Raw genomic sequence first — 143,326 nt, forward strand, 5'->3', positions numbered from 1 at the left:
CACCAAAATGTTTATCGAGCTTATGATGATAGAGAATTTTCAAAACGTCAGTCAAATGTACTACTTATGGTAATCTGTTCCGTGGCATTTCATCGAGAAGCTTGAGGGCAAGCGAAAGACTTCTGCAGATAGTTTATACATTCAGAAATTCAGAAATAATCACAGATAACGACTTGTGGTGAGACTCTTTTCACAGACAATAAAATAATACAGGCTACAACTGCCTGGACATGTTCTGGTGTTGCTTACGTATTCTGCTGAGGCTATTTTTTGTGAGTGTTTAGTGCATATCTTTGTGTAAATAGAGAAAAATTATTAGTCTCTTTTTAAAAAATGCTGATAAACATCTTTTCGAAATCCCAAACTCAATCAACAATGACAAGTCATAATTCCCAATACCACAGGTTAATAATGCAATGGCACTTGTATATCAGTGACTAGTGACCCAATAGAGGTGGGAGGAGCCAGGTATCAGGGCCGGACCTCACCTGAGCTAAGCAAGGTGTTACTACGGCCTTTTGAGTCACATAGAGATGGATGTGTTCAGGAGCAGGTGCAGGGCCAGATGAGGTCGAAGGCATGAGAGGGAAATGACATTTTAGCACTTAAACGTACACTTAAAATACTGCTTTTGGAGCGTCGAGGCTTCAAGATGGCAGCTTTGAGGCAGCGAGCACTTTATTTTTATGTTTTTTGCTTGTTTGTTTGGGTTTGTCAGGCCAGTGATCCCCATGAAGTCGAGCAAGGAGATGACACGGTGTCAAGCAGTGACCCCCATGGCGCTGGCTCTGAAAACGGGACGCAGGCTGAAGGATCGGGCGAGCATTCGGAGCACGGGGCACCGATCACCACCTTACCCATCGTCAGCTGGAAGTGGCATCACGTGGAGGCCCCCTACATAGTCGTGCTTTGGGTGCTAGTCAGCTGGCTCTGCAAACTGGGTAAGTCCTGAGACATGGACCACATCGAAATTGGGACTAGACTGGACTAAACAAGGTCATGAATGGGAACGTACCAAAATGGGCTTAAACCAGGACAAACGTGGTTAAATTAGACTTCTAAAATGTCTAAACAGATACTAAAGTTGGGGGAAATGTTGATCAATTACTATTTTAGTCAGGATTGTTTATAATTCAAGCTAACTTAATCATGTTCTAGTCCTGGATTATACATCTGGTCTTGTCTAGCTTTAGTTCCTGGTTTAGTTCCAGATGTTATGTGATGCATAGGTGAATTCACTCTTTGTTATGAGAGAGCATACAAATATTCATGGCTTTCACCTTTCTGTTCGTAGGCAATGAGTACTTTTTACCATCCATCTGTTTTTCATCACTCTGAAACCCATGGGCAATACAATGGCTTACTCTGTGTAGAATAAAAATACAACTTTATTGACATTAAATTGCTAATTGCCAGTGAAATGTAAAAAAAAAAAAGGTTCTATATAGTGAAAGACATTTTCAACATGTGCTGTCTACATGTCCCTATTTATTCAAAGTGTGCTCATTCTTCCTCACCCTGCTATGGGCATGAGGCGGTGTACACCTCTATAATAATCACTCACATGGATAGTAACCTGTGAATAGACCAATATACAGTATAAACCACCTCACAATTAGCATTTTGAGCTAAATTGCTACTTTAATAGATTGTATGTGAAGGTTAAAACAGCTATTATGCCATATGTGTCTTTGGAGAAATGCAATAAATGATAAGTCCTACTTTTATTAGTCAAATTAGATCACAATATAATGAATAAAGTCATTGCATCTACCTTCTGTATATCAGTAATGGCCAATTTTATTCAAACACACATGCCACACATTACTCAAAGTTATTGCACCAGCCAGATCTCTTAAGTATGGTGTCCTAAATCCCCTAATTAAGCTCCAAGGTCCTTCTTTTGCCCCAGAAAGAGTCCCAGGTCTGACCATTGGTGCACGGTGTGTGTACACAACAGGTGCAAATGGACTGGAGTAAATGAATGACTTCTGCGTCTCTGTTTTTGTTTGTGGACATCCTCAGTGACATAAATAATGGTGTGTTTAAGTGTCATTCGAGGTGAAAATGACATTGTATTGGACTCCTTTTGACCTTTTGAGGCTCTTGCAGTAGTTACGGTGGATTTTATAGACACTAAATACAACATGTGTGCGTGCGTGATACCTAGTCATGCCATCGCTTCCCTACAAATCCTAAAAGTTGTGGTTTTCTGAGAATTAAGTCATAGTTTGGCTTCTTACAAACAGCCCAACACATTCCCTGGTAATGTCAAAACTAGGCTTGATCAAAATTATATTATCATAATTGAAGTTCCCATATTTTCAAGTTTTCCAGATATCAATATTGCTTGTCTATGTTATTGCTCCTAAAACATATTGACATGTTTCCTGTTTCAACAAATGCAGGGAGTTCATTACAATGTCCTTGAACTTCTAAACTAGGGCTGCACAGACGATGATCTTAAGATTAACAGTGAAAATGTAGGATGGCATGTAAAAAAACAAAAATGGTAAGAATTAGAGCTGCTCGATTATGGAAATGTCCCTATAATGGCTGGGCAATGTTGACATATCCATATTTTTTATTTTCTTTAATTTTTGGGGGGAGATTCCTGGTGGCAATATTCAAGACGATATTATGTAAATTAAACAGAAATATGTCTTTAAAGTCCATATGATAGGTTCTCCTGTTTTTCTAATTATTACATTGTTTGGTGGTATAGAATATTTATCATAGTTTTACTTCTGTTAAGTTGCAGTTTGTGAAGAAATTAAAAAAAAAAAAAAAAGAAGTTTCAAATGAGTAGTAGTGCTGAGTTCTAAAACAGAATCCCTCTGTGATGTCATCAATGTGCAATCTGCCATTGAAAATTTGAAAAGGTGGCTTGCCCTCTCCGGGTGGGTGGGGTGTCCTTGCCCCAAGTAGAGGAGTTCAAGTATCTTAGGGTCTTGTTCACGAGTGAGGGAAGGATGGAACGTGAGATTGAAGGGGGATCGGTGCAGCGACTGCAGTGCATGTTGCGGCAGTGATGCAGTCGCTGCACCGGACCGTTGTGGTAAAGAAGGAGCTGTCAAAGCTCTCAATTTACCGGTCATTCTACTTTCCTACCCTCACCTATGGTCATGAGCTTTGGGTAATGACCGAAAGGACAAGAATGCGAATACAAGCGGTCAAAATTAGTTTCCTCCGTAGGGTGGCAGGGCGCTCCCTCAGAGAAAGCGGGAGAATCTGTTCCGGATGCCTCCTGGGCGCCTCCCCACTGGCATGTCCCACCCGGAAGAGGCCCCGGGGAAGTCCCAGGACACGCTGGAGGAACTATGTCTCTTGGCTGGCCTGGGAACCAGCCAAGAGACATAGTCCGCAGTGGGAGCTGGAGGAAGTGTCTGGGGATTGCCTACCTCTAATCACAATCACAAACGTTAGGACTATCATGGAAATCCGTATAATTTAAAATTATTATTTAATTTAGCAGCGAGTAGGAATCAGAAAACATTATATATATATATTATATGTTTGTAATAATGTTTTTTTTTTTCTTTTTTTTTTACTGCATATAATGTGATAATGTTTTAAAAGCCATAGACAATTACTGGCTCTTTTCCTCCAGATTAAAATGTGATACATTGCACTGCCCTTGTACATATTTTATTTTATAACTCATGACATTGTTATTATTTTTACTATTTGAATGTGACTTACAATTTACTCTTGAGGTAACAGAGACGCCTTGCACTGCCGACGTGTTTCTAATCTTTGCCCAAGAAACTTTTAAAAGAGCTTGTAAATATTGAACTTAGAGTGCCTTGTTTGTTCTGTAACCATCAGAGGTACATTTGTGTAGGATTTGCACATAGAGCTTTTGTGCGAGAACTGATACATAAGAGTGATAAACGTGCAGAATATAGCGTAACATTACTAAAACCTGAACGCATGCCACAGTAAACACTGGCATTTTGTCACGTCTCACGGCACATGTTCAAATAATGAAGAAATGAGAGTAAACTTCTTTATTAAACAACTGTTGTTCCCCTTCATCTCTCTCCATCTCTGCAGAAAGATAGTGATAATCTTAAATAATAAGCAACTGGTTTTAAACGGGAAAACTGGACATTTGAATATTTGTTTGTTAAAATAACATTCAAGGCAATGTAAACACGAGACGACATTGACAACTGACTTGAGTGTAATATTCAGTGTGTCTTATGACTGTGGCAGAGAGTTTGTCACACACACACACACACACACACACACACTGAGATACACGCACACACACACACACACACACACACACACACACAGTCACATAACCTCTGCTTTCCTTGAGCAGTCACACTCTTTAATGGTTAATATTAGACTATAATATTAGAGTCTGGGGACATGATAATCCCTTAAATATAGTAATTTCATTAGTCAAGAATGAATGCGTAAAGACATGAAGCTATTGTTTTGGAGGTGAATCAAAACTTTTCATCGTTGCTGTTGTAATTAACTATTTTGGAACATCTTTTGAATGGTTGAAAAGTCCTCCATGTGCCATAAAGTCCAGGCACAATAACTCAACCTTTAATGACATGAGCTGCTGTTTAAATAAGGATTGAGAGACATATTTCAGTCATTAGTTTAAGCGAGGATTTGATGCATGACCGCTGCGCTTCAGAGATTTTATGAAGTCGGTTGCTACCAAATGTATAATTCTCTATTGGAGTTTATACAGTTTAAATGTTCCGTCAGACATGCATTTTCTCACTGTGAGTATAATATGAAATGCAGAATAAAGTAATGTCATGTAATTTCCCTTGTGGATCAATACAGTTTGACTTAAAGAGCAAGTTACATTTTAGATGACACATTTCACTAAAACTGATGATTACATTTAAGATTGTATTCAAAATGTTGCATATTTCCCTGCAGTTTGACAATCTTTGCCATGTTTATAATGTTACTTCCTGGTTGGACATGGGCAGCAGATCATGTGACATAGGGGTAGTTCCACAACTGCTACCTAGCAACCATACTGTAAACAAGGGCCAAAAGCCATTAAAAAATAAACAATACTTACAATTTGAGAAATAAAAATACTTGATAACACCTTTATTTTGTTAAACGATTGTTAAAAACAATTGAAGTCCGCGTGTGTCCGTTTTGTGTAACAAGCTCAATAAATAGAGATGTAATAGCCTTGCCTGGAATGTTCCACAGTATGGCATTAAACATATTTGTCTTGCATGTATTTGATTACAGGCGTTTTAAACCATATGCATTGAAAAACATGCTTTCTTACTGAGGGACAAGCGGAGAAAGTTACGTCGTGTACCTTTTTGTGCTGACGCTGTGTAGAATAAACTGAGCTCAGAATTGCTCCCTCAGGGTCAAGCTGATTTTTTTTGTATTTACCTTGGACATTATTGAATCAAAGCAATCTCGAAAAAGAAAACCAGTTCTCAGTGTTGTCGCAATGGGGCCTTTGTGCGTTTCCTGGGAGACACACCTGAGGTTTCAGCGACATAATCACGCTCAAAGAAACGTCTCTTTATTCAGAGCAGCTGATGTGATTTCAATTTCAGTTACATTTTCATGAATAGCGGCTGTGGGGTTCATTACCTGCAGGTTCTTTGGATTTATCAACTGCCCCGTATGAGAAATGTATGATTTCACAGAACTGTAGGAACGTATATTAATTTGAACAAAGTAGAAGGATAACTGCACAAAACAGCCGCTTGTGTCGCCGATTGCACTGGAACAATTACATTTAAGGGTGGACCATATATCAAATTTTAGATAATAATGTGAATCTTTTTACTTGATATGCAACAGTTTAATATTGATTTCTCGTTTATATGATAAAAAAGGCACAAAGAGAGCTGATTAATATTACAAATGAACAAAGGTATGTTGTGAGCTTTCAAATAAGGTGATATTTCTTACATTTTTGGATTAGTTTTACAGCCATTTCACATTTCTCTGATAATCAAACCTCAACTAATAAGTTTAAAGGCACATTTCTGTTGGATTTACATAATATTGCCTGAATATTCTCTTTAATGCCATACTGTGTAAAAGACAAATATCATGCATTATTTGTATTGCAATTGGCCTTCAAACATGCTCTGCAGTACCTTTACTTTGGCATCTCATGTTACAGAAGAATTGGCTTTTTTCACACTAGGAACAGAATGTTGGGCTCCATCTACTGGCTGCAGAGGGAATTACCGTACATAGCAGCGCCTCCCTCCGACATGCTAACGCAGCACACAGTTGTAACGATGGCAAAAATGCTCAAAACGAGTCCGGCGTTGATCTATGGAGTGAAAAACAGAACAGAAGATCTCAGAGTCACGTCACAGGTAGAATATGACATCACACATCGGGGGAAAGGAGTGTTTTTGATGCTCTGAGGGAGAGGATCTCATCAAACAGGCGTGAATGAAGCTCTAAGTATGTTTTCGATGAGGGAACAATGTTACAACATGGGTAAAAACGTCTATTTTTCCTCATATGTCCTTTAAAGTTTATTGTTTTAATCATCAAATATCACACAGATTATGTAAGATGTTGTTCGCTCTGATGTGATACTGGTGATATATATTCGAACAGGTCAAAGTGCACATCCCAAACCAGTGAGAAGAGAGGAAAAAGCCAAAGACACTGGAGAATTAGCTGCTGCTGCTGCAGTTGATCCTTTGAACCTCTTGGCCTCCAAAATGTCTAAATGTGTGTTTGTTTTGCTCAGGGGGCCAGGGCTTCAATTATTCTCTAACTCGAGTTTTGAGCACGGTTTTATATTTAACCACATCTAAACCACAGAAGCTCTTTAAAGTGCAGGTTACAAAATGTGTGAACTAAAAATAACTTTGCAAATGTTTATTTTGTATAGCAATAGATGTTGAAAGTCACAACTATATCTGAAGGAAACGTTACAGAGCTCGGTATTCATTGTCGGGGGAAAAAAATGGTATTAGCAAAATCCACCTTGTTATAAATGTGCCACAACTAAACAACAGCAGTGGAACAACTTGTCTGACTGCTGGATCACACTATGGAATACTTTGGAATGACGATTGGTACGTTTAGCATCTTAAAATCTCCACTGGTTTAACAAAAGCCTAACTGATGAGGTGTGACAACAGACTTTAGCACATTTCATGACACAATCTATTAATCAGCTTTGGGTTTAGGCTACGTACAAAAATGTTCATTGTTTTTGGACAATTTGAGACTTACTTTGTTGACTCGCATATCAGATCATTCCACCATCTTTTACGATTATTGTGCGAAGAAACTTAACAAAACAAAAGTGAAATCTTTTAATGCAAAAGTAAAGTTATTATGGTATAAACAACTACATGCAAATTCTACTTTTCCGAGTACTTTTCTGGAGTTCTAGATTGAATTGAAAATAGTTAATTCAGCTTCCAAAAGTGTCACAATTATTAGTTTTTAGTTCATATCTTATCGATTAACCGAATAATCTTGACATCCTCACTCTTCAGACCAATTATATTTTGTTATGTCAGATATATATATTGTGTGTTTTCATATGTATTTCTAGTATAGCTTCGCCCGTGGTGGAAAGTAAATTTTTAAGTACAAAAATAAAAGAACTGTACTTAAGTAGTAAGATTAATAACTTTACTTAATTACATTTTACAGTGGATACTTTGTACTTTTACTCCACTGCATTTGAGAGCAGGAATCTAAACTTTCTACTGCTCTACATTTTTTAACTGGACTGAAAAGTAAAAGTATTTCTTTTTATGGTATTAGACCTGAGGGGTTTCTTTTTTGCACGTTTATGGAGACAACTTCCCTACATTTTTAGAGTTCCAAGTCTCGGCTTTGAGCAAACAAAAGAAAATTGCTTTTGATGACCAATAATAAGGAAAATTAATTCTTCATCAAGATCACCATTTGATGCTTTAATAGTTTTCAAAACCTGTGTGAAATACTTATACTTTTCAATATTAAAGTACATTTTTAAAGCTGTACAGGCACTTTAATGCTTTAGTTACCGGTAAGTAGAAAATGAAAAATGAATAATACTCAGTGGTTGAATTAAGTACCGTAAAAGTACAGATACAGGAGCAACAAAGTAACTCAAGTAAGTAAAAGTAGCACATTAAATCTCCTTAATAATCTTCTATAATCATCGACTATTGCATACTATATAATTTGCATTGAAACCTTGAAGTGCCATCTCATTTTTGTATTTTTTTTTTAAGGTGAGGAGGATTTCACTGACTTTCTCACTGAACTTTTTTATTGTAAATCATTACTAAACGCGCTAATGCAAAACGTGGCATTACTCATCGGAGGTCGGAAAAAGCCCAACACGTTTAAAATGTGACTGAATAACTTTCCTCAGACATCCGTTTCTTGAAACATCAACCACAAATGTAACACAATCGTACCCGGCAGGTTATAAAAGGCGCAGGCTCTTGCCGTTTCACTCACTGCGGACCGTAGGAGCAAAGCGGATACAATTTATCAGCTCTATTTTGATTTTTACATCGAACCTGGCTGTGAATCTGGGAGTGTTTTCTCTCTGTTGCGGCTCCAATGCTACGCTGTGGACGTGGGAAAACCTGGCTGCTCGGGACGTTCATTTGCCTAGTTTTAGCTTCTGGGGTCCAAACGGAAACGAAATCTGATCACGGCCACAGTGAACATCAACAGAATGCCTCCAGAATCACGGGGATCCCCATCGTCACCTTCAAATGGCACCATGTGGAGGCGCCGTACATTGTTGCTTTGTGGGTGCTGGTGTCCTGGCTCTGTAAACTGGGTACATATTTGGCAAAGTTTGGTGGAATAACTGTGCATTTAAGGCCAGACACTGCATGCGAATAGGAACAAAATCTTTAAAAAGTATTCATTTCAAACTTCTCCTGTCGTTTAGTGAAATAGAGGCGATTTTGGATATTTTATTTAGTATAAAAAAGGATGTCAGGATTTCAGATTTAGTGTGACAATTATTGTGAGAATAAACATTACAATTTAACAATTATTTGCCATTATTAATATGAACAAAACAACAATAGAATCGAAAATTTTCTTTTCTTCTGGTTTTCTTAACACATTACTGCTCCTCAATTTGTGAACTGATTTATGAAATCAAACATTAACAATGATTAATTTGACATAAACAGCATAAGTTTACTTGTTGAAAAGCTGAGCAGAAAGGACCTTCTGAAATCGTCAAATTTATTTCAATTGAACTAAATGATCACTTTTGTAATTTGAATTAAAAACAAAACAAAAACGTTCTTCTAAAAATATCACAAATATAATTTTGTTTGTCTTTACTATTATATTGTTACTTGACATCCCTAAGTATAAGCAATATTTGACTGAAAAATGGTCTAAAACTAACTCTTTGCCTCATTTTTTGTGTTTGGAACTTTAATAAATCTGGTTTACAATTAGATATTAACAAATCTTACTGTACAATTCGTCTTAATCTTGGAAAGTTGGAAAGGAAAGGTGTGGAAAGGTGTTTGGAGGGCCGATCTTTATGTTTCTGTGTGAAAAAATGCATCGGAAAACAAATCCATGGATGCAAGTGGATTAAATTAAATGATAAAACATCTTCAGGCGCACATTGTTGATTGTTGTTTGTTGTTGTTTCCACGTGTCTAAGTGTCGAGAGAGCAAACTGACCAAAAAACGAAATAAATAGTTTTACCTGTAGTAGCTCGCCTCAATCGCACTTTGAATTGCATTTTGCTCTTTTGATTGATTAATTGATTGATTGATAACACAAACTTTCAATATCGTCCCATGCCGGATTCTAACTTTATTTTTAGGCCAGCTATTGTTATTTCCCTTTGCAGAGTTGACATAAACACAGTTACATTGACAGTATAACACAAACAAACTCTTTCACAGGTCAGTTTATGTTTTTATTTGTAGAACATTAGATTTTTTGTATGCCTTTATATAAAGGGTTTTGCATATGTTTATATGTTTGTATATAAAGGGGCTTTTTAAAGTTTGATAAAGAAGTAACTATGGCCTGTGTACACACTCAGACAAGCTCAGTTATAATGTTGCAGTTAAACTATGCAGCTGATACTTACTCGTATTAAGGAATTTCCTTTCAGGTTTACTCAGAAAAACTATCATTTATTGGCAAATGAAGAGTGGTTGTGCGACGTTGATGCTGTTACAAATGTTCGCAGACCTTATCAGCTTTGAAGGAATTCAAAACATTCTTTTGTTTTTCTGCTCGTGCCAGTAATATCTCATTTTTGAAATAGAAGAGTCACAACTAGAAATGTAAGTTATGTAGCTATAAAATGGAAAGGTGTCCTGGTCCTGTCTCTGTTTAAATGGGGTGATTGTAATTGTGTGACTCAGTGCTTTTCTGTTTAAAGCTTAATTTAAGACTCCTGCCGTCTACTTTTCCTCCTTGTTCTATGAGATAAAGCCTGTTTGTCGTGCTTTGAGTGAGCCACAGGTGCATTTAACCAATCACAGCGAACTCTCGGAAGAAGTAAACACCTTTACAAGTCAAAAGTTATGTCAAAATCCAAATTGTGACCTGTATGCTTTAGAAAAAATTTGAAATTGATTATGCCATTATTCCCACTCACTACTACTCTTGTAAAATGTAAGTAATGTAGTCAATATTGTGAACTAACAATATTGTGTTATGAAAATTAGGGCTAATCAACTATTTGTGACTAGTGGACTATGAAAAGAATAATTGTAGTCGTATTTTGAAAGTTATCTGAGCTCTACAAACTAAATACCATAAAACCATACGGAAAGACCTTTTATCACCAAGTCATTGGCATTATAAAGTTCTGGTTTCATCAAAAATACACTTAATTTTATACTTAATTTGTAAATATTCTCTATGTTGAAGCCTTCAGTCACCATATTTCAACTTTCATTGGGTTAAAAATGTATATAAAAAGTCTCAGTGTACAATAGAAATAGCTACGGTACTCAAAAACATGACTAAAGCAGTCAAATTGCAATTTCAAACCTTATCTTTCCAGCCTGGTTTTGGCTTTACCGCTTCAATAATCAACACCTTCCCTGTATGTGTATGATTCTTAAATACAGATTGTCACTTTCTGGTTCTCCACTTGACATTTTTAAGTCTTAGCCATGCGTTGATTCTCAATGCAAAAGGTTTTGAGCCTTCTTGACAGGTTGGTTAATGATATGCCCTAAATTAGTGAAGTGGTTGATAATTTCCAAGAATTGGAGATTAAATTTATTTATAGGCCTACTTAAAAGTAACACATTAATTAATTTTCACAAATCATGCACTTCAAATATGTTGTGTCCTTCAAAGAAGCACAATTGAAATGCTAGAACTTACTCACAGATCTACACCTGAAACATGGTACAACAGTCAAACTTATATTATATTCCCCACAGTTCAAAGTTACAACTGCGGTAGAAAGGACAAAGAAGTGTTTTTACCTGATTGGGCTGAACGATTTTGAAAAAAAGATCTAATCGCTTGTGATTACGATCAGATCTCAATGTTTTAATTGTACGATTCGGTTCAGAGCTATTTTTTAACATGTCCAGTACTCAGGAACATTAATATTTGCAAGAAATAAATATGATCTGTTAAACTAATCTAAAACACACAGGGTTAGCTGCTTTTGTTTTGTTGTTTGCCAATTGTAACCAATCCAATTTTGATTTTAATTGCAACATACCGCTCAGCACTTTTACTTGGCCTCGTTTTGAAAATACCGGTCCTTATACTTTTCATGTTTTTCCTGCAGTGATCGAGGCCAACCACCATGTGACCAGCGTGATCCCGGAGAGCGCCCTGCTCATCTGCTTCGGCTTCATTTTGGGGGGCATCATTTGGGGCGCAGACAAAGTCCAAACCTTCAGTCTCACGCCCACGGTCTTCTTCTTTTATCTTCTGCCCCAAATCATCCTGGACTCAGGGTACTTCATGCCCAACAAGCTGTTCTTCAGTAACCTGGGGGGCATTCTGATGCACGCCATCATCGGCACGTGCTGGAACGCCGCCACCGTGGGCCTGTCGCTGTGGGGCTGCCACATGGGCGGAGCCATGGGTGAGAGGCCATCTACACACTGCTACTAGGTCTGGGTCTGGTTTATTATCGCAGTGATTAGAAGGAGAGAGACTGCGCAATGTCATGGCGCCCACCAGTCCTGCCCACTGTCATAAATGTCTTATTTATTTTTACCATAGGGATTTAGAAAAAAAATCAAATATAAATAGTTGAAAGGCACGATGGAGGCTAATAAGCAGCTAGAGGAAACTAATGTCCATAACGGTTGTTTTCAGTCCAAAATCACATGTAAAATGAAAGTTATGTATGTAACTATGGTTCTATCTGTAGAACACCTCAGGTTCCCCCCGGAGGAGCATGAGGAAGTGTCTGGGGTGAGGGAAGTCTGAGAGTCCCTGCTTAGACAGCTGCCCCCACAATGTGGCCCTGGATACGTGGATTGAAAATAGTGAATTTACTGCTGATTTGTTAGTCATTATGTAACCAAGATTTAGGCATAATGTAAATCAGTGCCCTCAGCATTAAGGTTCATTACAGGATACAGAACTCACCACTGTGAATTATGCTAAAGTAGGATCGCAATCATTGGATGCGATTTGAGTACCGGTATGTTGAATATCAGATCAAGTATTCACCAATTGAAAACTGTAGACATTCTTACATTACAGTCGCTCCGAGTCAACAGCAAATCAGGAAAAAAGCCCTTCAGCACAGAGACTATGCATGCATGGCAGAGCGGTTAGAGATTGTTTTATGTGTACTGTATTCAACAAAACTCATGAAAGAGTTTGAATAAATCAAAAATATATATTTTTTAAATAGCAATTTAGTTACAGCTTCAGCTGGAGGTATTTTTGTAAGGCCGTGACTGGAGAGCCGCGGCGCGGTCAAATGGCCGCGCAGTTTCAGGGACCGCGGCATTTCCCTTATAGCCCGTTATAGCCTCATGGCTAACCCTAACCCTAACCTTAACCTTAACCCTAACCTTAAAACGGCGCTAAAACGCGGTCAAATAGCGGCGCAGTTTCAGGTGCCGCGGCGCGCGGCCGGCACAAAAATAACATGGCTTTTTCGGCCGCATGCCGCGGCACTGCAGACACTCCCTTTTTGTAAACCTCTTGTTGGTGTAAGGTCAGATTTCAGAAGCCACATTTTGACACATTTTGGTTTTCAGGTGACATCGACATCGGCCTGCTGCAGTACCTGTTGTTCGGGAGTCTACTCGCCGCTGTCGACCCTGTGGCTGTGATCGCCGTGTTTGAACAGGTCCACGTGAATGAAGTCCTGTTCATCATGGTGTTTGGAGAGTCACTTCTGAACGACGGAGTCACAGTGGTACATTTACATTTCCTCCCTCTATTGCTTGGTTTGATTGATTGGATATTTAGGAATAGAGTTTATACTAAGAACATAAAATAAACTATAATCTTCAGCACAAAATAATAGTACTTTCTTCATGTTGTCATGTGTTTTTATACAAGATAAAAGCTCAAGATATTTCTAAAACTGTTCAGGAAAGGTCATATTTTATTTTTCATTTCCTTTAAGATAAAATAAGGGATCTTTGGGGAATGGGGAAATTGCAGTGTTGCAACGCATAGCTCAAGAACAGCAGGAGAATAAATATGTGCAAGAGAAAAACAAGATAAATCACAACAAGAGTCGACTCTAACTCACTGCAATGAAACGCTTTTGTACGATACGTGGCTCTGGTGTGCACAGTGCAGCAAATCCACCGAATAAATAGCAGGTAAATTCACTTCAATAAGAAATGAGATGATTCACATTATTTGCTGGTATTGCACATGATTACAACATCACTATTTTGTAGAAATAAAGCATGTTCATGGGCCGATTAGTGGTTATGAATATATTTGATTAAGTATCAATTCCTTAAAAGAAAAATACACACTTGAGATTTGAAGTAGATGTAAATACTTCTCAGAAAGGTCATGACGTGGTTTTGTTTGATGAGGTTTGATTGCATTAGATATGGGCTTTATCTAATATAAATCACATACTTTGAGTGGTGATACAGTTACTAACAAAGGAATTGAATAAATATTGAACTTTGGATGTATTTTATTTTACTCTATTCTAAAATGTTTGATGTTTCATCATTTCTCATTGATGATTTCCTTCTTTTTATCTGGCCTACTTGTAACTATCAATGTTTTAACCCTATGTTCATGGTTCTTATTTTAATTCTCCAGGTGCTTTTCAATGTATTTGATGCTTTTGTGTCTCTGGGAGGAAGTCAGATTGATGCTGTAGAGATCATCAAAGGAATAAGTAAGGACACGTCACATCTGTATTGAAAATAAAAAAAATGTTTTAATTTGACACGACTAAAGGTTTAATATCAAATAGCCATAGTAATCGTTCCTCCACAGTTTCCTTCTTCGTCGTGGCGTTTGGTGGCGCTCTGGTCGGTGTGATTTTTGGCGTATTGTTGTCTCTTCTGACTCGCTGCACCAAAAACATCCAGATCATCGAGCCTGGGTTTGTGTTTGTCCTGGGATACCTCTCCTATGTCACGGCGGAGATGCTCTCTCTGTCGGCCATCCTCTCGTAAGTCCTACATTTAATGACAGAACAAAAGGCAAATTACTGTCAATTTATAGTGAGAAGGTACCTCAATTTCAATTTGGCTTCAATTACAATTTCACATCATATTCTGTTTCAATTCTATTAAAACAATAATTTTTATTTCAACAGTCAACATAAGAGATGGGCCGCTGTTGTGTAGTTCTCTCAATTGCCCGATCTGGTCTTTATTGGGTTGTATCTATGGCAACCATGACACAAATATGGCAAGGACCTGAACATTACAGCAACTTTGACTAGTTTATGGCTTTGTAGCACATGTCTAACAACAAAAGGGACAGGATACAATCAAATAAGAACACGAGACTGTAAAGCGCAGTAACAGCTTCAGTAAAAAGCATTTTTAACGGTGGAAAATGACAAAAGTAGTTCCACAGCGTCACTTCAGTCCGTGTGGAAATGACTTTGCTGTTAAATGTTTGCTGTAATGTCCAGTAGACACAATTTTTTTGTGATGATAAAATAATACAAATGGAACAGCCCATGTCCCTCCACTCTTTACTTTCATCTCGTGCTTGAATCTGTCCCATGGGTCCAATATGTTTCCTCAGGATCACGTTCTGCGGCGTGTGCTGTCAGAAGTACATCAACGCAAACATGGATGAGAAGTCGGTCACCACGGTGCGCTACGTCATGAAGGTTTTCGCCAACGGCTCCGAAACCATGATCTTCGTGTTCCTCGGGATCTCGGCCATCGACAAAACCATCTGGGTCTGGAACACCGGCTTCATCCTCCTCACGTTGCTGTTCGTGTTCGTCTACAGAGTCATCGGTAAAACTCAGAGGGGCAAAACGTTGGACAATCTGTTATCTCTTAACCGCTGCCACTGGAGATGCATCACTGTCATTGTGTCCTTGAGCAAGACACTTCACCCTCTGACTGATGAATGAATCAGTTATGCACCAAAGTCTGGATATGCACTATTAGTATTCTTATTACTTTATATTTATACTTATTTTTGTACAATCATTTTTTGGGGTTGTTTTTGATGTTCCAAGACATAATGACATCCACTATCACCAGCTCCAATGCTTTGTTTTTATATAATTCATATTGATATCCATAAATCTACAAAAATCTACCTTAGTAAACAGTAAACACAGACATTTCCTCTGGTGAAGTGTTTACGTCATAAATTAGACTTTAACTGTGTTTATCTGCCCTAATAACTAGAAATTACGCCCGAGATTATGCTCATATTATAAGAAGCTTTAAAGATTCTCCTAAATACATTCAACCACGCCTGTTATTCCTACAGGCGTGTTCTTCCTGTCCTGGATTCAGAACAAGTTCAGGCTGGTGCCGCTGGACTTCACAGACCAAGTCATCATGAGCTTCGGCGGCCTGCGGGGGGCAGTGGCGTACGGACTCGCCGTGATGTTGGACGGGGACAAAATCCCACAAAGGCCCCTGATGATCGGGACCACTCTGATCGTGGTGTACTTCACTGTCATCTTACAGGTGGGGCAATTGTAAACTACTGTTTTAACAACCGTGTATTCCTACTCAAGACCTGTGTTTGCCCCTAATTGTGCCCTGAAATAGTCCGATTAGAGACGTGATTCAGATCTGGTGGTACTCTGAAACCCAAATCTTTTCTTTGGTATAAAACAAATAGATAAATACTATTTTGATACTGATCGAGCAAGTATTGACACTGAACAAAACATAATAATAACTGGGACCTTTCCTGAATAGTTGGGATAGTTTTAGAATAAACAAGCTTATTTTGTGATGTAAATTAAATCCATTATTATGTTTTTTTTTTGTCATCATTGGGGTATCTTAATCACTATAAATTTCAAATCAAGTTTAACATTTTAGTTTTGTGGCGACACTAGTCTAGACTCAAGACGAGATGGTCCCTGGTTCGATTCCCCGGCCAATAGAGTTGTTATATGGGCAAACCTGCTTCTCGTGCCTGGAAGCTAAGCAGGACATGGTCGGTATGTGGATGGGAGACCAGGTGCCACAGGGGGCGCTAGAGGGAGTGTTGTTGTGTCCTTAGAAGACGCTTCATTCACATTGCTTAGTAAAGCGCTTTGAGTGCCTTGAAGGTGGAAAAGCGCTATATAACTACACTGTATTAATAATAATGATAATATATGTGTTGTTTGCATGTTCTGAGGGACATTTGAGGTTACTGTATTTATATTACGTTGTGATTTGTGTGTAAATTGTCTCTCTACAAATGAACTGGCCTTTTTTAAAATCTCATCCACCAAAAACAAAACATTTTAATCTTTCATCTTGTAATCCTGACCTAAATCTAACTCAAGATCTGAAGAAAAGTAGAGATTTTGTGGAAGAAGTTAATTTATTTGGTGTAAGAGAAGGAGAATGTAGTGGTTAAGGACACGTGGGTTGGGTAAAAATAAATCTTCTTGTGGTTTAAAGATTATCGTTGCACTGCCTTTAACCATCTCTCTTTGTCTTTACAGGGAATAACTATGAAACCTCTGGTCACGTGGCTAAAAGTAAAAAGAGCATCGGCTAATGAAGTCACTCTTGTAGAAAAAGTGCAGAACAAGGTTTGTCTGTTCGATGGTTAATACGTTCTTAAAGTTTAGCATAAAAGCGTCTATAATATGTGTTTTTTTACATTTTAGGTGTTTGATCACATGCTGGTGGCAATTGAAGACATCTCAGGACAAAAGGGACATAACTACATGAGGGACAAGTGCGTAAGACATTTTAGTACAAACATTTAAAACGTAATTTGTAATAATGTACATTTTGGTTGAACTTGAGTTATCATTACCGTAATTTATTTAATTAATCAAAATGCAATGTGAATTTATTTACTTATATTATTTTTTTTATAACGTGCAATTAAAACACCCTGGATGTGTTTAAAACGTGCACTTTTGGACTGAATATTGATGTTGAAATCAAAATTGTTAACAATGAATGTGAATATTACTTTAAAAACAAATGACAAACATGATTTTCCCCAGCACAATATATTTCTCTGTAATTTTAGGTGGAACAAGTTTGAGAGCAAATGGCTGTGCTGGATTCTGATGAAACCCTCAGCGAGAAAGAAACAAGATCATCTCTTCAGCGTTTTCCACAAACTCAACCTTCAAGACGCAATGGACTATGTGGCCGACGTATGTTTGGAAATGCATCTTCATTTGATATGGATGGGAGGGGAATAATCAAGTGTGATTCTCGTTTAGGGAGAATGTAAGGGATCTCTGGAGTTTGTCCGGAACGACACCGCCTACATCGACTTCAAGAAGAAGTTTGGGGACGATTTTTCAGACATTTCAATGCCCGACATCACAATTGACATGGGAGAAACAACTATTGCTAATCCATACGCAAGGTAAATAAGTTATACATGATCAAATTGTTCTACACAGCTAAAGATGGTTCACATTCTAGGCAACAATAGTAGATCATGATGTAGATTTGCTTATTGAAACATGATTATTGTTGTTTTTATGTTAATTTGCTCATTGTGCATGTGGTTTTAAACTATAAATGGCAAGTAAACTAACTAATTTACTTTACTGCATATACAGGGTAAAGTCGATTACATTATTTGTTGTTCATGACTTTTTTGTATTTTGGGAATGTACAATTTCTATTATTTGCTTAAACTATGTTGTACACTATTACATTGGTCCCTTTTAATGACTAATCCTGTGAGACACTCGCCTTAGTGACCACAGCACAGAACATTTTGTCCACTTTCTAATAAAAATGTTGATGATAATCTTTATCATTATTTTCTTTAGGCAGGACACTGTGCCTTCTATTAGTTTGGAAATGCATGAACAGACGATGAACGGATTAAGAGAGTCGGAGGACATCAACGCGCACCACTTACTGCAGCAGCATCTGTACAAGGGCCACAAACAGGTAGGACAAATTCAATCTGTGGTTTAAGGTTGTTATCTCAACATATAAGCTTTTATCTAGAAGAACAGTGTCCAATCTGCACCTAAATATCTTTTATTATTTCATTCAATCCACTTGCATCCATAGATTTATATTATTGTAACTTCAAAGGCCTTTCCTCCAAATGTATTTTCTCCCACAGATACATAAAGATCAGCCCCTAAAGTAAATCACCCACACACACCAAACTTTACAATCTTGTAAGATTTTGACAAATTATACTGAAGGATTTGTAATATAAAAAAGTTTTAACAATTTCAATTTTTATGCCAATTTTCATTTAGATTGAGTTTACTCAAAACCTAAATGAGTTCCAAAATCCTCTGTGCATTTGTTATATTTAAAATAAGCCTGGTTTTACACATTTTTCAGATTGATATGTCCCAAATATGTAACGTTTTTGCAATTTTTTACACATGAAATGCCATATTTATGTCTGAATTACGTAAAACATGTAATAAACACAGTATATTTGTTTGTAAACGACACAAGAGGTTACAAATGTATATCTCACCCGCAGTGTCTCGCCTTGATAGAAACATTCGGTTTGATTATATTATTCATGAACGTGTTTGTTTTAGCATCGTCACAGATACAGCCGCAGCCACTTTGACGTGAACCAGGACGAGAACGAGGTGCAGGAGATTTTCCAGAGGACGATGAGAAACCGCTTGGAGTCGTTCAAATCGGCCAAAATGGGAGTCACGCCCCCAAAGACCATCACCAAGCACACCAAGAGAGACACACAGCAACGGGTGAAGAAGAGACATAAACCCACACCAAATATTGATCGCATAATGCTTTTATTATTTGTTTGTTCATAACATCGTCTATTGTTGCAGATGCCCAACGGTAAATCAATGGACAAAACAAGAGGCTATCATTCCGGCGATGAAGGTCAGCGGTTTAAATTGAATGTGTGAAAATGTGAAGCTATTCAAATATAAAAGGCTCTCATCTCCCTAAAACGTATTGTTCCTGCAGACTTTGAGTTTTCAGAGGGAGACAGTGCTTCTGGATACACCGGGTCGATTCCCAGAGTGACTTACATATCTGGAGGTAAAGATCATAAATGCATAGGTTTGCACAGCGCACAGATCCAAATGTTCTGCAGATGTACAGTAAATGAGTCACAATTAACCATGAAATAATATGAAAGAATCAGCTATGTTTTTGTGTCTAATCCAATCCACTTTATTTCTATTGCACATTTCTTTAAAAAAAAGCTGTTTTCAAAGTGATGCACATTAAATAAAAAAAAGTATTTTAAACAGAAAATAGAATAAAAATAAAAAATAAACTATTTTAAAACCAATCAAAACTAAAACTAAACTTTGAATTTCTTATCGGATCAAGACAATATTCCTCTATATACCTGCTCTTAAATATAATGAAGTAAAAGTAAAACGTAAAATGACTTCTGTACAGTACTTTTACTTTTGTACTCCGTTACTTTCCACCTCTTGCCTGGTCCTGTTGTTAAAAATCTAAATATTTGGTGTTCATTTTTGTGACGTTTGAGAACCTCTGTAATCTACACAAAAGCGACAAACATATTTAATGGTCATTTTTATGCAAAGTGTGACAAAGCTCCAATCTAATCCCGTCTTTTCCCTGTCCCAGGTGGTATTGAGAACCCGGCCTACATGCCCGACCTGGACCCCATGGCCCAGGTGCAGATCCCGCCCTGGTTGGCCGAGGGGGAGCCGGACAGCGCCACAGTCGCCCCGTCGCAGAGGGCTCGGGCCGGACTGCCCTGGACCCCCAGTAACCTGCGCCGCCTCGCCCCTCTGCGGATCAGCACGCGCTCCTCCGACTCGTTCATGCTGGCGGGCGTCCCACCTTCCTCGTCCTCTACACGGGACAGCGATGAACTGCCCCCTCCTCCTTCTCCACCTCCCTTCTAAAAAAACAAAAAATGTGTTCCCACGCCATCTCTGCATCTCTCCTTTGACTTTGTCTTTGTTAATTTATTGTCGTGTGCTGTTTCTGCACAAATAAAAGATAAAATACCTTGGACGAGAATAAAATGTGGACTTAAAGGTGCATTGACTTAAAGGTGCACTGACTTAAAGGTACACTGACTAAACGGTGCACTGACTTAAAGGTGCACTGTGTAGCTTTTCTGGTGGAGTTTGCCTCTTGCTTTTCTCATTGGTTATTGCGTTTGCCTGGAATGTTCCTCAGTATGGCTAAACAATTTGATAGCTACAAATTCAACAAATTCAGTAACTGTCTTTATACAATGTACATCTTTTCATAACCTTTTCGACAGACACAGTACCATTTTTACACGACTAACTCAAAGAACTGTGCAATTTTCTGCAGTGACATCATCACACTAAATTGTTAAAATAAAGCTTTATATCTTTCCTTTAAAGTTCATAAGACAGGTTCTCATTTTTTTCTAATTATCAGAAATACTTACCTTTTCTCTACCAGAAAAGTTCCATACTGTACATGCACCTTAATCCTGCAACTGAACCTGGACTAGACTGAACCAAGCCAGGTCTACATAAGGCTTGAACCAGGACCAAACCAGGACAAGTGTGAACGCATCTAAAACTCAGGTCCAAGCTCAGACTTTGCACTGCATCGTCTCAAAATATTGACCAGCGAGTGTTGTTTTTCATGCCATTCTTTAATCTAGACAAAACATTCCCAGTCACACAACCTTTGCGCTGTTGGGAAATGTCACTCAATGGTAAACCGAACAGCGTTAACAAAATATTTCAAAACCCTGAACGTCTTCCTTCAGTGTGATGCAATTTCAAAAGGTGACTGAATGTGTCGGTCTAGTAAAAGATTGATTTTTACCGTAATCGACAGAAGATGCCTTCTCGGTTACTGTTTTCTAGTTGGTTTAAGATCAGACGATTTTGAAGGTCATTTGTAAGTTGTAAATGTAAAATATAAATATAAATCTAGTTTGATATTGTGTGTATAATCTATGAATAAAGAGAAATTTGAATTTATTTTCTTATTATTCTTATTAGTCTTTAAAACAGAAGGTTTTTTTGAGTATTTGAAGGTGTGTGAAATAGACAGGTGGATAGTTTCCAAAATTTATATTCAAGTATATTATTTTAAAGTAAAAAAGTACCTCAACTTAGACACATGTATTTGAAATTTGATTAGTATTTGGAGAGACAAAATATTTAATAATGCACAGATTCTGTATTTTTTAAATAACAAAACAAATCATAGGCTTGTGCGAAGACAAGGCGTAACTCACATGAAACACAAACGTTCAAATCATTTAATATGGACAATATAAAGCTTTTGTCACAGTGGATAAAGTAACTAAAGCTTTCATTCAAGTGCAGTTAATCCCATAAGAATATTACTCAAGTAAAAGTAGTTTGGAGTCAGAAAAGTAAACAAGTACAACATTGAGCACCACGTTCAGCTCTTCACTGGTTAGAACAGATTCAGTGTCAGTATTTACTTTTGCCACTAGATGTCACTATAGAAAACTGAAAACTTAAGACACTTTCTTGTCTCCACTGAAATGTTCCACAGTATGGCATTAAACGCATCTGTCTTGCATTTATTCCATCACAAGTCTTAACTGTAAACAGGCTCGCCTCGTCACAGATCTGACCAGTTACTTGGCCTGGTGGCACTGTTATCAGACATTTACAGATCATTTTCTCGATAATTTACAAAAAAATGTGTTACAACGTTGTCTAAAATGACAACCAAAAGGTCCTTCATTTAAAAATAGTCAAGTTCTGCTGTTTCAAAGTGTTTGGTGATGTAGTCCAATAAAATCTTCTCGTTTGTCGCCTCCTTCAGGTAGAAATGAGCGCCCTCCAGCATTTTAACAGTGAACTCTCCTGTCGAAATGTCTTTCCAAGCTGAGTATGGAAAAAATATATATTCAAACCAATAAATACATTACAAATATTTAGTTAGATACTAATGTGACTTCTACATAGGTTCATTCAAGCGATATCCATACTTTGCTTTCAACAAGAGTATAAAATGTTGCTTTTCTTAAGTATTGGAAAAGAGTTTGAAATGTTAGTTCCGTAACAAGTCACTGACATTATTTAAAAGCAGATGTTGTGAGAGGAAAGAGGTGTGTGCGAGAGTTGTGACCTTGTAAGTCGTGAGGAATGTCGTCTTTCCCGTCAAAACATGTGATTGGACAAGACAGAAAGGGCTGCTCCGGTCGGGTGCACCTGCTCACGGACGAGAGAGCAGCAAACTGAGGCCGGGGCGGGTTATGGGCAACACGCAATCAGCAAGCAATCAGTCACATACATGCATGTTTTTGTTGTCTGTTTGTCTTGCTTTTTAAAGAAAGAAAAACAATGTCTGACTGTGAAATATACGTATGCAAATGTACTATTTTAAATTATTCTGCATAGACACAGTAAATGGTTTTCAATACAGTGTTAGTCTTTATGAATCAGATTAGATCATTTTGCACTGCTTTAGTTGGTGCTTTTCCTGGTTTAGACCTGGTAACACCCAGTTCAGTCTGTATTTTGTCTGGCCTGGTCCGTGTGTACAGAGCCAAATATTTGATGACGCTAGACTAGAATGATAGAAGAGATGGTCTGACGTGGATTTTTTTTGACCGCTGTCCAATATTTGTCTTGCTGCTGTGGCTGATCAATATAATGTAGTTAACTGGGATATAACATATTTTGTTGCACAATTGTATAAACATACAGACTTATCTTTTGCCAAATTACTCTTCTATTTCCATTTTTATTCATTAAGAAATACAAAGTTGATGCCACAAACTGACACATGGGTTCACAGAGAGATGTATCATTTTCAGTATTGGACCAATACCAGTATCGGTGAAACCCACAGATATCATCAATACCAGTACTAGTACTAGTACTGGCATCGATATGTTGCCATCTCTAAATCATAGTTAGACTCAGTGTTTCACCTGTAGCTCTCGACCACGCTCAGGTCGGCCTTCAGCGCCGGCAGAAACAGCTTCATGACCTCAGGGTTGGACAGAAGCTCAGGAGGAGTTCCTCCAATCGAGGTCATCCACTGCAGAAAGTCCTCATCAGACAACTCACTCCTCTTTGGGTAATTCAGGCGCATCTCTGACTGAAGAAGAAGAAAAAGTATGTGTATTCACTACAGTTGTATTACTTAATACTTTCGGTTTCTGAAACCTTGCGTTGTGTATGTGTAATGTGTTTGTATGTACCACTGTATCATTTAACTCTTAAATTATAATTTTGTTCTTAAATGTTTCTTATTTGTATAAATACTTATACTGTGATTTGTGTGCCGTCGTGTCCTTCCCTTTGGCACAGGTCACTCTTGAAAAAGAGGTCTCGATATCAATGGGTTTTTACCTGGTTAAATAACGGTTGATAAAAAAACATTATTAAAAAAATACCGACTGGAACGTTGGCATAAATACTTCAATAAAACATTGAAAAGCAACCATCAAAAAACGTCCTTGTGATTGTTGCTAATTCATTTAAGAAAAGCTAAATATTATACCTTTTGAATTGAATTGAATTCTTTTTTTTTTACTATAAGGATTATAATCTAATGTGTGAGCTACTTTGTCCAAGTGATTTCCCTTGTAGGTCAATAAAGTTTGTCTAGGTCTAAGTAAGTCTAAGAGCAAATTAAATGGGCTGCATCTCATTGTTGCCATGTTTCATCTTAACGAGTTTTATATTATGTCAAAAAGTAAACTGATTTGGAATATGTCACAGGTGGAATGTCTGAAATACATCCGTCTAAATGTGTGAGATGCCTTTATACTCTTTCTCCAAATCCTTAATCCTGCATGTTTTGATTCTCACTCACAAAAGGGGCAGAGGCTCCGGACACAAAGATGTGAACGGGCTCAATATTGTGCAGTTTCTTCAGAGCTTCCGCCACAGCAAAACTGGTCAAGGCACCAAAACTACAAACAATAATAGGAATTAGTCCAACCAAAAACTTTAGTAAACATAAATATCACTCTACACGTGTTTTGTACCTGTGTCCAAACAGAGCAAAAGGTTTCTCCTTCATCACAGGCAATAAAACAGTGATGACCTCGTCCACAACCTGCTGCATGTTTTGGAAAAAAGGCTCTTTGGCTCGAGACTCTCGTCCAGGAAGTTTAATGGCAAACACTGTCAGTAACAGACAGTGTAACATAGTGTAATTACTATGTTATATCATAGCAGCATCATAGCACTGAGCTAAAAGAGAAACGAGCTGTGTTGGAAATAGCAGATGATATTACACATGAAAAAATATAATTCAGAGACGTGGAATACATTGATAAACAATTAGATGTAGCAACAAACGACATGCAGTAAATGGTAATAATGAAACAATTTGTCAACTTAAAAACGTCCTGCAGATGATTTTTTTTCTGTCACGATATAACACATTCAATTTATATAAAACATTGATCATCAACAAAATAAAGGAGCGCTCCTATATTTTCATTTGTGAAATAAAATAAATTATGACACTAGATGAGTTTGGCCCAATGTTTGCTGGATAATTTCCTAGTGTGATGTCATCAAGGACAAACAGGAAGCAAAAATGTGCTTTTCTGGGATACAGTTTTTTTTTAATTTTTAGCAACATTTTAAACATATTTGTCTTAACTGCATTTTAGTTCAATGAGTTGTCCAACCTGTCAGAGGCACTTTAATCTACATCATTATCATTCTATAATAACAAATATACAATAACATCTGAAAACCACAGTTTAGAATAAAATGGTTTTATGTGCACTATTAAATAAGAGCTACATATTTTTTCTCTTACAAATTGCTTGCTTGTTATTATTTCATGATAGTTTAATTGTTTTATTTATGCACTTTGTGACTATATGTCTGTGAAAAGCGCTATACAAATAAAGTTTACTTACTTATTTTCTAATACTTTCCTGTTGGTCAAATCATCATTTCTGATAAAGCCCAGTGAGGCGAGTGCTGAACTGAAGTAAATGTGAATGTCTGCGGTGTTTTGGTGCCATTACCTTCGATGGAGCTGTTGAGGACGTTGCCCCAGCGACCGAAGTGTATGGACCCTCCTCCGGCCCAAGGGAAACACACGAGCCTGGACACTGCCTCTGGTTTCCTCTTGAAACACGTGATCACTTTATCCATCCTGACAAAAGCACAACAACCAGGGAATAAAACAACAGTAGCATTTTACACAATCAGCTTTCATGCGTTACTTTTTAATACAATTATGTTTAATTGCGTCGTAATTTCTTCTCTTCGCTATTATTATCATCATAGAACTCTACTCACTTTTACATAAGCACTAGTTACAAAATAAACAAATAAAGGTGCACTAAGTCACTTTTCTGGCAAATGGTCCACCACTTGCATGTCTCCGTGGCAAAGACATCTCCATGGAGACAAGCAAGTGTCAGATCCCCCCTGAAAAAGTTACACAGTGCACTTTTAATTCAGATTATTTGTAAATGTAAGATGACCTAATCTCTTATGCTAACATTGCATTGCCAAGTTGAATACATGTAATGTAAGTTATAATTATCTTCCAACATTTGCACATTGCTTCGAGGGCAAGAATAGTCCAGGCCATAGCACAAGGCCAATATAAAGGCTCAATGTTTCAAATACAATTCAGAGACTTCCAGTTTCAAATGTCCATGATAAGTTTGTGACTTTTATACGTTCTGCGTGTCTCTATTTAGAGTAAAACACGAATAAAACCCACACACCTTGTTGCTATGAGCACCTCTTTCTAACGATGAATAAAAGTTGTGGTGATTCTCTATTCAGAGCCTTATTTCCTGGTCACTTTCTTCTTTGGACACTGATGTTTTCGTGTTGAACTCGTGTCTATGGAGACATCTACAGTGCGGAGTCTGAACACGTGTAACACTCGACAGATAAAACAGCGTGTTTTTTTCAACTCGCGTCACACTCGCATTTTCATATTTTCCACAGATACAAAGGCGAACTGTGCGTGTGACACGCAGACGTTCGCGACACGTCAATTTATAATTAAAACATGACGTACACGTTTCGGAAAAAATGAAACGGAAGTGACGTCGTTGGTATTTCCTCAGGGTTTCCCTCGGAGTCAAGAGTTTGTCAAGCTACAAAACATCACACCAAACAAGAACTTTACTTTGAAATTCAATGTTATTTTTTATACTATGGCATTTGTAAACATAAAATGATACCGTGTGGCATTTGGCAGGTTAAAAATAGTCCTATAATAATGACTTTTTTGTCTATTAAAGAGCTCAGGATTGTGACAGAGGAATTTTCAGTTTAAATCTCCTTGTTAAACCTATGGAGATTTCAGATGCCAATTACTAAACTTAGCATTCATTAAAAAAATATTCTAACATTATAGACTGATAAATGTATTTGCCAGTAGTGGCTCAGCTGTTTATCAGGTTGTTCTATATATTTTTTGTAAATTGCATTCAGCACACAAGCAACAAACATGTCGGATTTCCAAGGTAACTGTTGTTTTTTGATGTTCCATCCCAAGCTCTATTTATGTAGCCTATTGACTGTCTATATAATTATGGCCATGACAAATTATTCTCCCAAATAAAATATCTCACTGTCCAGAAACAAAGGTTAAAGTTACTTGAATCTGCCATTTATCATTGACTGGAGCGACCTGCGAGAAGCAAAGGGCAATCGCAGTTCAGTTCAGTTCAGCGCCCATCAACCCGTAACTTCTGACTTATATTAATCTACAGTTTTCAAAGCCTGTGACTGGGTGACATGTTTTTGGAACGTTTATTTAGTCTCCATAGTGTGGACGACACCTTCAAATGCAAAACATACAGAAAACAATACTATAGGCCTGTTTCAGTGGTAAAAAACGGGTGTTGGTTCTACAGAGGGAGGAAAGGTATGTCGAATATGTCGAATATCCAAACAACTCCACCACAGTCAGTATATTCAGACTCAGAAGTGGTGCAGTCCTGGTTAAGCCTACTTTAGTCTTCCTTGATCTAGTTTAGTTGTGGTGGAAAGCTTACTACTTTATGAGTTGGTGTGAACAGTTATGATTCCCTCCTTTATTATATCCAACATATTTATCAGAATGGATGTTATGTTATTAGTTTATTATTCATTTTAGATTGTGCCCTGAAATGCATCATCCCCGTGCCAAGGGCAGGTCCTGGTGTGACTTCGAAATAACACATGCTTTGGAACGCTGCCTGACAGACAATATGTTTTGACTCTCCTGACATCTTTGTTGAGGAAGTCTACTTATGTGTCCCTAAGTGGCCTCTAAACAGCAACGTAATATATATTCAGACATATTTACAACTCCAACTGCAGTGAATGTTTATAAATAAGCACTGACCCAATAATATGAAATAAAATAATCAGATTCAGAAAAGTTTTGTTGCTGTTGTCAGTGAAAATATTTAGATTGAAACTTGCTTAGCATTATGGTGCAACATAAAACTATGAATAATTAACTATGCTAAAAAGGAACACATAAAACATAATCTAAATAAACACATTAACAAAACGTATAAACAGCTTGTTAGATTGTGAGGTGTCGACTTCATGACTTGGACTCAGACTTGAAGGCCAGTCACTCCGGACTTTACTTGGACTTGGGGCCTTGTGACTTGAGACAGAATATGTCTCATCTTTAGTTGAAAGTTACATGTTCTTTAAACTTTTTTAAAAATCCTATGAATGTCCCACCTCATATATTCTGTAAGTGCTCGTAAAACATGGAAGAAAGGACTTGGACTTGTGTGCCACTGACGTGAGACTTGCCTGTCTTTGATTTGGAACTTGACTTGGACTTGAATCCAAAGACTTGAGACTTGCAAAACTTGGTCCCACCTCTGTTAGATTAAGAGTTAATGGTATTAAAATATCGCAGAGACTGAGGGTTTTTGGAGTCGATCAATGATCTCTGACCCCTTTAACAAATCCTGTATGAGCTGCTCCCATCCGGACTTTGTTATAGGGTTCCAATAAAAAAACTAAATAAGAAAAGATACCTGAACGGGTATAAAAACTCCTCCCTATATCAGTGAACCTTCTAAAGGCCATCATAGTGTAGAGTGCTGGTAGTTAAATGTATTACTCTAATGTCTACGTCATGTTTTCTGTCTGTTTCATGTGTATTTTCTCTGAATGCATCAGCTCCTATGAAATATTTTGCCCATTTGTTTTCCGTAGATTCTTCTACAAATTGCAACACATTTCATCACAAGTCAAGTCATTTTTTTAAAAACATATTTTCCCTCTCATTTCACACTGACCACATTCCGGTGCTTTTATTGTGACGGGGCGTTGTCGGTGCCGCTCGCGCACTTGACAGAGGCGGAGGAGGAGACGCTTCACACCGGGTCCGTCCGCCGCTGATACCAAGCGGGACACCGGGGCTAGAGACCCACACATACGGCAAACACCACTCCGATCGCCCCATTTTTTATCCCAGGACGCAAGATATCCTACGCGAAGAGGTAAATATTCAGCAGCGCTTTGAATTTTGAGTTGACATTTTGTTGCTCCTTGGCATTCGTCGCCGAAAGCTAGCAAACTGTTAGCCGCTAATGCTAACTGGCGAATGTTACCGATCAACTCCACTTTATGATGGTTTTAATGCAAGTAAATTTATTAAAACGTCTTCATATGTGCTTGTACTTGCGCAGATACGTCGCGGAAGTTGTTTTTTATCGGAACCGGTGTCATTTGGCCAACTTTGACGCTTTGAAGTTGCTCCAAGTGGACCTCCAAGCGAACCGACTCGTCTGAGCGCGGCGAACCCGAAGAGGGGGGTCAGGAGTCGGGCAGCGTTGTAGCCTTGAGCCGCTGCCGGAGGAGTTCAGCCCCGCGCGGAGAGAATTGCTCACTTCGGAGCCGGGTCGTCCGGACAGAGACCTCATGAATGGACATCGGAACAACAGGTGGGGAGCCAGTACTCGCACTACCCGGGGCCATGTTGCTTTACCTAACCTAATTTGGCGTTCAGGTGTTGGGTTATTTTCAGGCTGGTGGTCGCCGTTGCGGTCGCTGTTGCCTCCTCGTTTGTAGCTCTCGGGATTTTGTAGCGTGAATCCGGGTTATAGTTTGGTTATGCTTGGTGTTTGTGTTTGGTGAAGTAATGGTAGTAGTGAAATGCAGTTGTGGTGGTGTGTATTTATGCTCACAAAGTCGTCTAGCGTTACATTTGAGAAGTTTTACGTATAAATGATGCACCCACGATTGTAATTTGTTGTTGGTTGTAGAAGATTTTAGAATAGAAACTTATTATTTGCTGTGAACTGTCTTCTTGCTGTGTTTTTCTATTTGAGCTACTTCATACTTACTTAAAATATAGTTTTAGGGCAGCAATGCATATGGAAAGCCCTTTTTTATTACCAAGGCATCAATAAATGTACCCAATCCTCTTCAATAATACACTTTATTTTTTAATGTTCTGGATCTAGAAGTGTTGGTCAGTTACTATTTTCAACCTTTGTTTGGATGATTATGTATTTAAGCCTCAACGTACATTGGGAAAAGATGATAAAATGGTTCTTTGCAATGGCAGTTTGCAATATTATAGTCGGTTGGATGCATATTGAAAATCACTGCAACGATTAATACAAAATCTCTTTATGTGCAGTTGTATAGGCAGCCTATTTTAAAGTCTACAAATGAAAGATTGACCCTTTTTGATAAGCATGTATGTAACTTATTGGCGCTATTGTGAATGAATGACTGAAACACACACACACACACACACACACACACAGACACAGACACACAGACGAGTATTAATGAATACAAATAACAAAACGATATATAGATGAGAACTTATTCCTCCCAGTGACAAATCCAAAAGTTCCTCATGTGAATGTTTCGGTTATTTTGATCTGTTGCTTTCCAGAAAACCACTTCAGTTGTTGTCTTCACTCATTTGCTTATCCGAACTTCCCTCCTCTTGTGTTAGCTGCTGGATTCAGTGTGGGTCCGTCCTGCTCCTTTTTAAACCAGTCCCACGAGTTTGTCTCCATAGTCGACGTCACTGACGGTTGTAGCTGTCAAACGCAGGTGTCGCTCTGTCAGCTGGTTCTGAAGGCTGATGGGAACAGTGAATGAAAAGTGGTGATGTCACACACTCTGATAGGACGCAAGGTAGTATTTCTGTATTGAGTAGTATTCATTTTTTCAATCTACAAAGTTTCTACTGGTGACAAGTATAGGGGACATCCATGGCTTTCAAGTCCCTCCTAAAAAAACAAATTTAATTTTCTATACTGAGTGTATAGAAATGCTTATTTACTTTTAATAACAGGAAATTACCGTTGGTTGCATATATTGTGTAGTTTACTTAAAAATAAACTAAAACTTGTTTTCCAATTAATTTCTCCTGCTGTGCATACAAGTGATTTATTATATTTTGAGTGTACGTCACAAGATTATCTTTTTTGGCGGCCTTCCTTTTGATAGCTATCCACCCTTCCAGAAGTGTTGCGTTTAGAGTAGCTGTACACAGTCAAATTCTAATAAAAAAATAACAAGGTGTTAGCCACGTGTGGTTCAGTCACCAAAACAGCCCAGGTTTTTCATATATATTTTATTTTAGAAACGTATCTTATTACTCAATTACAACGGATTAAATGGCTGTTTCTAAATCTAACCTTAACTATAACAGTTCTTAAACTCTATCACTTTGATTGACCAAAATACCCTACGGTAATATTTAAATTTTTCAACATGAACTAGACAAACTTTTCAATTCATTACATTTGAAAAAAAAAAGTGGGGAATATCTGCATTTACTGACAGAGGATTGACTGTGAACCTCTCAATGAAAAATCCCCAAACATATCAGTTACGTTTAGAAGTGACTGACTCTCGGTTACTCAGCCGTACTTTAAACGATGCACGCTGTGACATCACCTGAACTTCACCTATGAAACGCTCCTGTGCTGCCGCTGCTGCTGCTGCTGCTGCTGCTGCTGTGATGTCACCTGAAACCCGACCGTTGAGTCGTCGGTTTGAGTCGGCTGGTCCAGCTGCTGCCATAGAGACCCGGGCAGCCTGAACTCGCCCCTTTTAACGGCCGCTGCCACAGAAGTGTTCACCGTGAGTCAGTGGAGCATGCTCAGGACGACCGTTGATTGTAGCCGTGGGGCGTGCTTGTGTCGAGGCTTGTGTGTCGAGGCTTGTGTTTGGTATTGACGTTGTTGGGGGCTACAAACTGGTTCACTGAAACTGACACGTGCAAATGACCCTCCACCCTGTTTAGAATCAATCATCATATTCAAAACATGTGAAGGTTCGTGCTTGTTGGTGTTTTTACATTGTTTCTGAAGCCTGGTATTTATAGTATTTAACCTGGGTTGAACTGGGGACGTATTACCGATTAATGTTGTCACGATAACATTTCTAACTTTATTCCAATACTAAGAAATATAGCTGATTCACAATACCAAACGATAATTAAAATGCTCTTTTTTTAGGTCAAGGTTCTAGACAATAGAGTGACAGTATCAACACAAAAATGTTTACTTTCTTTACTAAACATTGTGGTCTTTTTCTAGTTCTGATAAAGCTCAGGATAATTTAAAAAACATCCAGGATAAGACACATTTTGACCTGTTTATGGGATTATTTTTGCAAATGAGTATCTAGTTTCAATTCTAGTTTTAGTACTGATTAGTGTCTGATTTGCTATAGTTTTGACTATAGTTTGAACTCTACTTCCGGTTATTTATGGCTGCACAATTTTGTTGACAAGTATTGCAAGTACAATTTTTAGATTTGTGCTTTTTATATGTTCTAATAATAGGATTCTGTTCTAAGTTTACATTTGAAACTCGCCCATGAGAATTGACAAAAAGAGTTTGTTCTCGTCTAAAAAATAATGTTTTTACGCAGAATAAGAAAGGCTAGTATGTTGTTTGTTGATGAAATTTCCGTATTTTCTGTATTGTTATTCACAGTACTGTACATTTTAATCAAACGGTCTCATCTAAAGCGGAACGTACCGGTATTTATCTGACAAGCATCGATTCATTTTTGATGTTACATCCAGGCACATCAACACTAGAGACATTTCCAAACATGTTTGTAGAGGTCGAGGAAATCTTAGTATAAAGGCATCTCACTTTTTTTTTTAGTAATTGTAATTATTTAATTATCGCTTGACTGATAAAAAAAAAAAAATATTTATGTGCTAAGCTAAGCTGCAGAGTTTTCACGTTTGTCTAAAGCTGTGTTCTGGAGCAAAAAGTGGGTCATGAAGAGGATTAATCATCATCTGAATGTGGGACAATGACTGTGTAATGTAGAGAACAATTTAGATGAAATTGAATGTGTCAAAGTTGCACCTGTTATGTTTTTTTTTGCGGGTTGTTTCAGGTAGATCTCGTCTAATCACGTCTCTACGGTAACAGCCCTGTGGTCTCTGTACCTGGATCTGGTCTAGAGACTGGATCAGGGACTATAATGATGGGGTAGAGGGGTTTAGTTGTCTACTTTAAGTGGGGAAAAAATATGTAATTGCAAATGTTCAGAAAAGATTGATTTTTAATTGAGATATATTTTTATTCAGATCATAACTTAAATGTCTTCATTAAGATGAGCACTGGGGCCATCCTTTGTGATTAAATCAGCAAGTCCCCATGGGCTTCTTATAAAACTATGTGCTGTTGTGGCTAAAGGCATCTCTTCTTCTGTCGCCTCTGCTTCATCTGTGACTGACCATCTTAAAACTGCTCGGCAAAGCTCCAAATTTCTCCTGTTATGCGATGTCTTCTTTGCATTGATACGTGCTGAAATTAGCCTTAGTTTTGATAAAAGAAATGTTTGTATCTTGTTTTTTTTTTTTATACTTTTGACAACCCCATTCTGCAGACCAAACTTTCAGAGTTTGAGGATCTGATCACAACTTGGTTCTAAACTTGTTGAAAGTCTTGGCCGCTTTATGAATTGCACTGTCCGTAGTATTGGTGTTTTCTGATAGTTCTTGGCTCAGTCTGTGGCACATTCTGTCTTTGCTATAAACAAATAAGCACCTCGCCCTCATGTCTCTTTTTTAAACATTCAAACTAACTCTTGTGAACTACCCACAATGCACTCTTTAAACTAGTAAATATGGACTATTTACTTTAAAAATGTCAACTGTACTCAATATATATCTTCACAATAAGATTAATTTCCCAGTGCACATCAGAGCCCTTTGAATTTAAAAATGGTAAATTTGTCGGATGGAGGACTTTGATGTTGAGATATACTCATTTTGTTGCTTCATTGATTGAGTTTGCCAATATTGCAATATATTTTGCTGGTTTTGAGATACACTTGTTCTTCATCTCTAAACAGCTCTGTCCCTTTGTGAATGTAGCTGTAAAAGTTACATGTGTGATGTCATTTTGTGAGGGCTGTTTGACATTTATGAAAATTGGTGTCACTTTAGTGCCTGCGCTGCTAATGCTTACGCCTACCGCTCGCCCCGTCTGCAAAGGTCGTGTCACTCGACAGAAACCGACACAAAATGTCACTAACTTTGACTTTACACAACAACCGCTATCATATCTAAGTGGGAACAGTTATTTTATTCTAATAGGAAGCAGATTGTAACGAATCTTAACATCTTATGAATCACTTCCTTCCTCCGAGCTGCTCCAGAGAGTAAAAGTTGATCTTTGTGGCAATATTTAAAACATTCAGAAGTTGCTGCTACTTAGCTTAGAGATTTTGGAATTAAAATATTTTACCTAATGGTGAGTACAAAATAAGACACAATTTGATGAGGAACGTAAAAAGAGTAATTTATTTAAGGAGTAGAAATAATGTGTGTATGTGTGTGTGTATGTATGTGTGTGTATATATATATATATATATTTCAAAATAATGATGGCTCCATGTGTTTTTTTGTTTACGAATGGCCCGTCTCGTCTTTACACCGAAACAAAGCAAAAAAAGTACAGTAATCATAACATGATTCATAATGTATCTCCAAAAATAACCCGCTTTAGCAAAATGTGTTTGTTCGTTCACAATCCACACTAAAGGTCAAATCAATTGTGTCAGTGCATCATTAAATTGACTTGTCTTTTGTGTGTTCTCGTAGGAGCCCAGTCCCTGTTCTCGTTGCCGCGGCGACCAGGTTATGGCACAGTCGGGAAACCCATCCGGCTCCTGGCCAACTGCTTCCAGGTGGAGATCCCCAAAATTGACGTGTACCTGTATGAAGTGGACATCAAACCAGACAAGTGCCCGCGCCGGGTCAACAGGTACAAGTTATTTATCGGGGCTGCTTTATTTAGGTGGGGTTTGGGTGTTCATACTATTCTTTTTTCTAAATTAAGACAAACGGTTATTTACACAGCTTCTCTTCTGAAATGCTGTACTTGCTGCTTAGAATGTCAAAATATCAAATTCTAGAGTTAGGATTATTGTGAGGAAATATTGAGATTTTACAATAATTCACAATTATCCTCAAAATGAAAGGAAACTTTGTGATTGTATTCCTTTTATGCCTCAACTTGCAAATATTCCTGTGAGAAGAAAATATGTTAACTATAACAATTAACTTCTGAAAAGGTTTTGTGACCACAAGTAAGCTTAAACGTCCATTATTTAGCTATCAGCCCCTCACTTATAGCTCTTAAGTATTATGCATATCGGTTATTAGCTTCATGATAACTCAGCGGAGGGTCTTGAAACATTTAGGAATTCAACTTTCCTTTGACTCAGATTGACAACAAACTTCTTTGTGACGGAGAAAAACGCGTGGACGAGTAAGATTACGCTCTGGCAGTACCTGTCTCCTCCTGCTCCTCGCCCTGACTCTCCTTTCTTCCTCTATCTAAGCCAGCTACAAGAGGAAGATGGAGGATCAGCTGCAGCAGCAAAACATTCAGGGAGTGTGGAGGAGCCTGAAAACCATCTCAGGCTTCAAAGTTCCCCCTGTCCAGATGGACAGTGGGTGAATGAACTGAATTCTCACTTCCTGAGATTTGATCAATCACCCACCCCTCCCCCTGCACAGCTGCATACTCTCTCTTCCACAGCTGGACAATGGCCCACACCCGTTCCCCTTCACAACACTGCTCCGGCCCATCAGCTCACCACTCCACCTGGACTCACTCATCCCCCCAGCACACGGTCCCCCTGCCAAGCACTGAGTGTGACAGCAGCACAGGTGAGGAGTGAGCTGAAGAGGATTAAAGTGAGGAAGGCAGCAGGACCTGATAGCATCAGCCCCAGGCTCCTTAAGTCCTGCGCAGATGAACTGTGTGGAGTTATGGAGCATGTCTTCAACATGAGCCTGAAGCTGAGGGTGGTACCACAGGTCTGGAAGACCTCCTGTCTGGTACCTGTGCCCAAGACACCGCGCCCCAAAGACCTCAACAGCTTCAGGCCAGTGGCTCTCACGTCCCATCTGATGAAGACACTGGAGCGGCTGGTCCTGGACCACCTCTGGACCACCTCTGCTCCACCCTGAGCTCAGCCATGGACCCGCTGCAGTTTGCATAGGACGCCGTCATCTCCCTGCTGCACCGCTCTCTTTCTCACCTGGAAAAGCCTGGCAGCTCTGTGAGGATTCTGTTCTTTGATCTCTCCAGCGCCTTCAACACCATCCAGCCGCTGCTCCTGAGGGACAAGCTGGAGACGGCTGGTGTGGAGTATGACCTGGCAGAGTGGATCCTGGACTACCTCACAGACCAACCCCAGTTTGTGAGGGCCCGGGACTGTGTGTCTGACACTCGGACCTGCAGTATGGCGGCCCCCCAGAGCCCTTTCTCTTCACCCTCTACACTGCAGACCTCAGACACGACACGGACAGCTGTGTCCTGCAGAAGTTCTCTGCCATCATCGGACTCATCACGGACGACGATGACGAGGAGTACAGGGGACTGGCGCAGGACTTTGTGGACTGGTGTCAGCGGAACCGCCTCCTCATCAACGCGGGGAAGACCAAGAAAATTGTGGTGGACTTCCGCAGACGCCACCCCACTGCCCCCTCGCCAGTGAACATCCAGGGACGGGACATTGAGAGAGTGGACTCATACAAGTACCTGGGTGTTCATCTGAACCACAAACTGGACTGGACTCACAACACAGACGCACTGTACAGGAAGAGCCAGAGTCGGCTCTACCTCCTGAGGAGACTCAGGTCTTTTGCAGTGACAGGGCCACTCCTGAAGACCTTCTATGACTCTGTGGTGGCATCGGCCCTCCTGTATGATGTGGCCTGCTGAAGCAGCAGCATCACAGAGAGGGAGAGGAAGAGGCTGGACAGAGTCATCAAGAAGTCCAGCTCCGTCCTGGGCTGCACTCTGGACTCGGTGCAGGAGGTGGGGGACAGGAGGGTCCTGGCTAGATTCACATCTATGCTGGACCATGAGTGCCACCCCCTGCAGGACACTCTCTCCGCTCTGGAGAGCAGCTTCAGTGAGAGACTGATCCACCCTCGCTGTGTGAAGGAGACGTTTCACAGGTCTTTCCTTCCTGCTGCTGTCAGACTCTACAACAATCACTGTTAGCCCTGAACACGTGTATACTGTCATACCCATGTGCAATACGGACTTAATCATGTGCAATACGGACATAATCATGTGCAATACTGACATATTCATGTGCAATACTCTGACATAATGTCAATCATATTGATGCAATATTCTCTGTCCATATAACTGCTGTAAATAAGAGTGTTACTAATGTTATCTTTTTTTTTTTTACTTTTTGAATTTAAGTTTTCTATAAGTTATCTGTTCTTTGTTGTTTACTTCTGTAACTACTTTGTCTTGCAACACTGAAATTTCCCCATTGTGGGACAAATAAAGGCTCATTTTATCCAGCACACTGTGGCTCTGCTATCGGCTCGCGCTGTGGCCTCCGTGAGGCGACAGGAGTGTTGTCCTTCTGCCCCGTCTATACTCGCGTGGACTTCCATGTGTAACAAAGTTGTTCAGCGTGTTCATCTGCACTTGCACGGCAGACAATAAACTTCATATAAACAGATGGGGCTTGTTGACATGCTCGGCTTCGATACACATTCCAGCAGTGTATCGTAGGTTTCAAAACCTCCAGCAATAACCTACCGTAGCCTTAAATATTTGCTGTCATTGAAAAGCCAGTTAATCTTTACATCCCTACCTGCTACATGTTGTACATTATGTAAAACACGAACAGCTCAAGGCAAAGGTGAGCAAAAGTGTTCAAAAAGACTGAAAATGCAAATACAGCACCTTTTTTAACAGTCTCGTGTTTCACAGGGAGGTTGTGGACTCCATGGTTCAACATTTCAAGGTGACGATCTTCGGGGACAGTCTTCCTGTTTACGATGGAAAGAGGAGCCTCTACACGGCGCAGCCTCTGCCCGTCGCCACCAGTGGGGTAAGACTCCTATTTTATTGTAAAAAGCAGTACATTGTGTCCTCACCTAATAGTAAAACATGTTTACATTTTATTAAATGTAATCTGGGAATAAAGAGCCTGTCACAACTCACATTTAGAGGTGGGCAAAATATTGAAATTTAGATATTGTGAATGTTGATTTGCACAATTTTTATATAAAGTATATCTTCAAAACAGTTATAGTTAGTAATGCTACTAAAAGAGCTGATTTTAAAAATGAAAAAAATTATATAATGTGATTTTAATTTGACAGACATTTAACTAATATATTAACACATTTCTGTTGGATTGACGTAATATTGTCTGAATATTGTTATCGGAATACTCAAAAAAATCTTGAGATATAAATGTTTGTCAATATTGCTCAGCCGCCAGTACAAAGCCATGGCGCTGGGATGTCGTAACTTTCATTCCTCTACTTCAAGTCCAACAGAAAACCAGCCTCATTCATTATAAAGGCAGTTTTTTACCTGCTCCAGGGATTTGAACATTGCTGTTTTGGGGGGAAAAACTTTCCCAATTAGTTCATCTTGAACATAATCAAGTCCTTGGAACGGTTGTCATTATAGATTTAAAGTCTCCATTCTAACTAAACCGGTCTTGTTCTTCAGGTGGACTTGGACGTGACTCTTCCTGGTGAGGGGGGCAAAGACCGCCCGTTCAAAGTGACCATTCGCTTCGTGTCGCTGGTGAGCTGGCACATGCTGCACGAGGTCCTGACGGGCCGAGCTGTGGCTGAGCCCGTGGACCTGGACAAACCCATCAGCACCAACCCTGTGCACGCTGTGGACGTGGTGCTGCGCCACCTGCCCTCCATGAAGTGAGCTGCTTTGATTTGATAGAAAGAAAATTACTGTTATACGTGGGCTTAGTGTGGGAAACCATGTGTTGTTGTATGTCAATAACGTTTAGTCAACTAAATCCTCAACTTCAAGGTAATGTCTATATACCCGTCTCTGCTGGTTGTCGTGGCAATGCGTGAAAAACATTCAAAACCACATATTTCCCAAATGTTATTGCCATGTAATTGAGACAAGCTGTTTTTATTATTTTTACTTCAACTCGTCAGCCATGCAAACAGTTTTTATAACTACCGTATTTTATTGACTATAAGTTGCACCTTTTTTCATAGTTCTGGCCGGGGTGCGACTTATAATTATGTACTTATACTCTGGAGTGACTTATATGTGATATTATGTGTTATTTTCACACTTACAACTGCATTTCATACTCCAGTGCAACTTGAATATGTTATTCTATTCTATATGTTTTTCTTCTCTATTATTTATTTTTTGGCTGGTGCGACGTATAGTCCGCAAAATACGGAACTTATTGGCGACATTACTAATGTTTGGACACATTTTAAGGACATTTAGGTTATTGTTAAATGTTTTGCTTCCGCTTATCACAGCCTTTTCCATTTCCAGACTTTATTAGTAAAGTCAGTATTAAGCAAAACTCCATCTATTACTGTTCACAATTAGCTGCAATCTTTAGCTGGTTCACTTGGCAACTGTGAAGAAAACCAGCTGCTGTCACAACATTATAATGCAATATTAGTTTTATATTGCCCCGACAGCTCATGAGCGATATGACGTGGCCCAGCCCTCACTGAACCATGTCCTCCACGATAAAGCGGCCATGGTGTTATTTTACCAGCTTTTTAAAATTTTAATTAACATTTTTATTTCCGCCCAAAAAAAGCATGCTGCAGCATAGACAAATAAACAACAAATGAATAAATACAGAGGCTTTTATTTCTGCTTTTAATAATCCTAATTTGATCTCCATCTAATCACGTCCAAACTGTATCACATGATTTAACTACAGTACATAGTAAAGTAGCTTCATTGATTTGCATTCAACAACAGGAAATGTTTGACAATAACTTTAATTTATCTTTATTCTTTGACTCTTATTATATCATCTCATGACAGAAGTCCAGGGATAATACTTTCAATCAGTTATATTTGTTCAACTTCACAGATCTTGCAAAAGTAAAAATTTTAGATCCAACGTTTTAGTCTTTTAGTTCATTCCCAGACCCAAAATTCCTCTTTCCGCCGTCTCTTAATCAGACTTGAGTATTTCCTGTTGAGTTGTAGAAATCTGATCCGAGATGAGCTGGAAAATACTGAGGCGTCGTGAACTTCACTGTCCATCTCTGAGCCCTCGTCATCAACAGAGAAACATTACATTTTGTGTTTGGTGCTTGGTGCTCGGTTCTCTTCACAAGATAAAAACAGTAACGTTGCAGTTGGTCGCACTTTGCATGTGAATGGACTGGCACAGCTTCAGTAGATCCTTATCAACTTGTGGCCACTGTGTCTTCCTGGGTCTTTTTATGTGCAGCAAACATGGGGCAGAACTTAAAGGTCCCATAACATGCAAAATCGACTTTTCAGAGCTTTTAACCTTCTTACATTGCTATTTGTGCTTCATATATGTACCCAGAGTGTTTTTTTGATTGATTCCCGCAGTGTTTAGCTATATTACAGACTATCCTTTCCTGACGGGGGGTGTCTACAAGACCGCGTCATACCCACAGGCACGCGTCATCATCCCCCCTCACCCTCCCCCCCCCTCTTTTTCTAGCATTTTCTAGAATATTTTGTCATTTCTTCAATACATTCATGATAATATGTACAGTTTGATCTATTGCCCACCTCTCATAGTATCATAAACCTCATAAACGTGTCTAGCCCTGGCATGTCTCTCATAACATGCCCCTCTCTCTCATGTCTCATGTCTCTCATAACATGCCCCTCTCCCTCGTCCCTCAGATACACCCCCGTGGGCCGCTCCTTCTTCTCGTCTCCGGAGGGCTACGACCACCCGCTGGGAGGAGGACGAGAGGTGTGGTTCGGCTTTCACCAGTCGGTCCGTCCCGCCATGTGGAAGATGATGCTCAACATCGACGGTGAGGAGCGGGGAAGGGTTCGACCAGATCTAGTCATGAAACTCCTGCATCGAGAGTGGAGCTTACGTTTGTGCAAATGGTTTTAACTAGCTCTGGACAATGTCTGGAGAAATAGCTTGAAATGGTTTGATTTAATTGCGATGCCGTATTCGAAATCATGCTTTTCTTGGGATGAAAAAAATGACCGCAACCGGAATCATTTGCAGACTAGTTAATTTGGTCATCGTTCATTATTGTAGGTCTGGGTTTTACTATTTTTGTTTTACTTTCTTTAAAATAAAAATGATAACCTTTGACAATGCAAAATGTTTATCAAAATCCAATTCACAATAAGTGCATAAAAAGCAGCAAACACTACAACTACTAACTTTATTGACAAAGGGGAAATTTGGATTCTACTTATCCAAACATTTTTTATTTATAGTTTTTTTTTCTTTCTCTAAAAATGAAATATCTTGCTTCGCCAAATCAAATCTACTGTTTATATTACATGCAAGTACTATTAACATGACTAATTAGTAAGTACCAAAATGAATCTAAATTGAGTCCAAGTATCGAACGTCCTGAACCAAGAACCATAATTAAGCCTAATCAAGCTCTCCTTTGGGTCCATGTAGGTCTATCATGACAACACATTTAGAAGTGCAATATATCACAGAAGAGATACACGATAATATATAAATTTATGCCCCTGACACGAAACAAGTTAACCCCAAAAAACTGCTCTAAATGTTGTTAAAAACACAAACTGCGATAAATAAAATGGCAGAACTTTTCATCTTTTAATGATTAATTTGTTATTTGTTCAACAGGCTATAGCTCAAGTCTTATTGTATTACAGAAAAATAGCAAAAAACGTCCCTCGCTGCCACAAACAGAATAATAAAATGATTGCTCCATCTGTCATTTAATGAACGCCAAGTCGAATAGTAATTATTGTGACAGGTCTAGTCGCATTCGTTCTAAAATCTTTCACCAACCTACTTCGTTTTCTTGGTTTTTTTTTAATCCTTTGTTGTTGCTTTCCCCAACTCCTTCCCCTCTGCTCCGCCACAGTCTCGGCCACGGCGTTTTACAAAGCGCAGCCCGTGATCCAGTTCATGTGCGAGGTCCTGGACATCCACAACATCGACGAGCAGCCGCGCCCGCTCACCGACTCGCACCGCGTCAAGTTCACGAAAGAGATCAAAGGTACATTCTCTAAAGGTACAGACGCCACGTGATCTTGGTCCTTTCTCCTCCTCCTCCTCCTCCTTTTCCTCCTCTTTCTCCTCCTCCCCTGAGTCTGTTATTAAATGTGAGCTCTTTTTGTTTTATGTCCGCCTGGTTTGTTTCAGGAGCCTTTTGCTGCTTAGAACTTGCCAAATGGATAGATGTTTTCTTGTCATTCAAGCTAAATGAAGTTCTGTTGCATTTTATTCTGAGCTAATGCTAGTATGTGTGTTCAAAGTAGGGATGTCATGACATTTTTGAGTTAAGATTATTGCGAGGGGGGGAAAAAAAACCACCACAATTGAACTATTATTGACAACAAAGGTGAAATCCTCAATTTGATTTAATTTCTGTTGAACTTGTTGCCATTCGTCTAGTTTGTGACCAGCTGTTTGAATGAAAACTTTCTGAATGATAAAGTTAAATTGATGTGACCTAAACAGCCAGCACTTTACAATTTTTTGACTATAGATTTAATTGAAATTACTTTAATTTTGCTTCTGAAATTGAAATGATTTACATTTTTTAGCTCTTGACAGTTTTATTCTGACCTTTTAATATAAGATGGTCACAATTAACAAAATAATCTTGACATCCCTATTTATAATTGTACGTGAAATATTCTATAATTTTGCCGCAGATGTTGAGTTTGAGTGCAGCGCTTCTTAATTGCACACTTTTTACTGTTTACAGCCTTGATATTTGTGCTAGAATAAGTTCTACTTGGCCAACTGTTACCTTGAAATGAGATATAATAAAAAATAAAGCTATATTACTACGTTTTAAAGCTTAAAGTAGACTTTGTATCGACCCTCAAGGCCAAGTTATACTATAAAATGTTTGTACATGAGGTGTTATAAGTTGTGACTGGACAATTCAGACTAAGGCTCCAGTCTTTGTTATTGACTTTTCCAGGTCTTAAAGTAGAAGTAACGCATTGTGGGACGATGAGAAGAAAATACAGAGTTTGCAACGTCACGCGGCGACCGGCCAGCCTCCAGACGTGAGTTTAATCTGCTTCAGCTGATCAACATCTGCTTCAATGGGCACTGTAATGAAAAGACTTGAAGGATCTAAAATGGCAGCAGTGATTTTGCATCTTTAAAATTGCCTCCATCTTCAAAGCTCAAAACGCTGCTTGATGTCATTTCAGATCTCACATTTCCCTCACAAAGAAGCCGAACCAATTTAAATGCTAACGCCCTTTGCCTGCACACTTTTATGTACAAATCAGAACAGCACGGTTTTTTCATACATGACATCATTTTGCCCCACTTTGTATAATAATTAAACCTTTATGAGCCTTAATAAAACATGAACAAAAACTTGTAAGACAATTGTTTTTTTAAGAATGAATCAGGTTTAGTAATTAAATTATCCCTGACTGAACCCTTTTTAAACTCTTTGTTCATGCTTTTTGAGGCTATTAAAAGCGTAGTTTAACAGTTTTTTTTTAACACTATGAGTCAAACAAACACGAATATATCATAATGTACTGTACCTTTTTTTTAAGATTGCTCATTTAGTTGTTTGGTTGACCACGGCTCATGTGTTTTGCAGGTTTCCGTTGCAGCTGGAGAACGGTCAGACGGTGGAGCGGACGGTGGCGCAGTATTTCAGAGAGAAGTACAACTTGCAGCTGAAGTACCCTCACCTGCCCTGTCTGCAGGTGGGGCAGGAGCAGAAGCACACCTACCTGCCCCTGGAGGTGAGACACTGCAGCCATCAAGGGACAAAAGCCACATGACGATGTTCAAGAGGCGGACGGCTTATCAGCGACTATTTGTGATCTTTTTATTCCTTTTTATAGTTGATTTTGCAATGTAGTTCATCATACAAATGTTTTCTTTTTCATTAGATTGCTTTTGTAGTAACAGCATAAAATTAGATTATTTACGCTTTTTTTCTGACAAGATAATAGAAAAATGCCGCTGTTGAATATACAAATAAATAAATGTATATACATATTTTATTCAGTAATTTCTGCCAGTTTATTTAGCTTGTATTTATTTTATATTTAGAGTAACACATTCACCTACACATTACACTTGAAATAATGCAATTGGTGTTTTTATACTGTTTTTAATGTAATTTTTGTATGATTGATCATTATTATTATATATTTTTTAAGTAAATCTGTTGAAATAGAGTAACATTTCTCTCATTTTTACAGGTGTGTAACATTGTGGCCGGGCAGCGCTGTATAAAGAAGCTCACGGATAACCAAACGTCGACGATGATCAAAGCCACGGCGCGCTCTGCTCCCGACCGACAGGAAGAGATCAGCCGACTGGTCAGTGTCATGGAAACATTTTATCTCCTCACTTACAAAAAAAACTTGTTCATAGCGGCTAAAACTGCTAAATATACTGCTATTTGACCAATTGTTAATTCACTCAAGCTTCACTTTACAGTATATGCAACATTTTGAGAGCTTTTTTTCCATTAAAAACATACAATAATTAGGTTTAAATTGATAATCACTATGGCAACGGTCCTTATTTCTAACGTTTGAAACTCATTGATGAAGTTGTTTGGAATTTTTGGGTTCTCTTTGTTGTCAAAATCGGATTCTGATGAAAGTATGAAGTTCAAGTTTGATGTAACTTAGGTTTGGATTTGACCAGTTTTATTAAGTCTTGTTATCAATTTGCCACTATTAATTCTAGTTTAATATCAATGTACTTTTTATTGTGGAGTTTGGACACTGTTTTGCCCGGGCTCATTTTGTTTAAATATAATAATTTGAAAGTGTAAATGTAACTTCTAAACTTAAAACGATTTACATTCAAAATACATTATGTTGGATATTAGAAAACTGCTAGAACAACAGTCTGCATCTCCATTTTAAGTTTTTATGATTATTGTGAGCGAAACGGCAACCTTTTATTATTATCATTATTATTAACACCTTGGAGATCAAACAACAGTGAAATCCTTAACTTTTTTCATTTACCTTCTAGTATGTGACCGGCTTTACGAAATCAAAGTTTCTGAATGATAAAGTGAAGTTAATGTCAAATCAAATCAAATCAATTTATTTTTGTAAGGCCCAAAATCACAACAACAGTTGCCTCTGAGGGCCACAGGGAGAAATGAATCAACAATGTCTGTGGTGGCGATGGAGTCAGACAATGTCTGTGGTGGCGAGGGACGATGTCCCAGGGTCCTCTGTCCTTAGACTCTCCTTCTCGGCCAGGAAAAACTACAAAAAAAACCTCTTTGGGAAAAAAGCGTAGAAACCTGGAGGAGTTCCAGTGACATAAACGGCCAAATAAAAACACTTTAATACAGGCTAACTCTGTGAAAAATGAATTAAAATGACTTATTTTTGTTGTCACGTTGTCACGATTGTTGTCTTCTAGATTATATCGTTTATTGATTATCTCATAAAGCCTAATAATCCCGACTTCCCTCTCTCCGTCTCAGGTGCGCAGTGCAAACTACGAGTCGGACCCGTTCGTGCAGGAGTTCCAGTTTCGTGTCCGTGACGAGATGGCTCAAGTGACAGGCCGCGTGCTGCCGGCCCCCATGCTGCAGTACGGCGGCAGGGTGAGCTCGGAGCCCTTCATGGTACCTCTCCTTTAATCACGCTTTATTTGCACTGTCTGTCTCTGAGCGCACTCCACACACACTCACAAACTCAATAATTCAAGTACTTTTCAAATCTATCATTTCTTGAGATGAAATGCATGCTTGTTTGTTTGTTTGTTTGCTATAAAGATCGAGCAGTTTTTCCTCTCGATTTGTCCATTTGATTAATTGTAACTTTATTGCAAATGTTTCCCTTGGTTTCAACATTTGGCATGGATCTTTTGCATGTGCACGCAGCAGTAGTTTTTCCTTCATTGGTTTGAATTTATATTTTTTTACAACATTCTCAGCCACGTAATTGTCCTGAATTATACATGACACTTTTTTTGTTCAGCCTTGAGTCACTGAGTCAGAGTGTGGCTTTATTGGAAAAAATATTTAAAATTGTATTCCGTATGAACAATTGTGCAAAGGTACAATGATTTAGATTTGTTTTAAACGTTTTGATCCCTCACTAATAGGTTTGTGTGATATTAACATATTTTGTTAAGTATTTGGATTATGATATTCAGACAAAAAATCATCAATCATTTCAATCATCAGACAAATGTGAAAAAGCAAAAATATACCCGTGTATACCCTAATCTGAAAGTTATTTTTTATTTATTTTACTAGTCCCCCTTTGTATAGTTTTTACTATACACATGTCGGTGTAATCCCTCATTCGTCCAGGCGTGTTCCATAGTAGAAAAAGCTTCAGTTGTAGTCATCTGGACTCAGTTAGAAAAAATAGCCGTTTCGACTCTCATCCAAGAGTCATTGTCAATAAAAGAATTTAGATCGAGAACTCCGATATTAATACTGTTCTGTGGTAAGACCCGCCCATTGGGCGGAGCCTTCCTGAAGTAGCAAGAGTTGTTTGTTTCAACAGAAACTCCCCCCTTGTATCTACCGAGCTAGCCTATTCAGAATCTTAATGGGCTATTAGAATCCTCTTTGTCTTTGTGAGACCCTGGCTCAACCACCCTGAGTACCCTGGCTCAACCAACCTGACTACCTCAAAGGAAGATTGAATCTTAGCCCTCCATTTCTGTTTAAAGAAGGTCTTTCTTTTTTAACAAAAATAGCTTCCTTGACTCCTCTTTCAAACCATCTTTTCTCCCTGCTTAAAACCTTCACCTCACCGTCTTCAAACGAGTGATTAGAGGCTTCAAGATGGAGATGCACGGCACTCTGAGGTCCTGAACTTGTATTTCTTCTGTGCTGATAAAGCCTCTTGTGTAGAGGCTGTTTTGTCTCACCTATGTACCGTTCTTTACAGCTTTCTTCACTGCATTGGATCGAGTAAACTACATTGCTCTGTTTTTGAGTCGGCAACTTGTCCTTAGGGTGAACCAGTTTTTGTCTTAAAGTGTTTCCTGGTTTAAAATAAACAGGGACTTCGTGTTGTCTAAAAATTCTCTGCAGTTTTTCCGACAGGCCAGACACATAAGGGGTTTCTATCCCTTATGTGTCTGGAAAAGGAAAGAAAGAAAGACCTTCTTTAAACAGAAATGGAGGGCTAAGATTCAATCTTCCTGGTATCTATAATGGTATACTGAACCCCTGGAAAGGTAGAGGACCAGGACAAGGACATTTAGATGCTAATCAGGTACTCAGGGTGGTTGAGCCAGGGTCTCACAAAGACAAAGAGGATTCTAATAGCCCATTAAAATTCTGAATAGGCTAGCTCGGTAGATACAAGGAGGGAGTTTCTGTTGAAACAAACAACTCTTGCTACTTCAGGAAGGCTCCGCCGTCTATTTTTTCTAACTGAGTCCAGATGACTACAACTGAAGCTTTTTCTACTTTACTATACACAATAATCTAAATCTAATTTTGCAAATTTTCAAAACAACATTCACGAGAATATCTACATTTCAATATATTTACATATTTATATTTGCATCTACGCATTAGTACTTTGTGTCTTATCTTAAACGTGACAATTCTCTGCAAAAAGTAAATGATATTGTTCCATTTTTTAAAGAGCACTTGCATTGTCCATAATGAATGAACACAATGTTTAAATTACTGTGGTATTTGCTCGTACAGCCCGAGTTGGAGTCATTCTCAGCCGATCAGCCTACACTGTGTTTTCAGAACCGCACGGTGGCCACGCCCAGTCACGGCGTTTGGGACATGAGAGGGAAACAGTTCCACACGGGAGTCGAGATCAAGATGTGGGCTATCGCCTGCTTCGCGACGCAGCGCCAGTGCAGAGAGGAGATCCTCAAGTGAGTGCATGTATTTAGAGTAAACCGTCCAGTTAGCAATTCAGAATATTCATCACATTAAGTAGATGTCCCTAATGTCCCTAAAAAGGATTAAAACTCCACGTGTGAATGTGGGGCAGTGGTTAGTCCTTATATTTTTAATATTCCACCACATGCAATGTATGAAAAGCACTGTATAAATAAATATTCATATCAAAAGTTAAATTCAATGCAGAGTAGTGTTGATATTCCTTTTTGTTTCTGTCAGGAGTTTCACAGATCAGCTGAGGAAGATCTCTAAGGATGCTGGGATGCCAATCCAGGGCCAGCCGTGCTTCTGTAAATACGCTCAGGGCGCAGACAGCGTGGAGCCCATGTTCAGACACCTCAAAAACACTTACGCAGGACTTCAGCTCATCATTGTCATCCTGCCGGGAAAAACCCCTGTTTACGGTAAACTTTACTTTTTAACAAAGTTGTATTTTGGTCATTGTAATTGTTATCTGGACCGTACAGACTCTAAAACACATACAAAAAGACATTTTATAACAAATACAATTGTATTATTTAGTACAAATGTCAAAGAATAAACTTTATCCGATCTTCAACAATAATACACTTTATTTGTAAATATTCAATATCTCGAATGGATCACAATGTCAAATCTATTATTGAGAGAAAAAACATCCCGATTTAATGATTATTCACGACCTCTAACACATTACTATTTCTCTGTTTGTGACCAGCTTTACATTGTGACCTAAACAATCTCAATTATCAATTTAACTGAATAATCCTGACCTCCCTAATCTTTCAGTCACCATATTTCAACCTTTATTTGGTGATAATGTATTGAAAATGTCTCGATGCACATTTGACTAGTCAACTAACTGTAAAATGAATCACTGACTAGTCAAATGAAATAATTAGTATTTCACAGACCGTTTCTCAGTTTTCATCTTTCACGTGGAATAAAAGCGTTCAAATTATTTTAAAATGGACATTGCAAGTTTGTATCTCAAATCTTCTGTTTTTTTTTCACAGCCGAAGTGAAGCGAGTTGGAGACACGCTGCTGGGGATGGCCACTCAGTGCGTTCAGGTGAAAAATGTGGTAAAGACGTCGCCTCAGACTCTGTCCAACCTCTGCCTCAAAATCAACGTCAAACTGGGCGGCATCAACAACATCCTGGTCCCACACCAACGGTAAAAACGCATCATGGCTAAGTAACGTTGCAGTTTACCGTTAAAGTCCTCCATTGTTTCATTTTTCATGTGGCGGATCAGCGTTCACGGGCGTGTGGGTTTGATCGTTTCTCTTTGTGTCTCAGTCCCTCAGTTTTCCAGCAGCCAATCATCTTCCTCGGGGCAGATGTCACTCACCCTCCAGCAGGAGATGGGAAGAAGCCATCGATCGCAGCCGTAAGATGTTATTATATACTTCCATACCCGCTGTGGTTCTGAAGAACATTTTCAATTCATATTTTGCATTAGATTTTTCAAAAATTTATGAAAAAAAATGTAAAAATCCTGACAGAGGACCTCCAGCTATGTGGTAACTAATATCTATGGTGCAGTTGCTTTTGTTCCTAAAACATATTTATGACAAAACATCCAAAATGTTAAAATAACTAAGAGGTTTAGTCGGAAACCAATTTTACATAATATTATAGGTCTTGTGGTCTATAGTTATCACAGGGGCTGATGAACTTTCAAACTTTTTTTTTTGGAAAGTCTATGGTAAAAATGTATTGGAATGTTACTTCCGGACCCAAGCGGCCACTGTTGAGCTCAGTTTAATTACAATTTACATACCAAAGAGCACCAATACAATAAAAAAAAATCAGGTTTTTGACAATCAACAATTTTTCCCTCAGATATTTTTTTTTTTAAATTTATATATATTTTTATATTTTTTCTACACACAATGCTCACTCTCCAAACTATGATTTTCTTTCACTCTTCAGCGGCCCATAATTGTAGTTTCTCTGCTCCTCTGCTGCAGGTGGTGGGCAGTATGGACGCCCATCCGAGCCGGTACTGTGCCACGGTCCGAGTCCAGAGGCCGAGGCAGGAGATCATCCAGGACCTGGCCTCAATGGTCCGAGAGCTGCTCATCCAGTTTTATAAATCCACCAGATACAAACCTACGCGGATCATCTTCTACCGGGACGGAGTGTCGGAGGGACAGTTCCGACAGGTACGAAAGCGTCAGACATTTTGTTCGCCTGTATTTAAGTGTGAAGGGCTTTTTAAAAGGAGGCGCCATTTTCAGCAGTAGTCGACTAAAGTATTTCTGTGATGTACTGGTAACCATGTATCGCACCCAAACGCACTGATAAGACCACGATCACAGGCGTTCACAGATCCACAAATATCAAAGTACGTAACACTACAAATAAATGTGTATTCATGTGTAAAAAGGCAGATTAATCCAACAATTCACTTCCAAATCTCAAACTTACTCACTGCAAGCATTCTCCTTTCTGCTGTGGTCTATATAAATCATTTTAACTCTAATAAAAATGGACAAAGATCCCATCAACCGATTATCAACTAAACGACTGAAGCCTGCAGCCTTAATTGTGAGATATTTAACAAATGAAATCCTATCGTGAGCTTTATCCACGGACACAATATGACAAGAATATCAATCATGGCATATTCGTGTTGGACTATGTTATTAATGGCCCAACAATTGTAAATTACAGTGTTAACAGTCTTTGTTTGTGGAAGTTAAGCTTTTATGGCAAACATTTTACTAGAAAAGCCTGTTTTAAATGCAAATTGTTATGTAAAGTTACCGAAATATCCCTGTATCGTGTGGTACAGCCATGAGAAATATCCAAATGTTCAACCTGATCATTTATGTTGCCATTTTCACACTGCAGCACTTTGAGGGGTTCTAACAATATATATAAAACACAATCACCTTTTGTACGAGTTTTAAGTATTTGTCAAACTTACTCCCTTGCTCAGGTTCTGTACTACGAGTTGTTGGCAATCCGAGAGGCCTGCATCAGTCTGGAGAAGGATTACCAGCCCGGGATCACGTACATCGTGGTCCAGAAGCGCCATCACACTAGACTCTTCTGCGCTGACCGCAACGAGAGGGTGAGTAACGCACAGCACCAGAACTAACCTGTAATGTTTAGGTGTTTGTTCAAGCCACTAATCAGTTGATAACCAGAGGTGGATAGTACTTCTTGAGTAACTTTCTGACTCTTTACTTGAGTAATACTCCTTGAGTAATATTTTATTGAACTAAAAGTACTGGTACTCTTATATTTGGTGCCTCGTCCCTCCTTTGAGAAGCTCTACAAGTGACAAAAGTTGAGTGTTGGATATGATTTAGATTTTCTCATTTTTGTGTCTGTCCTTTGAAAATATCAGACTTTGAGTTATTTAATGTTTTGTCCTTCCAATTATATAACCTTTAAATTCTAAATCAGATGTCATGTCCAGACAGTTGCTCTTACTGCACTAATGGTTTCCCCAAATACTTTCCTGGACCACTTGAAGTAGCAGTACTTTCACTTTGAGGCTACACTCCCTCCTCATGTGTTTTGCGTTGTTTTCCTCAGGTTGGTCGAAGTGGAAACATTCCTGCTGGTACCACAGTGGACACGGACATCACTCACCCTTATGAGTTTGACTTTTACCTCTGCAGCCACGCGGGCATCCAGGTACCATGATGCATTTGTGCAGCTTTTCTTTGCAAGAAAAAACGTTGAAAAACATACTTTCTTATTGTGAACTGCTCGTGTCTGTCCTGACCAACTTTGACCACACGCTTTTACAACACTTTACAACTGTGTCCCGTGTCCATTCATTCTAATAAATGTGAGTCACAGGTGGCTCAACCAATCAAAAAACACATAGTTTCGTCCACGTCAAAACAAATATGGTTCAGGAGTAAAAAGTCAAAAATAAGTAGAAAATAAATACATTGATAAACAGCGCATATTTCTGCAGAGTCAACAAGCAAAACACTACCTCAGAATTGGAGTTTAAAGAGGTTTTATGTTTTTTTCTGAATGGAGAAGATGATGAACTCTTGTGTGTGTAACATTTGTGGCCCAAACAAACGTGAGAACCATTTCTTCTGTTCCATTTCTTCCACGGCAGGTGCAGAGTTCTTCTCGTTCCCAGCGCAGAGTCTAATTTTGGCTCTGTTTTGTGTTTTGTGTTCTGCGTCTGTGTTTTGAAGGGCACCAGTCGTCCCTCTCACTACCACGTGCTCTGGGACGATAACTGCTTCACGGCAGACGAGTTTCAGCTGCTGACGTACCAGCTGTGCCACACATACGTCCGCTGCACCCGCTCCGTGTCCATCCCGGCCCCCGCCTACTACGCCCACCTCGTGGCCTTCAGGGCGCGGTACCACCTGGTGGACAAAGAGCACGACAGGTGAGATCAGTACAAACATCTGAGAGGAGAAACATAGGGACTGTGATTAGGACAAAATCTTATACTTAAAGACATTAAAAATTTCTCCTGTTCTGTAAATGTGACTGAAAAAAAGCGTTTTTCATCACCTAATGCTTTTTTAAAATACAAATAAGGCATTTTACGTGCAAAATGGCCAAAATTGCACATATTAGTGACAGAAAAATCTGAAAATGTATTGAGTAAGTTTATATTTATTGTGTAATTTTGTTGACATATTAACATTTGACTAAACTAGATTTGACTGACAATTGTTGTAAAAATTCAGATTTCTGAAATAATTAAATTCATTATTTTTTATTAAAGTTTTAACAAATCCTTATGTATGATCTGTCAACATCAAATCAAGATTGTAACTGTATTTTCCCCTCAGAAAAATACTTTCTGAGGGGGAAAAAACTGTCCGCTGATGCAGTCAAATGAAACAATTAAGAAATCTTTAAGTTCAGATTGGACTATAGTCTTGTTTCCACATCAAATGACAAATTTTACATGTTGAGGGCAAACTGTAATAAGTCCTTAATATTACCCTCTTAATATAGTAAAGGTTTGATCAAATGAAGATGATTTTTATCTTTCTTTTTTCAAGCAAATGATAATAATTGTAGACTTATGACGAGCGACTAACGCCTTCAAAATAACAAATGCATAACAGTTTATTTAAATTACTTTTCTAACACACATTCCTCCCCCTTCTCTCAGTGCGGAGGGCAGTCACGTCTCGGGGCAGAGCAACGGCAGAGACCCCCAGGCCTTGGCCAAAGCCGTTCAGATCCACCACGACACGCTGCGGACCATGTACTTCGCCTGAGACCCCCTGAAACCAGTCCGGACCGGGTCTAACCTTCACCTCTGCCTCTGCGCTGGTGCCGTTTCGGTCCACACGGAGGCGCACAAAGGAAGCCAGAGAGGAGTATAGCCACAATATGCAACTAAACCAGCTAACTGCCTCCGAGTGAACGCCACGCATCGCGAGACCCGCGTTTCCCGCTCTCGCGTTTGACATTTTACCCGTACATTTCGAACCGCAGGCGCAGGTGGAAATGCGGGTGTCGCGATCGGCGGTGGAAGCGGGTAGCAGCCGCAGTGACTTGCGTCGCGTTGAGCCTAAAAAGACGCTGGTTTGAAACTGTAGACAGATTCACATTTATGTTTGTGCGTCGAACTGTGAGCTGTAAATGTCAGTTTGATGGTGAGAGAGTGAATGCCATGGCAGCACCTGTTAAAACGAGAAACTCCCATCGACTGTTACTAGAAACCGGACTGAGGGTGTATCCACATGCAACGCTAGATGGCTTGAATGTGGCATGTGGTGGTGATTTGTATTCGATTTTATCCTTTTACCCTGACCAAATGTGTATTTTTAAACGTTTGCCATAAGAGAATATTTGGGCTTTTCACGTCTAAAACAAACTTAATTGCGCCGAAGTCGGAGCTAAAAAGTACGGTGCTAAACCAGGACAAAATTTGCTCTAAATTGGGTCTAAATGGTTTGAACTGGCTTTGAGAAAAGGTTAAAACTAATTGAGACCAAACCAGTCCAAAACCAAATCTAAAATGGGAGAGAGACTAGTTTTGAACAAGAATTAAAGCTAGTCAAGACCAAACTAGTCCAAAACCGGTTATAAATGTGGTCTTTTCCAAGACTAAAAAAGGTCTAAATCATTCAAAAGACCCAAAACTACCAAGAGAACCACACCTATTCTGTAAATCATGAATTAGTTGTTGAATATAAGCTTAAGAATGTTTGTTTAACAAAAATGGCAGTTTCTTCTTTTAGTACACAATGAAGCTATCAAAATGCTAATGTGTCCAAATGTGTTCAGCACTTTTGACATCATTTCAATCCCGATCCTTACTCCGTCCAGTTTTTATTAATTGATCTATGGGAGCTTCTAGAACGCAGCATTGCCCTTTAACTAATTCCTGTATTTTTAATCGTGGCCGGTCATTTTTTTTGCCTCTTTTTAAAGAGCCAATGGCAACGTGAAGGGCCACAGTTCAGTTTAAGGCCTAAAATTGCACAAGATTATGAAATATTTGAACCAAAACATTCAGCCATTTCATTTTACTTGATGTGCGAATAATTTGATGCCATTGGCTGTTGTTGTTGTTATTATTATTATTATATTATATTATATTATAGTCTATCTTGGTACAAAGTTATACCAATCGTGTGTATATTTTACTACTCTTGCTATTTATTTCTTTTAAAGTCGTTTTCAGCAATACATCATAGTCGACACGGTTTTTAGACATTTTTTGCCATTTTTTTTGACCAATTAAGTTATGAAGATCCCTTTTGTGCAATAAAAGGTTTAAGACTTAAGGAAACGGAACTGGAAATGGTAGAGAGCTGGTTATTTACTCTGAAAACGGTTTGTTGTAAGTGAGATTTTGGCAAGTGACGACGAGCGAAAGAGCGCGGGGTTTGTGCAGTATTGGAGATGTATTTGGAGAAATCACAAAAAGTGCCTGAAAAGTTGGTGGAAAGTTTGTTTTGTTTTGAAGGCGTGGACGACGGTTTGGTGCCTCTTGCGATGAAAATAGTTGTTTGTTTATGACGTCAAATCATGTTTAATAAAACGCGACCAGACACTATACTTTGGACTATAGGTTTTACACATGGAGAGATATAATATATGAATAAATGATACAGAAATGCACGGGATTCTCGTCCACTTTAATTATTCTAAACGTTTATGTCAGAGTTTAGATGCTCGGGGGGGCGCAACAGACATTTTGTATATTTATAATTGGCTGATTTTTAAGTTTGAAAACACTTTTTTAATGGAATAAATCAAATGGTGTGTTACAAAGTGGATATTTACGAGCATTTATTTAGGCGTTCTGTTGCTTTTTATCAATTTAAAGGAGTCTTTAAATACAACTTTGAGAGGATAAATTTGAAGGGAAAAGCTTTTAAAAAGTTAATCTTGCATTATGAGTCTGTTCTTCAGCTATAAAACATAGGATTCAGCAGCACTCTGTAGAACATTTTGGCACTTTGGAAGAAAGAAAACATAACGGGGCACTTGTTTCTTTTCACCAAGGCATTTTAGATCAATATTATTATGATTTAAAATGTCCAAAATATAAATTAAAGACTTACTGGCTGTCCCAGATTATAACTTTACAGCGGACAAAAGCACAAGATGTGTTCTTTCATTTAACCTCAGAGTTTATTCACGAGCACTTTATCCCGGCCTGTAAAAACCACAAGGGCCTTTCCTTCACGGCGTTTGTAAATTCCCTCTGCGTAAAATTCAAATTATCATCAAAAGCAGTCAACTTTTGTAAAAAATGTTGTCCGTTTTTGCGCCTGGTTCTTTCTCAAAACTAATAGTACTAATGAACGGTATCTAAAAGTCCTTAAACCTCCAAAATTGACCTCTAGTTGGTTAAAATCCTATCATGGAAATATATATGAACTGAAATCTGATCTAATGTAGTTTTTAAGATTATTCTATGTATGGATATTAAACTGAACTGCCTTTGTAATTCACCTGTGCACCACTAGGCGTCACCAGAGTTTGATAAACGGCTATGTCTATTTAAAAAAACACATTATTTGAAGTATATTGTCCTAAAACTATTATTTGCTTACACGTTTGCAATAAGAAACGCACTCTACAACCTTAACGGCTCGTTGGCTCACGACTATTGCCAAATAACAAAGGCGACCCGTTTTTGAGTGTTTCAATGGCATTTTCTCTGTTATTAATGTCGAAATATGGTGCTGTCCCAGTGATGGAGGGATGAGTTTTGGGGTTTATAGGCGATGCATCTCTGGACCAAACCGAGCGTGCCTATGACAGAGAGAGTAAAGCGGGGGTTTGATCTTAAGCTGCTAAGAGAGAGTGAATATTTAATACTACTACAGAAATATTTATGAAAGCGTAAACACACACACTGCACTTACAGACGGAGAGCAGCTAAGATGGTGCTAGATTTCTCTTCTTAATATGTTCAGTGGCTTTTAAATGTGCAAATGAGACTGTTTTTGTGTTTTGAAGTGAGGTTGTTTGGCGTAGAAGACTTGCATTTTTGACCAAACTGGAACATCCAAGTTGCCTTCAAGTGGCCTTTTCAAAATCTAGTAAATAAAACTGCAAACTATAGAACCCAATTCATCACTTATAATGTTTGTCATATTAAACCTTGTGATTCTTGTTAAATTGGAGTTTTATCTTTGATCCTTGCCTTTTTAAAAGAATTACATTTTCTTTCTTCACGATTAATCTGTTGGTTAAAATGTTCGTTAAGTAACTTTTCTGGTGTAGATTGTAACTCCTGCTTGTCTCCAGAGCTTATTTAATCACCTGGAAGCTTCCACAGTATGACATTAAACTTAAAACTCTTACATTTAATCAATTACAGGTGTTTTTTAGCTCAGAACGTTGTGTTTTGTCTGTACGTACACTACAGAAAGTTACACAGAACACCTTTTTAATGAGCTCTCGGTTAAATCTACCACACGTTTGATGCCACGACGTAAAACGCAGTGCAATATTATACTTTTTAGACAGATTTAAAAGTCCAGCTTGATGATACGTTGCATCAGCTTTTCTTCTTAGTGTTCGTTTTCAAATAAACTGCATTTTGCTCTTTCTTTTGATTCTCGGCAGGGAAAAGAAATGCCACATATTGTCCAACGTGGTGCCACAAAATCACCACATACTGCGAATTTGCCTCCAGTTTTGGACATTAATGCACAACCTCACTTCAAACGCCGTCCTCATCTCTTAATATTTTCACCTCCCGAGTTTCAACACGACCAGCAAATGTACTTGAATAGTAATCGTTTGCTTCTCGAGCCTTATCGTAAACCAACCCGAATCCGATTGCCTTTCTCCCAACTCGATAAAAGACTTGTAAGTGACGGATGTATTTACACTTTGCAGACGGAGACGAAACACACACGACTTGCTTGTTTTTCACAAACCAAAATCTAATCCGAAGCTGAAATCCATGGCGTTTTTTTAAGTGGTCATATTTAAATTTTGCCGACGCGTTATTGATTTAAATATCTACATTTCCACAACTGGAGGGGGTCTTACCTGTTCGTCCGAAGACCTGTGCCTTTTCGAATGGTGCTGAAAACATTTTACAAGCGAGATAAACCGACGACACGTTCACGAAGCTATATTGATAAATTATTATTGTATTATACTGTAAGGCGTGTGTGCGTTTTCAATGTATGTTAAAAATGTGTGTGAATGTCTAATATTTTATGCCAAGAAGACAAAAAATATGCAGAGCTTTTGGAGCAGGACCAAACCGTGGCTCGTAGGAGACGATGTAGTCAAAGGGCACTCGCAAAACCCCCAAAAACAGCATTTTAACCTGATGTTTTGGGAGATTTTTGAATGGGCGACGCATCAGTGAGTTGATGTGTAATTGGATTGTGTTCGGTCAATGTTACGGAGTCAGTTTGTGAAATGTATGCTTTGATTTTTAATTTCACTTCAATTTTACTACACATTATTTTCATTGAGATGAAAACGGCAACAGATTTGACTCTTAAAGGTGCACTGTGTAACTTTTCTGATGAGGGAGCCGCTTGGCATGTTCCATAGTGTGGCATTAAACCGATCAATCTGGCATTTACTCAATTATAAGTGTGTTCTGCTGAAAAAAGGCATTCTTGCTCCTGGTCTCCGCAGATCTGACCTGTAACTCGGTCTGGTGCGGTCACCTGCTTGTCTCCATGGAGATGAGTGTTTTAGGCACAACAATCTCAGTGGTGACGAGAAGGTGGCGGTTCTCCACAAGAGGTTTTGGTAACGCTTTGAAATAAGGCTCCTTTGTAAGCGTTAATAAGGCGTTAATAAGCACTAGTTATTAGTTTATAAGCACTTAAAATCTTTTATCACTTGGTTATTGTAAACATTCAGTAAGCATCGTCTTAATGCTTTTAGAATAGTTTTGGTACAGGGTTTATTAACACATGTCTGTTGTTATTGGCTTATTAACATAAGGGGAGGTATTATAAACGAGCTAAAAACGCTAGTAAATGACTTTAGTGCTTATAAACGAATAACTAGTGCTTATTAATGCCTTTATAAATGGTTTACTATGAACCTTTTTAAAGCGTTACCAGTTTCATAGTGCACCTTTATTTTCCATTAAATGTATGTTAATTGCAACATATAAAATGTAACTTTAAATCTAAAATAATTGGATTGAAACCAGTCCAAATCGATAAATAGTCCACCAAAAATAAAGAAAAAAACAAAGCTTCATAAAACAAGTGAACTACTACTAATATAATTTCTTACATTTATTAATCATCAAATGGTAATAGTGTTTGAAAATCTAAAACACAAAATGAAGCTGAACAAGCCTCAAACACTCCTTCAAAAACCTCCAAATATCGTGTTTAAAAATGGGGGATAAACACTCGAGACATTTTTAGTTAAAGCTTAGCGTAAAAGTTGATGTAGCATTATTTATTTTCCTCCATTTTACTGCCGCAGTTTGTCTTTCTATTCAAAACAAAATCACTGTTGCTTTTATTTTCTTGTTCAAATGTGAAATGTTGCAGTCGTTTACAGCCAGTTTCGGGACATTGGTCTTGAGTGAAATACAGTTTGCGAGTGCTCAAACATAAGGGACAGACTCTTTTACCTCTCTGTAGTCGGCTGCATATCAACAATAAAATGTTATTTTCATGGTTTTATTACTAATGATTGTTGCTTGTGTTAATTTTGCTTCGTGTCACTTTTAGAAGTAAACGGTTTGTTGAGACCTTTGTCTTAAACTCGTCTGAACCTGCTCCGGTGTCGAGCCTTTATTTGGCTGTTGTTATATTTAATTTTTGATTAAAATACTTCTATGTATAAAAACACGGTGGTTGTGTCATTTTTAATGAATTCTAGACTACTAAATACTTTATGTAGTGGCGTAACGTGTCCCTGTTTGTTCTGCAACATCTTTTACATCAAGATAAATGATAATATTGAAACTACTTATGCCATTGACATTGTGAACATAAAGTAGGACAAACCATTTTTTTATTTTACAATATTGATAAAGAAACATGAGCTGCAACAAATAAAAGTCCAAAGAAACAATTTAGAAGTGACTTATTTAAACCGCTACAGCACACATCTCATACTTCAATAAATAAACACTAATTTCTTCACATAGTGCAAAGAAAAGACACACAAAACATTTAATGATTTAACGTGCGGAAAGTGTTTTATTTTTCCTTTATTGCAGTATAGAATAACTCTTCTGGTCATTTTATGTGAGGAAAACACTTCTTATATTTCAGTAATTTTCTTCTTGTTTAATCTTACTTTAAGATGAAGTATTTATATATATTATAAGTGAAGCACTTAAACACTCATTATCTAGTGTGAGACTCCAAAAATACTGTACCAAATATCAACCTGGCCCTGCTCCTTGTGGTGATTGCAACTATTGAGACAAAACTATTACAATTGTGTTAATTTAACTTAATGTATAATTTAATGTTTTATTTTCAAATTGGTTGCAGTAAAATGTGGACTTGTATCATCAGTAGCTCATAAACGCACCAGTACATACAGTATAATCACTATCCTCTTCTGCATGCCTCAGTATATAACACATGAACGTTGTAGGGGTGAGACATAGACAATATTATGTCAGTCCAACAGAAATGTGTTAAAACATGTCTTTAAATTGAGGTTTAATGTTCAAAGATTAAATATCTGCAAAGTGATTCACAAATGTACAAAACTATCACCTTTTTCATCAGCCCTTTTCGTAGCTTTTTCCAGATGCAAATGTTGCTTCTTGTCTTCAAAACAACATTCACAATATTATCTACATTTTGATACAAAATGTTGCCCCTCTCTGTGATAAAGTCAAGAAAACACTGGGAAAGTGGCAGTAAATTAAGGTTCCAATCCCAATCCTCCTACATTAGGTTTGATTCCAGCTCCATCACTAACACTGGTGTATGTAATGTTAAAACTAAAGCATTAAACTAAAAAATCAGTTACTAATTGATACTAAAATCTGCATCGAAACTAGATCAATCCTTTTAAGAAATATAGATACAAAACTCTCAAAGTTTGACATGTTCCTGAACAGTTTTGTAATTATCTTGAGCTTTATCAGAACCAGTACAAGAACACATAACATCTATCAAAGTGGTAACGAAATTGGTATCAAGCTCATTCGACCGAGGAAAGCTGTTGCACATCAAATCCTGCTATTACGGTAATCGTAAAAAGCACGGCAGTGGTTTTCCAGTTGAATTACAGTAAATGAAACATGGAGAGTGAAATCCAAGTTTGAAAAATAAAGTACATATTCAAGTAATGTTTTATTATTTATAATAGTGTAATAAAAAATAAAAGTTGCCAAATTGACATATACTGTATGGGCATTATTAAAAATGTGTGACTATTCGTTCGCATCATGTATTTTAATTCAAGTGTAAATGATGTATCTGCAGTAATAAAATAAAGTAATAATACATTTTTCTTTTCAAAATTACAATGCATGGCAAATATGTCAAACATCAACGGACACAATTTTGAAGGTCCATAATATCGATATCTCGAGGTGTGTAAAAAAACCTACACTGCCGAGCTCTTCTTATGAGTTTGAAATTGTAGCTTTGTGCAACTCTAGTATAAATGTAATGTTAAAAATTGAGTGAGTGTGACCATTTCAGTGAGGAAAAAGTTCAGAAAAGTTGCCACAAGAGTGAAATGATGGAGCACATTGTCCACCGCTGCTGTAAATCCACCTCAAAGAATCCCTCCGTTCTTGCTCCATGCTTTATTAATCTTTTATAACTGTGTACCCTCTGTGTTGACTCTTCTGTCGCCTGCGCTGCCCCAAACGCACCTTTCCCTCCTGATAAAGTGTGGCACGTTTTAATTGTCTTAACGCTATAACTCCAATAAATCTCCAGTCTGATTAAACGGCGGGAAACCGGATGATGCCGCTACAGTTTCCTCCGTTATTACATTTTATCGCTGTGAAAAGCACACGGAGGAAGTGGTGACGCACCAACTCATCTGATAATTGTGGCTGTGGATCGTTCGTTTCCAGAAGTACAGAGGCTCAGAAAGGTCACACAACACACAGGGGAAAGCGTTAAAGTCAACACAGCAAATTACCATTCTAAATATTTTCACAAACTGTTTATAGACGAGAAATGATTTGAAGCAATGTGCAATTTGTTTCAAAATGGGAATGAAATAAAACTGATACATGCTCGATTTTGCAAAATGACTGAAATTGGTGGAGCGTTCACACATGGTTTGGTTCGATCCAGGTTTAGTTCTGATGTACACTTAGCGCGCGTTCACATTTAAACAAAACCTGCATCCAAATTTGGACTGAACTAAATTAAAAGTGGTCTAGAACAGGACCAAATCCAAGTCAAAGGTCTAGTCCAGGTTTTGTTGCAGATTTAAGAGTTGGATTTTGTTCTAAAACAGCTAAAATGCTCCGTTTTACAAGGTTTCTCATCATCCATCCATCCATCCATCTTCTGCCGCTTTATCCGGGGCCGGGTCGCGGGGGCAGCAGTCTGAGCAGGGACTCCCAGACTTCCTTCTCCCCAGACACTTCCTCTAACTCCTCCGGGGGGATCCCGAGGCGTTCCCAGGCCAGCCGAGAGACATAGTCTCTCCAGCGTGTCCTGGGTCTTCCCCGGGGCCTCTTCCCGGTGGGACATGCCTGAAACACCTCCCGAGGGAGGCGCCCAGGAGGCATCCGAAACAGATTCCCGAGCCACCTCAGCTGGCTCCTCTCGACGTGGAGGAGCAGCGGCTCTACTCCGAGCTCCCCCCGTGTGGCCGAGCTCCTCACCTTATCTCTAAGGGAGCGCCCAGCCACACGGCGGAGGAAACTCATTTCGACCGCCTGTATCCGCGATCTTGTTCTTTCGGTCACTACCCAAAGCTCATGACCATAGGTGAGGGTAGGAACGTAGACCGACCGGTAAATAGAGAGCTTTGCCTTTCGGCTCAGCTCCCTCTTTACCACAACGGTCCGATGCAGCGACTGCATCACTGCAGCCGCTGCACCGATCCGCCTGTCGATCTCACGCTCCATCCTTCCCTCACTCGTGAACAAGACCCCGAGATACTTGAACTCCTCCACTTGGGGCAAGGACACCCCACCCACCTGGAGAGGGCAAGCCACCTTTTTCCGGTCGAGAACCATGGCCTCGGATTTGGAGGTGCTGATTCTCATCCCAGCCGCTTCACACTCAGCTGCAAACCGTCCCAGTGCATGTTGCAGGTCCGGGTTTGATGGAGCCATCAGGACAACATCGTCTGCAAACAGCAGAGATGAGATCCTGTGGTCCCCAAACCGGACACCCTCCGACCCCTGACTGCGCCTAGAAATTCTGTCCATAAAAATTATGAACAGAACCGGTGACAAAGGGCAGCCCTGGCGGAGTCCAACATGCACTGGGAACAGGTCTGACTTACTGCCGGCAATGCGAACACAGCTCCTGCTCCGGTCATACAGGGACCGGACAGCCCTGAGCAAAGGGCCCCGGACCCCGTACTCCCGGAGCACCCCCCAAAGGACACCCCGAGGGACACGGTCGAAAGCCTTCTCCAGATCCACAAAACACATATGGACTGGTTGGGCAAACTCCCATGAACCCTCGAGCACCCGATGGAGGGTATAGAGCTGGTCCAGTGTTCCACGACCGGGACGAAAACCACTCTGCTCCTCCTGAATCCGAGGTTCGACTATCGGTCGGATTCTCCTCTCCAGTACCTTGGAATAGACCTTACCCGGGAGGCTGAGGAGTGTGATCCCTCTGTAGTTGGAACACACCCTCCGGTCCCCCTTCTTGAACAGAGGGACCACCACCCCGGTCTGCCAGTCCAGAGGCACGGTCCCCGAACGCCACGCGATGTTGCAGAGACGTGTCAACCAAGACAGTCCTACAACATCCAGATACTTTAGGTACTCAGGGCGGATCTCATCCACCCCCGGAGCCCTGCCACCGAGGAGTTTGCGAACAACCTCAGTGACTTCAGCTTGGGTGATGGATGAGCCAGCCACCGAGTCCCCGGTCTCCACTTCCTCTTCGGAAGACGTGACTGAGGGATTAAGGAGATCCTCAAAGTATTCCTTCCACCGTCCGACGACATCCCCAGTCGAGGTCAGCAGGCCTCCACCCGCACCGTAAACGGTGTTGGTGAGACACTGCTTCCCCCTCCTGAGGCGCCGGACGGTTTGCCAGAATTTCTTTGGTGCCGACCGATAGTCCTCCTCCATGGCCTCCCCGAACTCCTCCCAGGCCCGGGTTTTTGCCTCTGCGACAGCACGAGCCGCGGCTCGCTTGGCCTGCCGATACCCGTCGATGACCTCCGGAGACCTACAAGCCAGAGTGGCCTGATAGGCCTCCTTCTTCAGTCTGACGGCATCCCTTACTTCCGGTGTCCACCACCGGGTTCGGGGGTTGCCGCCACGACAGGCACCGGAGACCTTGCGACCACAGCTCCGAGCAGCCGCATCAACAATGGAGGCGGAGAACATGGTCCACTCGGACTCAATGTCCCCAACCTCCCCCGGGACATGGGAGAAGCTCTCCCGGAGGTGCGAGTTGAATACCCTACTGACAGAGGGCTCCACTAGACGTTCCCAACAGACCCTCACAATGCGCTTGGGTCTGCCAAGTCTGTCCGGCTTCCTCCTCTGCCAGCGGATCCAACTCACCACCAGGTGGTGATCGGTTGACAACTCTGCCCCTCTCTTCACCCGAGTGTCCAAGACACGCGGCCGGAGGTCTGATGACACGACAACAAAGTCGATCATTGACCTCCGGCCTAGGGTGTCCTGGTGCCATGTGCACTGATGGACACCCTTGTGCTTGAACATGGTGTTCGTTATGGACAATCCGTGGCTAGCACAGAAGTCCAATAACTGAACACCGCTCGGGTTCAGATCGGGGAAGCCGTTCTTCCCGATCACCCCTCTCCAGGTGTCACTGTCATTGCCCACGTGGGCGTTGAAGTCCCCCAGTAGAACAACGGAGTCCCCGGTCGGTGCACTGTCCAGTACCCCTCCCAAGGACTCCAAGAAGGCCGGGTACTCTGCACTGCTGTTCGGCCCGTAGGCCGCCACAACAGTGAGAGACCTGTCCCCCACCCGAAGGCGGAGGGACGCGACCCTCTCGTTCACCGGGGTAAACTCCAACACGTGGCGGCTGAGCTGAGGGGCTATCAGCAAGCCCACACCAGCCCGCCGCCTCTCCCCGCGGGCAACACCAGAGAAGTGGAGCGTCCAGCCCCTCTCGAGGAGATGGGTTCCAGAGCCCAAACTGTGCGTGGAGGTGAGGCCGACTACATCTAGTCGGTATCGCTCAACCTCCCGCACAAGCTCAGACTCTTTCCCCCCCAGCGAGGTGACATTCCATGTCCCCAGAGTTAGTCTCTGTGTCTGGAGATCTGGTCGCCGAGGCCCCTGCCGTCGACTGCCGCCCAGATCTCTCTGCACCGGCCCCTTATGGATCCTCCTGCGGGTGGTGGGCCCACGGGAGGGCGGCCCCACGTCGCTCTTTCGGGCTGTGCCCAGCCGGGCCCCGTGGGGTAAGACCCGGCCACCAGGCGCTCGCCATGGAGCACCCATCCCAGGCCTGGCTCCAGGATGGGGCCCCGGTGACGCCGATCCGGGCGACGTAAACGGCCTTGTTCGTGTCGTCGTCATAAGAGGCTTCTGAACCGATCTTTGTCTGACCCGTCACCTAGGACCTGTTTGCCTTGGGAGACCCTACCAGGGGCATGAAGCCCCCGACAACATAGGTCCCGGGATCATTCGGGCACTCAAACCCCTCCACCACGTTAAGGTGTCGGTTCAAGTCATCAAGTCTTTTCAAAATCAGGTGTTGAATGAACTCTTTTCTCATCAGCAATTCTGATTTTGGACCTCTGAGGCCTCCATAGACATAGTTTAAGACCTGCACATTCCCCACATCAAAACTGGGACTGAACCCAACATTAAACCTGGACGAGATCAGAACTAAACCCAAATCAGGTCTAAAATGAGCTCAATTTAGGACCAAACAAAGTGTAAACGCCCTCGTCTTTCACATTGTACCCACATCAAAACACTCTATATCATTTATAAAACATTGAAAAGCCGTAGAAGACAAAGGCTCTAATAAACATGCCTGCAGTTTACCAATGTCTACAAATAACACACATTTAGCCCTAATTTTAAAGTACTACAATTGCAAACGACAAAGAAAGACGTGTTTGTCTCCGCGTGTGATTGTATTGTAATATGGCATTAAAAGTATCTACCATATGTATTTATAGTGTGTTTATGGATAAAAGATGTATTTTACGTGCATTCACAGTGTGCGGAGTTGAGTTTCTTTATAGAGATAGAGACATTTAATGCCATTCTTTGGAACATTCCAGGTAAAGCGATAACATCTTCACTGACACTAAGAAGCGGCGTCCCGTAAACCAAAAAAGTTACATAATGCGGCTTTAAATAACAACTCACATTACATCCTAGGACTTCTACCTAATGCATTTGAACTTTAATGAGGGTTTAACCTTGAAACAATGGTGTTTCCTCATCATTAGTTTACTCAGTCAGTTGATTCCTGCATGTTTGAGTTTATCCTGTTTTCACCTGCCCCCTATCTCCGCCCACATCTTTGTACTTACGTGATTATTTGACAAATCATGATTCCGACAGATACATGTTTGGTTCTAAAATGTCACGTAGCTTCTATTCGAATATGAAAAAATGTCAATGAAAATCTGCTGCTTTTTTACAGTGAAATGACACTATGAGGAGGCGGGGCTTATCAGTTCTGCAGTTTGAACAGGAAGTCAATGGACCTGTTTCTATTATGAAGCCATTTTAGATCAATAATATGGTTTACAATGAACAAAATCTAAAATTAGGGTCTAGTCATGTTACAGTTTATGTCATATGACTTATTTTGAAGTCCATATGACTTATTTTGGTGGGATAGAACTTGTGGTAAGTATTTATCATAGTTTTACTTCTATTTAGTTGCGTTTTGTGAAGAAATTTGGAAAAATAAGAAAAATAAATAAGTTTAAAATTACAGGAATTAGAGTGGAATCCCTCTGTGACGTCATCAATATGCGACGCGTCTTTGAAAACAGACAATTTTCAGACAGTTTAAACAATCATACAACAAAATAAATCATATCTGTTGTGTAATTTATATGTATTTTTTGGCTCTTGTTTTCAGTATGGTTGCTAGGTAAAATATTTGCCTCTCATGTCGAACCAGGAAGTACAAGTTATACATTTTACAAAAATGATCAAAGTGGGGACAAATAGTCAGAAATCTGAAGTATAATTGAGTCCACTACATTTGAGTGAAATGTGTGGTTTAACCTGTCACTCAGACTGCATTGTTCAAGTCTTTTGCAGGTTTTTGACACCTGATGATGTGTATTTTGGCCATGATGCTTTGAAAGCATTTCTTCAACATGCCTCGCACCGCCGGGGATGAAAAGTAGAAGATGATGGGGTCTAAGCAGGCGTTAAAAGTACTGCACAGGAGCGCGGCCTGTCTCCATTCTTCACTTTCTTTCCGGGCGAACCCGACCACGTGGGAAACGTTGTACGGGCCAAAACAGACAGAAAAAACCAGAAGAGTTCCCAGTGCCAGCCCTATTGCCCTCAAGCGCCTACGTCTGCTAATATTGGGCAAACGTGATAAGATTAAGATGAAATTGATGTAACAAAAGGCGCAAATAAAAAATGGGACGCAAAACAGGACCAGGAACAGCTCTAAACGGACGGGTAGCACAATTTTGAGTTCTTCAGGAGAGAAATCTAAGTAGCAAGAAGCTGGAATGCTGCCATTTTGTATTTTAACAGTCGGCATGATGTAGACGATGCTTAGATTGATCAAAGTTACGAGCCAGAAGATGGCGCTAGCCACAACTGCGTGACGCGGACGACGACACAGCGAGTATCTCAGAGGGTAAGTCACGCCCAAATACCTCTCCACGGCAACAGCGGTTAGCAACAAGGTGCTGTTATAGATCATGGCGTAGAAAATAAAGCCGGTAACGGGACAGAGCCAAAACGGCATAGACCAGGTCATATTGTTCATGGCTTCTTTCATTTTGAAGGGCAGAAAGGTGAGGAAGATGAGGTCTGAGACAGTGAGGTTGAGCAGGAGGACGTCGATGGGCGTGGCTTTGCGGGACACTTTGCGGCAGAAGGTGCAAAGTGCCAGGATGTTCGACGGGACGCCCAGCACAAAGGTAATGATGTAGCCCACGAGTAACAGGCTGTGGAGCATTGTGCAGGAGGAGTGTGAGCTGCGAAGAGACGACACGAGTTAGAAGAGGTTAGACACGGTAGTTTGTTTGACCCGTCGACTAAAGACGTTCAGGAGCGTGGAAACTGAAAGAGGAATAAACTGCACTAAATACAACTGAGGAGGAAGTCATGATTGAACCAGCAAACCCACAAAAAGAACCAAAACATTTAAGATAAGAACCTTTTCAATATTATTATTATATTTCAACATTTTTGAAGATAAGGACTTTTCAAATTGTACTGAAAGATTAAAGTTGCACTATGTAACTTTTCTGATCAGATACTTAGCCTGGTGCGTCACCTGTTCTTCTCCACAGAGACAAAGCTTAATGCCACACTGGATAATTCAGGTCATCCATATCCATGGAGACGAGCAGTAATGCACCTTTAATAAATTAATGAATAAATGTATTTCTTGCATCTTCTCAGTGATTAGAGCATTTCCTCTCCAGCGCTGAATCTTGGATACTGCCACGTTAATGTAAAAGTGGTGCCTTTGGCACAGATTGGCAGCAAAATGTTCCTTAGTCTGCCACAGGGCAGATGTGGCTACAGAGCTGGGTGTGGAGAGAATGAATCAGTGTTGGGAAGAATACTTTGAGAATGCATTTATTTACACAATACATGTTCCAATCGGTCCTTGGTCTGATTCTGTTTCTCTGTTTGTTAAAATGTATTTCTCACTGATAAGAGTTCACACTAGACCTGCGTTTTCTATTTTTCACATTAATACTCCCGGTATGTATTCCTGTATTTTAGTAATGCACTAGTGCAACAGTATTATTGTGAATACTTATTTTTGGTATTTGGTTACTTCCCAACACTAAAAATTACACAGCACTTTGTATAATTCATGTTATGATAAATTGTCCTCTTCACTCCCAGACTGTGTGTCGTATCAATATTTGTTAAAACCACATAAAGATGATAAACTCCTGCAGTACATTTATGAACTGCGCAGTTCATTAATGTGTACGCACTACTTTGAAATGTCAACTTTAATTTAAAGCTACAGACGTTTTCCATTTACAGACTCAATATTTAATGTGAGATCTAAACAGGAAACTACCTGACAAACATTTGTATGGAATGAAAAACAAACTCTGCTTTGTAGTTAATGGACCGCGGCGGCTATAAACATTAGCACTCGCTCAGTGCTCTGGAAACACATGAACTCAAATAAGCTTTTTACCAAATCTGTACAGCTCTCAGAGTACTTTATTTTGTGTGTGTTAAACTCTTATTTGTTATGTTTACCCCAAACTCTTGTTTATTTTTGCATAAAGAAACGGCAAATAATTGAATTCCTGCCCGTTTCGATATTCGTGGTACAATTTAGTGTTTAGAGGGACCACTAAAAGTATATATTTAAGTCAAACATTTACTGATATTGCCTAGTCAAGGTTTATTCATTTATTTGAGTATTAGTTACGGTAGATATTTAATTTAGCATTTTTTTTTGTAAATTCAACTACTTTCAAAGTAGGATTTTATTATGTATATGTATTTATTTTTTATTGATATTCAAGGTTTATTTATTTATAGTTAAAGTAAAAGTAATTTTGAAAATGTATAAAACTTTCGAATTGGTATTTTAGGAAAAAAATAATAATGATCTGGGACAATATAATATAAGACCTATTTGGTATTGTATAGTATGAAAGAGTCTCACCTTTTGTCAGACATCAAGCATCGGGAGTCCGTGTCTGTGACTGCTCCGCTCTGCAGCATCTTTGTTTGGCATCTGAGGGACGCGACTCTACAACGGGACTAAAAATTACGCACCAATAATCCCCCCGGAAATTGAATAAACTTCCTCTTCTTCTTCAAACACCATCTCTGAGCAACCGCTCGTCCTCGAAGTGATAAAAGATCTGAACCAAATGAACCATAGACACAAGGAGAGGGAGGGGGAGAGGTAAAGAGGTTCAATAATCCAGTTCAGTGCCTCCCACAAATTATCAATAAACATACAGCATTGCTACTGGTTTATTTGTTTAGATTATATTACAATTGTAGAGTCCTGTGACTTTATAATTACGATATATCCACTTATCGTTCAATAAATTATAGCCGAGACAATATATTTTGGGGCTCATATTTATTGTGTGCACATTTTCTTACACTTGTAGGGGGATTACGATAAATACACACAAATACACAACTTCTATGACTGATTATAGATACTAACAAAGATGTAAAGTGCTTCAGTTGCCTTTTTACTTTGTGTTTTTACATGCGTTTCCTGATTTGGGACTGGATTTTCTGCCTTTTAAATTATTACTTCAGTGGCAAAAAGTGGTTTCAATATTATCGCGATATTATTATGTAATACATTGCTCTTCAAAATGTACCATGGCACAAAATAAAACTAAATAAGGACTAGGCCGGAACTCGAACAAGAATCTGGAAAATGTTGAGATTATAACAGGAAGCAGGAACCCGTGAATGAAAAATATAACAATGTTGGTGTGAATATGTCATTTCTGAAAGTAAACGCCCTTCATTGCGACGCTTCTATTTGTCTAAAAGCAGAGATAAGAACGTCTGGGAACATAAGATCGTAAAACAACAGCCGTTCAGCGTCTGGAAATGTGACACTGTAATCATCTGTATCTGTGAGTTTACTCTGCTCAAACAGGCTTTCACTCCAGGTCTCCATGGAGCCGTTATTGCTTTGGCTTGAACGTTCCAGAGTGTGGCATTAAGCGTATCTATACTGTATTTATTGGATTGATTTATAAGAGATACAGGTGTTGTATGGCTCAAAAAACATGCATTACTGAAAGCGGAGTCACTTCTCCACAGATCTGGCCTGTAACTGCCTCCATGGAGATAGATAAGTTTAATGCGATACTGTGGCACATTGTAGGTTAAAGCACTAACATCTCAGACAAGCAGATCAAATGTAAACTCTTATTATGAGTGTCTTATGTCATAATAAGGTACTGAAAATGATAGAGAACCTTTAAAGTCTATATGAAGGTTTTCCTGTTTTTCTAATTATGACTTAATGTGGTGGTATAAAACCTGTGGTAGATATTTATCATAGTTTTGCTTCCATTAAGTGGCGGTTTGTGAAGACATTTTGAAAAATAAGAGTTTAAAATGACAGGAAGTAGAGCCAAGTACTAAAACAGAATCCCTCTGTGATGTCATCAATGTGCGACGTGCCATAGAAAACACAGAAATTTTACACTTAACTGATGCACTTTCCTGATAGTTTAAACGATTTTTCAACAAAATAAAGGCATTATATGGTATTATTGTTTGTCAAATCATAACCTAAACATAAACATAATCATAATTTATATGGATTTTGGCTCTTGTTTAGAATATTATTGCTAGGTAACAGTTGTGGAAGTACCTCTACCTATGTCAGATTTGCTGCCCATGTCCAACCAGGAAGTACAATTATAAACTTTATAAAAAATGTGAAACTGGGTACAAATAGGCAAAATGTTTAGTCAAATCTTAAATATAATTGTTTTCATTATGTTGTAGTGAAATGTGCGCCTTTGTTATTTCATATTTGTTCACTAAAAGAGCCAACAGTAATTCATCCCTACATTTTGTGCACTAAAACTTGTCAACAGGGGGCGCAAAGCTGTTTAAATAAGGCTATAAACATGGCTAGCTATTCTATAAACAAGATGTAGTCTGTCGTGACTGATAATCAGATTAGAAAAGAATAGATCAGATTACTAAAGGTGAATGGAAAACAGAACAAATATACCTGCAGTGAAATCCACCCACCTCATGACATCAGCAGGTGGAACAGAATGTTTTGAACTCTTCAGGAGATACACCAAGGAAAAACTCCAAAACTGAACTGCAGAAATTAAATTAAAAAAGAACAAAAAGAAAAACACGACTCACGAGGAAGGAACAACATTTGAACAAAAGGTCAAAAAGTCAGTTTAGCAGAATATGGGACCTTTAATGGGAGCCAGGAGAAACATTTACGCTACGATACACTTTTCTTCATCATGTGCTTGAAATGAATATATAACAGTTATAAGATGTCAAGTATAATCGTTATTCTATTACAGTCTCACTTTAGAGCCATTTGATGACATTAAGAAGCCATAAACAGGCAAAGAAAGACAGTTTGAGCCTCATTTCTAATTATTTTCTATTGAAGTAGCGTTCTTGCCCCCAGGCCCCAAGTCTGTTCATGGGCTTGCAGCGGAAGAAGAATGAAAAGCTTCCAATTTAATGGACTAAAACTGCATCTTGTGCCTGTAAAGTCATGTGTCTTCTCGACTCTTGTCATTGAAAGATCACAACGTGTCCATTGTCTTTGCCACATTCTCATTTGTGTGGAATTATTGTGGCTCTGTGGCTGATTGGATGAACCAGCGTGAATGTACTTTTCCTCAGTTCTGTCCTTCTCACTCGTGGCTCTCTTCGGTCTCTTTGTCTTCTCTTTTGCCCGTTTCCATTTGCTCCTCTGGCAAGTTTGCCGCGTTATTTTCAATCGCACTTTGCCTGGGAATCCTTTCAATCCGACTAAAGTTACTTTGCCTTCCGCAGATCCGTCCCATGAGGCCTCTGGAACCCACCGGCGATAGCATGAGCATAACCGCCGGCTCCAAAAACACATTACACAAGCTAGTTAGCATCGCCAAACTTCTCCACTCGACATTCGCGTCCAAAATGAAACCGACGATGTGCGACGTGTTGTATGGAGCGTAGCATACGACAAAAACTGCAAGCGTGGATAAAGCGATGGTCAACACTCGCTTTTTGCCCAACGGTCGCAGATTTGAGCGCCAAACTAGCACCACACAGTGCAAAGTGCAAAAAGACGTTATAATGAGAGGAAATATGAACAAAGCGATAGCCATTTCAAGTCTGAGCGGCAGCAAAACTTCCAACTGCGTGTCGTTGAACGAGTCGTAGCAAGCGACAATGTCATTTTTAACGGAAATAAAGTTATGGCCGCCTTCTGCTACGAGCCCGATGCTAAGATGGACCCAAACGATGACCCACAAAGCGGCGCTGATGATGCAGGAGATTTTGGCGCGCCGGTACATTTTGTAGACAATCGGAAACGCTATGCTAAGGTAGCGTCCAACGGTGACGGCGGTGATGAAAAGACAGCTCCCGTACACGGACGAGAACAGGAAAAAGTTAAAAATCGGACAGACCAGAGCGGGAAGTCTCCAGTCGTTCGACAACGTTTCGAAAGCCGTGATGGGAAGCCAGGCGACGAGAGCCAGGTTAGCGACGCACAGGTTCAGCGCGTAGACGACGTTGGGCGTGGCGCCGCGTTTACGGGCCTTTCGGACGTAAACGAGAAAGACCAAAATGTTTGAAGGGAGCCCCAGGAGGAAAGTGATGGAGTAGATGACGATCGCCAGGCAGTCTTTGACGAGCTCTGACATGGTTGGACAGTAGTTTAGGCTCAGTTAGGGTCAACGATCCTCTTCAAGCCAAGGAACGGCCATTGATCACGTTGGCGGCAGAATTACGGAATATGTTGTTTTGACAGATCTTGGGAAAAGACTGTTTTAGATGGAGTTCAAACAGATCCAAACAACAACTGGACTCACAATGATAAAGTACAGCGTAGCATGTCTAGAGTCTGATCTTCAAGCAGAAATAATCCATCATTGTCAAAAATCAAGATTCTTGTGGTCTATTTCTTCCAGCAATTTTCATGTATCAGTCCAAAAAAACTACTTTGTATTGTGATTATCCAAAGTTCCAGGGGAAAATTGTCCAAAAATAGCTGCTAACTTTTCTTTGTAAAGTCCTCAAAATAGCCTTGTTATTGTTCCATTGAATCTGATGGCTCATTTGGGAGAGATTGTTGATAAAGTCTCAACAAGTTTGCTTTTAGTCCTCGAAGAATGCTTCTTTCAATCCTGGTGCTCTCTCCACTCTCTAAACAGACTGTAGCATATTAAGCTTGCTTCAAATCCTCTTCTTCTGCCCATTCAACCTGTCCAGGTCTTGTATCTCTTCAATGAATGATGTCATTAAAACAAAAGGAGGCGTTGTCCCAAAGTGGGCATGAGGGGGGCGCGTCCCATGCGACATCAGGACGTGGATAAGGGGCCCGCTGATGCAGAAGGACAGGTCATTTAGCTGGCACCGTAACGCCTAATTACCCCCGTCCCACGGAGAAACAGACAGGTAGCGTGTGGGCGCTTAAGTGAAATGACACAGAATGATTTGGCGAGTCGGTAACGCAGGCTTTCCAACATAGACCATTGACCAAACATGAGAAACAAGGCTGTAAAACTAGACTATAGGGGACAGAGAAAGAGAGGATGGGCTGGAGTTCGCCGTGATTTGTTAGTGGCATTAAGACACTTGTGGCGGCGTAATGGCATCGAATAAAAGCCGGAACAGGTGTGCGGGTTATGGCTTTCAGAAAAAGACCAGAGTCGTTCCAAGAAACGGGAATTGACCGGTTTTAAATGGCAACGCCAATGTTTACCCACGACTCTGTGTTATTGGATTCATTCATTAGCACAAGTGAAAATCAATGGCGATGTTTTATTCAGAAAAGGCAACGCTACTGTTTTGTTTAAGCAAAGAGAAACCGGCCTTGGTGGTTCTGTATTTGTTTTTAATTTGATTTGTTTTACTGTATAATGTGTGTATATTTGGTCAAAACATTGAGTCTATTTTTATTCTATTTTAGTCAACATCTTATTTGAAATGCGTGACCTTATTGTAGCATAGTTTATATTTCTTTATATATTATTCATTGTTTATGTTTCAACTCTCATTAAGCAATTTCCTCGTTTGTGAATTTTGCTCACCGAAAATTGCAATAAAGTTATTCTGATTGTAGTGGTTCAATGGGGAAAACCCAGCCAGATTCAGGGTGGTTCAGGGGTAAATTCTCACTCTACTGAGCCACAAAGCCCTAATGTCTTAAACATTAAAGTGTAGAGGGTCCGAAACCTTCTTTTCTCCATGACATTGTTGTTTTCCCTGGAATGTTCCACAAATTAGCAAAAAAACATAGTAATCTTAATGGATACAAGCAGGTGACGTCAACAAACAGTCCCACGTGGCTAGATATGAAAAATATGATATGGTGAAGTGCAAAAATGGCTTTTATTGCAACACATTTTTGCTCTGCCCAATCCGCAGCCCGACTCAAAGTGCTGGCCATTATCACAAACAGTCTGATCAAACAGTTTCACACGCACAGACCCTGCCATTAAAGTTAATGGTCAGAGAAAGCAATGGACCGGGAGCGAAAACAAAATAAAGGATTGTCGACGCACATTTAAAGACATACAGCGTCTGAGCAGACAAACAAACACAAAAACAAGTCAATGCAACACAAAATACAAACATGACGATCGGCAAATCCAAAATGAGGACCACTTTCTACTTTTAACTCATGGAAATGATGTTATTGACCGTGCAAACAGAATATGTACTAGATATCTATTCATGAAATCATTTGTACTACTCATTACTGTCAAGCTTACAGTATTTTGAATGGGCTTATGTCTAACTCAGTGCATTGTGAGGCCTGTGCGTATGTGTTGTTGCTACTGAGCCAGCATCTGCAGGTGGCTCCTCCCGCTGGAGTTGACGAGCGGGACGAGGGGCACGGGGGCCCGCTCTGCGCTCTGGACGGGGCCGTTGAGGCGGGTCCTGGTGTTGAGGCTGCGCTGCTCCAAGGACAGAGCCTGCTGTTTGAGGGACAGATTCAGCAGCATCCGGCTGTGGTGCAGTTTACACTTCTGCAGCGAGTTTCTGTGAGAGGAAAAGATGATCAGCACAGTCTAAAGCGAGTGATGCATGCCACTCTCCCTCACTCACAACATTCAAATCCCGCCTAAAAACATACCTCTTCACCCAAGCCTATGACCTCCCCTACCCCTAGCCTCCTCTACCCCATTGCCTACTCTTCTACCCCCTGTTACATCCCCATCATTTTCTCTCTACTTCTTCTGTCTTGTTCATTTTATCTGTATATTAATGTGTATTGTACGTGTTGTCCCCCCCTGTCTGTAAATACCCCCCCCCCTTTTTTATTATGTTCAGCGTCTTTGGGTCACTGAAAAGCGCTATATAAATAAAAGTTATTATTATTATTATTATTATTATCAGCACAGTCTAAAGCGAGTGATGCATGTTGGGAATAATGACAAAGATGATCAGCACAGTCTAAAGCGAGTGATGCATGTTTGGAATAATGACAAAGATGATCAGAACAGTCTAAAGCGAGTGATGCATGTTGGGAATAATGACAAAGATGATCAGCACAGTCTAAAGCGAGTGATGCATGTTGGGAATAATGACGAAGATGATCAGCACAGTCTAAAGCGAGTGAAGCTCAAATTGGTCCCGTCTGCTTCACTCTTACAGCTCTGGTTGTTACGGCCTCTTGAGGTCCGGCCACCTCTCCCTCAGAGCGGTCAAGCGCCTCATTAGCATTTGTCTGGTGTATTTTTCTACTGAGGTCTATTGTCGACCGAGGGGACAACTGAGAATGACATCGACTCCTCATTCAGCGGTTGTTTTGTTTCTCTTGTAAGTAACTGTGTCGTCTTCGCAATTCACTTTCAAGATGATCCTGAATATTGATTTGTAGTTTAACGTTTCTATAAAGCAAGACGTGTGCTGTAGAGAAACATGGACTCACTTTGCTTCTGCGAGTTTCTGTTTGAGAGACATGATGGTTGATTCGAGCTGGTGGACTTCATAAACGAGTCCGTGCTGGACCTAAGAAAGAGAAAAGGTACAAAATGTTACGCCAAAATTGAACCAGGTGAGTAACTAAAGACGTGAATAAATGTCTCTGTATTGGTTCAAATAACTTTTATTCAGAAGATTTATCATGAGTTTGAGTCATTTTGCATAGTGCTCCAACAATGTTCGTTTGGTCTTCTTTCTGATACAGTATCTCCACAAACTTTGGTTATTTTTAAAGACAATATCTTGGTGGCGACGCGTCATATACCAGTCACAACACCAGGACATTTCCAAACGTATTAAATACATAAATAGATTGATAAATAAATAGTTTTTTTGGACATTTGCTTGGTTTAGATTTTTCTACATGACCCACGAATATTCTCCTTGTTTCAAAGTACTTCTGAATGGTTTCAATGCATTGCTTGAGTTGGAACCAATCAGAAATGTCACGACACTGGTTAAATAAACACACTTCCAACTTGTAATGACAGCGCGGATCATAATATTGTGAATAGAAGTCGTCTGGAAAGTGGCTTAACGTGGCTTATCGCGTGCATTTGTCCATTTTGCAGAGTGCGAGCTGATAAACACTTTAAAATAACTCGCGTGTTACTTAACGTCGACACAAACCTGGTCTCTGCAGAGGTCCATCCCGGGTCTCTGGGTCCGGTTCTCCAGTCGGGTGTGGGCAAGTTTCAGGGACGCCGTCTTGGCCTGTAAATCTGCATCCAGAGCCTTTATGTCCCCCTCCATGTCGGCCATCTCCTTCTCCATCTGACAGCAGCAAACACGTCGTAGAATCGGTTAAAATGGTTAAACGACTGCTTTAGATTCGATCACAACCTATCAGAGGCCTGTATAACATGACGGAGTAATTAAAGATGCACAAAAATCTAAATAATTCATGGTTTATAAGACTGGAAGACTGGTTTCGAGTTGTTTAGAGAGTTAGTGCAATTTTCCTTGGCCATTGACTCTGATATTAATGATCCAGTGTATTTTTCTGTTGGGTATATATTGTATAATCGATGTAGCAGATACAGATTGTACTCACGTTTCTAATTTGCCACTGGAGCTCGTCCCGGGCCTGGTCCTCCTGATGCGTGCGTTTCCTGAGGGCAAACTCTGTGGCGTGGCGCTGTTTATCCAACTCATTTTGAAGCTTAAAGAAAAGATTAAACGACTTTTGAGTTCCAAATATTCAAACTGTGATGTATTTTCACTCTCTCCGCTCTGGAGAGCAGCTTCAGTGAGAGACTGATCCACCCTCGCTGTGTGAAGGAAAGGTTCCGTAGGTCTTTCCTTCCTGCTGCTGTCAGACTTTATAACAAAAACTGTTAGTACTGAACACTCGCAATACTGACCTAACCTAATACTGATGTGCAATTCTGTCATATGTGCAATTGCTGTTGGAATTCATGTGCAATTACTGTGAAATTCATGTGCAATCTATGTGCTGTCGTGACACATATTCATGTGCAATTACTGTCGTGATCACATGCAATGGTATTTATGTATTTATTTATTTGTCTATGGGAGTTTTTATTTATTTATAGGAGATCTTCTACTGAAAGTGTTTTTCAGACTTCCTATAAGTGATCTGTTCTTCTGTATCTACCTCTGTATCTACCTGCGTTGCACCAATGAAATTTCCCCATGTGGGACAATAAAGGAATATCTTATCTCTTATCTTATCTTATTTTATGTGTAGATACTGCAATAGAAGTTGAAACCTTAATACTACTGTCAGGTGACTTTATAATGATGCAGACATTTCTTAAAATTGAAAAAGTAAACTAAAAAGACAAAGAAAATTGGAAACATGCACATTAATGAATTGCACCATTGACTTAAAAAAAACACTTTGTACAGAGTTGGAAAGAGTAGAAATGTTACAGTTATGTGACAGAGGATTATTGTGTGTTTTTATTTATCACTTACTAGAGAGAAAAAGATTCAGTTGTATCATCTGGACACGTCCTATTATCACACTATTTAAGCTTAAATTCATGTATCAGATGAAGTACCAGAAGGTGTCCCTGATTTTAGCAAAGAAACTATATTCTGAACACCAACAAATGAAAGAGTAACTGCACCGGAACAGTTACTAACCCTTTTTATGTTTATTTCCCCAACGCTGCAAGTACGACACTGGTTTACATAAAGTTATATCTTAAATAGAATAACGTGTGGAGTCATTTTGATTGCACCTGAGCACGTGTGAGCTTCATCTCTTCCCTCATTTGCTGGGACAGGTGCATGGCCTCCTCCGCTAGGGCCACGTTGTACTGACTGAACTGCAGCCACTCCTCGGGTGTGCAAGAACTGACAAAAGAACACACATTACTCCACTCGTCATGTGCGATCTCACCCCATTAGAGTAAATAGTGCGTGACTCATTTGTTTCACCATATTTTGAACCTTTTAAATAGTTTATGCATTTGTTTTCAGGCCCTCGATTTCAACAGTTTAAATTCAACGTGTAAAGATTCAAGATGCAACGATTTAGTCACTTGGATCAATGGATAACGTTGATAATCTATTCATAAATTCAATAAAAACGTACACAGCACTAAATGGGACGTTTCCTTTGGGTTCTGTGCGCCATTATTTCTCTTTGTTGTTTTTTTCTATGGTTTATGTCTTTTCTCCCTGGTCTTGTTCCCTTTTTCTGCGTTTGTTTTATATGTTAATTTGAATAGTAAAAATTTGAAATATTAAAAAAATGAATAAAATAAAGTATACTACAAAATTCCTGCAGCTGGTATTAAAAAAGGAGGAACAATTCAAACGTTTTTCAAGGGTTAAAAAAATTGTAAAAAGAGAAATTCGGTGGCATTTAAAATTCAAAATCTGGTAAAGCAAATGATCTTCGATAGAATTTAATCTTTGTTTGTTTGTTTGTTTGTTTGTTTGTACCCAGAGGGGATCCTGGTGGGGTTGGGCTTGAGCGATATCTGGGGAGAGCGTCGCGTGAGGGACAAACATCCCGTGTCGATGTCCAGGGCGTCCATCTTGTTTTGGAGGTCGGCCGTGAGCTGCTGCCGATTCTCTTGTAAAACACTGGAAACAAAAACAGAGCGGTAAACGCCAAAGCACATCTGTGGTTACCGGGTGAAAAGAACTAATCCAGGAAGTAAACAAGGCTAACACATTTTTATTTAAGCTTCTCTGTTATAAGAAGGCTTGAACTTGATTTGATATTGCCCAATATTGGTTATATGAGCTATTTACCTGCTTGTCTCATGAATTGCTTTGCTTATTCACATCATATCAGTGAAGTACTTAAGTGAAAGTACATATACAAAGGAAAATAAGATCTCAAGTAAAAGTAGCACATCAAATTCTACTTGAGTAAAAGTATTCCAGATTCAGTAGCGACTGAATACTTATTTATCAAGTAATTTGTATTGATGTGCTTTAGTTGTTCAAAACCAACTTAAAAACTTTACGCAGAATGTCATCATGAGTAGAAAGTTGAAGTACAGATATTTAAAATCTTTACTGTATACTATTTTACTCTGTTACGTTCCACCAATGGTTTATAAACATGTACTACTATGTAATAACTACATTACAAGCCATATTTAAGCATGAACAAAGACTTAATAATCAGGAACAAATTATGTATATTACGAAAGATTGAGGCTTAGTTACTACTTAATTAAGGGGTTAGGGTTAAAAGTTATAGGGTATTAATGAAGTATTTACTAATAAGCTACATGTTTTTATTATTATATTATGTCTTTGTTCATGCTTTATGAAAACTATTAAAAGTATATTTATTAGTGCTGTATCGTGACGTAACACGTGGTCATTGGCAGTAAACTAGTGACGAGGTTGACAATGCACGTGGGCTTGATGCAATGCGTTGCTACGGTTACCACAGGTGCTCGAAGGCCTTGTCTATGAGCTGCTGTAGAGTCTGCTGCACCCGCTGGATCAGAGCCACCTCGGCCTTCAGCTCTTGGTCGGCCGGGTCCAGGACGAGCTCGTAGCCGCTCCGTCCCTCACGCAGCGTCAGACACTCTGTCCCGACCTCCAGAGGGACGACCGTGGACGCCAGCGCCTGCTCCAGCTGCTCCTTACACTGACACACAGCAAGAACACTAAAGAACTTACTGGTTTACTGTGTCCACGTTCATCACTCGCTGTAGTCCTGAATGTACATTTGTGTGTGTTTATTTTATGTCATTTGCAAATTTAGATTCTATTAGAAACAATTTTTTTCATTTTAGATTTGGGTTTTCAGAGTTTGAAAAGACATTTTAATCCAAATGTTTAGATGTGGTTTATGAATGACATCTCTGTAATTACTGGGAAACATGTTACTGTCTGAAAATGCACAAAGGGAATTATGGCTGCAACATTAAATCGGAATAATTGTCTCGACGATACAGACTCTGGTCAATAATACGCTTTATTTGTACATATTCATGATCAAGAACCCGTTAGTTACAAAATTTAGACATGTATTTAGTTAAAAACATGTATCTAATCATTTGACTCTAGTCGACTGATCAGAAAAATAATTGCTGACTAGTCGACACCTAAAATAATTGTTAGTCTCACTGCAGTGGCGAAAAGTAGTTATTGTAGTGCACGTAGTTTTAATTTACAGGTTGCATTTCTTAGACAGTAGAGATGATTTAGACCAAAATTAATATTACCAAATATTAATTTTGGTCTAAATCTAAACGTGGGTAAATCCTAGTTTAGTCCAGTTGGCAGAATACTAACTTTGGTCATTTAAAGTTGTACTGTGGACTCCAGGAAGAATAGTTATTGCTGTGGTAATTTGAATAAATAAATCCAGAATAAATAAACTATGATGGCCAAATCGGATTATACGAGGAAGCAATATTATTATGTTTTTGTATTATCCTGTCGACAATATTCAGACAATATAAAATGTGCTAAAACGTGACTGACTGTCAAATTAACCATGAATGTGCAAGAATATAACTTTTTAATCAGATAATGTTTGCAGCCTTTTAAAGTACTTTTTAAACAACGGTCAATATTCTCGATTTTTCTCATTTTGCCTCTCTCCAAAACCATTTTCTCTCAATATTACCCCTTTCGATGTTTCTCCCACTTGTGCCAAGGGCCGATGTTGCATTTGAGGAGTTTATTTGACGACTAGTGAGCTCACCAGAGTCAGAGCGTCCATCTCCTCGTCCACTTTCCTCGCGCAGACGTCCAGGGCGTCTCTCCACTGAGACACGTCCCAGATCCTGTCGCTGAGGCGCTGATTCGTGTCCTCCTCGTCCCAGTTTGTCTACAGAAGATGAGAAGTATGTGATAAGTTATGGAGCTGTAGCTACACATTTAACTGATCTCCGAGGTTCCAGGTGTAAACGCCACTTCAAAAACTTGGAAAAAGGGTCTCAGCACTATGACCCCAATTAAAAGTCTGTTTAAAATCAGCAACATTTTGTCTTTAATTGTCGTCATGTCCAAGCGACGGGTTCAGGCCAAACTGACACATCAGAGTTTCAAGTGTCATTATGTCTTATTATCTAATCTGGCTCAAATGAGAGTGCAAACATTTTTATTTGAGTTTGAACGCTCCCTTTGCACCTGATCAAAGTTTTGGACTGGGATAGAGATGTTCATCAAATCCAAAACACTTGCAATTTTCCTCTTATTCCTCAGTCTAGAGCTGTAGGTCTTTGGTCGCTTCATCAATTAAGTCTACTGTGTCAGTGGAATTTGAAGGATTCAGGGGTGAATTGTGAGTTTGTTCTCCCTTTTTCATGTAAATAACTAGTTAGCACATACTTTTCTGTGTACAAATACTTTTTTTTCTTAAATGAAATACTGTGAGCTTGTGGTTTTGCCGTTGCAGTTTGGGTCAGGCATTTGAACTGATCCAAAAGTAAGGCTTGTCTTTAATCGACCATGAATTTCCTACCACACATTTTGAGATAATCACTTCATCACTTCCTTAACCACAGTTGCCCTGGGGCTAACTGACAGAAACGTGGCTGCCAGTCTGTGCCTCTCCGACCTCCACAAATACTACTTTCTCGTGACGTGTCCTGCCTCGCTTCTCCACAGGTTCTCTCATCTCTGCACCCTTCAGTGGATTCATTGAGAGTGATTGCTGGTGTATTTCCCCAGGCAGGGGCGCAGTCACAGACCTGACACGTGGTCTCGTTGCGCAGCGTCCGTCCCTCCTGTCGGACCTGGTGGGACACATGGCGTTCCTCTTGCGCGGTGCTGGACAACTCCTGGTTGTTACTGGTCCACTCTGGGACACCGTGGCGCAGGGCGGGCTTCAGCGGGAGCGCACACATGTCTCTGCAGAACCAAGACAAGCAAAAAAGATTGAATTAATGTACCGAACATGACGCCTACGACCATTATCCTGGAAATCAACATTTGAAACTAAATATTACGTCTTTAGAAGGTCCCCGAAATGTCACTTATAAACATGAATATCAAATGCACTTGTTATTTAATGTTCCAAAATATCGTTAATATTAACCCTAAGTTCAATGATACAGAACTATGGCTGTTATAGACCGTTATAGACTATAAGACGTAGACTGTTATATACTTTATGTCATTTATTTTGAATTAAAATGGCCTGTTATTAAAGAAAACAAGTTGTGTAGAAGTGACAAGCTCCAAAAATAGACACTGGAGAAGTTAATGACGCATACAAAGAAGAAAAAATCATTATTGAACTGCAATTCAACATAAAGCAACTTTTTTATCCATGTTTTACTCACCGGTTTGTTGCTGGTAGGTTCAGACGGACTGGACTGGTGTCGGTCTCCACTGGCAACGGTCTCCAGGCAACCGACACAACCGACACAGCGTTCAGTTACTCCCACCGCTTAATAATTTACAGCAATGTTAATGTTTTACTTTTTAAAGATTAAGTAACATTTGAGCTGAATTGTGTAGTATATAAATATATATACAAATATATTATTGAAAAAGTAATATGTTTTTTTATTTAGAGTGTGTTCAAACTTGCATCAAAACCTGGACTAAACCTGAAACTAAACCTGGACTAGATCAGGACTAAACCTGAAACTAAACCTGGGTTGGATCAGGACCAAACCTGAAACTAAACCTGGACTACAACAGGACCAAACCAAGTCCACATCTGCACTAAAATGGGTTTTATTTTGAACCACATTACGACCAAATTCACACATTAACAGTGCAATATGTAACTTTTCTGCTTTGCCTGTGATTTTCAACACTATTTTGCATTTAATTCCAGGTGTTTAACGCCATACTGTGGAATATTCTAGCCAAAGCTGTAATATCTCCAGGGAGACCTCCATCAGAAAACATACATACTACACATTTAGTTTTGACAATAACAGGGGCGGTAACTAAATATTATTAATGAATTGTTGACACTTTTGCCTTTTAAAATGTCTAGGTTTGAATCATTACTGTCTTATTCTAAATTATTAAGCTATAAAGTGCTTTTTAACAGTTATGACTTGAGTTAACAGTTTAACAGTTATGACACCTTATCTGCACTGACATGGAGCAAAGGATCATGGTCTATGTAGTTTCCTCTGTTTTGTTAGTGCGAGAGTCCGACAAAAAATTCCCCCAATTCAACCTTTAGAGTACAAACAAGTGGATGGACCCTTTATGAAGCTAAGACTCTAGTTTAGCTGTCTGTTGTACTAACATTAAGCCAATATCACCAACAATTAGGTTTAGGACTTGTAATAAAGTATTAATTTTGTGATTTTTAAGTTTATTTTATTCGGGTTTAATAATTATCATTGGTTGATTTGACCTTCTCGATCGGAGCTTATCAGATGGTTTACACAAATAAATACATGAAGAAAATGTCCTGGAGCATCTAATTAAGGAAAGCATAAGTCAGTATTTTGTGAGTCCACGATACAATATCACAGTTTGTCAGTTATCGTTTCAGTTGCGTCCAAAACCTCTGAAAAGCCCACACGTCATTCATTATAAAGACTCGTTTATTGTATCAGAATCAGACATGCCAGTGGTCATTTCTCCATGCTGTGGCGACTTCAGTGTAGACAAAAACCCCACCTCAACTCGGCACATCCCCGACTGACCGGGCCTCAGCTTTAGTGCGGTCCTCTGTCCAGCAAAAGTTCCCAGATATTGTCATGTTTCTCGGGGCGAACCTAAAGTAAAAACCATCCAAATAAAAAGCCTTGCATTTCGCCACTGTCCACGTCAGTGCATCAGACCGGTCACCTACCGCTTCGTCCAAAAACATACAAACAAATCGACGTAATGCCCGTTTAAAATAGATCGAAAATCATGATATTCTTAAACAAAACTCTCAATATAAGATTTTCTTGAGCGTGGGAACTACTGACCAGAGCACTATCCCGGTTTCCTGAGCTACTTTAGTCTCCGAGAGGCTTTAAAACAAGGCCTGTCGATAAAATCCCCTCTTTTCTGTGCTATCAAACCTACATTTACAATAAACCTTTGCAGGGCACGGCAGCTTAACTCTGCTACGAGTGATTTGAGTGACATTCTTAAAAGCTAAAAGGGAGATGAGGACACACACACACACACACGCACACACACACACACACAAAAACAGCATTTGTCGGTATGCATAAACAGACTAAATAAATTAAAATGACAACGCAAAGCACATTTAGTAGTTTCGAACACGTCAAATGTCGACACAGAAATATGGTTTAGAGGATAGTCCAGCGGTTTGTAGGTACCATCGAGTGCAGTAATCCGTTAAAAGTAACTAATAATAATAATAAAAAAGATATTCTCTACGTTGAATCGCACGGCCAGGGAGGCACTTGCAGAGGTTCAATCGTGAAAACTAAGAATGCATATTAGGATTTCTTACAAAGCGCTGGAATATCCCATTAAAAAGGGTAAAATGTCTATGGCAGTTCTAAACATGAGATTAACGGTGAGGTTTGGTACAAGCGTGGGTCGTTTATTTTAAAACGCGGCGTGGTTTTGTCGAGGCTTTTTTTGAGCGACTTGGAGGTGCAGTTCAAGAGCAGTTCAATCGGCGTCTCGTGCCTTCGGGGGTCTCGTCTGGGCCGAAAAGGTGTAAAATTGTCCTCCGCGGTCGTTTTTTGACGCCGGCGCGTCGGGGGGAGGAAACAGCGACGTTTGACGCCGCGGCGACAGTGTCCAGTTCAACATCATTGGGGCGTGGCGTCCCCGTTGACTTCTATACCGTGCTGCTGCAGCTGCGCTCGGAGTAGTGCGTTGTCGTTCTTTAGCTCTTCAATCTGGACAAGGACGGCAAACACAGGTGTATGTTTCAGATTCAAGACTTCTTTAGATAAAAGAGTTATTTACAATTAAGTCTATTTTTTGGATGCTAGATTGGACTAAAAAGACTTGTTTTTGCTTCCAAAATATCAAGTTTATCGCTTAGAGTAAAAAATGCAAGGAAAAAAGCAGATTAAACATAACATTTAAAAAAAAAAAAAAGGGTATTAATATTTCTGTACATTTTTAATACATTTTTTTTACTGACATTTCACATTTTTCTGTAGTTAAACCGCATTATGTACCGCATTAAATAAAAGGCTATAAAGTGACATTTCTACACTTTTTGTATGAATTTCTTTCTGACAATTAAACTACCGGTAATACGTTTAAAAGACATGTTTGAACACATTTCTGTTGACTATCGTGATCGGGAGACTCAAGACTATAATCTAGATATTAATATTTGTCAGTATCGCACTCTAGCGTTAGCGTGCTCTTAAATACTACTACAGCTCTACTGTCAGTTTTTGTAGCGTCTGCAGCAGATTTAGCTCATGAAAGATTGAGAAAGAGTTCAACAATTGTAATAAAACTTGATTCTTGAAACTTGAACACACAAAATATTTATAATCAGTTGCTTCTTAACAAAATGCGTGGAGTTGCAGTTTGCACCATGAACACTAGATGTCACTAACTCCAGCAAGTTGCATGTAGAATCAATCAGTTGTACAAACTGTATTAAACATTCAGCCTTTTACATCTTCTGCTCTTCTGTATTTTATTCCATTTGGTGCATTCATTTTTTGAAGCAAACATTGACATCTTAATGTGAATTAGCTTTTTAATTGGCCCATTTCAATCCTTATTTATTACCTTGAGCATTTTTGACTGTTATTCTACTGCTCCATTTACAAACTCCTCATTGTGGGCGACAATAAAAATGTCCTTACTTTGTTCATTAATAGATGTATGATAAATCTGTATGTAAATAAAAACAAGTATTGAAATATGTGTTTTGTTGGTATGGTCCAACTTTAATTTATTTAACATCTTAAAAAGGTCCCATAACATGCAAAATCGACTTTTCAGAGCTTTAAAAACTTTCTTACATTGCTATTTGTGCTTCATATATGTACCCAGAGTGTTTTTTTGATTGATTCCCGCAGTTTTTAGCTATTTTACAGACTATCTCCTTTCCGCGAATCTCCAAACTGACGGGCGGTGGGGCACACACGCGCTCTGAGACTACGTCACGGGTGGGCGGGGCACACACGCGCTCTGAGACTACGTCATGGGTGGGCGGGGCACACGCGCTCTGAGACTACGTCACGGGTGGGCGGGGCACACACGCGCTCTGAGACTACGTCACGGGTTGGGCGGGGGAGCCAGATCGCTCTTCGCAAGGGTGGGGGCGAATATCAAACCAAGCCGTTTGCATTTCCGGGTTGGTGAGGGGGTCCAAGGTCTGGGTGATATTTCTTAACTATTATGTTATGGGTGTTGCACAACCCTTATTATTATCAATTATACACTTAGGATAGACTACGAAACGTGAAAAAAGCATGATATGGCACCTTTAATAACCATTTTTATCCTCTAGCTTTTAACTTTGCGTGAGTTGTGTGGTTCTCTGTTGAATTTTTGTGATTTTATTTGGACTTTATATTAATTTATTTATTCCGTTTTACTCTTTTTATTATCCCTTTTATAGTTTAATTAAGGTGTTAACTACGTGACAGTATTTCGCCGTTTTCCGCACTTTGTAAACGGCTTTTGTTTGTGAAATGCGATGTAGAAAATTGATTCTTTCTGTGTCTCTGCAGTAAAAACGCAAGTAAATTGAGGTTGTGCATTTGGAATTTCCTGTCCGACGTGTGATTTGGCCTCGGCTCATCTGAATAACTCGTCCTTTACTGACTTGTTGTCTAAGCAGCTCGTTGTCCATCTCGACCCGTTCCACGTCTTTGAAACTCTCCTGCAGCCGTTGGTTGCTCTGGCGCAGCTCTCGGATGTAGTCGCAGGCTTTGGACAAGATGCCACCTTTACTCTGCGGACGACGAGAGAAAGACGATTAAATGTTCATTTTCTGTAGTTGCGTTCATGACAAATACAACGACATTGTCTAAAATCTGTAAAGAAAAAGCTAACGCACCGGGCATTTAGCATCAATTTCAAACAGCCTTTTATTTCATTTGGACATTTCGTTCTGAACAAACCCAAAGAAAGCGACACAATCTGTGAAATTTAGTCTTTTTAATCACAGTATTGTCCAATTTTGAGTGGCCAAAGCGCAGCCAATCCTAGCACGTCTTTCTTAAAAGGTTTACAATCGATTAAATAGTTAATCATCATGCACTGGTCCCAATTTTGTCATGAAGAGCTGCTCCTGCTTTAAAATGTATTCTATTGAGAAAAAACAAACGTACTCATTTACAAGAATAAAATCAAACTTTAGTAAATATGCCATGTTTTTCTACACTTTGTCGACAGTTCTGGCTCGCAAAACACAGCGGAAATACAAGACTTTTCTCTTTTTTTTTTATCTAAAATGTGTTTCTAAACCCAAGACTAACATTTTACGACAGTCAAATACAAATACGGTCTTTGTCCACTTACCGCTCCCGTTCTGCTGTCCACGCTGCAGTCAGGGATTATTTTAGAAAGAGTTACAATCCAGTTGTTGATCTTATCTCTTCTTCTTCTTTCAACTGGAAAAACAAACATTCAAAGTCAAGGTTTTTACAGTAACAACAGTTTCTGCTCAAAATAGTAGAAAGAAGAAATAGTAATGACGCAAAGAAAGAGGCAAGAGAGCACAAAAACCTCATTTTCAACCCAAAATAACAATAAGTTTGATGTTATAAAGCAGAATTTAGTAACTCCGGTGATAGAGCGCCCCTTGTGGACACTTCAAACGCCCCGAAATGACGAATGTAATCATCACAGGGACTTACAAAGGTGAAAATGTTACTTAGATCTGCTTTTTCACATTTCTGGATTAAATCATATCGTCTGAATACCGTTATCGGAATCGCTCACCCGTAACATCCCAGTAATGACATTTTTGACATTAAAACTCACCCTCGTTGTGTTGTGCTCTTCTCCTCTCGTCTCTCGGCGCTCGAGGACCATCTACCTTCCTACAAAACAAAAAGTTTCAAACTCAAACTGCGGCTCGAATCCCGGGGTGGAAAAAAAGCTCAGACGAATCACTACGTCTTTTTTGTCACAACTTTTTGGAGGAGGATTCGTTTTGTCTGAGGATGCTCAAAATGAATAGAACAGAATGTTGATCGTTTAAACAAGACGGGACAAAACACGGGTCGGGTCGGGCTTATGCAAAGGTTATTCTCACCAGGTTGAACTGCCAGTCTGCAACAAGTCGCCATCAGTGAGATCTCTGAGAACGGCAGGTAAGTGGGACAAATGTGTGTTTTCAGATGCTTTTAACTTGGATTCATTTACACAAAAACACAACCAAATCATAACGAAAGAGCAGAGAAATGTTGAAAATGTGTTGTTGGCTTTTTTTTTTACCGTGATTTCAAATTTGCAAAGACAATGGAGGGATAAATGCTGAAGGATGGCGAGGACTTTGACATGATTGAGACTGTGGATGTTAAAATACTCACGCAGAGTAAGTGTGTGTGCGCGGGGCGATGCTGCGCTGAGCGGCCGTTTGGAGCACGTCCGGAGGACTCATCATGACATAAAACTGACCTGGAACAAACATAATCACGGTCACTTTTGGAAGGAACAAGTTCAAAAATGTATTGATTATTTTGTACGTTTTGTCATTTTTTGTAAATAAATCCTGCCGTGGTTTCGTTTTTTGGGGTAAAGCATGAACATGATGCTTTTACTTCGGCCCCCAGTTCTGTCCGTTTTTACATTATTAATGAATTATTAAAAAGGTGGAATGGACGATTTTTTTCAGCAAATTTTTTATCATATTTCCTCGTGGCGTGGATAAATCATTTGTCCTGCCACGTATCAATCATAAAACGCACCTACCGCTCACCTGCAGCCGTGTGCGGTTTGTCCCCACGTTTCCGCGTGCCTAAGCGCATGGATCTATCATAATATAGTTCCCTCAGTGTACGGGGCAAAATGAAGACGGAGAAAGACAGTTCGAGCTGACGCAGAAGTGGACAGAAATCTACGGGAGACGAGCGATGCGTTGCGCTCCGTTGCGCTAATAAACAAACACACGTGTGTGTTGTATCAGTCCGCACGGGGGAGTGCGCATGCGCACTTCCGCCTGCGTTCTCAAATCGCCAAAATATTGTCCATTGCGCCTTTAATAGTCAAAAAACAATTACATTTCAAAAATAAAAATTGTATACGTGTCTGTGAAGCATATACCGCATTTTCCGGATTATAGCCTTTTTTCATAGTTCTGGCCGAGGTGCGACTTACACGTACAATTATACTTATATACTTATACTCCGGAGTGACTTATGTGATATTATATGTTATTTTCACACTTGCAACCGCATTTGATACTCCAGTGCAACTTATATATCCGTTTTTCTTCTCTATTATGCATTTTTTGGCCGGTGCGACTTATACTCAGGAAAATACGGTATACATATATTTTTTTGCAGGCTCCACAGACATGACACGTACACGACATTGCGTTACAAGCCGCCCGCTCCATGCAGCCTGTCCCGTCTTACCTCCCGCTTGCGTGATGGTCGGATCGGCCGTGGCTTGTACCGACACGGCTGTTCCATCGCTCACCGTCGCCGCGGGGAAATAGGCGAAACGCGTCTCTCCTCCCACAGTTTCTCCTGCGGGACTGCCGCCGTTACTGAAGGGGTTCTGGATCACAGCCTGGGCACAAACCAGAGAGGAATGTTCACTCGGGAACGCCCTGATGTTATAATATACATCTATTCATACATCATATGAGTAATACACGAGGGCAGCACAGCATATCGATTGATGTTGCAGTATTCAGCTGAACCCACTCTTTGGCCAAGAGAAACAAAGAGAAAGTGTAAGCGGTCACCTCCAGGGTCTCGGTCTAAAACCTACAAACCAAGTAGGAAATCCGGGGATAATAATGGACTCAGACTTGAACTTTAACAGCCACGTCAAATCAGTAACATCAGCTGCTTTTTACCATTTAAAAAGCATTGCCAAAATTAAAAGTATGGTATCTAAACCAGATTTGGAGAGACTAATCCATGCGTTTGTCCCCAGTAGATTAGACTACTGTAATCCATACAGAAGGAAACTTAATATGTCTGATGGAAAAGGGTTATTGCCATTCATATTGTTGATGTATTTTGTGACGTTGGAAATGTATCCGCCCAAAAGCCCCATGAGTTAACACACAAATGACATATTGTTCAGCTCTGATGCATTTTCTGACATAAATAAGAAGAGCAAAGATCCTGCTGGGACCAAGGCCACACAAACAGGACAACAAGACTTGTATGAAATCACAGTTTCTGAATGATAAAAATCAGTTTCTGAATGATGAAATGTTAAGTTATTAGGCGTTTTCAAACTTTTTTTGTTTTGTTCCAGTCCCCATTTGATGCGCGTTCACACAGAGAATAAAAGGTACTTTCAGTGAGACAGGGTGGTTCTTCTGATTGAATAGGGACTGGGGATAATAGGGACTAAGTTCTTGATTATGTGTGAAAATGTCTAATAAAAAAGAAGCACTTAACATTTCCTGTTATTTTTTTTCCATGTTATTGAAGTGAAAAACAATACATTTTTGCTTCTAAAATTGTCACTTTTTAGTTTGATTAGCGGTATATTGTAACTTGTTCTAGACATCTCTAATTCGAATAAAATCCCCCCCATTAAAATGTAAAAAGACAGTTTTCATAAGACAAGTCCTAATTCAGCCTTGTTTTGGTTTATAGTCTCTACGTTTTCAGACAGTTTGACAAATTAATTAAGTTATGCACATCATTCATAAGGCACAATTTTTACTTCAATTTAAACCAAAACTATATCAAAACAGCAATAAAACTTTACTGCGTTATATTTTTCTCATTTTGCGCCGCCCTGGCGTCTTGTACATGAGGAAACAAAGTCAGCGTAACATAATAAACTCCACAAATCCTCAAGCGTGATCCTAGAGGGCGCCGCAGCACTACTACATGTCGTGTAACTCCTCCCTCGTTCTGACCTGTGCGACTGCCTGAGGTGCGCCGGCGAACGTGGCGGCCGACACGACGCTGACCGCTCCGGACCCGTCGGCGGCCTCCAGCTGGTCGTCAGTCACCTGCACCACGCGATACGTCACCTGCTGCACGGAGAGAATGCAGGGTTACGGAGGGTTACGGAGGGTTACGGCGTTTACGAGTCCCGCTTCAGTCAGAGGCAACGAAACCGCCCGCTGTGCCAAGTAGAACAAACAAACAAACAAACAAACCTGTCCACCGCTGTTCTCCGTGCGAAACTGGTACTGGACATTGTGGTCCGCGAACGCTGCCTGTGGGACGCCGGCGATGGCCACTGCGGTCTGCTCCTCACCCGATTCACCTGCAACACACACGACAACTATGATGATATTCAAAACAAAACCTGCTTTCTATTATTATCAGTGTCGTCTGGGGCGTGTCAGTCGGTGTTTGTGAATGTAATAACAGATTTTTTATTTTATTATCATATATATTTTACTGTACATTGTATATGTATTGCTCACTGTAAATTTTTTGTGTTTTATCGTTTTATTCTGTGTTTTGTGAAGCACTTTGTGACTTCTGGCTGTGAAAGGTGCTATACAAATAAAATGTACTTACTTATATAACAATAATAAATAGAAATATTAAAATTTGTATAAAAAAATAAAAGATTTAGAGTCCTGGTAGTAAACGTGCGTGAATAATTTAGAGTTGCGAGAATAATACGACTAATCATGACGGGTTGATTATAAAAACAGAAATTGTAGTCATATTTTTTGATAATTGTAATAGTTATCTGATGTTAACAGATGCTAAAACACTTTTTATAACAAAGACAGCAGCATTATTAAAATCAATCATTAATAATACTTTTTTGTTGTGAAATTATGTTCAAATTTGAAGCCTTCAGTCACCATATTTCAGCTTCTATTTGGTTAATAATGTAAAATAATAGCTTTTCTCTACCACTAAAAATATACTTTGTTGAAGCCCAAAAAATATGAGCATGCTCCAATTTTGGACTTCCAGCTCCTCAATGAATTCTGGATTTCAAAAACATTGTCCAGATGAACTTTGAAAAGCTTTTCCACGATGGACCACACCTGGACGAACGAGGGATTACAACAACAAATGTAAAGAAAAGTAAATGAATATGGCAATAAGTCTAGCTGCCGTAACATTTATTTTGATAGTCGATTAATCTTTCAATAATTTCCTTCGTTGTTTAGACCGCGAAAGGCCCGTAAATTTGATTTTTTAATCAAATTTGACAAGGACGAAGCTAAAGAAATGCAGATTGAGAACATATTGACCAAAAAACACAGATTTTACATGTTTCTAGCATCATTTTTTTAAGTGCTGCTCTGTCTCTTCGCTCATCACGTGACACGCTTTGGAGTCAATGTATGGCACAGAAAACGATTATTCGAGTTCAATAATCAATCAGCTGCGATTAATGGATTTTTCCGTTCTAGTAATTAGTGATGGCTCAAGATAACACATTTTTTAAAACTTTTTTTATTTTAAGCATGTGGGATATTATCTTTTTGACTGATTTAATTTGTTTTCCCATCAGGCTTGCAGTTATAGGCTAGTGAAACCGTACAGTTCCTACATCTACGGATAGATAAAAACTGACTAAACCATTTTCTTTTTTATGTTTACATACACAATATTCAGAGCGGTAACACCTGCCCTAATGAATCACAAAATCCAATAATCAATAACACGGATCCTTCAGTTCCATCAGTGCAGCAGCTTCTCACCTTCTTGTAACGCCACCACGTCCTCTGTGTCCTGTTTGTCGTGACTGCAAAAGAAACAAAACGCAGTTAAATCACCCCGTTATAGCCTCAAAAACAAACTAATATACAGTATTTCCCAGAGTTTGAACAGAGACTATGTTGGGACAAGCAATCCTTTTATTTACATCAGTTCATGGCGTGTAAACATCACTTTTTGCCCCTACGGATGAAAAAAAAAGCACCGATTACAGACTAAATATTGATGCTTCTATATGTTTATGACACTATTGCAACCATGAAGTTCAGTTTAGCTTGTTTTTAAGACTACGGGATGCCACCATCAGCTCTTAGTCTCTTTTCCAGTCCCACAAACATAATTGAATTAGCTCTGGTGCGCCCTCTAGCGACCAAACGCAATAGAGGGCAAGGGGGAATTATTGATGAAATTGGAGCAAAATGGCACAAACGCGGACTAAAAATAGACCAAACTACGACTTAACAACACAATGTGCAGCTTCACACGACACACAATTGAAGCGACGCGTGTTCAAAGCTCGCCGTCCCGTGCTGCAGAAACTTCCAAACTAACTAAACGCCGTCGTGGTCCTTTTCCCCCTCCTTCCTTTTAATATTATAAACCTTTCCGCGACACTAAACCACGGCCGGAGGTCATCAAAACGAGCCGCGAAACCGGGCAATCCAAACGCGCGGACAAACTTAAGCGCACAACAACGTCCAAAAGTAGCGGGGGGGGGGGGGGAGAGATCGGCGGGGTAAACGGTGGTCTCCGGGCGCTGGGGGGGTGTTTTTTAGGCCGTGGCGGTGGCCGACTGTAGCCGCGCAGGAAGCGGTGCTTTGCGGCGGCGGCTCTCACCTCTCCGTGTTGTCCAGGCTCTGCTCCAGCATGTCCATGTGGAGCTCCGCGCGGCGTGGAAGAAACACCCGCCGATACCCAACGACACTGATTTACAGAGATGGAAGCGCCGGTGGTCACGGGGACAAACACACGGGTCATGTGAGGGAGACAAGTCCGGGACACGTGAGGCGCCGAGCGGGCAAGCGGAGAGAGAAAATGGAGGCCGAAGACGCGGGGAGCGAGCGAGGCGGCCGCTGCTGCGTCGTAGAAGCGGAGAGAGCGGCGGCGTCGTCTTCTTTTTTCAACCGGGGGACGTATACACGACGGCGCGTTCAATCGTCGTCGCGGGTCGTTCGTTCGGTTGTCGCGCGCGGCGGTTTTTGGCGTGTTTCGCGGCTGAAAAAGGTCGTTTTGTCCTTCCGTTTCCTCATGCGGGACCCGCGCGGCAGCTGTTTATCCGCTCAAAGCTGCGGCTCCACACATGCGCCGAGCAAGACGCGGAGTGGACTTGCCCCGCGCCGCGCTTGTGCACCGAGCGGCGCCGGTCAGAGCCGTTTCGAGCGCGTGGGAAACGGTGATTTTTTTTTTTGGTTGTTTATTCTGGCGCGTGCTAGCGTCGTGACGGGGAAATAAGCAGGTTTTACGCGCAAACACGGCGATAGAAAGCGGCGACAATGACGGATATCGAGCGTGAAATGCCGTTCAAAAATAATGTAATTGACTCGTTGTTATTTAAACGTGATTTTATTTCGTTACAGTTCGTCGTGCGCCCTTCAAATGAGCTTTTTTTCATCTTTATTTGCCCAGGTGACCGCGGAGATCCAATACGGGTTTTCCCTCAAACCACATGACAAGTAAAATGGCGGCCGCGCTAACGCTCCATAATTCACGGTTTTTACGGCGTGTTTGACACCGTGTCCTCGTTATAGCGTTGGATCCGAGGAGAACACGAACCCCGGTGTGTTTTTGAAGACGCCCCGGGTTAGGTTGCGTTGAAAACATTTACGGGGGAAAGTGTGCAGATGTGCGGGCAGAGCCGGGGTTTCCGTGCGTAAAGCCAGTGCACGCACGTGATGGTTAGAAAAGCGCAACATGACAACCTTTGTAAATGTCCTGTATTTTTTTTTTTAATTATCCCCATTAAACGTGTAACTTAACTCCAAATGTTCTCATAACATTTAGATTTGAGTAAAGCTGTAAAGGCATGGTCCAGACTGATTAAAGGAGCTAATTTTCTACAACCTGACAACGTTTTCATAACATTCTTCCGTTTTTAGGGCCAAAATAGTGTTCACTGTTTTTAATTGATGTGTAGATATAAAGAGACTAAGCTATATTTTTTCTAGATATTATGATTTAACCTTTTTTATTAGCCTTAAAGTAATAAAACCATGGAATAATAAACGTAAAAAAATAGTGTTTTAAAACCCTTGATGTTGGCGCCCTCTAGTGGACAGTGTTAAGACCTACCTTTGCTGCTCAGAAGTGTCTATGAATAAAGTCTGCTCACTGTGGCCTGAATATGAATAATGTGGCCATTATTTGTCTTATTTACACTGCACAAGTCTCAGCACATTTCCAGATCTCCACAAAAGGGAACTGTTTGGACCAAAGACGGGCAGATTTAGTGTCGGTTTATTCCAGCACATGCACAACTCCTAAACAAAACTCAAAAGTGAAAAGAGTTCTGCCGTTGGATCTGAAGCAGAAGAACCGCACAATCACTTTATTTTTTTTAGAGCGTCATTGTGACAAGTTTGTCTATTGCAACGTGTGCAGTTTGTTTATTCTCGGAGTGACGTGAAGCATCCAATGAGCACAAACTGTTTCTACTTAATCCCTTTGTAACTTCTGTGGTTCAGGTGTGCATGCAAAGATGACTATTACTGTCATTTTATGTGAAGGATCAGACATTCTTTACACTGTACACTTATTTTAGTACATATTACAGAACACTAATATTAAATAATAATAAAAACTAACTCAATATATTCAAGAATTACGTGTTTGGCTTTAATAAAATATAAAAGTGCGTGCATGGTCATTTCCAGTTCATAAACAGGAAGTTGCAGTGTTGGATATGAAAGATAAAAATACAATGCTAATATATAAATAATAAAATAAACAACTGGATATAACGCAGCACTTGCACGTTTTAAACTATGGGAATAAACTGCATCTAAATTAGGACACGGCCAGCTCTAATTGTCCAATCCTGCAAACAGCATTGTCCTTTTGGTTTAAATAAAGATTTTTGCTTGAATTAATCCAGAAATAAACTGACCAAATCAGGACTGAACCAGGAATAAACTGGGTTTTACCACGATGGACTCACTATTTATGTATAGTAAAATATTATCAGGAAAGTCACATTAAATACATATAAAAAATCATGTTTCATTCACTTGACACGTCATTCATTCAAACAAACGTCTCTGTTGTGACTGTTTTGCAAATGGGAATCCCGAGCCTCACGTGGTTGTATAAAATAATCCAGAAGTTTTGGCGTCATCAGCCCTTTTCGTGCTTCTGCTGTGAGTCACTGTGGTCTGAATAAACAGCCATCATAACTTTCTCTAGGCAACGAGCGCCGGTTAAATTTACTTCTTGGACGTGTCACATGCGGCTGCGGTTTCTCCGAATGGAAGATGAGTCACTTGCAGCAGCTACAGTCCTGGTCCAGCCCGGTCCTGCCCAGTTCAGCCCGGTCCAGCCTGGTCCTGCCCAGTTCAGCCCTGTCCAGCCCGGTCCTGCCCAGTTCAGCCCTGTCCAGCCTGGTCCTGCCCAGTTCAACCCGGTCCAGCCTGGTCCTGCCCAGTTCAGCCCGGTCCAGCCTGGTCCTGCCCAGTTCAACCCGGTCCAGCCTGGTCCTGCCCAGTTCAACCCGGTCCAGCCTGGTCCTGCCCAGTTCAGCCCGGTCCAGCCTGGTCCTGCCCAGTTCAGCCCGGTCCAGTCAAAGGGGGGCTAGAGGAGGTATGTGGAGTGATTAAGTTTCCTGGGCATTAGTTCCAAAGGTTTCATGCAAGTTAAAGTTATGTTGTTTGCTTCCTTTCAACTTGTAGTTTTGAACATTTGAATGCTTGATTTACTAAAAGATTCAAGTGGTTTCTATGGTTACGTGAATATCACAGACTGGTTATCATAATGCTCATCGTTTTCTTGGTTTGATTAAAGGTTAATGTAAATGACAGCTTCAGTTGGAAGTGAAAATGCCTCTGAGAACCTTTTTGGTTGCCCACTTCTGCCAGACAGACTGACGGGAACGAGACTTCTGAGCTGCCAATCCTCCCCCCTTCTCTCTCTCTCTCGTTTTCTCTCCCCTTTTGACATCTCTCTCTTCTACCTCCCACCTTTTTCTCCTCCCCATTCCTTACCTCTCTTCTGTCTCTCTTCTCTCTTATCCCTTTCTCTCTCCCTCTTTCTCTTGTCTTTCTCCCCCTTCTTCCTCTCTCCTACTGTACCTCCTAACTCTCTTTTCTCTCACCTCCTCTTTTCCTCCCCATCTCCCCTGTCCCCTCCCTCCTTTCTCTCCTCTCCTCTCCTCCCTTCCTCTCTTCTCCCTCCCTTCCTCTCTTCTCCCTCCCTCCCTCCCTCTCTCCTCTCCCTCCCTCCCTCCCTCCCTCCCTCTCTCTTCTCCCTCCCACCATCTCTCTCCTCCCCTTCCCCCCTCCCTTCCTCTCTCCTCCCTCCCTCTCTCCTCTCCCTCCCTCCCTCCATCTGTCTCTCCTCCCCCCTCCCTTCCTCTCTTCTCCCTCCCTCTCTCCTCTCCCTCCCTCCCTCCCTCCCTCCCTCCATCTGTCTCTCCTCCCCCCTCCCTTCCTCTCTTCTCCTTCTCTTCTCCCCCCTCTCTCCTCTCCCTCTCTCTCTCTTCTCCCTCCCTGTCTTCTTCCCTCTCTCCTCTCCCCTCTCCCTCTCTCCTCTCCCTCCCTCTCGCCTCCCTCTCTCGCCTCCCTCTCTCCTCTCCCTCCCTTTCTCGCCTCACTCTCTCCCTGTCTTCTTCCCTCTCCCTCCCTCTCTCCTCTCTCTCTCTCCCTCCCTCCCTCTCTCGCCTCACTCTCTCCGTGTCTCCCTCCCTCTCTCCTCTCTCTCTCTCCCTCCCTCCCTCTCTCGCCTCACACTCTCCTGTCTTCTTCCCTCTCCCTCCTTCTCTCCCTCCCTCTCTCGCCTCCCTCTCTCCTCTCCCTCCCTCCCTCTCTCCTCTCTCTCTCTCTCTCCCTCCCTCCCTCTCTCGCCTCACTCTCTCCTGTCTTCTTCCCTCTCCCTCCTTCTCTTCCTCCCTCTCTCCTCTCCTCTCCCTCACTCTCTCTCCTCTCCCTCCCTCCCTCTCTCTCCTCTCCCTCTCTCTCTCTCGCTCTCCTCTCTGTCCCTCTCTCTCTCCTCTCCGTCCCTCTCTCTCTCCTCTCCCTCCCTCCCTCCCTCCCTCCCTCTCTCTCTCCTCTCCCTCCCTCTCCCTCCGTGTCTCCCTCCCTCTCTCTCCTCCCTCCTGCCAGCTCATTCTTTCCTTCGGGACTCTGGGCTCACATGCTCTTTCACATCCACAGCTTTGGTCTGAACAGCACTTTTTCGCAGACTTCACAACAAGAGAAGCTGAGGACGTCCAACAAGCCCCGTCACATCCCAGGACACTTAACAATAAGGTAAATCCAAATATTACGCTGTGCATCTTTAGACGAGACATGTTTGTTTAACTTTTGGGTGGGGCCAACTCCACCCATGGCTTATGATCATTATAAGTTATGCTCATTCAAGAGTTCCTTTATCTCACACATCGGCGATGAGAGGTAAGATGGGACTTTTCGATAATTTGTTTCAATTTCCTTTCCATTTTTGACATCACTTTTGCTTTCAATTTAACATTTAAATAAGTAGTTTAGTTTTTTGTCTTGTACACAATAGATAATTATATATTGCATACATTTCCTTTAAAATCTTGCTTAAAATGACTTGTCTTTTGAATATACTTGTTATTCATTTACATTATTTTACATTGTAATGAATATAATGCATGGCAGTCAGTCAAGATTAATCTTTTTGCAGTAAACTACTGTGTTTTTTCAATCATTTAAAAATACCAGTGGATTGTAGAAAAAGATAAAGTTGTAATCAGTGGATTCTGACTCTAGCATTACTCGCTTTACTCATTTTTATTTGGGAATAGACAAGAAAGCTGGCGACCAAACTCTGCTAAGATTAACCAAAAGCTCTACAATATCCTGGTGGCACAGAATGAATGGCCTTTTTTTATCAGAAGACTAGAGGCAGTGGTTAGATCAGGAGACACTGCCAGTCCTTATAAAAATGAGTTTTCCCTGGCCTCATTAGCAGAAATAGAAATACTTTGTTTTATTGCAGTTGTCTGCATTTCAAAATGGGCCATTCATTACTGTTACGAACAACTAAACCCACAAGTATTTAATGTTATAAAACTGCTTATTTGGGGCTATTATCGGCCTGAAGAGTACATCTAATTTTCCATTGCTACTTTTATCATGCTATACCTTTCCACACTAGGGGGCGCTGTGCTTTGGTCATGCAGGGTAAGCTATTAAATAGCTGTTGGGAGTTGGAAAAATTTCTTTCTAACATGGAACAAAACCGGGACTAAACCGGGACTAAACCGGGACTAAACCAGGACTAAACCGGGACTAAACCGGGACTAAACCAGAACTAAACAAGGACTAAACCAGGACTAAACCAGGACTAAACCAGAACTAAACAAGGACTAAACAAGGACTAAACCAGGACTAAACCAGGACTAAACCAGAACTAAACAAGGACTAAACCAGGACTAAACCAGGACTAAACCAGAACTAAACAAGGACTAAACAAGGACTCAGCCAGGACTAAACCAGAACTAAACCAGGACTAAACCAGGACTAAACTAGGACTAAACCAGGACTAAACGACAGCATACAGTCAAACGTCTAGATTCAAACTTCCAATCATTGTTTAATTCATGACGACATAATTCTCCACCCAATCCAAAATCCACTCAAAAGTGACATGTTCATGGAAAAGGCATTGCACAAATGATGCGTCACATCCATTTGGAAATTATTGCACAAAATAAGGAACATTTGCCCAATCACAAAATGGCCTTAAGGTAAAGATCCTATTGCACATTCAGGTAGAGTGACTGCATGATCTCTATTGTGAGCACTTTTATGTGTCTATGTGCATTGTGATTTTAGATACATGAAACCATCTTACTCACTTTCATTATTATCATTCTGCTGTGACTAATACAAATTAGACTCATAAGTTTACAGTAAAATTGGGTTATTGTCACTTCACGCCAGTTCCAGTGTCTATGGGAGTAACAATAGATTATAATTCACAAATTTAAACATTACCGTACTTTCCGTTCTATAGGGCTCACTGGATTATAAGGCGCACTGTCCACAAATGGTCTATTTTTGATCATTTTTCATATATAAGGCGCACCGAAAACGTGTGGTACAAAATGGCTTTGAGGTCAGTAAGCACAACCAGAATAAATCCACATATAAAGCGCACTGGATTATAAATGTTTTTTTTGAGAAAATTAAAGGCTTTTAAGTGCGCCTTATAGTGCGGAAAAGACGGTAATTCACTTTAGACTCATGTGACATAAAACACAGGCGTTTCCACAGTTGGACAAATTATAAAATAAAATTCCAAACTATATCTGTTAGAAATGCTACAATATTATTTCTTTCCAGGTGCTATGGCGACTCCTAAAATCTCCCCCAAAACGGCCAACTCGGTCCTGTCCCCGAACCGCATCACTCGTCTGCAGGAGAAGGAGGACCTGTGCAACCTCAACGACCGCCTGGCCGTTTACATCGACAAGGTCCGCTCCCTCGAGTCTGAAAATGCCGGGCTGAGACTCAGGATCACGGAGTCGGAGTCAGAGGTGAGTCCCGAGCTTTGTCCGAAAATGTTCCACAAATCTGGAAGCCATTTTGTTCACCGTGTCTTTATGCGTCCCAAACCTTTCTTTACAACCTTCTTGGTCGCTGGCATTTGAGGTATTCAGGTTCCTTTCTGTTACTGTAAAAATGCGGATGGTGTGACCTGGTTTATAGTTAATATCTTTGTAATTCCTGGGCCGACACGAAGTTCAATATTCTCTTCGTCAACATGATTAAACACAAGCAAAATAATTTGGACACAGTATCTTTTTTCAGTACATATAGCGTCACAATAGCTTTAAAATGTGGTGGAAAAGGCTTGATTGTTGTCAGAAGAAAGAACTTAAGCCCATTAGATTAATTTGAGAATTGTGTGCACCCAATCCCAAACAAATAAACTTAAACACATTTTCTGGTTGGTCACTTCTTTCAAAAACAACAAATCCTACAATGAATGCAAGCTACTGATACTTTTCCCGCGTCGCTTTCAAGGTGAGCCGCGAGCTGACCGGGCTGAAGGCGGCCTACGAGCACGAGTTGGCCGACGCGAGGCAGACCCTGGACTCGGTGGCGAAGGAGAGGGCGAGACTACAACTGGAACTCGCCAAACTCAAGGAGGAGCACAAAGAGCTGAAGGCCAGGTGTGTGGGGATACTTAAGATACTTATGAGAGGCCGTCTCAATTATAGGCACACAATAGCAAGAAGGGAAGCCAATAAAAAGGTCCATAAAACGTAACAGCACTTTAGGTGGAGTCGGCACAAGTAAGTAAGTAAGTAAGTAAGTAAATTTTATTTATATAGCACCTTTCACAGACAGAGGTCACAAAGTGCTTCACAAAACACAGAATAAAACAATAAAACACAAAAAACTTACAGTGAACAATACATATACAACAATATACAGTAAAATCAGCCGCTAAAACAAATGCAATTAAAAGGCTTGACTAAATAAGAAGGTTTTAAGCTGACCCTTAAAAGCAGTAACTGAGTCCAGTGACCGTAGGGAGAACGGAAGATCGTTCCAGAGTCTGGGGGCAACAGCCTGGAAGGATCGGTCTCCTCTGGTCCGAAAACGGGTGCGAGGAACCAACAACAGTTTCTGGTCCAAGGACCTCAGTGAGCGAGAGGGAGCGTACGGTTTAATCAGATCGCTGATGTACGATGGGACCTGACCATTTAAAGCTCTAAAAGTTAAAACAAGAATTTTAAACTGTACCCGGTAGGAGACCGGCAGCCAGTGAAGGGCTTTTAGAATGGGTGAAATGTGGGCCCTTCTATTTGTGCGGGTTAAGATCCTCTCTGCAGAGTTCTGGACCAGCTGCAGACGAGAGAGTTCCTTCTTGTTAAGACAGGAAAACAAGCTATTACAATAGTCTAAACGTGAAGACACAAATGCATGAATTATAACTTCCAGGTCATTTTGAGACACCATTTTCCTGAGCTTAGAGATTTTCCTCAACTGAAAGAAACAGTTCCTCGTCAACAGCTTGGAGTGGTGCTCTAAAGACATGTCTTTGTCAAAGACAACACCCAAATTTCTAAGACTTGGTTTAGCAGTCTGGCCTAAAACACCCAAGTACTGGTTTATCCCTGGAATGGCATCATCAGGGGCAATAATCAGAGTTTCTGTTTTGTCAGCATTTAGCTGCAACGAGTTTTGACTCAGCCATTGTTTTATTTGCACTAAACAACTGACCAATGATTTCAGCTTCTGGATCTCAGAAGGTTTAAAAGAGCAATAGAGCTGAATATCGTCAGCGAACAGGTGATAGGACACATCACTAAACTCTTTAATGATAATTCCCAGGGGGATTATATAAAGCAGAAATAAGACGGGACCCAAGACGGAGCCCTGAGGAACTCCACACAACAGATCAGCTGAATCAGACATTATTTGGTTTGCAGCAACACTAAAGCTCCGACCGGATAAATATGAGGAAAACCAATGAAGAACTGACCCCGATAGTCCAATCAGGTCCCTCAGTCTTTTCAACAGGATATGATGGTCGACAGTGTCAAAGGCTGCAGACAAATCCAACAGAACTAGAACAGTGCATTTCCCAGAATCAGCAGACATCATAATGTCACTGGACACTTTCAACAATGCGGTTTCCGTAGAATGATGTTTGCGGAAACCAGATTGAAAAGAGTCGTGAATGTTTGACTGATCAAGGAAATCGGACAATTGTTCAGAGACCACCTTCTCTAGGATCTTGGACATGAACGGGAGCTTTGATATGGGTCTGAAACTTTTGGGGTCTGTCGGGTCCAAGTTTGTTTTTTTCAGTAAAGGCTCAACTATGGCATGTTTAAATGGACCAGGAAACACACCGGTAGAAAGAGAGAGATTTACCATTTTGGTAACCCAGGGGCCAATAACATCAAACACTTTGAGGAAGAGCCTGCAGGGAAGGGCATCTGATGTACAAGAGGAGGGTTTCATTTTGGTCACCAGAGCTGAGATGTCTTCTAGAGTGACAGGCTTAAAAGAAGACCAGTTTTGGGAAACAGGCTCCACAGAAACAGGTTTATCAGACAATGGGAGTGGGATTTGGTCTTTGATCATCTTGATCTTATCGATAAAGAACCTGAGGAATTCATTGCTGTCAGCTTTGCAGGAAACAGGAGTCACTGCAGCTGAAGGACAAACAATAGAATTTATAGCGTCAAACAACACTTTGGGGTTTTTCTTGTTGGATGTTATTAGCTGGCGGAAGTAATCAGATCTGGAACTTTCCATCATTTCATTGTAAGATGACACAAGATCTCTGAGGTGTAACCTATGGACCTCAAGACTGGAGGTTTTCCACAGACGCTCAGTTTTCCGACATAGTCTCTTTAGGTTTAGGATATCTTCATTTATCCAAGGACAAGCTTTTTTCTGTGATGACACAGTGGATTTTACAGGTGCCACCTGATCTAAAATGGATAAACATTGGCTGTTAAAGGAATTAATTAAACTGTCCACATCAAGACAATTCATAAACAAATGAGGATCAAATACAGCAGAAAATTGGACGGCTGTATTTGCAGTGATAATGCGCCTCTGAGACCTGATGTTTGAGGGCACAGGCTCAGGAGAAAAGTTAAATTCACATTAATCCCAAGTGTTTGACTCATCAGTGCGTGTCATTGTATTATGGTCCACAAGTTGACTATGAGCTTGCACACGTCTTCTGACACTTAACGGACAAAATCATATATTAAACCCTTTGAACTTCCGCCATAAAACGTTCACTTGATAGGAACAAAATTATATGAAGGGCCCCCTCCCTCCCTGGACTGCCCTTTGTTACGCCCCTGGACTCTGTTGGATTAATGAGTGGTAAAGGAAGTCCTTTGTAAATCATTATAGTTCCAACATTTAGATGAGATTACAAACTACAAACCACTTCCAGTGTATGTCTTTAATGAAAAGGGTAATCTACTTATAGAGAGACTTATACAGTATACATAGTAAACATTTTAAACATGAAATATTACTTTTTTAGCCTTATACGCCCTTTCTGTATTAGGCAAAGTGCTTTTTTATTTGGTTCCCTTTTGTGTAACCCAGTGTTTGCCAATAGTTAACTTCAGCTTCAATTTAGCTGCATCTACCAAAATCCTATTCGTCTCTTAGCAACACTTTGTATATTGTGGAAATCACTTTTTACAAACCTCATATTCAAATCGGCCTTGACAAAAAGTGGTTTGGCTTGTGTGCTTGTGCTCCTCCCTGTTCCTCCAAACTGGGAGTGTGCAGACAGCTATGAACAGTAGGCGTTAAGTTACATAATGACTCATAAATCCTCTTTGACAAATGACCAGACTTCTTCAAATTAGTCTAGACATAACCGTGAAATACTACAACGTCTTGTGACTTGCTGAAACTTAATTTTATTTGTATCTAACATCTCCTGGCAAGATTCAGTGCATACATTTTACATCAATCTTAAGTCAACATCAATCAAGCAAGGATGACTAACAAAGCAAAGGTGAAAATGTTTTCACTTGTAAGGCGTGGCAAACAGCCAAGGAATTTTATGTTTGCACAGTTATCATAACTTTATAAAACATGCTGCCATAAACCTACTTACTATCTACTACTACTACTACTACTAATACTATTGTTACAACTACTACTATTATTACTATTACTATTACTAATATTATTATTACTATTGCTAGTGCTATTACTGTTGCTATTACTGTTGCTATTACTGTTGCTATTACTCCTATGGGTGTGTGTGTTCTTCTGTATCTACCTCTGTATCTACCTGCGTTGCACCAATGAAATTTCCCCATGTGGGACAATAAAGGAATATCTTATCTTATCTTACTATTACTACTATTACTACTATTACTATTACTATTGCTATTGCTATCACTATTGCTATTACCACTACTATTACTACTAGTACTTCTACTACTACTACTACTACTACTACTACTACTACTACTACTACTGCTATTACAATTACTATTACTATTACTATTGCTATTGCTACTATTACTTCTACTATTACTACTACTGCTATTATTATTGATATTACTATTGTTACAGGTATTACTATTGCTATTACTGTTGCTATTACTTGTACTACTACTACTGCTATTATTATCATCACTATTACTATTGTTACAGCTATTAATATTGCTATTACTTTTACTATTACTATTGCTATTGCTATTACTTCTACTATTACTATTGCTGTTGCTATTACTATTACTATTGCTATTACTTCTACTATTACTACTGCTATTGCTATTACTATAACTATTGCTATTGCTATTACTATTACTATTGCTATTACTATTACTATTGCTATTGCTACTGCAGTACTACTGTTATTGCTATTACTATAACAATTACTATTCTATTGCTATTGCTATTACTTCTACTATTACTACTGCTATTGCTATTACTATAACTATTGCTATTACTATTGCTATTACTATTACTATTACTGTTGCTCTTACTTGTACTATTACTACTGCTATTATTATCATCACTATTACTATTGTTACAGCTATTAATATTGCTATTACTTTTACTTATACTATTACTACTACTATAATTATCATCACTATTACTATTGTTACAGCTATTAATATTGCTATTACTTTTACTATTACTACTGCTACTGCTATTGCTATTGCTATTGCTATTGCTATTGCTATTGCTATTGCTATTGCTATTGCTATTGCTATTACTTCTGCTATTACTTCTACTATTACTACTGCTACTGCTATTGCTATTGCTATTGCTATTGCTATTGCTATTGCTATTACCTCTACTATTGCTATTGCTATTGCTATTACCTCTACTATTGCTATTGCTATTGCTATTGCTATTACTTCTACTATTACTACTGCTGTTACAATCACACTATAGTCTCTATTACTATTACCATTACAACTTACTGAATCTGTTGCTTAGATGCTTCTATTCTTAGCTTTGTTAATCATGATTTAAACATTTGCTGAATGTAACCCAGCTGTTGCAGTTATTAATCACATGTTAACCACTGAAGCTTATTTAACGTGCTGACACTGCGTAAACGCCTGTGGCCACGCCCTGAGCAGCAGAGGAACCCTCTCGGTGGCTCACTGCTGCGTTTGACCCACTCTTCTCCATCCAGAGCCTTTCATGACCAACTCTTTCCACCTTCTCTCGTCAACTACAGCGATCAATCATGATATATTAGGCCTGTGGAAACATTATACACTTTATCTAAAGCAGTACTTTTCTAACCTTGTACACACTGCAAAGAATCATAGGTATAGAATTACTGCAATAGCAATGGTATCCAAGAAAAATAGTGACCTCTACCACTTACTATTTCTATTAAAACTACTGCTTCTGGTAATACAAAAACTGAATCAAGATTAAACAAAGACTAGAACAGGAGCAGTCAGGGCTAAAATAGGTTAAATTTAGGACCAAGTAACGCAGCCTTAATGCAGTTTTAATGTATAACTCTTTGAAATCATTGTTATTGCTACTACAGTGTTTTATTCATGTTTTATATTTCATTCATGAGACATTCATTTGTTGTGAAGCACTTTGTCACCGGCTTTGGAAAAGTGCACTACAAATAAAGTAAATAAATAAAAATACAACTACAACTATAGTACAAAAACAACAAATACTACTACTACTATTACTACTTTTGCTGCTACTTCTACTACTACTACTACTGCTACTACTACTACTACACCTCTTATAACTACATGCCGGACCACCTCCTCTGCTCCATTCATCCAGAGCTTTTACTTTTGCTGCTATTTCTACTACTACTACTACTACTACTACTACTACTACTACTACTACTACTACTACTACTACTACTACTTCTACTACACATGTTATAACTACATGGACCACCTCCTCTGCTCCATTCATCCAGAGCTTTTGATGACTAACTCTTTCCCCGCGCCTCTTCAACCAAAGCGATCATTATACAAGCTTTAGTACAATACGTGGCACTGTTTAGAGGACTTTCCATAAATATTGAGAAGATTGCTGGCTGAAGCCAGAAGCCAGGCTGTTTCCATGGCAGCCTCTTAACTAAACACTGGGTTTGTGGCGACCAGATGCAACAGCGCTGAGGACGCACATCGCTGCAGCCCGTGACTCATATTCTCTGGAAACTCATAGGTCTTTCCCTTCCACTTCTCCTGCCGCCGTACATACATTTCTAAATATAGTTCATTGTAAACCATCAAGGGAACTTTTGTGCACCAACTAAGGCAAAGGCTACAAATACTTTAACTATTTAAGGTGGTCCTGACCGAGCAGAGTGGCGCTACTAGGTAATATCAGAATTGTTGTTTGAAGCTATGCAAAGTGGGAATGAGACCACGTTCACACTTGTCCCGGCTGGTTTGGCCCTGGTTCGAGACCGGTTAAGTCCAGATGTAGACTTGGTTTGGTCTTATTTTAGTCTGGTTTATCCCTGGTTTTTAAATCCCCGTTTTGATGTGGTGTGTTTTCAAGTTTGAGCCAAATGCTAAAACAGTGCGTACATAATTTGACTGTGAAAAAGCGGCAAAAACAGATGCACGGATTTATTTGTCACGACTTACAAAACACTTTTAAATAAGTTGTAAGTCAAAGAGTTGATTGAAAAAAAGGAAAACGCAGTTAAAAACACTATCACCAAGACATTTACAGCCACATTTTTGCACATTTTCATCATCATTTAGTCAAAAATTGTGTCCGTGTTTTGTCAATATCGCCCGGCCCTGGTCCCAAGACTAAAATCGATTAAACGACTAAAAATAAATCAATATATAACTTTTATGTGTTGGCTTTTTTTGCAGGAACACCAAAAAGGAGGCGGACTTGGCGTCGGCTCAGCAACGGCTCAAAGATTTAGAGTCTCTGCTGAACTCTAAAGATGCTTCTCTGGCCACGGCGCTGGGGGAGAAACGCACTCTGGAGGTGGAGAACCGGGAGCTCAAAGCACAAGTGGCAAAGGTGAAATTCAAACTGGGCTAAATGTGATGGAGCTGAAAATACATTTCCTTCTGTAATGTAGTGCTCTGTGTTTATGAGGACATCTAGTGGTGAAAGTGAAGATTGCGATGAGAGTTTGTGCATAGCAGTGGTTGCTAAAGTGGAGGGGTGGCCTCAGGGGTGATGGAGGGGCCCCTAAAAGTTGTCTTCAAAAGTCTATTCGTAAGAACTTGAAATGAACTAGTAATGACTACAAAATACTAGTTAACAGTGTATGTTTATGTACTCCACAAACCCCCACATTTGTTACATTACATATTTCTTAATATAATGTGAATTTTTGTGTCTTGTATGGGATTTTCAGATATATTGATGAGTTTCAGTGAGGACTGTTGTCATAGCAATCAAACTATTTCAAATTAGAATAACATTTTCTGGCTTTTTAATGGGGAAACACTTGTCACAAAGTCCTTCATATGTGGAGTGCTGGGATTTCCGAGAAGTTGTTCTTTTATCTGGGAAAGTCTGGATTTTGACGTCACTTCCGCTTTTTTACAGTGTTTAATAGAGCTAACCAGAAAGATTGGTTGTTAGTAGCAACACCAAAAGCTAAACGTTATTTTTAATTTGTATTTTATTAAACAAAGTGTTTCTTGCGCACAATGTTGCTTTTATGATGTGGGCAGCTAACAATAGACCCATTAAAGGTGGTAACGTTTCGCCAAAGAGCTCAAATATTTAAGATAAATGAATAAATCAGATCATTTTTGTCCATCTCCAAACAGCAGTGGCGTCGAGTGTTGGTCGGGCAGCAGCTTTTGACCTCGAGTTCTTTTCTCGACTTGTACGAACGGCATTGATGCATAAATGAGAAGGCTGAGATGCTCTTTCTATAAATGCATCCCATGTCAGCAAGCTTCTAAATGCACGTGGCAGTTGTGAAATGATGCGGTTGATACATTTGAATGTCCTTTGTCCTGGTGGAACACTTTGTAATTCAAATCTTGTGTCATTCAATCATGACGCTTTGGTTTAAAATGTCTTTGTTTTACTTTCTTCTCTTTTGTGGCCTGAAATGCATCAATAGATTCACACAAAAATAGCCTTATTCTAGTCATGTAAAACTTTAGTCTCTCTCATTTTGGTGATTGTGACCCACGTTATTTTGCACAATGCATCTTTTAAACTGACGGGAAACAGCACATCTGGACTTGATCTGGTTTGATTCTTTTTTTCATTCACAATTTTCTTCTATGTTTGTGACTCACGATGCGGAATGTGCGGTTCTCGGCTCTTCTTGATTTATGGCTTGCACTGGCACAAGTTTATCCCAAATATCGTACGGGTCTGGAAGACATTTTGATCTCTGTGTTCCTTTATACCCCACAAAGGTTTCAGGATCGCTCGGTCGTTAGCGTCGGGGGGCACTTCTGATTAAAGCGCCGCACTCTCAGCTTCCTGATGTTGTTTAACGCATCGGTTCTCTCGTGTTTATTGTTCCAGCTCGACACCAGCTTGGAGGAGGCTCGAAAGCAGCTGCAGGACGAGATGCTGCGGCGGGTCGATGGAGAGAATCGGATCCAGACGCTGAGAGAAGAGCTCGAGTTTCAGAAAAGCATCCACTCCGAGGTGAGGGATGTGCAGTCGGTGTGTGCGAGCGGAACCCGCCAAATGAACGCGCAATTACTACTGCACTCGGCCCGTAACCGTGACAATTCTTCATCTATTTTTGAATGAAGTCCGTCAGTGTGTAATCCTCCCGTTAGTTACTCCTGACTGAGGTCCTGGCTCCAGATCTAGAGGCTACAAATACAAACACAACACATTTTGACAAGTAAATACTGTATCGGAATAGGCTTTGGAGTACCGTATTTTCCGCTTTATAGGGGCACTTAAAAGCTTTTAATTTTCTCAAAAAACCGACAGTGCGCCTTGTAATCCAGTGCGCCTTATATATGGATCAATTCTGGTTATATTTACTGACCTCGAAGCGATTTTGTGTGGTACACGTTTTGTTTCTCTCAATGCGCCCCATATATGAAAAATGATCAAAAATAGACCGTTCATCGACGTTGCGCTTTATAATCCAGTGCGCCTTATAGTGCGGAAAATATGGTAGTCTTTCTTTCCTTCCTGCTAATGTCAGAATGTACCTGTCATTTATTATAGCCATTGTAACATATTGTTCATCATATTATAATACGCTTAAGTCACTTCAACTGCTGTTTATATGGTGTTTATTCTGTCTTTAAGCCGCACTGTACACAACCACAGCCATAGCTACTTACTAGACTATTTTTAAAGTGTTTTATCTGGCTTTTTATTGCTGCAACCGGGGATGTCACAATATCAAATGACTGTTTCTGAGGTTTGTGACCAGTTTTATCAAACTTAACTTTCTGAAAGACAAAATAAAGTTAAATTTGACAAAAACAGCCAGATACATAAGTTCTTTACATTCAGGTCTCTATTTTGCACAATGTATTGAAGTAAAAAGACTTAATTTTGCGTCTAAAATTGTCATTATTATATTTCTTTTGCTCTTACGATTATATTGTGACCTGAATAATCATGATTACCGATTAACCTAATAATCGTGACATCCTTTGCTGCAACACTGGCATTTCCTCACTGTGGGACAAATTATGGTGCTCTTATTCTTATTATTGAGTTCCGTACACTAATATAATTAACTGCAAAAGACCACCGTCGGTCCAAAGTGCTTGTTTCTCCTCATGTCTCGTTGGATTTCCTCCGGGCTCCAGATTTCCCCCGTCGACCCAAAACACGCACAATGTGTAGAATCCTCCGAACTCAAGTGTTATGTGTGTTCTGACAGTGTTTGTGTATTTGTGTATTTCAGGAGGTGCGCGAGGTGAAGCGGCGTCACGAGTCTCGCATGGTGGAGATCGACTCCGGACACCAGCAGGACTTCGAGAGCAAACTGGCCGACGCTTTGGCCGATATGCGCAGCCAACACGACCTGCAGATCAAATTGTACAAGGAGGAGGTGGAGAAGACCTACAACACCAAGGTGCGTCGAACTCTTGACTCTTTATTTACCGAGTATTTTACCTGTGTGTGTGTCCGTGTAATCGTTTATTGTCCATAGCTGGTTATTCAGCTGTGACACTGCTCTGGAGGAATCATTTCTGTAGAGAAAAGTGTGTTAGTTTGAGTGCAGTGACATTTAAACCAGTCAGAAATGTGGCAGAAGAAGCCGCTTGGATGAGTCTCTAAACATGTTCACTCAGTCTTTTGCCATTAACCTTAAATGTATGTCACTTTATTTCTACATATATTTATTTGTTTTTACTAATTTTATACACAGAACATTTGTATTTCACTCTTACTTCTAAGACTGCAGCCAACAATTATTTGAGTGGTTATTTAACATTTTTTAATTAGTCGACTTTGTACATTGGGATTTGTTTAATACATTTTTAACCAAGTCAAAGTTGAAAGAACATGACATAGTGCATTATTGACATTTTAAAGTAATAATGCCGCAGTCTTCTTTATAAAACATCATGTGTTTTAGAGTCCGGATGATGACCAACAATTACCATTATTTTAACAGTCAACTATATGATTATTACGATACAGATAGGTTACGAAACATATAAGAACAATCATTTACATTGAGTGAAATTGTAATTTTGTAAACTTTGTGCTATTTGTCTGCAGTTAATCTTACTGTTATTTGAAATAGGCTTTATACCAGATGCAACCCTCACATAGCCGTGTTTGTGACTTATGTTCTGGCTGCACTTTTCAATGATCTTTTCTGCACTTTTCAATGATCTTTTCTGCACTTTTCAATGATCTTCTCTGCACTTTTTGCGTCCATAGCTGGAGAACGCTCGTCAGTCGGCCGACAGGAGCAGCCACCTCGTCGGAGCCACTCACGAAGAACTGACGCAAACTCGAGTCCGACTGGAGTCCAGCTCTGCTCAGCTCAGCCAGCTCCAGAAGCAGGTCTGCGCTCACCGAACAAACCCTTTAGATTTGAGGTTATTTATACGCTGTGAGTCGGTGATTCATTGTGTTTTACTGTAAAAAGAGGAGCGTGACTCATTTTATCAGCATGTTTTGGGCTGGAGGAAGTGGCAGCTATTGTTAACTTAAGTCTTTGGGGGCAGTGGAAACGTCAGTAAAGTGTGACACAGTCGAAATCATAAACTGTTTATGAAAATGTCCAAGGGCACAAATCTGCTCAAGCTTTTAAGATACAAGGAGAAGTCTTTCCCTAAATCAATAAATATGAGCCAAGATTGCGTTAGATATTGTGATTTCTAAACGATTCAGATAAATTCATGTTCGACCAGTAATTATGGCACTAAAAAGAGGAAATATGCAGTTGTTTTGGGCCAAACACCGGGTAAGCTCTGTAAACAGTGCACAAACTCAGAATTATTTAACACGGCTGTTGTAAGGATTAAAGCGATTTCTGTTTTTGGCAAATCACCAACTTCATGTGCAACACAAGCGACATTAACCTCTCTCAGAGTCAGTCACGTCCAATCTAAACTGCTCCAATCAAACAGAATCGGGCTGCAATGAGTCAAGTAGTTGGGTTTTTACACTGACAAATGTGTGCTAGGACTTAACTAGGACAAAACCCTGAACTAAACCTGAATTAGACCAGGAGTAAAACCAAGTGCAGGACTAAACTGGGCTCGAACCAGTGTGAACGCGTCCTAAAATCACAAAATACAACAATTAGTTTTGGGCATGTCTGTAATAAAACCTGACTTTTCAAATCAAGGTTTCTCACTAAATACTGTTTCGTGGATTTTCTTTGGTCAAAAACACATTTATAGTTTTTAAAAATAACTGATCAATGCATTGTTATTGAACTTAGCCCTAAAACTATGAGCAATTATCAGAATCTCAAGCTAACAAACCTGTGAATATTGAAGAAAAAAAAAGGTTTGTGTTACATTATTTGGTTTTGAGGCTACTTTGTTTTAAATTGTGCCTCAACTTCAATTATTTTGGGTGATTCATTTAAGGTTTTTCTACTTTAATTATTGCCTTAAATTGATAGAGGGTAGATTTTGAAGTTTAGAAGAGGCACTCATATATTTCAGAGTCTTTTCGTCTTCTAAATATCGATCGTTATGCCTGACGTCTTGGTTCATCTTTCTTCACGTTCCCCCGGCGCGGTTCATTTAAAGGCTTCCTCGTCCTAATGTCCTTTGGTTCGTTGCAGCTGGCCGCTCGTGAGGCCAAGATCCGTGACCTGGAGGATTCCCTGTCGAGAGAGCGCGACAGCTCGAGGCGCGTGCTCGGCGAGAAGGAACGCGAGATGTCCGAGATGAGGGCGAGGATGCAGCAGCAGCTCGACGAGTATCAGGAGCTTCTGGACGTCAAGCTGGCTCTGGACATGGAGATCTCCGCCTACAGGAAGCTGCTGGAGGGAGAGGAGGAGAGGTAAGGAGCAGAGGGAAGACACGTAAAAAAATTTAGTTTATTATAGCAAAGACCACAAAGGCTGTAGTAACAAGTGGGACGAGGTAACACGAGGTTTTCACATAACTTATGATAAATAAATGGGGCAGTTCACAATTTTGGCCTGACATTTTCTGATTTATTTGATGTGTTTGCTAAGTTAGTGTTAGCAATGCAAATGTTAAAACTACAACTGACCAATGTTTAACCCTTTACGTTTAAGCCAGAGTTTAACATATCAATTTACAATTAGATATTCGTCACAACCACTAATGGAAATGGAATTAAAAGAAAATGTCATTATTCTTAAGGCAAAATCTATAAGGGGACAGTTTTAAGTCTGTCAAACTATACTGGAATAAAATGTGTATAAATACAACCGGGTATTTGGTGTAGTTGAATGCACACTTTGAAATGAGCCATCATTTTGTGAAGGTTAAAGTCAAGGCCAATCTAATTTTTGTAAAAATGTACTCAAAAATAATGTTTGTATTGAGTGGGATCTGTGGATTGTTCTTGTCTTTGGCTGGATGTAATTTCTGCATAATTTATTCCTGTAAACCAGAGACTGTAGAATGGAAAGAGGCTTTTTAGCTATATTTTGTTTTTCTTAACCCTATTTCTCTGTATATTAAGCTCCTTGTGTAAGTTTTACTGTGAACTGTGATGAAATATTCAGAAAGTCTATGTTTAACTCCTCTGGTCCTCCAAATCTAATGTTTACCAATTAAGTCGGCCCAAAATCAAATAATTTTACCCAAACTTACTTTAAACTTTACTTCAAATAAAGATTCAACTAAACTAACCATATGAAAGTGGACGTTTGTCTCTCCAAACACTGACCTTGTTTTCCTCCCCTCAGGCTGCGTCTCTCCCCCAGTCCTCCTCCCGCCGTCACCCGGGTGTCCGGCAGCCGCACCTCTGCGTCCTCGGCTCACTCCCGCGTGGTGCAGAGCACTCCGGCCAAACGGCGCCGCCCCAACGACACGGACAGCGAGGCGAGCTTCGGCGGAGGAGTTTCCCGCACCAGGATCACGCAGCAGGCCTCAGCCAGCGGCCGCGTCACTGTGGACGAGGTGGACATGGAGGGGAAGTACGTGCGGCTCAGCAACAAGGCCGACGAGGTATATATATATACATCACATATATACATCATATATATACATTATATATACACAGCAACAAGGCCGACGAGGCATATATATATACACATCACATATATACATCATATATATACATTATATATACACAGCAACAAGGCCGACGAGGTATATACATCACATCACATATATACATCATGTATATAAGATAAGATAAGATAAGATATTCCTTTATTGTCCACACATGGGGAAATTTCAGTGTTACAACGCAGTAGATACAGGGGGAAAGGACAGATAACTTATAGGAAGTTTGAAAAAAATAAATAAAATAAATAAATAAATAAATAAAAAGATAAAGATAAAAATAAAATAATAATAAAATAAAGTACAGTAAAAATAGCCAGCATAAGACTAAAAGACTATATATGCATAAGACTATATATACATCATATATACACAGCAACAAGGCCGACGAGGTATATATATATACATCACATATATACATCATATATATATACATCATATATACACAGCAACGAGGCCGACGAGGTATATATATATATACATCACATATATACATCATATATATACATCATATATACACAGCAACGAGGCCGACGAGGTGAGAGGGACACATGGAAAAACGCAGCATATTAACCGTTGAAATCGCTTTGTCTTCAGGATCAGAATCTGGGGAACTGGCAGCTGAAGCGTCAGGTTGGGAACGGCGCCTCCATCACCTTCAAGTTTCCTGCAAAGTTCACGCTGAAGGCCGGACAGAGAGTGACCGTGAGCGCTTGTCTTTACACTCAAACCACGTTGCCTCTCTCGCGCTGGCCCACCTCATGCTGTGCTTTTACCCGCTCCAGATTTGGGCGTCTGCAGCGGGCGTGGCCCACAATCCTCCCTCGGACCTGGTGTGGAAGAACCAGTCGATCTGGGGAACCGGCGACATATTTCAGACCACTCTCATCAGCGGCAACGGAGAGGTGCTCTAACTTTACCCGTGGATCTTTGTGAGGAAGGGCCGTACGCTTTAATGCCAATTATGTGTGTGTTATTGCAGGAAATGGCGATGAGGAAAGTGACCCGCACGACCGTCGAGGAAGATGACGACGACATGGTGAGTCATGTTTGTTCAAAGCTGTATTAGACATCTTCTAAATGTATATGTAAATGTAAATGAAAGAAAAGGATACCTACAAGTCAACTGAAAAACATTGCAGTGATTACTATTACAGCTATTACTGTAAATAAAGCACAATTTTTACACTTCTCTGCTTGATTTTTCCTGAAATTCTCGTTTTGAGCAACTCATTAAAGCTGCAATCGAACTGCAAAAGGAAAAAGTTCCTCTAATTAATATCGATCAAACTCGTTCTTAGCTCTCACAAACCTTTTGGTACATTGTTGATATTCATGATCTTTAATTTTCAAGATTCAACCATTTTCACCCCCAATCCCAGCACTTTTTCAGCTGTAACTTTTACGCTAAATAATTAAATGCAGACAAAATTGACTCATTTACAAGAATAAAGTAGATACCCTCCTTTAACTGTTCTTATTCAGCATCCTTTTATCTTCTTGAGACTTGTTTTGCTTTAGTTGTTTTGTCAATTTCTTCTAATAAATTCACGTACAACAATAATATTAACTTCAGATAAATCAATCAAGTGAATATAAACACAACCCACAAATATGTTTTTTGTTAATAGATAATAATCCTCGTGATAATACACACAAAAGAGAGAAAAAAATAAATAAATAATAAACAAAACTAACCCAATAAGTCATGTCAATACATTGCATTATATTCTGTAGATTAAGAGGTTGATGTAGATAAAATGATGATGAATGTAATAAATGACAACCAGGCTGTAAAAGATTGGTTTGATATTCTTTCCAGGGCGGTATAGTCTAATATTAAACTTTTTCAGAGTGACATATGAATATTTTAACACATTTGTATTGCCAATATCCTGTTTCACACGGTCCTCTCCTCTTCCTCTCTCCTCCAGCAGGTGGCGCACAGCACCTGCAGTGACGGCGAGTACAACCTCCGCAGTCGGACGGTGGTGTGCGGCTCGTGCGGTCTCCCCTCGGACAAACCCGGCTCGTGCTCCGTGTCCTCGGCCTCGCGCTCCTTCAGGTCCGGAGGCATCTCAGAGGCGCTGCTGCCCCAGTCCTACGTGGTCAGCAGCGCCCCGCGCAAGGTAAACCCTGACCCATGGACAGTGATGAGGAACAAGCTGGACTCAGATTAATTAAGTTTAAATAACTCTACATTCATCACCTTAAAGTGCTCATGACAGGTTTTTAATTTGGAGGTTTTCTGGGGCATTAATACCTGTTGTAAATATAAATGATAGTTTTACACCAATCAAGTAATCATTTGCAGAGAAAAGTTGAAAAATGTGTCGAAAATTACAGGAAGTGACATCACACCAGGGACTCTCGTTCCAAGTTCATGCATAATTTTCGAACACTTTTGATGCTCTAAACCAGGCATGTCCAAACTACGGCCCGGGGGCCAAATGCGGCCCTTAGACACATTTTTTGTTGGCCTCCTGCTTCCTGCTAAGTTGATCCAAACAACAAGAAGCAGTAGGTTTTACTGTAAAATTGGAAAGATTAAGCATTTCAATGTTATACCAACCTAATATTAATGTTCCAAGTCTTATTAAAGGTGTGGAGGCTCATCCAAACTATGTCAAATGCAAAATTTTGAATGAATCACTTTGTCATTCAACAAATTCGATATTGTCAGGTTGTTTGTGGCCCTTTGCCCCGTATAAGTTTCAAAATGCGGCCCTCAGTGCAAAAAGTTTGGACACCCCTTCTCTAAACATAAGTTCAACACAATAAAGGTGCTCTCATATATTTAATTCTAAAATAAATATGTATATATATTTTTTACATTAGCTGAGTTTGCCCCGGTGGTTACTGGGAAATTTCCTAGTGTGATGTCATCAGTTACAACCAGGAATTAAAATGATAAATTATAAAAAAAAAAAATAATATGTATTGATCTGGCCTGCATTTTAGTGAGTGGTCCAACCTGTCATAGGCACTTGAATGACAAACATTGCAGTGTGTGACACAGACTTGGTTTTATGTGTTAAAACTGTTTCAAACTGTGTGAAATTAACCGTTAAGAATTGTTTACTGAAGTTACCACTTTGAACATGTTTCAATAAGCGGCCCCCATTTTTAATATTGACGCTCAGAGGTGGGTCGTTCTCAGTTATATTTACTTTTTAAGAAACTTTTTAAGAAGTTGGAGTAACTTTCTTTTGAAAAGTGAGATTGATTGTCCAAGCGTTTCTAAATACAATAAATCTCCTGTAGGCTGCAATTTTAAAGTTACAAATTTTCTAATAATAATTGTATTTCTTTCAGACTGGAGGAAAACTGGAAACCTGTCCAATCATGTGAGCCCAGAGCCCAGTGTTACAACACCTTTTATTTTTCACATGTTTGCATTTATCATTTGTTTATTTTCAAGTTGTTGTTTTTACTATTATGCATTTTGAATATATTTCTACAAACACAATGCTTTGTGGCGTTGTAGTAGTTATAGTTGTCCTAGATTAGTTATGCATTGCTTTTACACATCATTGTTGACATTTAGCCTTTTTGAAAATGAACCTATACAAGCTTTAAACCACTGATTAGCCTTGAGTTTTAAATAAAGTGAAATAAAAAGATTTTGAAAGACGTGTTTTGTATTTTTTTTTTACTTCTTTGTACTTTTTGAAGTTGTTTCTTGTAACAAACTGACTCGAGGCGATGGTCAAATTTGTTGAAGTGAAAAACCATCACCATTTGTTTACTGTATCTGTTTTTATATATATATATATATATATCAATAAAGTTACTGCTTGTTTCCATGTGTTTCCTTTGATTATATTATATTTCTTTGTTAACCAATAATAGCCACTCTCATAAACGCTCATTAATACAAAATACATTTCAGTGACAGTTTGACTCAGGTTCTAATGGCTAATAAAAAAAAAAAATAGCATAAAATACGCAATACAATTTGAAATGTTCAATGTAGGAATATCAGTTGGTGAAAAATACTATTTTCTGGCTTCCAGGTTGTGCTTTAGCATTTAATAAATCTGTAGAAAAAATTTAAACTATTGTGGGATACACTTTTCTGACACTAGTATAGTTCAATAATAATCACTAACATCTATCTGAGTAGTTTTCATTTGCCAAAATAATCATGATTGCTCACATTTTGAAACATTATGATGCTAATTTAAAACACATTTCTTTCCACTTAACCTTTGCCTGCAGTTGCCTCCATTCCTGAAATTATAACATAAATTTACAAACTTTTCAATGATTTGAACAGTATGCAATATAGTTTTAACCGCTAGAGGGCACACTTGATCAAATATATAACGGGAAAAATCAAATCAAATCAAATCAATTTATTTTTGTAAGGCCCAAAATCACAACAACAGTTGCCTCTGAGGGCCACAGGGAGAAATGAATCAACAATGTTTGTGGTGGCGATGAAGTCAGACAATGTCTGTGGTGGCGAGGGACGATGTCCCAGGGTCCTCTGTCCTTAGACTCTCCTTCTCGGCCAGGAAAAACTACAAAAAAAACCTCTTTGGGAAAAAAGCGTAGAAACCTGGAGGAGTTCCAGTGAAGGAGAGATCCGACTCTCACAGACGGACAGACGGACACAAGGAGACTGGAGCTGGACCCACTCTTCAGGCAGAAGAGGGACCGTCTGAGTCGAGCTGGACCCACTCTTCAGGCAAAAATATATCTAATGTTGCAATAATATTCTGCAAATAATTTTGTGTGATTTTTTGCGTCATAAATCTGTAAATATAATCTGGTTTGATTTAGAAACGAGCCGATGGAGACTTTTTTTAAGTATTAAAATAATAACTTAATAAGTATATTTATATTCAATAAGTAAATACATATAGGTCTAAAATACAATACTACACAACAATAGAGACTGTCTGTGATTGAGACAGAAAATGTTGAAGAAATAGTAACACGCTGGAGACTCTTAATTTGAAACCCCGTGTTGTTTTTTTCAAACCCGGAAGTAAATGTCAACAACGAGCAGTAAGTTGCATTTCGCGTTTATTATCGTAGTTTTACAGGTTTTAAAGTGTTTGTTTACAATCTTAAATGTAGCAAAACTGCATTGTTACACTTTACAAAGCTTTATTTCGTACTCATGGCGAACATTGCAGATTTGGTTGCCCCCATGTTTGCAGGACATTGCTAGGACATAGATTTTGATTGCAGTGACAAAATAATATTTAAAATCAATGTAAAAAACTTAAATTTGTCAACGTAAATGCATTGAAATAGTGGAAATAGCCCGTGGGTAAATTACAATGCCATGCTCTGAAATGCAGACGATCAGATGACTCAAATGAACATTACTGAAATAATAAATGTTTTTCATGTAAAGAGCAAAACCAAACCCTGTGATTTTCATGTTTACACGCACACAATGAAGTCTGATGGTTTTCTGATTTCTGGAGTTATCAGTATTTAGAAATATCATGTAAACTGTTTTAATTTTCTGGGGCTCAGTTGTTTCTTTGCACCAACAGATGTAATTAAATTAAGTGGCATTAAGTAGTTAATATTACATTTGAAGAATTTTCCCTGCTTTTTTACATTTTATGACATGACCAACATCACATAATCTCTCTGCGTGGAGTCTGCATGTTCTCCCCGTGTTACCGTGGGTTCTCTCCGGGTTCTCCGGCTCCTCCCACCGTCCAAAGACATGCATGTCTTAGGAAAAATTGGTGACTAAATTGACCCTAGTGAATGAATGTGAGAGTTGGCCCTGCGACGAGTTGGCCACTGTCCAGGGTGTACCCCGCCTAAGGCCCGAAGTCACTGGGATAGGCTCCAGTCACCCGTGACCCCGAAAGGAAACAAGCGGTAGAAGATGGATGGATGGATGGACATGACATAAATTTGACCAAGTAGAAAAGAAACCATGTACACAAGTAAAAGCACTCTAGTAAAAGTCATTTTTACAGTGGATACTTTTATGTCACTACATTTAAGAGCAAATAAATATCTGTACTTTTTACTCCACTTAATTTTTCATCTGGACTGAACAGTAGGTGGCACTTTCCATGTGGTTTGAGGAATAATCTTTTGCATGTTTATGTTGATATTCTGCGTAAAGGTTTGAATTTAAGTCCCAACTTTGAGCAAACAAAATGATATTCATACAATTCACTATAAACATTAATAAATCGATTTGAATCTTTTCTATTGACCAAAGATGAGCACAATTCTGTATCAAAATCATTCATTTGAACACTTTAACATTTATGAAATCTGTGTGAAATACTTTTAATTTTAGTATGCATTTGTACTTTCACTGAAGTAACAAACTGAAGTACTTGTTCCACCACTGCTTCTATGTTTGTCTCTTGCTTTAAGGCTGTGAACCTCCTGGATGTTGAGTGTTCGTGCCTTGTTTGGGATCGGTTTCCTGGTGTCTTCCCGGGCTTCTTCTGTCCTGTCTCAGCCCGGGACATGTCCTCTGTCCTCAGCCTCTAACTCGCACAGAAAAGACTGTCCCAGCAGCAGACCCGTGTCCACAATGGCTCAGAGCATCAAGTATCTCGGGTAAGAAGAAGGTTTGGTGAGGACAAAGACATGAGTGTGCGGTTATGGTTTATAAAGCAAAACCACTAGAAGAGTCTTTGTTGAGTCTTTGTTGCTAAAATCTTTCAGTCATGTAATTTAATCTTGTAACACAAGGGACAAACATTTTAACAGAATGTGATGAAGGAAGGCAAAGGGACTGTTTTAGAAAGAAGAGAATACCATATTGTTGCTTTATTATTTTATGAAATATATAGAGCCAGTAATAACAGAGATCAGGTCAAAACAGGTCATTTTGGACTAAAGTAAATATGCTAGTCCGGCCCTCGACAGTAAACGGTAAAAAGTATTGTTTCTTAAAGGCTTAATTAGTACCTGATTTTTCCCGTCTTAAAAACAAAAATGGCTCTAATTTTATATGAATTTTACAATTTTAAATACAGTTTAATGTTACTATTTATGATCTATTATTCTATTTTTTATTATGATGTATATTATATTGTGATTTTAATTTTTCTTATGTTTGTAAAACACTTTGAATTACAGTGATATGAATTGTGCTTTACAAATAAGATGTGATTGAAACTTTAAAGACAATAAAATGCTTTATAATTGGATACAGACAGAAAACTGCAATCTCGTTTTGACCCAGAGAGCTGCATACACACACACTGGAGCGAGACATGGTTTACTTTATTACACAGAACTATGGACTCTTTCCCCCCTTCAGCCTGATGTGTGTTTGCCCTCTCTCTCAGGCAGGAGGAGGCCCAGCACATCGACGAGGAGCTCTTCTCTGAGTTTGGCTTCAGTGTGGATCAGCTGATGGAGCTGGCAGGACTGAGCTGTGCCACTGCAGTCACCATGGTGAGTCCATCACTGCAGGGATTAACCCAGACACATCCAGACAAGAGGGAAGTCATACAGCCCTTTAGCCCAGCCCCGCGGTGGTTTAGTCCATTTAGCTAAATATTTTGGGCGTTTTAAGCTGCTTTATGTATTTATATATATTTTTTAACATATAAATACACACTTTTCTGTATACATAGTTGTTTTTGCATAAACTCCTGTGCATTGTACTGTTGTTGCAGCTCCAATAACTGAATTAATAATAAAGAAAGTCTGACTTTCAGCCAATTTTACATTGGAATCTACACATGTAAAATTAACTTTAAACCACAACTATTTTCTTTGTTCATGTCCCAATATTTAATTTAAGATTTGCATTTGCTGACAATTTGAATGTTGTTTTTTCTCAGATTCTTTGAGCACCTTCAAAATCAGCTGCACATTTTAGAGAGTAATTGACTAGTTAATAATTATTTTTTAATAGCTCAGTTTAAATTTTTTTAAACATGTACAAATAAAACAAGAACCAGGACTGGAGAAAGAGCTGGACTGACTAAATTAATTAATTAATAAAAAATAAATAAATTTGAAAAATAAATGATGATAAATAATGACAGCTTCTACCATTTTCAAACTAAATAATAATAGTTTTTCCTTGGAGAGTGACTCGCTGTATTAAACACAGCCCTTAGTCTCCCCATACATTAACTGTGTATGTCTAATCGGATTACCGATGCAGGATAATCTGATTATTCACAGCTGCCATTAACATCCACGGACACGTTTTTTCCGACTGGCTCTGGAAAACCTCTCCTCAGTCAAATTTTGCTCATCTTTCTTTGTACTATTTTAAAGACATCTCTATAATGAATCCGTTTTATACTAAATGGCAAGTGTAGTTTAAATATTACTGGTTTAGTTGATGAGCACTTGACATCACAGTAGAATGAAGGCTATTTTTCATCTGTAAAAAGAGTCACTGCAATTACAAAGAGAAATGAAGATTAAATATAACATAAATCTGTGGGTAAATTAAAAAAATGATGGTTTTGTTTCATATTTTTGACTTTGTTTCCACTCATCATAATTCTTTGCTTGTTTCGTGCACACTTTTCCCAGGCCTACCCGCTGTCGTCGCTGCTGAAGTCCAGACCCTCGCTGCTGGTGATCTGTGGCCCAGGCAACAACGGAGGAGACGGTCTGGTCTGCGCTCGACACCTTAAACTGTTTGTAAGTGACTTTAAGTTGACCTTAACGGGACGTCGCTTTGTTGTTGCATTGCTTCTGTTTTTCTTTACCCTTTTCTCTCTCGCTGCGTCCACTTCTGTGTCCTTTGTTTGTTTGTTGTTGTTTTGTTATTATTTCAGTATATCTCTTCTCATTTTAAGCCAAACTTGAGGCACATTTATTTTCTTATTTTAAGCTAAATTGTCTTGAAACCAGTGAAAATGTCTATGTCACATAAGAAATTAAATCTTGCCTGGTCAAAACGGCTCTAAAGTCGAAGTTGTTAAAGTTGAAATGAAGTTCAGGATCGATATTACATTTTTGCAGTGTAGTTGAAGTTATAGTTGAAGTTATAGTGGAGGTTATAGTAGATGTTATAGTAGAAGTTATAGTAGAGGTTATAGTGGAGGTTATAGTAGAAGTTATAGTAGAAGTTATAGTAGAAGTTATAGTAGAAGTTATAGTAGAAGTTATAGTAGAAGTTATGGTAGAAGTTATAGTAGAAGTTATAGTAGAAGTTATAGTAGAAGTTATAGTGGAGGTTATAGTGGAGGTTATAGTGGAGGTTATAGTAGAAGTTATAGTAGAAGTTATAGTAGAAGTTATAGTAGAAGTTATAGTAGAGGTTATAGTAGAGGTTATAGTAGAAGTTATAGTAGACGTTATAGTAGAAGTTATAGTAGAGGTTATAGTAGAAGTTACAGTAGTGCTCATCTTATAAGATTGCCTGATTATTTTCTGCTGTTGTTGTGTCATTTCGTGCCATTTGTTGTGTTTTATTTATTTCATTTCATTTCATTTGGTCAGCTGGCTTCACTAGACCGGACAGTGCAGCGTGAAATAGGGATGAGAAAGGGAAAGACATGCAGGAAACTGTCGTGGACACGTGGAGCCTGGTGGGTGTTTCCACTCGGCCGCCACGCTGCTCTGTTGTGTTTGTTGTGTTTGTTGTGTTTGTTGTGTTTTCAGCTCCAGCTCTTTTCCGTACGAAGGCGGCTCGATTGCGATAACAAAGTGCGATAAAGCGTTGCGTCTGTCTTTTGTCGTCAGGGTTACGAGCCGACGGTGTTGTACCCGAAGAGACCGAACAAGCCTCTGTTCCAGGGTTTGACCACGCAGTGTGAGAAGATGGAGATTCCCTTCCTCTCGCAGATGCCTGAGGTCTGACTGCACTGGAACGTCACTGTCAAACATAAATAATGATCCTTTTACTGCAGCCACAGCTCCGCATCGACTCTCAACATCATTTATTCATGTTTAACGGACGTTTGAGATCCATTAATACAAACGATAGACAACAATGGACCAAAGCTGCCTCACAAACAATGGCTTTATACATGATTTGTGATTATTTAAAGATGCTGGTGGACGGTCTCCATGGAGATGTCGTCACGTTGCCTCATTTTTTACCACAGTATAACGTTAAACATGCCCAACTCCGTGGAAACAAGCAGGTAGCCCTCACTCACAGTAAAAACGCAGAGTTTCTTGTTTATTTTGAGCAATTAAAGTAACTGGAAACGAATAAACGCAAGAGGTTTAATGCCGTACTGCGCAACATTCAAGCCACGGCAATAGCATCTCTATGGAAACGAGCGAGTGCGACCCCTCCAGTAGGAAAGTGTGTTTAAACAGACGAAAACTAATTTAAGAATCAAACGACTGCGTCATAGGGCTGTGCAATTATTCAAATTTAAAAACTATTGCTCCAGTCAACTACAGAAACATTAAAATCCAAAATAACAAAACCAATTGCACCACTTTTTATCCTAAATTATTTGGTTGTGCTCGTTCTGCAGTGGATTTAAAACAATGAATCACAGAATATTAAGCACAAATTAACTTCCGACTCGTTTTTGTTTTGCCAAATTGTCTGTCTCGCGGCGAAAACAATAAAACGACAAGCCAAAATTTATCAAATATGAATGTGCAAACTGCCCAACTAGGATGTTTGTTATTCACTGATAAAGTGTTCGTATTGTGCGCTTTGTTTGGTCGAAATAACACGTTTTCTTTGTCGCGCTCAGGCCGCAGTGGTAGACGAGGCCTACAACCTGGTGATCGATGCCATTTTCGGCTTCAGCTTCAAAGGCGCCGTACGGGAGCCTTTTGGGACAATTTTAGACACGCTGAAGAAGAGCACGGTCCCCATCGCCAGCATCGACATCCCGTCCGGTCAGTGCACGCCACAAATGACAGATTAAACGCCGTCCAGGGAGCTGTCATTCACTTTGTGGTTCATGTCAGCGATCCAGTCCTATTTGAAGCCTTTTTTAAGTTTGTATTTACTCTTTTGTCCCCTCACTATTCATTTAAACAAAACAAACAAGGAAAAAAACACTTATTTGTGATATTTTAAAACTTATTTCATCCAATATTCTTAGTTTTTACTTAATGTTTTGTTAAGAACTTTGAAAACTTGTGTCACAGCTGTAAATGTCATTCTTGTTTCAACTATATTAAGGTTTTCACATTAATAATGTCAACACAAAACACAAATCTTGACTTATCCTTTTGATTTATTGATTTACAGACTCAATTTGTAAAGATCTAAAGTTGTGTAGTGGTGTAGTCACCATTGAAACATTTCAAACTTGATTTTGATACTAAAGAAATGGCTCGATGTTCAATGCTGATTTCGATGCCACAATATTGAGTTAAAAACACTCTCTTTTTTTATAGACGGGGTGTATTTTTCTGCTTGTTTCTTTATGTTACCCTGTTGTCTTATTCTAGTTCTGATTAATCTCAAAATCAGTCTAAAACTTCAGGAATATAACATTTTGCCTTGTTTGTGTGAATTTTTCCCCCTCAAATGACTCCCTGATATCGATACTAGCTTTAGTATCAAGTAGTATATGATTTTTGACACTTTTGACATTTAATTCCGTTTGTATCATCCAAACAGCTTTGACAGTTACATTTATGAACACGACTCATGGATAGGTCTTGGGAACACGATGTCATTGAGTCGTTGCTTTCTTTACAGCGCTGAAAATGCTTCAGACACGAGGCCATTCGATTTGAGTTTTGTTTCTCGTTTTACTGTAGTGGTGTTTGCTTCAGTGTTTGCTGAACTTCTTGCCATCTTCTCCAGAACAAATCTCCCCCTGGGAAATAAAGTCGATTATTATCACAGGAAGTTGTTGGACGAGGTTTCTGGACTTGTTTTCAAGGATTTTTGTCTCGTTTCATTTCAGTTTTTTCATCATTTACAGAAATTGTTCTGTAAATGTTCTGTTCTGACAAATTGTGCACTACAAATAAAGCCTCTCCTTACATTGAAAACAGAAATACACTGAAACGTCACAAATACAAAATACATTTAGTTAAGATAAGATAATAAGATAAGATAATCCTTTATTGTCCACACATGGGGAAATTTCATTGTTGCAACGCAGGTAGATACAGAGGAAAAGGACAGATAACTTATAGGAAGTTTAAAAAAAGGCCGTGGCTGGAGAGCCGCGGCGCGGTCAAATGGCCGCGCAGTTTCAGGGACCCTAACCCTAACCCTAACCTTAACCTTAACCTTAACCCTAACCCTAATCCTAACCTTAACCTTTAACCTTAACCCTAACCCTAACCCTAACCTTAACCTTAACCTTAACCTTTAACCTTAACCCTAACCCTAACCTTAACCTTAACCTTTAACCCTAATCCTAATCCTAACCTTAACCTTTAACCTTAACCCTAACCCTAACCCTAACCTTAACCTTAACCTTTAACCTTAACCCTAACCTTAACCTTTAACCTTAACCCTAACCCTAACCCTAACCTTAACCTTAACCTTAACCTTTAACCCTAATCCTAACCCTAACCTTAACCTTTAACCTTAATCCTAACCCTAACCTTAACCCGGCGCGGTCTAAAACGGCGCTAAAATGCGGTCAAATAGCCGGCACAAAAAAACATGGCAGTTTCGGCTGCGCGCCGCGGCTCTGCAGACACTCCCTAAAAAAAAAACACTCTTAATAGAAGAACTCTTATTAACAAAAACTCCTATAGACAAAACCTCTCATTTCCTAATAAGGAATGGAGGGGAAAAATAATAAAAATAAAACTGCAACTAATAATTATTTTACTAATAGATTTTTCTGGTGATTATTCTCTCAATGAATCTATTATTAGTCAAGACCTGTGAATATGAATATGAGATTTGCACTAAACTTGCCCCAGATGAAGCTAACGTGATGCAGTATAATTGTGTAATTCCTGCTTTTGTCTGTGTTTGTATAGTCCGGATAACAATGACTCGCTTGTTTCAGCCCTAATGTCAAGCTCCTTCTGCTGAATTCGAGTCCATATTTCACCCATGCAGATGTCTTGTCGTTTCTGTTTCGGATCCAAAGACAAACGTGTGATTCGTGTCGTGTCTTCTGCAGGATGGGACGTGGAGCAGGGCAGCGTGGACGGACTCCAGCCCGACACGTTGATTTCTCTCACAGCGCCGAAGAAGTCCGCCAAGATGTTCAGGGGGCGCTACCACTTTCTGGGAGGTCGCTTCGTCCCGCCGGGTTTGGAGAGGAAATATGTGCTGAATCTGCCGCCGTATCCAGGCACGGACTGTGTGTTACGACTGTGAGACTGAGGAGTGAAATCAGGTTATTCTGGACATGAAACGATGTCATTTGAGCTGAAATCTGTTTAATCAACTGTTATCCACTGAATCCTGTTGGTTTTGGTCTGCTCCAAATAAAGAACACTAAATATGCTTTTTTGTTTGGTTGTTTTGTAAAGTTCTTTGCCTGATGTTGAGCGATGACTGTATTTATTTATTTTGACACCAATATTCAGATGATATTTTAACAACCCAGACATTGTGCTAAAATGAAATCACCCTGTAAATGTCAGGGTTGAGGATCCCCAATAAAGCACAATTATGTCATACTTTTAATGACACAAAAACAGTCGTGTGGAGCTTTTCCTGCCACTCTTAAGACGCTTATTTGAGCTGAAATCTATTTAAAATCGTCTTTTTGTCTCAAATATCGTCCATTTGAGCCTTTTCTTTGCCTGGGGGTGAGCGACAGAGACAAAAATGTGTTTCAGTATTTTCTGGAGCATCTCAGAATCTATTTTCAGATGATATTTTGCCTGCTCCACATAAGAAAAACCACCACACTACACTTGTTTTGTTGTTTTGCTTTGTTAGTTTGATAAAGGTTCTGAGCCATATTGTATATACATCTTAAAAAACAACACTTCATGATTAATACTGACTAATACTGATTAATACTGGATAACACTGGATAACACATGCAGATATCATTGTCGTCATCATCACTGCAACTGTCAGTGTGAGAATGTTGTTTTGAAGAGAGGCAAAAATTGAATACCGAGTATAATTTTCACACATCTCTGTTGGATATTGACATAACATCTGGATATTGATGTCGGGATTCACAAAAATACTTCTAATTTTTGATCAAGCAATATGTTTTTTTCTGGAAATCTTGTAAGAAAATAGCAACAATGAGCAGGAGAATGTTTTTGACAAGGGCCAAACTTGAAATCTGAGCTCTTCTGGGCTGTTATTTCAGTCAGTATTTATCAGAAATGGTCCAATGCCTGTTCAATGCTCTCCCGTCTAAAGCCCCGAGCAGCTGAAATACTAAACACATGTACAGGACAGATTATTTGGCCTGTAAGCAGTGAGAAACTGGGGGGGAAATGACGAGGAAAGACATCCAGCACGTCCTCGGAGCAGGACTCTCGATCTCACTGTACTTGAAACAAAACGAACATCCGACAAACGCTTCACGACAAAACAAATATGAGATCAAATCCACAGTTGTCCTTTTGGAGTTCTAAATGTTCTTTTCACCTCCCACTCGTCGACTTTACTGGACAAAAGATTCATTTGGTTGATTTTGGAAGAATAAACTCTGACGAAGCATAAATAAACAGAAAGAAAAGTGCTACATGATGTGCTTTTTCTGTAAATGTTGTTTCAACTTTTGGTTCCAATCTTGTTAGTACAAAGTAGGAACTAGGGACTGTGGGGGCGCACTGTGGGGACTCCTGCCAGGGGCCCTTTTGGTTACACAAGCACATTTAAACACTTTGTCTTTGTCACAGCAGCTTTAAAAAATAAAATGGTTTGTGAGTACTAAAGCAAATTCTGAATAACTGCAAATAATAATTGTGTTTTTATTGTTTGTTTGATGTGCAAAATGGACAAATTGTTAATTACATATTTAAATGTTCCTCGTTAATATCAAAGCCAGTTAGACCCACGTCCAGCTTCATCCGGGCGACTTCCAGGGTGTTTCCTCTGACTAAAATGTGATGGAGGATTAAAAGGATTTAACTCAGAGATGTAAAATCTGCTTCGTTATCATGACTTAAAAAAAATAAAAATAACAGACCCAATAATAATGGAAATACAGGCGGTTAACAGTTGATTAAGATATATTTTTTGTGTGTGTCGTTAACAAAAAAATAATTTAAAAAACCTGTTATTAATGTTTTAAAGTTGTTATTAATGTTAAATTTGCTATTAAAGTACGTGCATCTCATTAACACTCGTTCAGCTGCGACACACAACTACTTTTTATTTGATTATTTTTATTTACTTGTTTTCATGAGGCTCAAGTCGCCTGTTTTGGGCTTGTTTTCCACTCTTGTTCTCTCTCTCTCTGAAAACCCGCCGACCTTGACTTAGTTCTTGATACTGTCAACTGAAAAAACACCTTTTAAAAGACCACACCCTTCAATTCACATTTTCACCTTTTTATTAGTACACCTTAAATGTCCATGGAGTTAGCAGTAACACAGCAGTGGAAAGACGGTCCGTCATTGTCCGTTACGTTTTCTAAACAACTTGACCATACGTTTGTGACTTATTTACGCAAAGTGATGAGTTCATAAAAAGCCTCCATCGTTTACCAGCTTGGCGAGAGTCCCGCAGCGAACTCCCGGAAAGTTAACAACTCGTTTGCCCATCGAAAAAACGTACGCTATTGACAATGTGGCTCAATAATGCATAATAATGAATTCTGGAGTGTGAGTGCAGGACATGCGAATACGCCAAAAGTCGATCTATATTTACAGTGCTGCTGGTTCATGCTTGGTCTGTGTGCGAGTTTGATCTGTGTCGGGACAAACGGAGACGGAGAGGGGGGGAAAAAAGCCCACCCGGAGCTCATGCAGGCCGGAAGAAGACGGAGACGGTTTCTGGGCCGTGGAAGAAGTCTGTGGGCACAAAAGAAAGAGTTTTTAACACTCTACATGGCTGTGATTAGTTGTACTTTGTGAAATAATTGTCTTGAACACGTCGTTTCTGAACAACTGCACTTTTTTACGGTTTATTTGATGTGTATCTGTCATATAATATAACCAAATATGTGCATTTTACATGGATGTTACCACTTTTTTAGTAATCATCACATTCTATTGTTTTGTTTAGCAAGAAAACATCTAAATGTAAATCTAAAGGGATGACGACGAGACAAAGGTTTATTATGTATTTCTTCAGTAAAGGTTCTGACCATTGACTGTATATAACTTCTGACACTTTAGAAATAAAAGCACATTTTCACCAGTTACATTTATTATTCGCTCCTTAACCCACCTTTGTTGTTAAGTATTGTCGGTTCTTAACACTGCCTACAGGATAAGATGTGTGTTTGTTCCAACGGCAGTGTTTTAAAGTGACGTAAAGTACAAAACAACAACAAACATTCAACTTACTTTTTAACCTTTATTTAACCTGGCAAGAAACCCTTCAGCCAAAACAAGGTTAAATAATCAACGCTATAAACTCACAACCGGTCAATGCATTTATCACTCTAAAGAGGCAGAATACTTTTGAAGGGGCGTGGAGTTTAGTACCGTATATTCCGCACTATAAGGCGCACCGGATTATAAGGCGTAATGGACAATTTTTCGCCAATTTGAGAACTCAAGCGAGAGATTTCCGGCTTTTCTGAGTCAGCTCGATCTGTCTTTCTCCGTCTTAATTTTGTCCCGTACACTGGGGGAACTATATTATGATAGATCCATGCGCTCAGACACAGGGAAACATGCTGCTCTCCTGGGGACGAGCTGCACGCGGCTGCAGGTGAGCAGTGGGTGCATCCTATGATTGATACGTGGCAGGACTTATCGGCTGTCCACGCCACGAGGAAATAAGACTCAGATTTGGCGCCAAAAAATGTACCACACCAAATCGCTTCGAGGTCAGTCAGCACAACCAGAATGAATCCATATATAAAGGCGCACCGGATTATAAGGATCGTTTTTGAGGAAATTAAATGCTTTTAAGTGCGCCTTATAGTGCGGCAGACACGGTATTTAACTTAAACTCTTCTTCGGTTTAACATTAGGCGTTTAACTGATTCATGACGGCTTCAGAAAGTGGTTCCATCATTCAAAGATGTGATTGTTTTTATACGACTTTAATACGACAAGTTTGAGGAGTCAATCCTCCGAAAATAATGATACGGTTTCAATATGTTTGGATCAAAAGTGTGAATATTCAAACACAGCACATTTATTATCGCATACGTGTCATAAGCCCTCCATATGAAACTAAAGCATCATCAAAGTGTAAAACGTGAACACAAACATAAATTAATACACTTACTGAAATGAAATGATGAAAATACAAAATAAAGGATGACGGTGGACTTACCTGTGTTATTCCCCGACCTGCACTCCTGCCATGTTGTCTTTACTTTCCGACGCTACCGCTAAATACTCAGCATTTCTGCGACAAAAGGGGAGAAAGATCACAGTGAGAATCTGAAACCTCAAACTTTTCAGTGAGACAAAAAAGAGAGACAGAGTAATGGTTCTGAGATGGTTTGATGCTTTGTGACTTACGGGAGGGAGGTTTTGGGTTTGGTTTTTACTGAGAGCGAGACAGAGACAGAGACGGACACGACAGCACAGGACAGAGACACGTAAACAACAACACCACAACAACAACAACAACAACAATGGACACGAAACACAACAGATTAACAAACAAACTGTAAAACTCAGACATAAAAGCGTGAGTGATGTCTGCGATGTTTTTCAGATGTGGCTGGGACAGGATCTGATCTGTTTTGATTCTGACCGGGACTCGACATTAAAGCTGCGCTATGTCACTTTTCTGGTGTCCCGATGAAGATCTTTTTCATTTGCAGGTGATGCCGGGTTCTATAACTGTGATAAAACGCCAGTAATTGAATACAGTTGAGCTAGATATGCTATTTTATACAGTATTTTCAATTTTCTTTGTTTTGTAGCCCTATAACATTACTTTTAATCACATTAAGAGGGTAAAACAACAGCAAAATATCTTAAATAAAGTTGTAAACCATTTTAAAAGGACTGGAATGAGCAAAAGAAAGCTACAGTCGACTACAGCCTTTAGAGAAACCATTATAATTGCCATAATTGAGCTGAAACGGTGCAAAGGATTATGGTCTACGCAGTCTCTGACCCTTTCACCTTTTTATAATTGCATTTATTTTAAGACACCACGATTCTATTGCAATATTTTCATAATGTAATGTCCCCTGATTTATTAATTGAGTAGATGTAATGAGTGCAATTTCATAATATCCACATCTGAACTGGAAATGCCAAAGCGGAAATAATTGATGCATTTTCAAGACAATTAGATTTTGCATGCACAGTATTCACCAACATCACTCTCATATTTGATTAATCAAGTAATCAAATCATTGCAAAGGGAACAAGGCTCGGTCGTTTGATTACCTCTAAAATGTAGAGATATTCTATTTTAAAGCTCCCATTTATTTAGAGGCTTTATTTCTAACAGGATCTGAGTCTCCAGTTTCATCTTGAATATTTCATGACATAAGTTTAATAAACCATTAGAGCAAAAATGCCAAACTGATAAAAGCACATTCACCGTGTTCATTTGCTCCCACAGTTGGAAAAATGAACTTGCTCTTGCTCATTTTAATGTCCACAATCAAGTAACGAACATATGCAATTTGTATTTTTCAAGCAGAATTGTATTGCACATTCTGTTTCGGAGATTTGATTACATGCAAAACGTTTTAAAGAAGACATATTATGCTTCCGTCTGCCATATAATTACCATTTAAGTATTTTTTGAATGTTTTAAATCACAACGCTGATCTAAAACAACTTAATAACAGAAAGTTTGACACTCCTGCTTAAGATGAACTGGAGAACATTAGGATATTATTGTATATAGATCCATATTGGGCCTATTTGTACAATCATCCTTTACTAATATTGGCCAAAAGCAGTGGATTTGTGTTGTTTTTATTGTTTGAAAAAGCTCCATGAATCACTGTACCGCTGCTGAGAAAAGTCTCGTTTCATAAGGTGCCAATATCAGAAAAGGGCGCCACATAAAGAGAGGGAGCCCTGGATTTGGACTCACGCTGCTTCCCGTAGCGCCTCTTCCCCGGCCGCGGCAATCTTCCTGTAGCAGTAGATCATTTCGATGAGGAGCCAAACCTGCAGCCCGATGATGGACACGTACATCATCACCTCAGACACGATCGACGCGGTTCCTCTGGTCGCTGCGGGGGGAAAACAGCCGCACGCGCAGTTAAAGAGCCGCATCCGACGTTATGAAGGGTTTAGAGACGCTTTAAACGCTTTAAACATTCTACGTTTGGGAAGAGAGGCAAAAGTGACGTTGAACATGATGTGAATTCAGTGGAGGAACTGAGATTAGCTTCAGAACGTCACAAAATCGAGGTGGTTTTGTCAAATGTGAGCGATCAGAGACGGTTTGAACACATTTACTGTCGAACTTTACATGATTTGTTTAAAATAACAACACGGAAAGTCCAATAGTTGCGTATTTCTTTTGTTATAAAGTGTTAAAACCATTAGTATTCACATCTGATATATTATGGTTTACTTCATTTTGCCTCCAGTCGCTTCCATCCTTTTGACATTGCATTTTAACAGGTTTTTATCAGGTTCATTTCATTTAAGAGCCGTTTTTTTTTTAGAAAGCCGTGGACTCTGGGTTGAATGTGCACCAAATATCCATAACAATAGTTCTGTTTCAATAATGACAAAAGAATAACTACTGCTATATTATCATTTTGTGGGGAACGAATACAAAATGCAGGACTAAACTAGTATCAACCAGGTCTGAAGCAGGACTAACACAGAATTAAACCAATAAACAGGAGGACATTTATGTGTTTAATATTTGGAGGATGGGTCGTAAGTAGAATAGGCCTGGTCTATATAATATAATAAAATATAATATAATAAATAGATAAGATGACCTGCTGCATGTGCCGTCTAAATGATACTAAACATGAGCCTAAATATGTCCTCACCCTTGTCTTGCTTTAAAAGTGTATCAATAAAGTGATTCTGAATGAAAAATATTTGGACACGTCGGCATTATCATTATTTATATTCAAGTTAATGTGCAAAAAAGTGCAATTTTGTTGTTTTTCCATCCTCTTTTGTTCAATGTTCTTTGTGTAGCAGTGTTTTCAAAAGTCAAATGTATTTCACTGCCATCAAAATACTATTCCATCCTCTAAATATAAAATCGAATCTAAACTCTACTCAACATTATTTTTATTCAGACGATGATAACGAAAAGAAAAATACTCTGTCAATTCAAAAGAAAATTGAGACGTCTGTTTTTGCACACGCATGTTAAGCCCTGGCCTCAGGCGTCTTTGCAGTTCGTATTGAATTAGTTCCTTTTGTCTGTGTTTTCTGGATTAAATGCTTTGTTTCCAGGGACGATTTCATTATGTCATCGCTGTAAAAGCTTTGCCAATACTTGTCCATGTTTCACTTTTACTTATTAAACTCGTTCTGTTTGTGATCGCCTTTTTGTTTCAACGTGGACATTGTTTTTGCGAGGTTGAAGCATCATTTTACAGCTACGCCATGTTTGTTCCTCTTCTATTTTATCGTCTTTTAAACTACAAAATATAAAACTCAACCAGGAACACGTGTGTTTTTTCCCCCCACCAACCACAGACGACAAATAATATGCTTCGACCGACGTTTATGTGATAAAATGTGAATATATGAGTATATTTCTGTGATGTATTTTATCTGCATAATAGTGATATTTTATCTGCATCATTAGTCTAAGAGAAGAACGGGTGTTTGACAAACTGCATTTGTGAAGGTGTCGTAAAGATGGTCCAAAGAATGTTTACCCTAGGGGGGGGGTGATAACCCAGAGGAGTCTGGGTAATGTTTACCCAAGGCTTGATCTCTACGGAAAAATACCAAGTGCCTTGATGTGAGGCTGACCAATGAGAAATGTGACCCGCCTATTCCAGAATATCTAATAAAACCAACCAGCATGGGAAAAAACAGAGTGAGACGCGGGGGTGAGACGCAGGAGGGTCAGCCAGGCTCCTTACAACGGCCTGGCTGACACAGTCCCCGCGTTTTCTCCCATGCATGCCACACAAATGTCTGATATTTTTGTGTGGTTTCATATTCTAAGTTGAATTGTGTTCTCAATGTGTTACGGAATAGCATCGGTGTATGTCTAATTCCATGACATTTTCTGGTCCTTCGAGCCGGATGACAAGCAGCCCCTTCGCGGAGATTGACGGGTGAATCGGTGAAGTCTGTGCACAGCTGAAAGAAGTCCACTTTTCCCGTGGCCGCCCATCGCACCTCAGTCTCCGCGAGGAGAGCGCGTCGTTTCGAAGCAGCAGGAGAACACAGGCGACAAAGAAGGTCAGACAAAATTTTGTGTGTGAAAAAGAGTTAGCCATAAAACGTTTTTATGCATTAGTTTGATATTTACTGGAAAAAATATTGTAGGCTTATGGACGAGATAAGTTTCTCACATAAAGCAAGGCAGTTAGGTATTACTGAGGAAATACCCAGTTTCATATTACTGAGGAAATACGCAGTTTAGGTATTACTGAGGAAATACCCAGTTTAATATTACTGAGGAAATATGTGTGAATGTAAGCGCTGTGCACGAGCGAAGTAAGTAATGGCCCGTTCAAACCGCAAACGCCTATTCGCGCGTTATGGCGAAGTTGGACGCAAGTACGCATGAAGAAAAACGCAAATACGCCGCGTTCTCGACGCAGCGGAGCAGAGACGAAATATAATAAGCAGACGCGCGTTTGCCGCGTGCGCATGCGCAGTGGAGATGTTGTCAGTCTGGCTTCTCTAATGGCGGATCAAAGTTGAGAAAGTGCCTTTTGCGTATTTGCTCTTCAAAGCCCAAAAACGGAGACGCTCGGCGGCGTGTCTGGATCCACCAGTGATCCGAGTTGAGTCAATACCATCATTTGCTTCAAGACTGGATAAACATCGCTCTCAGCTGTAGTTTCGTTTGTCCCGGGTCCTGTTTGATGACTTGTTTCCCGCATTGGTGCGCGGACATGTACCAGGACAACAACTACAGACGCCTGTCCATCTGTCCATCTGTCCATCAGGTCAGTACAGAAATATTCATGTCTAAGCGCAATAATAAAGTGTATGTGCTGTGTGTGTGCTGTGTGTGTGTTGTGTATGTACTGTGTATGTACTGTGTATGTACTGTGTATGTACTGTGTATGTGCTGTGTGTGTGCTGTGTATGTGCTGTGTATGTGTTGTGTATGTGTTGTGTATGTACTGTGTATGTGTTGTGTATGTACTGTGTATCTTCTGTGTATCTGCTGTGTATCTGCTGTGTATGTACTGTGTATGTGCTATGTATCTGTTGTGTATCTGCTGTGTATCTGCTTGTGGTTGTGTATAAAACCAATGAAAAGTACATAGATAGTAAAAATTTATATTTTTTTTAGTAAAAAAAACATAGTTTTCATAGCGTTAATATTTTGTTCTAGTGCACCATTTAAAATTCGATTGTGGTATATTTAATGAAAGTACAAGTAAACTAAATTTAGGCTATATAGTTATTTGTTTGTTTTATTATTCAGATCTCTTGCCACTGGGGATTTCTACAGGACAATCGCCAGCAGCTTCAGGTCCACAACAGAGGACTGGACGTCCACAACAGAGGACTGGACGTCCACAACAGAGGACTGGACGTCCACAACAGAGGACTGGACGTCCACAACAGAGGACTGAATGTCCACAACAGAGAGGACTGGACGTCAACAACAGAGGACTGGACGTCCACAACAGAGGACTGGACGTCCACAACAGAGGACTGGACGTCCACAACACAGAGGACTGGACGTCCACCACAGAGGACTGGACGTCCACAACACAGAGGACTGGACGTCCACAACACAGAGGACTGGACGTCCACAACACAGAGGACTGGACGTCCACAACACAGAGGACTGGACGTCCACAACACAGAAGTGTTTTTGATCAAGGGATTTTCATATTTATAGCAAAGACGACATGTTCACTCAAGATTGAGCCCAAATGCCATGTTGTTTACACAGAATGAGATCAAGTTAAATGAATAAAACAGTGAGAAGCTTCCAGCTCTTTAGTTCTCTGTTCTCTTTACTTCTGTACCTACTTGTGCGTTGTAACACTGAAATTTCCCCACTGTGTGGACTAATAAAGGATTATCTCATCTTGTCCTTGTTTGTTTTTGTTTAGGATCTTGAATTGTGGTAAATTAAATAAGTACATCTTTAAATAGCCACTGAATTTCCCACAGACTCCCCAGTATTATATATATGAAAAAGATGCATGTAAACAGGACACACATTTTATAATATAAAATAATGTTTTTTGTGGAAAAATAGTACAGTAAATAACTATATATATATGAATAGATATATAGATAGATAGATAGATAGATATATCTCTATAGATATATCTATATCTATCTATATCTATATATCTATCTATATCTATATCTATATATATATATATATATATATATATATATATATATATATATCTATATATATATATATATATATATCTATATCTATATATATATATATATATATATATCGTCTGCCATTGTTGTGGTGCCGGTTCTTCTCGGGGGGGGACATGTGTACGTACGTCACCGGAGCGTCATCTCTGATTGGCTTCTGTCCCGCCACGCCGCAGAAAAGCTCAAAATTCTGAACTTATTTGCAGCGAACCGTTTTGATGCATTGATGCTTTTACGCCTGTCAAAGCGTCTCGAGCGGAAAACGCAAAAGCGCACCCGCCTCGCCGCGCTCCTCGGCGAATCGCGCCGCAAATACGCGGAAGCCGCGCCGCAAAAACGCAGGAGGTGCTCGACGCGCGTTTACATAGACTTTGAATGTAAACTGGACGCTTTTGCCGCACCGGTCTGAACGGGCCATAAGAGAGAAGTGTGAATGTGTGAATGAGGATTAATAAGTGATTAACTAACAAGTGAGAATCACAATTAATCATACAAGGGTCACAAGGCGTTATTCTGAGAGATCTAAAATTTGCAGTCACGGGTGAATCTTTAAACACCTAGCATTATCTCCGGTGGAAAATCAATAAGAAATTCTACTAGAAGCTTGAGATATGACGTGTCTGTAAAGCAAGTAGCATTTCTCTCAGACGACCGAGACCACATAATGCCAGAATTATCACCCCAAACTGTAAAAAGACAAAGGAAAAGTCATAAGAGGATTTTGGAGGGAGACTTCCGGTGTGCTCAGATGACGTGGCAGAGGGGGAGATAAGGTCAACAAGGCAGGAGAAAGGGAAGAAAGCAGTTCAGAGGACGCTCTGAACTGATGAAATAAGTAAAACTAAACTCAGCTGGTTTTAAATTTTAGTATTTGAGAGCTCTGTAGAACAAATTTTAAGGGTTTTGTTTGATTGACAACAATCAATTATAAAGATTGTATTAAACTTGATAGGAGATGAAGATGAATTCAGATTTTTATAGATGGCCAATATTTTTGGGGAATGTGATCACAGACAGGACACTTCCTGTCCCCGACATAGAAGACAAAAGTCGTGTTTTTTGAGTGCACAGAACAAACCTACGTTTTGTTTTGTTTTGTTTTATTATTGGACTTGACGAAAATTATCTTTTTGGACTTAATGCATGACTAGATGAAAGTACAGGACGAAAAGACAGAAGGGTTTTTAAATTTAGGATCAAATACAGGCACAGGCCTGGAAGTGATAATGTGGGTAAATGGGTGACTACTGATGTTTTTGGACGTAGAACGGGCAGTAAGTAAAGTCATAGTAAAAGTTATATCAGTAACTTATTTATTTGTATTATCATGAGGAAACCTCGTATTGCATGTAGACGTAAGTGAGGGAATAAGTTAAATAGTGACGTCCAATGCCCTCCCAGGAAAGACATGTGTTTATTAACTAAAGACAACAGGACACCAAGTCATAAGGATAGTCAGAGATAAGGGGCTATTGACTGGCAAATAATCTGGAGAGGACTCAGGATGGAGCAGATGTTGTTATCTTTACGGATCACAGGGACACTAACAGCAACACCTCAGGGGGGGTTGACGTGATGGGTAATAGGAAAAGTTAAAATTAACAGGGAAAGAATTTGACATTCTAAAGGAATTACCTGAAGGATTGTGGAGATTCAATCAAGAATTGAATAGATTTAAATAAGACAATATCATCTAAATTTAGACGCTATAGAAGTTATGAAAACCAGTGATAACAGGAACTTAACATTACAGGACTCAGGACGGAGTCAGGACGGACCCGGGGGGAGGAGTGTAATGCAGAAGAATAAATTTTATGAGACCCGCAGATTACCTGAAGATAGTGAAAACTAAACAGGGGGATGGGTAATCAATACATGAGTTTAGAAGCAGAATGACAGGGATATTTTAAAGATAACTAACTGGAATCCCAGGGGATGCAGCGTCTGATACTTATATCAGCAGCAAAGAGAAAGTAAAAGCAGGTTACAAGTGAGGGTAAGAGTAAGTGAAAAGAGAGAAAGAAAAAGCAGGTTTAGAAATTTGGAAATGGGTGTTTCCTCCGTTGCGAGAGGAAGACAGAGAGAGAGACAAGGGGAAAAAAGGGTTGATACAAAATGATGTGCCTTATAAACAAGGGGAAGGTTTAGAATAATTTTGATTGTTATACACATATAGACTTGCTAGAACAAACTAATACACAATGTTTGTAAAGCACCACATGAGCAGGTGTGAGAGATTGAGTTTGAAACTCACCTGAAGCACATATAGAAGATTAGCACATATTACATTAGATGGGTGATTTTATTCAGGCCACACCCACAGAGGAGATGTGAAATTATTAATTATGTGAAGAATTCTAAGTTGTGAACTGACCCTTATGGCCAGCTCAACGGGGGAATTATTGAGACAATTATTATTGTTTGATGTATTTGTATTGCACACACACACACACACATACGCGCGCACACGTGGAGACCAAACATTTAGAGTTTGAGACATTTAGAGTTTGAGACATTTAGAGTTTGAAACTTTTAGAGTTTGAAACATTTGGAGTTTGAAACAAATGGTGGTAAAACAGATTTACAAGTTACAGATCGCAGAGGCAGTGTCGGATTACAGACACACAGGGTGGGGGCCCAGCGCCGTGGAAGGGGGGGCTCAGCCAGGGATGTGACCACTGAACTGTGAAAGGTCAAGAGGTGACATTGCGGAGTTGGAGTGACAGACGCAATTCCATCTCTTCCTTGATTACATCCTGGATTAATGAACGTTGTAAACTATCTGGATTATTGAATTTTGTTTAAATGTAGAATTGTGTAGAAGTTTGAGAAATGGGCAAGGCCATTTATCAAAAGGGGGGATGTACGTGTAAACAAATATTCCGAATCAATAATTACTAAAAAAAAAAAAAAATGTAAACAAGAAAACTGTTTGAAATACACTGAATTGTCGAAAAGACTTTGTTTATCACCGCAGCAGAGAACGTGTTGGAGATGTGGTGTTTACAGAGACGAGCCAGGTGGACGAGCAAAGTGGACGGAGCCACACCGTGTCGTCCTCACACCGACCATTGGAGGGACGAGAACATGGGTGCTCTCATGGGAAAGTGAGAGAAATGTCTGGACAACACAGCGGCAGATCCATAACATCGCAGACGCAGGACTTCGTTTGTATGAGTTTTGTCCAGAGTCTACGGTAGAGTACGATACTCTGCTACGATGAACGAGAGCCAGAGGCTACGGTGCGCAGAGTACCATACTCTGCGAAAAAGAATCAACAGTTATCATCATCACAGTGATGACGGTAATATGGGTGCTGAACACCTGTATTATGCACCGGACAATCGGGACAATCGGGACAATCGGGACAATCGATCAACAACTGTGTGTACCGGTAAATGGAAAATAAAGGGAAGAAAATAAGTGATCAACATGAAAGGTTATGAAATGTGTAATGTGAAATGTTTAATGTACAATGTATAATTGACATGACGGTAGCTGAAGAAACACAATGGCATATTATACAGCCACAGTTGTTTGCACTAACTAAGAGAGTTTTTTTTATCTGCTACAACATAACTACATGTAATGTTAATGAGAGTATGAATTGAGATGGGAAATGTACCAGTTCATATGTGTCATAGGTGTGACCGAAGCGAGCAGCGGAAGAAGGTCTCTTAAGAAACCAAGAGAGGATTTTATCTGCATAATAGTGATATTTTATCTGCATCATTAGTCTAAGAGAAGAACGGGTGTTTGACAAACTGCATTTGTGAAGGGGTCGTAAAGATGGGCCAAAGGATGTTTACCCTAGGGGGGGGTGATAACCCAGAGGAGTCTGGGTAATGTTTACCCAAGGCTTGATCTCTACGGAAAAATACCAAGTGCCTTGATGTGAGGCTGACCAATGAGAAATGTGACCCGCCTATTCCAGAATATCTAATAAAACCAACCAGCATGGGAAAAAACAGAGTGAGACGCGGGGGTGAGACGCAGGAGGGTCTGCCAGGCTCCTTACAACGGCTTGGCTGACACAGTCCCCGCGTTTTCTCCCATGCATGCCATACAAATGTCTGATATTTTTGTGTCGTTTCATATTCTAAGTTGAATTGTGTTCTCTATGTGTTAAGGAATAGCATCTGGTGTATGTCTAATTCCCTGACAGTTTAAAACCGAACGCAGTACCTTTGCCGACCACAGTGAGGTGCACCACTTTGCTGATCACGGTGTTGTACTCAAAGTCGTTGTCGTAGGAGAGGATGCGGTTGACGAAGCAGCGGTACGTCCCGGAGTCATTGAAGGTCACGTTGAGCAGGTAGATGGAGGCGTCCTGGATGTCATTGCTGCGCTTGCTGCCGTTCCAGTCCAGGCGGTCCATGAAGTGGTCGTGTTCCACCGTCCCGCCGTCTCCATTGTAGGAGTAGATCTGGAGCAAACAAAAACATTATATTCCAGTTTACATCAGAATTTATTTAGTTCAGAAATGTATTAACCAATTTTTATGGCTGTGGTTCTCAAACGTTTCACACCAAGTACATATTTGACCTTCTGAGTAGCACCTGGATCTAAATCAAGTTCAAAGCAGGACTATTCTAGGGCTGAACCAGATAAAACTGCCTCAAAACCTGGACTAACCCAATGGTGGACATGAATGTGGATTAAACTGACTAAAACTATCATTATATTTCAGATTCCACTAAAGATTTGGCTTGTTTTTCCC

The 143,326-nt window shown here is 39.7% G+C and overlaps 10 protein-coding genes across 13 annotated transcripts in view; 4 read left to right on the top strand and 6 right to left on the bottom strand.

Moving 5' to 3' along the window:
* Positions 1–524: 524 nt before the first annotated feature.
* On the top strand, positions 525–20,458 carry slc9a3.2 (solute carrier family 9 member A3, tandem duplicate 2). Its single transcript, XM_072448122.1, has 16 exons — positions 525–941; positions 11,754–12,056; positions 13,192–13,352; positions 14,231–14,309; positions 14,411–14,588; positions 15,176–15,396; positions 15,884–16,086; positions 17,067–17,156; positions 17,235–17,305; positions 17,609–17,738; positions 17,808–17,956; positions 18,372–18,495; positions 19,116–19,289; positions 19,377–19,431; positions 19,519–19,593; positions 20,158–20,458. The coding sequence occupies exons 1-16, from the start codon at positions 653–655 to the stop codon at positions 20,439–20,441; spliced, it is 2,586 nt and encodes an 861-aa protein (XP_072304223.1). The 5' UTR covers positions 525–652; the 3' UTR covers positions 20,442–20,458.
* A 1,412-nt stretch (positions 20,459–21,870) lies between these two features.
* Positions 21,871–26,296, bottom strand: olah (oleoyl-ACP hydrolase). Its single transcript, XM_072447180.1, has 7 exons — positions 26,228–26,296; positions 25,514–25,644; positions 24,512–24,650; positions 24,337–24,436; positions 23,447–23,616; positions 22,639–22,721; positions 21,871–22,394 (listed from the first exon to the last, which is right to left on the bottom strand). The coding sequence occupies exons 2-7, from the start codon at positions 25,641–25,643 to the stop codon at positions 22,252–22,254; spliced, it is 765 nt and encodes a 254-aa protein (XP_072303281.1). The 5' UTR covers position 25,644; positions 26,228–26,296; the 3' UTR covers positions 21,871–22,251.
* Positions 26,297–28,855: 2,559 nt separating this feature from the next.
* ago3b (argonaute RISC catalytic component 3b) lies at positions 28,856–59,084 on the top strand. Of its 2 annotated transcripts, none has more exons than XM_072448126.1 (20): positions 28,856–28,972; positions 29,162–29,416; positions 34,576–34,738; positions 37,727–37,847; positions 38,480–38,688; positions 40,652–40,788; positions 41,845–41,994; positions 42,916–43,003; positions 43,561–43,708; positions 44,174–44,293; positions 45,430–45,573; positions 47,677–47,810; positions 48,058–48,242; positions 48,834–48,993; positions 49,119–49,209; positions 49,793–49,987; positions 50,767–50,901; positions 51,372–51,473; positions 51,998–52,197; positions 52,939–59,084. In XM_072448126.1, exons 2-20 carry the CDS (start codon positions 29,398–29,400, stop codon positions 53,045–53,047), a joined length of 2,610 nt encoding a protein of 869 aa, XP_072304227.1. In that variant the 5' UTR covers positions 28,856–28,972; positions 29,162–29,397; the 3' UTR covers positions 53,048–59,084. The 2 variants fall into 2 exon arrangements, with proteins under 2 accessions (XP_072304227.1, XP_072304228.1); XM_072448127.1 differs by having other exon boundaries at positions 41,845–41,979.
* A 7,526-nt stretch (positions 59,085–66,610) lies between these two features.
* Positions 66,611–67,567, bottom strand: LOC140361521 (free fatty acid receptor 3-like). Its single transcript, XM_072447233.1, has one exon. It carries the CDS (start codon positions 67,520–67,522, stop codon positions 66,611–66,613), a length of 912 nt encoding a protein of 303 aa, XP_072303334.1. The 5' UTR covers positions 67,523–67,567.
* Positions 67,568–71,922: 4,355 nt separating this feature from the next.
* LOC140361472 (free fatty acid receptor 3) lies at positions 71,923–72,959 on the bottom strand. Its single transcript, XM_072447181.1, has one exon. It carries the CDS (start codon positions 72,930–72,932, stop codon positions 71,937–71,939), a length of 996 nt encoding a protein of 331 aa, XP_072303282.1. The 5' UTR covers positions 72,933–72,959; the 3' UTR covers positions 71,923–71,936.
* A 2,081-nt stretch (positions 72,960–75,040) lies between these two features.
* tekt2 (tektin 2 (testicular)) lies at positions 75,041–83,009 on the bottom strand. Its single transcript, XM_072447183.1, has 10 exons — positions 82,962–83,009; positions 82,368–82,527; positions 81,377–81,502; positions 80,106–80,311; positions 79,141–79,284; positions 78,432–78,546; positions 77,276–77,383; positions 76,852–76,995; positions 76,169–76,248; positions 75,041–75,276 (listed from the first exon to the last, which is right to left on the bottom strand). Exons 2-10 carry the CDS (start codon positions 82,521–82,523, stop codon positions 75,069–75,071), a joined length of 1,287 nt encoding a protein of 428 aa, XP_072303284.1. The 5' UTR covers positions 82,524–82,527; positions 82,962–83,009; the 3' UTR covers positions 75,041–75,068.
* Positions 83,010–84,176: 1,167 nt separating this feature from the next.
* On the bottom strand, positions 84,177–94,467 carry usf2 (upstream transcription factor 2, c-fos interacting). Of its 2 annotated transcripts, XM_072448128.1 has the most exons (11): positions 94,221–94,462; positions 93,368–93,411; positions 91,850–91,959; positions 91,604–91,723; positions 90,129–90,285; positions 89,082–89,169; positions 88,805–88,849; positions 88,531–88,589; positions 88,066–88,157; positions 87,368–87,496; positions 84,177–85,463 (listed from the first exon to the last, which is right to left on the bottom strand). In XM_072448128.1, exons 1-11 carry the CDS (start codon positions 94,256–94,258, stop codon positions 85,374–85,376), a joined length of 972 nt encoding a protein of 323 aa, XP_072304229.1. In that variant the 5' UTR covers positions 94,259–94,462; the 3' UTR covers positions 84,177–85,373. The 2 variants fall into 2 exon arrangements, with proteins under 2 accessions (XP_072304229.1, XP_072304230.1); XM_072448129.1 differs by lacking the exon at positions 88,805–88,849 and having other exon boundaries at positions 94,221–94,467.
* A 4,210-nt stretch (positions 94,468–98,677) lies between these two features.
* Positions 98,678–118,930, top strand: LOC140362092 (lamin-A-like). Of its 2 annotated transcripts, none has more exons than XM_072448130.1 (14): positions 98,678–98,839; positions 100,904–101,097; positions 101,588–101,736; positions 108,406–108,562; positions 110,045–110,170; positions 111,405–111,575; positions 112,394–112,519; positions 113,757–113,977; positions 114,858–115,119; positions 115,777–115,884; positions 115,965–116,084; positions 116,162–116,218; positions 117,114–117,308; positions 118,495–118,930. In XM_072448130.1, exons 2-14 carry the CDS (start codon positions 100,909–100,911, stop codon positions 118,528–118,530), a joined length of 1,917 nt encoding a protein of 638 aa, XP_072304231.1. In that variant the 5' UTR covers positions 98,678–98,839; positions 100,904–100,908; the 3' UTR covers positions 118,531–118,930. The 2 variants fall into 2 exon arrangements, with proteins under 2 accessions (XP_072304231.1, XP_072304232.1); XM_072448131.1 differs by having other exon boundaries at positions 117,117–117,308.
* A 1,242-nt stretch (positions 118,931–120,172) lies between these two features.
* naxe (NAD(P)HX epimerase) lies at positions 120,173–128,483 on the top strand. Its single transcript, XM_072448132.1, has 7 exons — positions 120,173–120,195; positions 121,549–121,737; positions 122,475–122,583; positions 123,685–123,795; positions 124,843–124,953; positions 125,820–125,967; positions 128,178–128,483. Exons 2-7 carry the CDS (start codon positions 121,565–121,567, stop codon positions 128,375–128,377), a joined length of 852 nt encoding a protein of 283 aa, XP_072304233.1. The 5' UTR covers positions 120,173–120,195; positions 121,549–121,564; the 3' UTR covers positions 128,378–128,483.
* A 2,034-nt stretch (positions 128,484–130,517) lies between these two features.
* scn1bb (sodium channel, voltage-gated, type I, beta b) overlaps positions 130,518–143,326 on the bottom strand; it is an 18,417-nt gene continuing 5,608 nt past the window's right edge. Inside the window, exons 3-6 of the mRNA XM_072448134.1 lie at positions 142,792–143,032; positions 134,168–134,309; positions 132,431–132,505; positions 130,518–130,989 (exon numbers count right to left, since the gene is read on the bottom strand). Coding sequence (XP_072304235.1) covers positions 132,436–132,505; positions 134,168–134,309; positions 142,792–143,032 — 453 coding nt within the window. The 3' untranslated portion in view covers positions 130,518–130,989; positions 132,431–132,435. The remainder of the gene's footprint in view (positions 130,990–132,430; positions 132,506–134,167; positions 134,310–142,791; positions 143,033–143,326) is intronic.

Source organism: Eucyclogobius newberryi, unplaced genomic scaffold (genome assembly GCF_026437365.1).
Source record: "Eucyclogobius newberryi isolate DKJ021-1_F unplaced genomic scaffold, fEucNew1.0.hap1 SCAF_16, whole genome shotgun sequence".
NCBI classification, from domain to species: Eukaryota; Metazoa; Chordata; class Actinopteri; order Gobiiformes; family Gobiidae; genus Eucyclogobius; species Eucyclogobius newberryi.

Coding starts and splice junctions, on each gene's coding strand:
- slc9a3.2 (XM_072448122.1), top strand. CDS start 653: ATGGCAGCTTTGAGGCAGCGAGCACTTTATTTTTATGTTTTTTGCTTG. Junction 13,353..14,230: donor TGAACGACGGAGTCACAGTG/GTACATTTACAT, acceptor TTAATTCTCCAG/GTGCTTTTCAATGTATTTGA. Junction 19,432..19,518: donor CTATCATTCCGGCGATGAAG/GTCAGCGGTTTA, acceptor TTGTTCCTGCAG/ACTTTGAGTTTTCAGAGGGA.
- olah (XM_072447180.1), bottom strand. CDS start 25,643: ATGGATAAAGTGATCACGTGTTTCAAGAGGAAACCAGAGGCAGTGTCC. Junction 22,722..23,446: donor AGCGTGGTCGAGAGCTACAG/GTGAAACACTGA, acceptor GTCCGTGAGCAG/GTGCACCCGACCGGAGCAGC. Junction 22,395..22,638: donor CATTCCTCACGACTTACAAG/GTCACAACTCTC, acceptor TTCCATACTCAG/CTTGGAAAGACATTTCGACA.
- ago3b (XM_072448126.1), top strand. Junction 37,848..38,479: donor TGCCCGTCGCCACCAGTGGG/GTAAGACTCCTA, acceptor CTTGTTCTTCAG/GTGGACTTGGACGTGACTCT. Junction 43,709..44,173: donor ACACCTACCTGCCCCTGGAG/GTGAGACACTGC, acceptor TCATTTTTACAG/GTGTGTAACATTGTGGCCGG.
- LOC140361521 (XM_072447233.1), bottom strand. CDS start 67,522: ATGCTCCACAGCCTGTTACTCGTGGGCTACATCATTACCTTTGTGCTG.
- LOC140361472 (XM_072447181.1), bottom strand. CDS start 72,932: ATGTCAGAGCTCGTCAAAGACTGCCTGGCGATCGTCATCTACTCCATC.
- tekt2 (XM_072447183.1), bottom strand. CDS start 82,523: ATGTGTGCGCTCCCGCTGAAGCCCGCCCTGCGCCACGGTGTCCCAGAG. Junction 81,503..82,367: donor GCAACGAGACCACGTGTCAG/GTCTGTGACTGC, acceptor CATCTTCTGTAG/ACAAACTGGGACGAGGAGGA. Junction 77,384..78,431: donor TGAAGCTCACACGTGCTCAG/GTGCAATCAAAA, acceptor CTTTTCTTTAAG/CTTCAAAATGAGTTGGATAA.
- usf2 (XM_072448128.1), bottom strand. CDS start 94,258: ATGGACATGCTGGAGCAGAGCCTGGACAACACGGAGAG. Junction 93,412..94,220: donor AGCCTGGACAACACGGAGAG/GTGAGAGCCGCC, acceptor TTTCTTTTGCAG/TCACGACAAACAGGACACAG. Junction 90,286..91,603: donor CACCTCAGGCAGTCGCACAG/GTCAGAACGAGG, acceptor GTTTGTGCCCAG/GCTGTGATCCAGAACCCCTT.
- LOC140362092 (XM_072448130.1), top strand. CDS start 100,909: ATGGCGACTCCTAAAATCTCCCCCAAAACGGCCAACTCGGTCCTGTCC. Junction 101,098..101,587: donor TCACGGAGTCGGAGTCAGAG/GTGAGTCCCGAG, acceptor GTCGCTTTCAAG/GTGAGCCGCGAGCTGACCGG. Junction 111,576..112,393: donor AGAAGACCTACAACACCAAG/GTGCGTCGAACT, acceptor TTGCGTCCATAG/CTGGAGAACGCTCGTCAGTC.
- naxe (XM_072448132.1), top strand. CDS start 121,565: ATGTTGAGTGTTCGTGCCTTGTTTGGGATCGGTTTCCTGGTGTCTTCC. Junction 122,584..123,684: donor GTGCCACTGCAGTCACCATG/GTGAGTCCATCA, acceptor CACTTTTCCCAG/GCCTACCCGCTGTCGTCGCT. Junction 123,796..124,842: donor CTCGACACCTTAAACTGTTT/GTAAGTGACTTT, acceptor TTTTGTCGTCAG/GGTTACGAGCCGACGGTGTT.